The 144,179-nt window shown below is 40.7% G+C and overlaps 5 protein-coding genes across 6 annotated transcripts in view; 3 read left to right on the forward strand and 2 right to left on the reverse strand.

Annotated features, from left to right (window-relative positions):
- Window positions 1–57,897: 57,897 nt before the first annotated feature.
- LOC126998783 (beta-TrCP-like) lies at window positions 57,898–81,698 on the reverse strand. Of its 2 annotated transcripts, none has more exons than XM_050860822.1 (13): window positions 81,589–81,698; window positions 76,612–76,975; window positions 75,784–75,970; window positions 75,542–75,626; window positions 73,688–73,798; window positions 73,431–73,499; window positions 72,895–73,086; window positions 72,100–72,243; window positions 71,768–71,886; window positions 71,135–71,245; window positions 69,815–69,893; window positions 64,851–65,011; window positions 57,898–58,588 (listed from the first exon to the last, which is right to left on the reverse strand). In XM_050860822.1, the coding sequence occupies exons 1-13, from the start codon at window positions 81,631–81,633 to the stop codon at window positions 58,585–58,587; spliced, it is 1,671 nt and encodes a 556-aa protein (XP_050716779.1). In that variant the 5' UTR covers window positions 81,634–81,698; the 3' UTR covers window positions 57,898–58,584. The 2 variants fall into 2 exon arrangements, with proteins under 2 accessions (XP_050716779.1, XP_050716778.1); XM_050860821.1 differs by having other exon boundaries at window positions 73,422–73,499.
- A 3,185-nt stretch (window positions 81,699–84,883) lies between these two features.
- On the forward strand, window positions 84,884–96,328 carry LOC126998784 (uncharacterized). The gene is made up of 7 exons (XM_050860824.1): window positions 84,884–85,066; window positions 85,998–86,097; window positions 88,146–88,321; window positions 89,637–89,786; window positions 90,493–90,756; window positions 92,787–92,915; window positions 94,617–96,328. The coding sequence occupies exons 2-7, from the start codon at window positions 85,998–86,000 to the stop codon at window positions 94,815–94,817; spliced, it is 1,020 nt and encodes a 339-aa protein (XP_050716781.1). The 5' UTR covers window positions 84,884–85,066; the 3' UTR covers window positions 94,818–96,328.
- Window positions 96,329–102,871: 6,543 nt separating this feature from the next.
- On the reverse strand, window positions 102,872–108,319 carry LOC126998785 (ankyrin repeat and MYND domain-containing protein 2-like). The gene is made up of 4 exons (XM_050860825.1): window positions 107,535–108,319; window positions 106,304–106,609; window positions 106,015–106,149; window positions 102,872–103,949 (listed from the first exon to the last, which is right to left on the reverse strand). Exons 1-4 carry the CDS (start codon window positions 107,745–107,747, stop codon window positions 103,326–103,328), a joined length of 1,278 nt encoding a protein of 425 aa, XP_050716782.1. The 5' UTR covers window positions 107,748–108,319; the 3' UTR covers window positions 102,872–103,325.
- A 3,607-nt stretch (window positions 108,320–111,926) lies between these two features.
- Window positions 111,927–135,084, forward strand: LOC126998786 (uncharacterized). Its single transcript, XM_050860826.1, has 32 exons — window positions 111,927–112,078; window positions 115,552–115,665; window positions 115,997–116,216; window positions 116,340–116,440; window positions 116,995–117,108; window positions 117,249–117,366; window positions 118,507–118,634; window positions 118,838–119,052; window positions 119,358–119,469; window positions 119,722–119,949; window positions 120,065–120,160; window positions 121,644–121,727; window positions 121,883–122,002; window positions 122,090–122,209; window positions 122,336–122,507; window positions 122,623–122,791; window positions 122,894–123,147; window positions 123,263–124,912; window positions 125,299–125,535; window positions 125,665–125,981; window positions 126,127–126,210; window positions 126,415–126,621; window positions 126,959–127,112; window positions 130,364–130,527; window positions 130,885–130,992; window positions 131,875–132,012; window positions 132,480–132,638; window positions 133,281–133,367; window positions 133,519–133,675; window positions 133,776–133,990; window positions 134,461–134,626; window positions 134,736–135,084. The coding sequence occupies exons 2-32, from the start codon at window positions 115,552–115,554 to the stop codon at window positions 134,930–134,932; spliced, it is 6,405 nt and encodes a 2,134-aa protein (XP_050716783.1). The 5' UTR covers window positions 111,927–112,078; the 3' UTR covers window positions 134,933–135,084.
- Window positions 135,085–136,077: 993 nt separating this feature from the next.
- LOC126998787 (protein SHQ1 homolog) overlaps window positions 136,078–144,179 on the forward strand; it is a 9,504-nt gene continuing 1,402 nt past the window's right edge. The window contains exons 1-8 of the mRNA XM_050860827.1: window positions 136,078–136,244; window positions 137,821–137,966; window positions 138,290–138,486; window positions 139,667–139,809; window positions 141,047–141,239; window positions 141,562–141,770; window positions 142,192–142,315; window positions 142,788–142,948. Of these exons, the coding sequence (XP_050716784.1) occupies window positions 137,824–137,966; window positions 138,290–138,486; window positions 139,667–139,809; window positions 141,047–141,239; window positions 141,562–141,770; window positions 142,192–142,315; window positions 142,788–142,948 (1,170 nt within the window). The 5' untranslated portion in view covers window positions 136,078–136,244; window positions 137,821–137,823. The remainder of the gene's footprint in view (window positions 136,245–137,820; window positions 137,967–138,289; window positions 138,487–139,666; window positions 139,810–141,046; window positions 141,240–141,561; window positions 141,771–142,191; window positions 142,316–142,787; window positions 142,949–144,179) is intronic.

Here is a 144,179-nt window from a genome sequence, read left to right on the forward strand (position 1 = left end):
GCCGGTGTGCTGGTATGTAGATGTGGAGGGAGGGTAGATGACAGATAGTACAATGACAGTGGTGTAGCTATGGTGACGTGTGAGTTCTGGTGTGTCTAGGCAAGTGGTATTTTGGGATAGGTGTTTGACGGCTGGCATGCTGGTACGTCGATATGTTGGGGTGGGTAAGTGACAATTAGTCTAATGACGCTCGTGTACTCCGAATGTGGCATGTGAGTTCTGGTATTGGTAATGATGGGTGCTGGCACGGCTTGTGGCTTGCAGGGTGGTGTGTAGCGGATGGTGTGTTTGAGGGCTTGCGTGAATGACCGTGAATAGAATGTAGTATGAGTGTGTATTTAGGGCGTTGCGGTTCAGTAAATGGTAGGTAGTGGTGGGTGGTGTCGATATAGTAAGTTGGTGGTTGGTTGGTGGTGGTGTGGGTAGATAGTGGTAGGTACTGGTGGGTGGTGTCGATATAGTAAATTGGTGGTTGGTTGGTGGTGTGGGTAGATAGTGGTAGGTACTGGTGGGTGGTGTCGATATAGTAAGTTGGTTGGTTGGTGGTGGTGTGGGTAGATAGTGGTAGGTACTGGTGGGTGGTGTCGATATAGTAAGTTGGTGGTTGGTTGGTGGTGGTGTGGGTAGATAGTGGTAGGTAGTGGTGGGTGGTGTCGATATAGTAAGTTGGTGGTTGGTTGGTGGTGTGGGTTGTAAGTGGTAGGTAGTGGTGGGTGGTGTCGATATAGTAAGTTGGTGGTTGGTTGGTAGTGGTGTGGGTAGATAGTGGTAGGTACTGGTGGGTGGTGTCGATATAGTAAGTTGGTTGGTTGGTGGTGGTGTGGGTAGATAGTGGTAGGTAGTGGTGGGTGGTGTCGATATAGTAAGTTGGTGGTTGGTTGGTGGTGGTGTGGGTAGGTAGTGGTAGGTACTGGTGGGTGGTGTCGATATAGTAAGTTGGTGGTTGGTTGGTGGTGGTGTGGGTAGGTAGTGGTAGGTGGCGGTAGTGCGGGTGATGTTACCTGACTTGAAGAGAACGTAGGTCGGAGGGGCTTTTCGCTTAGGTGAACATCGTGAAACACATTATACATTTATCTGTAAACATGTAACTTATTTATTTTGGCTAAGGTTTCACATAAGCTACTATGGTCCCTCTTCTTACTGATTAACGATTATCGCCTACAAGGACTACTCCACTGTAGCCTATGTATCCCCCTGTTGATCTTTGTGAGTGTGGCCTGTGCTCAGTGCCCTCCCATTCCGCCTGTGCCCTTCGTTGTCTCTTCCACTCTCTTTTCTACGGTCATGGAGGCAAGGCAAGAGTAAAACAAAACTGAAAAAAAGCAGGGCGCTGAGCATATAAAAAGGCGATAGAAGGTGCTTAGATATTTTTTTTATTTCGATATGAGAACTGTCTTGATCTTCCCCCCCTCCTCGTACGGAATGCTCCCTCCCTCCCTCCGTCACCCTTTCACCGTTGGCGTGAGTCACAGTTATGCACGAATCCACGCTTTAAGAAAATGAGACGTAGATTTGCACACGCACAGATGAACGTGATATATATGAATAACAACATAATCTTCAGTGATGCATGCCTACTCAGAATCCGAGCTTTGTGTACGGAAGAAACGGTGCACGTGAACCGGTGTTGGTGTACATGAGTCAGCCGTGCACGTGAGTCAGGCAATGCAGAGCCAGACAGCAGGCGGCCGGTGCGGGGCCTACGAAGGTATCGATCAGAGACCTAAGGAGACGCCCGCAGTCTCACCCAAACCTTTCTTTCTTTCGTCCCCCTCCACCCCGCCCCCCTCCTCTCTCCGTCCCCTTCCCGCCTTTCTTTCTGCCTGGCTCAACAAAACCGTCACACCTAAAGAAAATTCTATATCTCTTTTCTTCTCTTTATTATCCTCCTATTTAGCCATGTCTCAGGGTCGTATTTTAAAACATTTCGTCGCCCAAGTCTCATATTTGCCAAGACTGTCGTAGGAGTTGTGGGCATTTCCAGGAGCAGTTTCATGACCCTGGTGGTAGTTTGACCCTTCCTCTGTACCATGAACCTAAAGAAACACTCATTAGAACCCGATTGACCCCCTCTTTGACCTTTAGAAATAGTTGATGTGAGAAATGAAAGTGACTTATAATACTGATCTAAGTTCTTATCCCGCTCATTCTAAAAAAGATCAGGTATGCATTCGACTAGGCAGGAAAAATACGTAGTTACCATTAAATGATAGATATTCTTTAACCGATTTAGTTTTGATATATGTCGATTACAAACAAAGAATTTTTCACTTAGACCTAGACCCCCTTGCACTGCCATCGCGGCCTACAATTGATGACAGAGAGAACAGCGCGCAAGAGAAGAAGCTGCCACCGTAATTCCCGCCGTGATGTTTTCATTATTACCTTCGCCACAACAATAACAAAAATATCTTCTACTTCTACTACTACTACTACTACTACTACAACTACTACTACTACTACTACAACTACCACTACTACTGCTATTTATATTACTACTACTGCTACAGATACATATGTAGGAAGGAGAACAGACATACAGGCCAAGGGACGGATGGGCAGCCAGACTTTGCGGTTCCATCTAGTGAGTCATTAGTGTGAAGATTACAAAGACCAGTGAGTAAAGTCAACAAAATAGACTCAATTTGACGAGGAATATCTTAGTAGCGGCGTCAAACTTGGGCATGAATTACAAAATATAAGATAATCAATTCTACAACTGGGGAAGATAGGAGAGTTGGAGGTTTCTTAAACTTTTCGAAGGCTTTTTTATTTACCGATAGCATATGAGGGTATCAATGCTTTGTCCCTTCCTTACACATGAAACATTGAAAAAAAAATGGTCTTCTCGTTTCCCTGTTGTTTTCCTAATTTATATTCTTCTTCTTCTTCTTCTTTCTTTCCTTCTTCCTCTTTTCCTTCTCATTTTTTACTTCTTTTTATCCATCTTTCTCTCAAGCCACAACTCTAAACTAAACCTCAGCAATGACCAGTCTAGCTAAATCTTCAGTGCCAAATTCTTAAACACTTCGGAGCCCAACCACAAGCATTTGACAGGGCTTTCGTAGGAGTCTGGAGCATTTTCAGGAGTACTTTTTTGACCCATCTGGTAGTTTGATCATTCTTTTGTGCCATGAACCTATAAAAACACTCATTAGAACGCGATTTTGCTCCTTTTTGGCCTTTGGAAATAGCTGATGTGAGGGGTGGAAGGGTCTAACGATTCCGACCTCAGAGACGCGCTAGACGGGCCCGCGACATAACTCCCCATTCCCGTTTTTTTAGCCTCGTTTGCCAGCGTCATGTCAGAGTCTTGCGTGAAGGCCTCAACGCCCACTAGCCAGACTAATGTTCCCCGGCCCGCTGAGCCAGCCAGCCAGCCTCCGTTAGGGTGATGTCGCCAGGACGTGACTCATCTCTGATTTTTCCTTCTTTTTTTCTTCTGCTTCTTCTCCTACTCCTTCACCTTTTTCCTTTTGTTCTCGTTCTTGTTCTTGTTCTTCTTCTTCTTCTTCTTCTTCTCTTTTTGTACATCTTTCTTTCTTGTTCTTATTTTTGTTCTTGTTCTCCTTCTTGTTCTTCTTCTACTTCATCTCCTCCTCCTCCTCCTCCATCCCTTCCCCCTCCTTCTCCTCCTCCTGTCTTTCAATCTCTCTCCCTGTTTTCACGTTACTCCCTGATCCTCATGATGGCAAGACGTCCAATGATACGAATTATGTGGGGAGTTAATACGCTTGTAACTAAACAGAGGACTCGTGAACACAGATTAGACACAGGTACATGAGCAAGTCTCCAAGAAAGTTGTGAAATAAGAAGAAAGAAAAGTTGCAAAAAGGGTGGTGGGGGAAGGCGAGGGAGGCGGAAAGCGTGATATTGCTTCTCTCTTGAGTTGTCATCTGTGGCAAGACACTGCACGCTTACGTCTGTCTTGGCTGTGCACTACCGGCAAGGCTTGACACACAGCACATGCCACACGAATGACACAACAGCCAAGACCACCACCGCCACCTCCACCTTCACAATCAATACCGAACTCAATACAAACACCGTCACCACCACCTTAACCTCTACCAACACCACTGATATTACCAATGCAAACACAACCACCTCCACCAAAACTACAAATTCAGCTCAAATTCTTTCCAAGTTCACAAAGCAAACAAGAGAGAGAAAGTAATGGTGTTATGAGTCGAGGTGTGAGGTCGCATGTTTTCACAGCACCTTGGTTTTCAGACAATATTACCATCGTTGCAGCATTATTGGAAAACAGGCTTCGCGACCTGGCAGGCGGATGTTCGAGACCCGCTCAGGCCGGGATTTTTCCGCTGACAAGGAGTGGTTACTGTCCCCCCTTGAGCAAGAGGGATGGGTGTATGGTGTGTGGAGGTCCTGGTAGTATCCAAAAACCGACTATAATGAGCTTGCTGTTGTTGGGAGGGTGCTTGCTGGCGATTGCGAGTTCAACTAGTGATCAGGGCATGGTGAAGTACACACACACACACACACACACACACACACACACACACACCTAGTTGTTTGTAGATTACAAGCATACGCCATATCCGCAATTTTACTGAAAAAATAAATTTTGATTTGGAATGTTCCAAATATTGCCTGGTAGTACCCATCTGGAAAGGGGATCATAAATGTTGCTGTTGAACCCCACACAAGGTGACTACATCATCAGAGGTGTCTTAATAGCTCCTCCAGTCCCGCCGCTATTAAATACTGCATCTTTCGCCGCTATTCTTCGTTATATGTCATCGCCACAGGCAGCACCTAAAAAATCACAATTTCCATTCTGTGGAACACCATTCATTTTTCTCCTCCCATAACTTCACCTTTTTTTTCCTATCTTGGATAGAATTTTGAGAATATTGACGATGATCTATATTCTTTTATTACTATTTCCTAAGGTTCAGCTCAAAGCTGGATATTGCATCACTGTAAGTAGTGATATCATTGCTCCCGTGGCACGACCATAAATCTGCTGAATTTTCCGCCGTTTTGCAGTGACTTAATGTTCTTCCCGCCGCTCTTATTCTGTATGGGTTTTTTTTCTCTCAAATAAATTTTACTGACTTTGTAAATTTATTTGACTTCCTGAATTTCAAAAGGAGCACATTTTGACCCATTCTCTTCCCTTCTGATTTATCTTAGAAGACTTTAATGTTCGCCAACAACTCTGGCTTCCTCAGTGATATAGCTCGGATAGTCCTGCCTCCTTGTCTATATTTGTCCAACCTTTCCTTCATTTGATGGACACTCCCTGCCTCCACAATCTCCTCCTTTAGGCCATTCCTCTCATCTACACTTCTGTATTGGAAACTGTGCTCCTTTTTATCATTCAGACGTGTTCCCTTTTTCAGCTTCTTACTGTGTCCTGCAGCCCCCTCCTCCCCTCTGTCACAACCAGGTCGCCTCAGTCCAATTTGTCCAATCCACTAGTAAATTTATACAAAGTTATTAAGTCTCCGCTTCGTCTCTTTTTCTCAAGCGTCGTCAATTCCATTTCCTCCAGTCTGTTCTCACATGACGGACTCGACAAATCCGGTATCATTTTGGTCGCTATCCTCTGTATCCTTTCCAGCTTTCTTATATATTTTTTTCCTGTGGTGTGTGTGTGTGTGTGTGTGTGTGTGTGTGTGTGTGTGTGTGTGTGTGTGCCCAATTTCGGAGGGAGAGGCGTCTTGATACTCCCTCTCGAAAGACTTAAAGTATAGGCAGGAGAATAGACAGACAGAGGAGGAGCGTTCTAGAGTTTACCAGCAAAAGGGATGAAAGAATGAAGATGGTGGTTAACTCTTGCATTAGGGATTTGGATAATACAGGGATCAGCAAGAGTGTAATGTCGTGTGCAGCGGGGCAGCGGGTGAGGAGGCACGCATTTGGCAAGTCCAGAAGAGCAGTATACATAAAAATATCGATAAAAGATAGTAAGAGAGGCAACGTTGCGGCGGAATTTAAGCGGTGGAAGACTTTCAGTAAGAGGGGGGAGTTGATGAGACGCGGAACCTTTGTCTCTACTCTGTCCAGAAGGGTGTATGTGTGGAGTCCCCAAAGACATGAGATGCATACTCCATACCAGGGCGGACAAGGCCCTTGTATACATGGAGAGCATCTGGTTGGGGGAAAAAATTAGTAGTGGTGGTGGTGATGGGATGGGGGGCGGGGGTCGTAGCACACACAGCCCCCCCCCCTCCCCTCCCCGCCACCACCACCTCTTCTAATATCACCAACAACATTCTTCTCTCATGTTTTTCCTCCTCCTCCTCCTCCTCCCCCTCCTCCTCCTCCTCCTCCTCCTCCTCCTTCTTCTTCTTCTTCTCATCCTCCTCCTCTCGCTCCTCCTTCACGCCTAATTAGCTTCACCTGTCAGTGCCTCCGTAGCGTTTCAGCCCCGGCAAGGCACCACCCTCTCGGCTCCTCCCTCCTCCCTCCTTCCCTTCCTCCCTCCGTCCATCCCTTCCTCAACCTTCTTCCTGCACTTGGCCACTTCCGGTGCAACTTCCTTTCCCCCCTTCTCCTCCACTTCCTCCCGTCCTCAACGCCTCCTTCCTCCTTCCCCTTGAGGCAGCCAGGCGTGGCATGGAGAGGAAGACTGAAATTCGGCTACGTCAGTTTCTTCTGGTTCCCTACCGTTCATATTTCCTGTTAAACTTATTTGTTCTTTGCTTTTACTCCTGTGTGCTTCGCCGCCTCCGCCGCCACAGTCTTTTATCATTCTCATCATTATCATCTGCTGCTGCTGCTGCTGAGGTACCTTTCTCTCTCAGCAGAAGGAAAGTCACCCGCGCCTCATGCAGGGCTGCGCTCCGCTGCTCCCGGATTTATCGTTCGCGTCTCCCAAGTTGCACGGAATCACGCTTCTGTGCAGGGTTTCGAGACAGTAACTCTACCGTTGTCTTCTCGCCCTTTACATATGTCACCTGCGCTGCGCCATCTAAGCTCGGACGTCTGAATGGCGAAAAAAACTTGTGAAAGTCCAGGAAGCGAAGGAAAAATAATGATAATGATACATAGCTTCCAGCGACTACGACTTCCGGTGTTCTTTACCCTGGCGTGCTGCTGGCGTCTACACGCCGAGCGTTCCGAGCGCTGGCAGCCCTGCCCGCCAGCCCGCCGTGCTCGACGTCTCGTGGTCTGCTCGGAAACATGAAATATTAGTAAACGAACCTTTCGTGTTCGGAACTGCAGAATTATTTAGAAGGGAAAATGAAAAAGAAAGATAGTAAGAACTACATCAAAGGTGACCATAATTGACACTTTATTTATACTGCTAAAGGCAGATGATAGCCATTTGAAATAAAGCAATATAAAAATGTCCATAAATCCAATACTGGTGCAGCACGGCGGCTTGGCGCTGGAATTTAACACTGACCCACGTGCTCTATGAACGCGGCCAGCTTGGATGCGATCATTTCCAAGTACTCATAATTATCAGGGAGGCGTTTATTGTGTGGGAAAGTGGGAGGAAGGAGGAGGGCAAAACAGGGACAGAAAGGTATGATTAGGTGAGGAACCGCCGGTGCACGGGAACGCTGCATATAGATGCGAGGATGGAAAAGACAAGTAACCGCCTATTGCCACCGCCTCCTCCGGACTCGTCTTCCTCCCTTCTCTCCGTCACAGTCCAGCAGGCACCAGCGAGTCTTCCTCGGCGGCATGAATCACCATGACTCACCGGCTGACCACAAATGCAGGCCATCCACCTCACGTAGACGCTACTCCTCGGACCACTCGCTGCTCACTCCGAGACGCCGCTTTGCCTCCCGCCGCTGGAACCTTCACGTAACAATGCTCCACACAGCAGCGCTCTGGGTCTTGCAAACACTGTGACAATAAGCACCAGAGCTTCATATTTAGTTAGCCAAAATGAGAATATGGCTTTTTGATCATTCTTTCATTTTCCTTATATTACCTAAAGCTGGTGGAGCGAGGCACCTCCGCTCCCCCCGAGGTGAGTGCCCGCTCCCACGCTCCCCTCTCCTCGCCGCCTCGCCGCACAGGTTCCAAGCTTTTGTTTTCAAATCTCGTCTCTCCCTCATCACCCTGCGGCGACGACTACTTCTTACCGACGCTCCTTCTTGCCAGAGTACATAATGACATTCAACACGGAAGAAGTAGTCAAGAAATATGTCCAGTAGCTTCTGTCTGCTGTCAAATCTTAATTACTGTAGAAGACATGATTTTTTTTTTTTTATTCTGGAATCAATACGGGTTTTTTTCGAAGTTCACACTCTCAGATCTTTTTTCTCACTGATTTGGCTGTTTAGATTGCTTGTTCTGCTTACACTCGTCATCACTCATGTCCACAGGTGCTTGGGTGGAGGGTCAACTCTTGTACAACAGAACACGACCGACCACCGAGATACTGTCACGTCTCTCTCCAACTTCACATTCCATCATGTTTCTCCTGACGACTCTTACATCACCCTCCCCATCACCTGACATTTATAAAGCAGCCAGTATCATTATCATCATCTACAAAATCAGTATCAGAATCATTACAACCATCTTCAGACCAGCCACGTTCACAACAATAATACTGGCAGAAACAGAAACGATAATATTTTCTGATTGCTCTCATAAAAAAAAGGAAGTTTATATATTCTTTTGTTAGTGGCTCAGAAACAATTAGAAGTCAAAAACGTCATATCTTAAATAATCGGGCATGTTCTTTTCGGAGCTCAGAGATGGCGCCACTATAAAACACCTGCCTGCGCCGTAACTGGTTGGGGTTGAACGTTAGATAATAATAATAATAACACTAAATCATTTAATTCCGTGAGAGAAACAAAAAAGGGGTGGGGGGGGGGGAGTAGTACAGGAGAAGCTCAAGATGGAGTGTGAGGAACGTCCTGTGCAAGAACATTACCGCTCAGACAGACCTAGCAAGCACGGTGAACGCCGAGCTTGCGTGTAAACAAAGCCAGGTAACGTGGTAAACAGGGCGTGGACGGCTATAATAGGTATGACAGAGAGCATACGTGGCAGGTGTGTGTGTGTGTGTGTGTGTGTGTGTGTGTGTGTGTGTGTGTGTGTGTGTGTGTGTGTGTGTGTTTGTGTGTCACTTCATAGTACAAAAGTGCAGACAGTGAAGAGTACCTGAGGAGTGGTCGCTGATTATCGCTGATGAGCATTGCGGGCAGGTGTTGAGGGAGGGACTGAGTTACGTCTAAAGAGGATACCTGATGGGGCGTGATGGGAAGGTGACCCTGGAAAAGGAGAGAAGAGAACAATGAAAAATAATTGCACGAGAGTTCTAGAAGAGATATGAGGGAAAGAGAAGCCGGCAAGGAGAGGAAATATATAGGTTTCAAGGTACGAAAATTACAAATGATAGCAAGTTGACCGAAGGGTGATATATATTATGTTAAACACCTCATTAGCAGCCGTACCGTATACAGACCCAAAAAATGAGAACACACGCAATATCAACACACCATTTAATTTACATGGATGATAAGAGAATCGTGGAACTTTTCTAGAACGGCGAGGGGTGTGTCGTTGTCTGAATGTGATTTATATGTAGAAGAGATCGGGCGGCGGCCATAATTATAAGGAATTACAATTATAAGGAAAGAGCTGGTCAGGATTCATATCAAATGTGTTCAGTGTATAAGTTCATATTAGAAAAGAACAGAGGTGTGGAAATTAATGGTTCATAAGTCGAAGAAAAGCTTATCGGCAATGCTTTAGAAGAATCAGAATTGCAACTTTCAAGAAATTATTGGACATTTTTTATATAATATTTTGATCAGTTTGACATTCTATAGATGCCTTGTAGAAGCTGATAGTCCTTAGGGTTTTGTGTTTTGTGTCTTGTATCCTTCTCCTCCTCCTCCTCCTCCTCCTCCTCCTGCTCCTCCCTTTCCTTCATTCTTTCTCCTACTCGACCTTTCCTTTCTCTTATTTATCTTCCTCCTCTTCCTTTTCTTCTGCCTCCTCTTATTTCTATTTATTTTCTTCCACCATTTTAAATTTACTCCTCCTCCTCCTCCTCCTCCTCCTCCTCCTCCTCTTCTCTTTCCTTTATTTTCTCCTACTCGACCTTTTCTTTCTCTTATTTATCCTCCTCCTCTTCCTTTTCTTCTGCCTCCTCTTATTTCTATTTATTTTCTTCCACCATTTTAAATTTACTCCTCCTCCTCCTCCTCCTCTTCTCTTTCCTTTATTTTCTCCTACTCGACCTTTCCTTTCTCTTATTTATCTTCCTCCTCTTCCTTTTCTTCTGCCTCCTCTTATTTCTATTTATTTTCTTCCACCATTTTAAATTTCCTCCTCCTCCTCCTCCTCCTCCTTCAATTCGTTCTTTAACACTTCCTTTTCCTCCTCTTCACCCTTCTCCCACTACTCCCCTTCCCCTTCCTCGCCCTCTTCCGCTCCACCCCTCCCCCACTTATCCTCTTTATTCTGTTGCTTCTACTGTTTCTTCTCGTCCTCCTTCTCCCCTTCCTCCTGCTCCTCCTATTCCTTCTCTTCCTTTTCCTCCTCCTCCTTCTTCTACTACAGCAACGCCTTCTCATTCTCGCCATACGCCTTCATGCTTGCTTCCTCCCACAACCATAATAACGCCCTTTTATCAACGTCACCACCATAACACCTTCACAGACGACGAGTGTAACCACCATCATGCCGCTTGGTGTCTCGTGAGGTGCGTGACAGTTCGTAATGTTCGTGTATGTGTTACTGATACTCGGGGACGCATTGGTCTGCCTCAGTGAGTTCCAGCGTCAAACCGTGGAAGTAATGAGCCAAGGGGACGCGGTTCGAACCAAGCAACACCACGTCTTACATCACTTAAGCAATACTGAGGGAACTTTATACCCCAGCATCAGTCACCAGGGGGTTGTCACACTGGGCATACCCTGGGCCCTCTGAAAACCCCAGTAGGAAAAATGCATCTATTGTTACGGGTTCAGAAATTTGAGACTTCGCAAGAGAATGGAGATGAAAAAAATGCTTGTTGTAACATGGAGAGATGGGAAGTGATTAAACCCCAAGCCACAACCTCAAAAAATAACTTAAAGAATGTATGAATGATTTGTTTATGGTATCTATTGGTAACACCTTCACTGGGTATGTTTGTGAATGATATTTGTTTTGCTCATTGGCGTTTCCTACCCTACATGTTTGTTTGATGGGTACTTCAGTATAATTCAGGCGAAAGCTACTCCTGTTTTTTCTGTTGTTTGTGGTGATGTGCATGGGTGGGTGGGTGGGGGGGGGGGCGGGGGGGGGGGTTGATATTAGTGTTTTTGTTGTTGTTACTGTTCGTGCGCCTGTTGCTTTGCGTTTTCCCGAAGGTTCTTTCCTCAATTCTGTTACGATTCTTATTAATATTGTAATTATAAATACTACCATTATCATCTCGCGTTGCTTCACAGGTTATCATTTGGCAACTCCCGATAAAGTTTAATCATGTGTTTGTGTGTGTGTGTGTGTGTGTGTGTGTGTGTGTGTGTGTGTGTGTGTGTGTGTATGCGTGCACAGGCGGCGAGACAGCTGCAGAGCCCTTGGTGGAGGTGGCCTGAGGGAAGGGAAGGAAGAGAGTCATTTGGGAAGAACCGGCAGGAGGAAGACCAGAGTACTGCGCCTTCCTTCCTTCTCACACACACACACACACACACACACACACCCACACACACACACACACTCACCCAATCCCTCTCTCTCTCTCTCTCTCTCTCTCTCTCTCTCTCTCTCTCTCTCTCTCTCTCTCTCTCTCTCTCTCTCTCTCTCTCTCCCCTTCATACACAATACGTCGTTGGTTTCCCTACTTCAACTCGCATCAAAAACTCGTATCATCGACAAAGTTGGTTGTATTATTTGACGATACTGAGAGACTGAAGGACACTGAAGTAAATGCCCCACAAGACAGCGTTCAGGTTTATGGGACGGAAGCTTCCTCAGGGTAGGCAGCTGACGTGCACCTGCCTATTAGGACTCTGAGGTACCGGCCTGCCGAGTAAATGTGGATGTACTCCGGCGGATGTACGGAAACACCAGGAGCCCCATCGTGCCCTCCTTGGTTAAATGCTCCGACGATATTTGATGTGAGCTGACGTGCGCCGGGCCATTACGACTCTCAGTTACCAGTCAGCCATTTATATAGTTGTGACAGTACCCCGGCAGATGTACGGAAACACCAGGAGCCCCATCGTGCCCTCCTTGGTTAAATGCTCCGAGGATAATTTTATGTGATGTGAGCTGACGTGCGCCGGCCCATTGCGACTCTCAGGTATCAGTCAGCCAAGTAGTTGTGGAAGTACCCCGGCAGATGTACGGAAACACCAGCAGGGGTTGTATTATAAGAATTTTCCCCGCCCAAGAACACATATCTGACAAGGCTTTCATAGGAGTTGTAGGCATTTCCAGGGGTAGTTTTATGATCCTGGTGGTATTTTGATCTTTCTTCTGTACCGTGAACCTGAAGAAACACTCATTAGAACCCAACTGCCCCCTTCTTTGACCTTTTCACGTATTTGACAAGGCTTCGTAGGAGTTGTAGGCATTTCCAGGGGTAGTTTTATGATCCTGGTGGTATTTTGACCCTTCTTCTGTACCATGAACCTGAAGAAACACTCATTACAACCCGACTGGCCCTCTCTTTGACCTTTACACATATTTGACAAGGCTTTCGTAGGAGTTGTAGGCATTTCCAGGGGTAGTTTTATGATCCTGGTGGTATTTTGACCCTTCTTCAGTACCATGAACCTAAAGAAACACTCATTACAACCCGATTGGCCCCCTCTTTGACCTTTACACATATTTGACAAGGCTTTCGTAGGAGTTGTGGGCATTTCCAGGGGTAGTTTTATGATCCTGGTGGTATTTTGACCCTTCTTCAGTACCATGAACCTGAAGAAACACTCATTACAACCCGGTTGGCCCCCTCTTTGACCTTTACACATTTACACTCATCATCAGCGTCCTATAGTATTAATATGATTCTCCCTCCTCGTCATGATCAATCCAAGTGTATATTTCATAGCTGTGTATTCAGCTCGATAAAGCCCACTGTAGTAAAGGTGGCTTTTAATTCTTCCCCAGGCGCTGTGTATTTTCTCAACACACGCACAATTCAAGTACCTAACCTATAATTAGTCTAAAGGCATGGCAAGTTCTATGGGGTACATGTTCATACCATACACCCAGGAGTGTGGTCCGGAATGCCCATTTCTGAAACACTGCCGTGTGCATCACAGTGCACCGCGTCAGCCTCGTCTGCTGGCACAGTGCACCGTGAGACTCCAAACACAAGTGTTAGTGAGTTTTATGATCCAGATGACCTTTCATTAAGATGAGCTTCTTCAATTAAGCAACACTTAAAGTCTTTTAAACGGCCATCTGTAGCCATGATGCTACTTAGACTGTTGATGAGAAATAGAACTTGAGTTTTCCCAACCGATGTGGGCTGTAAAGGATGTGGGCAGACCAGCGCCTCTGACGGCAAGACGAGGGCCGAACATCACCGTCAGTATTCCCACACCACCCACCCACACGCACGCACAAACACACATATACAGGTGCGCGCGCGCGCAGGAGCGAGCGAGCTAGCCAGTGAGAGAGAGAGAGAGAGAGAGAGAGAGAGAGAGAGACACACACGCGAGTGTGTGTGTGTGTGTGTGTGATAATAAACACACACACACACACACACACACACACACACACACACACAAACACATCTCTCTCTCTCTCTCTCTCTCTCTCTCTCTCTCTCTCTCTCTCTCTCTCTCTCTCTCTCCCCCCCCCCACCCCACATACACACACATAACATTTAATACTCTTAAGCAAACAAACGAACACGCCTACACGCACAAACACACGCACAGGAAATCGTCTTTGTCTCCTCAGTATCAGATAAAGGTGTGAGTAATGAGATAAGCTTGTCGAAGTTGCAGAATTACGATAGATAACCAAGATAGTGCTGCCATTACCTTATTATTTTTACAGTGGCGACTCGGATCACGTACTGGGTGTAAGGGACAGCAGCGAGAACGAAACGCAGAGCTCCAATGCGGCTTAAAATCGGCGACAGCAACTCCGATCATAAAAAAGTAAATACAAGTTCATGCTCAATTTCCTTAACATTGATTTTATGTATCTGAACGAGTCGCTGTGCACTCAAGCCAGTCCCCCGAGTACCTTAGCATGACTTAACTAAGCTGTGTGCCTTGCCTGTGAGAGACATACCAATACCTCCAGTCAGTTTTTGTCAGTATGATCATGATTCCGCCAATAAGGAGACACAAGTAACTCCAGTACAAGTCTTGTCTTTTATTGATCAAATACTATTCTAAACTTACTCTAGAAAGCTTCATCATGTAGGTAATCCCATAAACATCATGACGCCTCTAACATATAAAGTCATTCAAGAGTTGTCACTCCAGCACCCCCTAATAATTGAACCGAGGTGAAACAGTATTGATGTGCCCATGATGACTCGCCCATTCCTTGGACTGTGTTCTTTATGCTTTGCGTTTCCAGTCTCGTAGAGGGGATGATTGAGGGAATGACTCGCCGGCAGCAGTGCCTGGTGAATCATCTGAGAGTGTGTGGCTGTGAGGGTGACCGCAGCCGCTGCGTAGTGTTGCCATTTAAGCAGTGTTGTAACTGTAAGCATCTTCCATCATCTTTTTTTTTTACGTCTTTGTCTATGGTGCCGGTAGGCTTTCTTGGTGGGGTCTGATGGTCGGCCCCAGCCCGTTCTGACGCAGGCAAGTGTTATAGTGGCGCTATATTTCTTGGCTCATGCTGCCCCCCCGGAGCTCCTCTTTGATCTTCTCTTTTAGAGAAAATCTAGAAACCGCGATGATAGGTGGTCTTCAGGACAGCAGTGGGTAGTCTTGGGCCACTCGGCAGTGACTGAAAGATCCCAGCTTGTGGCGGCGGCGGAACGCGAACCCGCGTCCTTCTGGACGCGGCGCCGGCACGCTAACCACTCAGCTAGTCCTGGAGTGCTTGAATGCAATTTTGTGCTTTAGCACAGGAAACTTATAACGCCGCTGCAAGTGAAGTCACTGCCTAAACTGAAGAAACTTCGTCGAATGGCTCAAATCCTCCCAGGAAGTGATTGACATTCAAGTCTGCTTCATCTTATGCACCACCAAAATATCACTAAACGATCACAATATTCTGTTTCTGACTAGAATAAAAACAACTGCTCCAATTCACCAAAAGCCTTAAAGCAACATTTTATTGATGATTCTTCAGTTAGTCAGACCTTTTTTATTTAAATAAATTATCCGAAACTTTCTTCCTTTATCGTTCATTTATTTTCTGTATCGAGGTTACGGGCTTTGTACCATTAGGCATTTGTACTCTTCTTACTCTGATTATTATACTGATTTTACTTATGATAACCAAAATCATTTCGTGATAATAAATGCAATAAATATAGGTGAGATATCAGCCATTTTACTTAGTGATGTATATACTGAGCCAAAGTTTTTTTTATTAATTGATATAGAAAAATCAGTATTATAAGTAAAAAAAAAAGTTGCGTGTCGTATGCTATACTTTTTTATTTTCGTTACTTCCATGACTTTTCGTTACTTCCATGACTATTGTTGTGATACAAGAAAATGTTACGGCAACGCAAATGCTACGTGAGCGGCCAGCAGCAGCTCCCTCGTCTGCACCTCACGGCAGCCATGAGAGCGAAGGACGACAGAAGCAGTGAAGGTGGAAATGAGGGAGCGAGGCAGGGAGCGGAAAATGACAAGAAGAGGCGAGAAGAACAATGCAAGACGCAGGAAGGCTGGAAAAGAGGACCAAAGAAAACAAAAACAGGAGAAGGTGGAGGGAGATGGAACTGATTTTTACTCATCAATTTACTAACTTTACATAATGAACACAAAGTTTTTATTAATGCTTGCAAAACTAAGTGATGGCTGCAGCCTATACCAAACCAAAGCACTCTGGGGGGACAAAATGCTTCTTTACCTATTAATTCAAACACACACACACACACACACACACACACACACACACACACACACACTCGCTATTCTCTCTCTCTCTCTCTCTCTCTCTCTCTCTCTCTCTCTCTCTCTCTCTCTCTCTCTCTCTCTCTCTCTCTCTCTCTCTCTCTCTCTCTCTCTCTCTCTCTCTCTCTCTCTCTCTCTCTCTCTCTCTCTCTCTCTCTCTCTCTCTCTCTATCTATCTCTCTATCTATCTATCTATCTATCTATCTATCTCTCTGTCATACTTCTTCCTCTGACCAATTCATTAAGACGACCCATTGCATCCATTCTTTCCCGTCATGTAAAGTATCAGAACAAATTTTAACGACCAGCGTGACCAGTAAAGCCCCTTCCCAGCCAAGGGAATGATGGGAGAGGGGAGGTATTTCAAGTGGAAAGGTCAGCCTTCAAGGGGGAAGAGGGAAGGGGTAATTAAGGTGGAAAGGTCATCTGTCACGGGGGAGAGAAGGGCTTAATGAGGCTGGGTGGGAAAACAAGGTAGGGCGGAACCGTAGATTTACGCAAATTTACCACAGTCTCCACTTCGACCATGATTTCCTTCCTGGCTGTCCTTCCTTTCCCCTCCCGACTGTCCTGCACGTCTCCATGACAACAGGAACGTCTCCCCCAGAGTTGCCAAGGTCGCAGTTTTTCCCACACAACAGGGCAGTTTGTGTCTGCTGAGGGTGTGCGATAAGTATTCATAAGGTGCGCGTTGCGGGTTTTCGAACTACTGTTGTTTAATCTCGATGGTTCACGAAAACTGATTACTTACATGATAACTTATGTGACAATCTATATGGTAATTGGTTCTCAGTTTTATTTATTCAGTATTGCAATGCATTAGTGTTCCGATTGGGTAACGCCTACAAACACTTGGCAAACCTAATTTCTCTCCACTCCCGACCTCCCTCCGTTTTCCACTACTTAAAAAATACGATGTTGAATTGAACACTGAGTATGACATTCATTTAGAGAAGCGGTTCCCAAGTGGGCGGAGAGATCTGATTGGGTGGCGGTGAGGAAAAAGGGGGACTGTGGGGGGGGTGGTAGGGTGCCATTAGGAGTAATTATTAATCAATTATTTTTTCCAAATTTGAATGACAAAATCTATGTATACATAATAAAATTGAAATAAGAAAGATATAGAAGAGCATGACTATATTTTATTACGTAGTCCGAAGTCGAAGTGTGCACGGGTGGGGGTCAGTGGGCGCTAGGAACTCACCCGAGAGCCAAGGCTTATCTCTGTACCATTGGCCCTTGAGCCAGTGATGGGTGAGAGCCCATCACCCAGGGACACAGGGCCAGAGCAACACCCAGGTTACCACAGTTTACTTTCCCCAGGTTACCACAGTTTACTTTCCCCAGGTTACCACAGTTTACTTTCCCCAGGTTACCACAGTTTACTTTCCCCAGGTTACCACAGTTTTCTTTCCCCAGGTTTCCCCAGGTACCGATTGATCGACCATCTCGGAAACAAGGATGAACAGCTGGGTGGGCTGCGCGTCGACTGCCCAGGCCGGAATTTGAACGCAGGCCCGCAGATTCTTAGGCACGCTAACCACTGCCCGATAAATATTCAATCACTCAGGTATGTACACACACACACACACACACACACACACACATATACTCTGCTCTCTCTCTCTCTCTCTCTCTCTCTCTCTCTCTCTCTCTCTCTCTCTCTCTCTCTCTCTCTCTCTCTCTCTCTCTCTCTCTCTCTCTAACATGGCGACCTTTTCTCTTCTTTTATTTCTTATTTTTTGACCTTTTCCTTCCTTCGATCAATCCGAAATGCCCTTCTGTGTGTGTGTGTGTGTGTGTGTGTGTGTGAGAGAGAGAGAGAGAGAGAGAGAGAGAGAGAGAGAGAGAGACCGATCGACACACACACACACACACACACACACACACACACACACACACACACACACACACACACACACGAATATGCGTTAATTAATTTCCTAGCGTTATGTCTGGAAAAAATATATACTTAGACGAACAATAAAGAGTCACAATAGGCCAGAGCACAGTATACACGAGGCTGGCGAGAGGAAGGGTAGGCAGACGGTTCAGGAAGGGAGGAGAGGACGGGAAATAGGGAGGAAGGAAGGGAGGGAGGGAAAGGGGTGGGGGTGGTGGATGGAAGGGGCGACTAGGGAAGTGAGCTCACCACCGTATCAATAATTACCCTCAATTTCCTCGGGACTGGAGGGAAGTGCTCAACCCTCCTTCCTCTCCCCTCCATGCCTCCCCCGCCCCTCGCTCCTGCCCCCCTCCCCCCACCCCCTCCCCTCCCTTTGCCCTTCACTGACGCAGCCACCTGTTCTCCTCCTTCCTGCCTCTGTCCTTTCCTTTTCACTTTTGTATGCCATTCCCTCGCTCGCTCTCTGTATTATTTTCCTTCTCTGTATATCTCTGCATGATTCTGTCTCTCGCTCTCTCTGTGTTTCTGTCTGTGTATGTCTGTCTATCTGATTGTCTCTGTCTGTGTGTCTCTCTCTCTCTCTCTCTCTCTCTCTCTCTCTCTCTCTCTCTCTCTCTCTCTCTCTCTCTCTCTCTCTCTCTCTCTCTCTCTCTCTCTCTCTCGAATGATACAATTATTGGCGTTCAGTTACTCGACACGTAATTACCTTTGGCTCCTCCCTCACCTGCCCACCACCTGGCCGCCCACGTGCCCGGACCTCCCCCCCCGTGCCCGCCCACTTGCCCCCTGAGTAAGCTGCGTCAGAGGGAAGGGAAACCCGGCTTCACTAAGCGCAGTATTTTTAAACATTCTGGCATCCAAGCACATACGTTTCATAAGGCTTTCGTAGGAGTTGCGTGCATTGCCATGGGTAGTTTTGTGACACTCGTGGTAGTTTGACTCTCCATCTGTACCGTGAACCGAAGAAACACTCATTAGAACCCGGCTGATCTCCCTTTTGGACTTTGAAAACGGTTAGTGTTAAGGGTGCAAGCGTTTGACAATACGGTCCTTCAATATTTCGGCATCCAAGCACACACATTTAATAAGGCTTTCGTAGTAGTTGCGTGCATTTCCATGGGTAGCTTTATGACCCCAAGTGGTAGTGTGACAGATTAGGCTGTTTTTGCTTGTGGGTGGAGTTTGCAAGGAACAGATATACTCTTTGTCTTCCGTTTACATTCGTGAGTGACTATTACTGTCATTCTTAATCGTGTGTTCCAAATATAACATAGAGTATAGATAGAGTATAGAGTATGATATAGTCGCCATTATGCACACGTCAGAGAAGGAAAAAAATACTATCATGATGGAACTTGGAAACGCTACCCTCGAGTAAAAAAAAAATAAAGCCTTACGGACGAGGAAGAAAACACAAACTTTATATCAGAGGGAAAATTACCCCCAGATTGCACTGTAACCGTGAGACAAACTCGGCCGTTTATGACAGCAAATTTTCTTCAAGAACCTCAGCGTAATGGTCTGCGTTTGTTTCACCCTCTCACACCAGTACCTTCTGTTCCCTTTTGCACGGTTTATAAAAGTACACACACACACACACACACACACACACACACACACACACACACACACACACACACACACAATATCTATCTATCTACTATCTATCTACTCTATCAGTCTGTCTGTATATATCTATCTATCTCTATCTATCTATCTATCTATCTATCTATCTTTTTCCTTATGGAAGTGAAGAGGTAGAAAGGAAGGTGACGAGAACAAGGAACACACACACACACACACACACACACACACACACACACACACACACACACACACACACACACACACACACGCATGTAGACACAACCACACACACGCACATACATATATTAACTTTGTGAACCTAACAATTAGACCAAAACCATAATGAACCTTAAGTAGTTAAGTACCTATACTGAACCCCAAATAAAAGCTATAAATTTTGTTGCCAAAGTTTGACTTACTAACTAAACAGAAAGGAAATATAGAGAGACTGATTAACAGATTGATGGATATAATTAAAAAAATAACATAAACAGAAAGAATGGAGAAATGAAAAGCAGAAACACTGGAATGGAAAATGAGTTGAAACAAAAACGAATGATGAACATAGCCAGTACCACTTATAAATACCCCCAAAATGTTTACGTAGCAGACGGGCATGAATCAGAGTGCGTGCAGAAATCAAAGACGTGGAAATAAACAAGGAAAAAAGTGTGAGAGGAGAGTTCTAAAATGTGTGGTATAAGGTTTAGAGAATTAAGTAAGGATAGGTAACGAGTGTTTTTTGAGGAGGATGAGACTGTGAAGGGATGTTAACGAACGCGAGGATAACAAAGCGAGTTTATAAGATTGCAGCAGAGCGAGTACCACATATAAATACCCCCAAAAATGTTTACGTAGCAGACGGGGATAAATCAGAGTGTTCAGAAATCAAAGACGTGCACGGTGGTTGAGGACAAGGAGGGAAACGATGAGGCGGAAAGTGAGCGAAGTGAGACAGGAAGTGAAAAGAGGAAGGGACCGGAAAGGAACGAAATTGGCTCGGAAAATCATCCTGCTAAATGTACTGTTTCATTGCCTAATCTTTTCTCTCTTTTATTTTTTTTATTTTTTTTCGAGCGTGATTTATGACGGAGAGGGATGGATGCATTTTTAAGTCATCTTTTTCTTGTTTTTCATTTTGCTCTCTTCTGACTCGTCCTGTTTTTCTACTTTTTTTCTTTTTCTTTTTTTATTTCTCCTCTTCTTCCTCTTTTTCTTTTTCTTACTTCTTTTTAATCCTTTCCTTTCCTTGTTTCCTTTCCCTTTCGTTCTTTCTTTCTTTCTTGCTTTCTTCTTCCTCCTCCTCATCATCATCATCTTCATCCTTTTCCTCTTTCTTATTTTTCTTATCTTTTCCTTTCCCATTCCTTTCCTCGCCTTTCCTTCTTCAACTTCCGTTCCTTCTTCTTCCTTTGTCTTCTTCTTCTCCTCGTTTCAGCTCTCTCCTTTCCTTTCTCTTTCATTTCCTCCTCTACTTTTTCTCCTCCATTTCCTCTTCTTCCCCCTGTCTGCTATACGTACTTCTTCCTCGTCATTACACCCTCCGGAAAAATGCGGTTCTTACAATCATCTTAACATCCGCTATTTTGTGTGAACCCCCTTCCTCCCGCCTCTTCTTTTTTCCCTCCCGTCTCCACCCCTTCCCCTCGGACTTCTTCACGCTTCCCCTATGTCAGTAACCCCTTCTATAGCGCTCCCTTGCTCCCTCCGTCTCTCCCCTTCACGTAGCCACTAGACAGAGAAAGAGAGAGTCGTTGAACCTAAGGAGTCAAGAGCTGTGGATAGGGACGCGTGCGGGTCTGTGGGTGTGGTGAAGGGAGTCGCCTGAGTATGCTGGAACCGACGCAGCTAGACCCAAGACAGTCACGAGACAAAGGAAGGGGGGGGTGTCTCTCTCCTTACTAACGCTACACTATGCAGGCGGTGTGTGCGTGTGTGTGTGTGTGTGTGTTCATGGCAACCCGTGGGAAAAAGAGTGTGAGTGTTCTAAAATCCGTGATAAGGTTGACGTAGAGAAAAGGAAGTGAGGATTGAGAACGAGAGGTAGGAAGGAAAAGTAAGGAGCAGATCACGAAAATATATAGAGAAACGGAGATAACGAAGAGAGTTTATGATAGTGTAGCAGAACGAGAACTATATACAAAAAAAATACATAGCAATAAGCGTAATACAATCTACCTCGACAAATGAAAAAGCAAACAATGAAAGTGAAAGGGCAAGAGGAACCGGTTAATCGGAGGGAAAAGTAAAAAAAAAAATAACTTGAAGACAATACCTGACTGTGAAAGACTGACGGGATAAAAATGAGAAAGAAAGACAACAATAGAAAATTACCGCAAAGACACCAAAGAAGAAAATAAAGAAAAATACAAGATGATGGTTAGTTGGGTAAGGGTGATGACGGGGAAATGAAAAAGAGAAGAAAGGAGAGAGCTGTAACTAGAAGAAGAAGAAGAAGAAGAAGAAGAAGAAGAAGAACAAAAACAAGAACAAGAACAAGAAGAACAAGAACAAGAAGAACAAGAAGAAAAAGAAGCAGAAGCAGAAGAAGAAGAAGAAGAAGAAGAAAACGGAAGAAGAAGGAGTGGAAGTGAAAGAAGGAAAGGAGGGGAAAGGAAGGGAAAAGAGCAATGAGAGAGAAACAATCAAGACAATTAACGTGAAAAAGAGGGACAAAAGAAAAAAAACGGGAAAGGAAGAACAGCTAAAATAAGGAGGTACTACAAGAAAACCAGAAATAATGCAAAGAAACGAAAATAAGCGAGAAAAGGACGATGAATAACGAAATGACGAACAGACTCAGAAAGAACCCCCAAAAAACAGGAGACATAGGAGGAAATAACTTGGAGGCTAAAAAAAAAAAACTTACAGGGAGGAAAGGAAATAATAAAGGGCAATGGTTACCTGGTGAAAGAATAAACATCATCAGAAGGAAAACTTGATGAAATATAAGAGAGAATGATTATATAGCTTGAAGTAAGAGTTATAGGGAGGGAAAGAAAGAGTAATGGCCAGTCGTTAGGTGGTGCTTGGCAGGATGAAAATAACCACAAAGAAAACCTGGATAAGAGGAGAGAAGATGGAAGGGAATATTGGGGCTAAAAAATGAAGTAGGGAAGAAAAGAATGAATGAAGGACAATATTTAGTTGATGAACGTGAGTATGGGAAGCGAAATGAAAATGAGGAGAAGAAGAGGGAAGATGGAAGGGACTAATTCTGGGGCTAAAAAATGAAGTAGGGAAGAAAAGAATGAATGAAGGAGAATATTTAGTTGATGAACGTGAGTATGGGAAGCGAAATGAAAATGAGGAGAAAAAGAGGGAAGATGGAAGGGACTAATTCTGGGGCTAAAAAATGAAGTAGGGAAGAAAAGAATGAATGAAGGAGAATATTTAGTGGATGAACGTGAGTATGGGAAGCGAAATGAAAATGAGGAGAAGAAGAGGGAAGATGGAAGGGACTAATTCTGGGGCTAAAAAAATGAAGTAGGGAGGAAAAGGAATGAATGAAGGAGAATATTTAGTGGATGAACGCGAGTATGGGAAGCGAAATGAAAATGAGGAGAAGAAGAGGGAAGATGGAAGGGACTAATTCTGGGGCTAAAAAATGTAATAGGGAGGAAAAGGAATGAATGAAGGGGAGTATTTAGCTGATGAACGTGAGTATGGGAAGCGAAATGAAAATGAGGAGAAGAAGAGGGAAGATGGAAGGGACTAATTCTGGGGCTAAAAAAATGTAGTAGGGAGGAAAGGAATGAATGAAGGGGAGTGTTTAGCTGATGAACATGAGTAAGGGAAGCGAAATGAAAATGAGGCAAAAAGAAAACAGAATTATAATGAAAACCGAAAGGACACAGAACAAAACCGAAATGAAAACCGAGAAAAGGAAACCAAAACCAAAATGAAACTTGAGGATATAACGACAAAACCGAAATGAGAAACCGAGAGAGAAGAGAAAACAGAAGCGTACTGAAAACCGAACGAAGAAGAAGAAAAACCAACAAAACCATAACGAAAAAAAAAAGAAAATAAACAAAAAACAAAATGAAAAAAAAAGACAAACAACAAAGAACGATTCAAGCGACACACACAATATAAAAAACAAATAACAACAAAGAAATATCACAGGCAGGAGGGAGGAAAAAAAAAAGCAGGAAAGCGTGGAGGAAGGAAGGAAGGAGAAGTAGCGTTGTGGAACCCTCCGTGACACCTCAACATCAAGACACATCGATCAGCAGCTACGCCCGGCCAGTGAGAGAGCGCTGCGGCTTGGGACGGCGGGCGCGGCGGTCGGGGGACAGGTATAGCGTCTGTAGCGTTGGTTCCCGCACATGACAGCCTTCACCCTTCCCTTCCCTTCTTCCTCGTGCCTAACTTAGCTTTCGGAGTCACACTGAAGGCAAAGAGGACAAAATAAGGGCCTACGTGGCATATTTTGAGTATCTATCTCTGTTTCTGTCTGTGTTTCTGTCTGTGTATACCTGTCTCTGTTTGTCTGTGTATGTCTCTGTATGTCTATCTCTCTGTCAGTGCATGTTTCTGTCTGTTCTTAGCTCTGTCTTTGTCTGTCTGTTTTTTCTTTAGTATGTCTTTCTCTTTTGTCTGTCTGTCTGTCTATCTTCGTCTCTGTCACTGTCTCTATCTCTCTGTCTACCTTTGTCTTTGTCTTTGTCTCTGTCTCTGTCTGTCTATCTGTCTGTATCTATTTCCTTGTCTCTGTTTTTGTCTCTGTCTGTCTTTGTGTATACCTTTGTCTCCGTCTGTCCGTCTGTCTGTCTAAATCTGCCTCTGTCTTTTCCTTTGTTTCTGTCTGTGCAATTCGACCACCTCCGTATACTGACTGCCCAGCTACGTGCTCGATTGCTTCCTAAACTTATTAAATATTTAACTTCAATATCCAGTCAATGTCCGGAGTCTTTGTTTTCACACTCCATATCGAAGACCGGCTGTACACTACCTCCAACAACTTCATATAATTGTCTAGTTTTTCTTTCGAGTTCAGTTTCAGTCTATTTTATGCTTTCTTCCTCTCTCATCCGGTTACAGTTCCTTTGTTTCTTCCTCCTCCTCCTCTTCTTATTCCTCCTTCCGTTCTTCCACATCCTTTTAATCCACATCCTTCTACTCGGTGTATTTATCTGTTTAACTCCTCTTCCTAAGTCTCAGGCACCATGTCCTCCTCTTTATCTTCCCTTTCCTCTCTCATCCTCCTCTAATTCTTCTTCCTTTACGTTTCATCTTTCTCACTCTCGTACTTTCCCCTTCTCCCCTATCAACGTTTCCTTTCCTCTTTCCTTTTTCTCTATAATCTTCTCTTTTCCTCTTTACTTTCCTCCTCGTCATCCTCCCCCTTATTATGTTTCTCCTTTCCTCCTTCTTCCTCTTCCTCCTGTGCGTTACTGCAGTTTCTCTAATCACTTTTCCTCCTTCTTTTTCGTTGACCTCTTTTTGCTAACATTTTTACATCCTCCAGCTGTTTATTTTCCTCTTCCTCCTCCTCCTCTTCTTCCTATAAACTTTCATTCGCGTCCTCCTCCTCCTCCTTCCCCTCCCCCACATACTCATCGTCATCATCGTCATCATCATCATCGTCCTCAGTTACTTTCACCGTCACATTCAGAACCAGAAGGGAATATTCACCGCTTCCTGGGAACCCAAATGTTGCCAGAAAGCCATCACGTCATTCCTCCACACCTCCTCCTCCTCCTCCTCCTCTTCCTCCTCCTCCCCTCTATATTCAAGCTCATTATTATCATCCGGGGTCATGCAGGGTCACCAGGAGGGTCGCGGGTAAAGGTCATGATAAGGGCAGGAAGTGTTTAGAGCCCAGAGTGTCAGGCGTCGCTTTTCGTTGGGTATTTCTCAGGTTTTCTTCCTTCCTCCTGAACACTACTCGTGGCCATGACTATTACGCACTTCCGCCCGATGCTGTCTTCCTCCTCCTCGTCCTTTGCCGGTTGTCTTGTCTTTCCCTCGCTTGTTCCTCGTCCTTTTTCTCCTCCTCCTCCTACTCCTCCTCTTCTGCCTACCTTCTCCACCTTCCTCGTCTTTTTCCTCCTCCTCCTCCTACTCTTCTGCCTACCTCCTCCTCCTCCTCCTACTCCTCCTCTTCTGGCTACCTTCTCCACTTTCCTCGTCCTTCTCCTCCTCCTACTCCTCCTCTTCTGCCTACCTCCTTCCTCGTCTTTTTCCTCCTCCTCCTCCTCGTACTCCTCTTCTGCCTACCTCCTCCACCTTCCTCCTCCTTTTCCTCATCTTTCTTCATTTTCTTTACTTTCTTAATACTCTTTTACTTCCTCCACCTACGTTTCCAGCTCTTTTTTTTTTCCTTCACTCATTTCCTTTAGGTTTCCTCTGCCTATTACTCCCTTTCCTTCCTCTCAACTCTGTCACCTCATCTTCTTCCTCCTCCTTCGCCTCTTTGTTTCTCTACCGCCTCCTCCTCCTCCTTCCTCTCCTCCTCCTTCTCATTTTCATTATCTTCCTACTTCCTTGCCTCTTCCATCATCTCAGTCTCGTTTTCCTCCTTTTTCTCGCTCTCCTCTTTCCTTTCTCTCCTATACTCGTTCGACTTCTCCACCTCCTACGTCTCATTTACCTCCTCCTCCTCCTCCTCCTCCTCTCCTTCTTCCCCTATTCATACCCATAACCATCAATATTTAACATCATCGTTCCCTTAACCATCACCATCATCACTTTTCCATTGTATTTTCGTCCTCAAGCACCATTGCCAGATTGTCGTACTCAGAGCGTAGTATTTACCGGTTTCTGACGCCTAACTATTGCCAAGAAGCATCAGGATCTAACTCTTTTAACGATAACTATAAATGAGTTTCGTTATTGGAGCCCAGAAGACAGTTTAGGGGTAAGAAGTCGGGAAATGTAATCGGCTGAGTACGACAATCTGGCAACGTTATCCTCAAGAGATGTTTTCCTAAGCCTATATTTTTACTGCTTCGTATACCGCTATTTTTTCCCACTGGCGGTTTAATTAATTGCTCTTCTATTCCATTTTTTTTTCTTTCCTTTGTTCTCTATAAATATCATCGTTGTCTTGCTCCATTGTTTGTGACTGTAGTTCGTTCCAGCGAGTCTGTCAAACTACAAAAGCTCGCACCCAACCGGCCTCTTGCAGACTCCTAACGTTCTTATGTTCTTATGTTCTTATGCCAACAGCTGCGTTCCTTTACACCCAACCCGTTGATCGTGACACCTCGAAGTTGAAAGCTGCGTGCATATATAAATTTTCGGTCATTATCAACCAGTTTTGAAAGACGTTTGTACCCGTTCCTTTGTACCCAACCCGTTCATCGTGACACCTCGAAGTTGAAAGCTGCGTGCATGTATACATTTTCGGTCATTATCAACCAGTTTTGAAAGACGTTTGTACCCGTTCATTTGTACCCAACCCGTTCATCGCGACACCTCGAAGTAGAAAGCTGCGTGCATCAATACATTTTCGGTCGTTATCAATCAGTTTTGTAAGACGTTTGTGGTGGGAAAGTAGTATATATTTTTTTCTTACTTTTTATATCCCTTGTCGGTTGATACATGTTAAGAGAACGTGTCAGAAAATGGGTTAAGAGAAATACATAACGGAGAATACATAACACATAACGAAGCAGTTGTCATGTGGAACGGACTCAATACATTCCCATTTCACTATGTATACTCGTCGTTTCTTACTATACATATACATAATCTTGCGCCTTGTATGCGTGCTATAGTTTCCTTTCCCTGTACTTTCCTCCTTTCCCCTTGGTGTGGGCGCTTCCGTTCGCTGCCCCTCCCTCCCTTCCTCCCTCGCTGTTCCGCGGCTTGAAGCTCCACAGGGCACAACGCTAATCACGGCTCCACACGCGAGAAGGATGCACGTGTTACTGACGGGGAGGAACCGAACGACAGAGCTCCGCGAATAATGGTAAAGATGGTTAAAAAATAGGTGTGGGGGAAGGAAACAAGATGGAGGAGAAGAAGAATGAGGAGGAAGTAGATAAACGGGGAGAAAGGGAAATGGAAGTGAAAGAGAAGGTAGATATGGAGGAGGAAAAGGGTGGAGAAGGGAGAGACGAAAAGGATTAGGAGGATAAGGTGATGGAAGAGGTACTGATGTTAATAAATGGTATTGATGGTTATGAAGAGGTGGAGGAAGAAGAAGAAGAAGAAGAAGAAGAAGAAAGTACAGTATAGATGAACATGGTGAAAGGGAGATAGAAGCGAAGGAGGAGATAGATACGTTGAAGAAAGGAGGAAAAGGAGGAAAAGAAAAAAAATGAGGATGATAATGGAGTAAAGGAGATGAGGAGAAAGTAGATAAACAGGGAGAAAGGGAGGAAGGTAGATAAGTAGAAGGAAAAGGGTAAAGAAAGAAGAGAAGAAAAGGATTAGGAGGATAAGGTGGAATAAGGAGGAGGAGAAAGATGTGGAGAAAATGGAGGTTATGAAAAGTGAGGAGTAAAAGAGGAAGAGGAGGAGAAGAAGGAGGAGGAGGAGGAGCAGGAAGAAAAAGAGGAGGAGGAGGAGGAGGAGGTAGAAAATGGAGTAGGTAGAGAAATATAAAATGGACGAGAAAACACAAGAGGAGGAGGAGGAGAGGGAGGAAATGGGGGTAGAGGAGAAGCATAAGAAGAAGAAACAAGCAAGGAAGGAAGGAAGGAAAGAAAGACAGCCGGCAAGGGAGGAGACATGCATGATTGGGCGGAAGCGTTCAACAACCACGGGGACTTTTCAGAAGGCAGGAAGAAAAGAAAACCTAAAAAACACCCACACGGAAACCAAAGCACTACGGTACACTGGCTCGGAAACTACCACCAGAGCGTGCCCTATATCATAACCCTTGCCCTTCTTGGAAACCGTACAACCCTTCTGACGACCCTGCATAAGCCCCTGAAGACTCGACGTGACAGAGAGCGACGCGCGGGTGACTCCTTTGGTAACCCTTCGACTCCCAGGAAGTAGTGACTGTTCCTCTCTGGAGCTGAAGGTGGCGGTGAAAGAAGTTAAAGACGATGAGGATGAATATGAGAGGAGGTGAAGGAGGAAGAGGAGAAGGTGGAGGAGGAGGATGCAAGAGAAGATGTGTGGGAAGTTTTTTGGTAACCTTTCGGCTCCTCTCTGGTGCTGAAGGTGACGATGAAGGAAATGAAGGACGATGGCGGTGAAGGAGGATGAAGAGGAGGAACAGATGTTGGAGGAAAAGGATGCAGAGGAAGACGTGTGGTAAGCTTGCTGGTATATATAAGCTCTCGGGTCCCAGGAAACTGTTTTCATCACCCAAATAACTACCTTCATATATGTTTATCGTTCAAATGGTTAATTATTGGTACTCCCTGGCAACAGTTATGGGCCAGAAACGCGGCTCTGAGTACGATAATCTGGCAACGGTGATACTGCTATGCTGTTTACCTCCACCACCACCACCATCAAAAAGTACGATAATTACTACCCTTACCACCACTACCACTGCCCCCCTCACACCATACCACCACCACCTCTACCAACAACACTACTGAATGGAGGCCTACCCTTTACCTACAGGAAAAGGAACGGGAGGGAAAGGCAGGCCTAGACCAAGAGATAGTGAGAAAGGAGGAGGAATGGAAGGGTGAGGGAAGGGAGTGGAGAAGAATTAATGGGAGGAGGAAGAAAGGTAAATGCGAGGTGAGGATATTGATTAGTCTTTGAAAAGCGAGGCGGGGGGAAGGTCTGGTCAAAGGGAGACAGGTAGGAGATAAGTGAAAGAGACAGATGACGGGGGACAGGTGGGAGGACAGTCTATGGCCGAAGGAGAAAGAAACATGTTCAGAGGAAAATAAGTTGTGGGTGGAAGAGAGAAAAGAAAGAAAACGTAAAAATATCGGAGAAATTCACAAGGTACACTAACCGAAGTAACATTTTCCAGAGAACAAGTTATTAAATATTACAGGGTATGAGAATGTCCCTGAGAGGTAACATATCTTTCTCTTGCTGCTGAACGTTATACTGTGCCGGTTCCAGTAGTCTCTTGGGGCCAAACCCAGGATTATGTTCGGGGTCCCATAATGTGCCCCCTCCTGCATTTCCATAAGATAAATAGATCATCCTTTTTTTTAGGAGCAGCGAGTAGCGGGCTTTTTTATTATTGTTTCCTTTTTTTGTGCCCTTGAGCTGTCTCCTCTGTTGTAAAAAAAAAAATCCTAATTCAGTAGATTTACCACACTTCAGAATGATAAATAATTTGGAGTTCATGCAGACGAAGGAGACCCAAGCGGCTGCATGTAACACTTTTGCCAATGACCAACCCTGCTCAAGATGGTGGCCGTGGTCGTCTCCTTCACAATTTAGTGAATAACAGTAGAGGGCAAGACTGTGCTGCAGCGTCCCGAGCCACACACCAAAGGAACCCTGCACGCGACGAGCCAGTTCTTGCTCTTCAACTTCATTCAGTTGTTACTTTTTAACTATATTTTTGCCCAAAAAAATTGTACTGTTGTCTTCTTTTTTTTTTTTTTGGAATTAAAACTTCTGATGTGGAATTTTTACTAGCTGATTTTTTACGATATTGCTTTCTTTAGAGTTGCCTCCTCACACGAGCAAGGCAACAGACACTGCCTCACCTCGGAGGAGGATATTCATGCCCCGTCAGTCTCGGCACGGTGACTAATGGCACTACTCATCCCAACTGGACTGCAGAGACTACACTCTATTCCACCTCAGGTGAAAATGAATATGAAGAAACTTCCGTGATGCCCGAGACAAAACGGGAAAAATATGATTGAACTGGTACGTACTTCACAACTTGTTACTAAAGGAGAAACAAATTATATATAATAAAGGAATGCCAGACACTGGTGTACCTCTCGGCCGCCAAAGTTGGCAAAGGCCCGTGTTCTCCCCCTTCGTGGGGGAACAAGCATAAAAACAACTGGTATCAGTAATACCAAAACTAAACACAGTCAGGCGAAAAAAACACAAGAATTAAAAACAATCACGCACAAGGAACGAGCGAGTGAAAAAAAAAATGGTTGGCTGTCAGGAAATAGGAGGCAAAATACAGCTCATAGTACGTACCTTCAGCCCTTTATGCCTTGTAGATTCTCCGATACAGTCTTTTCATCCCGTCTTAGTCAGGCAGGATTCTTGTCTCTCCTGAAATGGTGGATAATCTCAGTGAATAGAATACACATAAAAAGCAACAAAGAGAAAGCGTTCCACATATATTTCGAAATGAAGGCTGCAGAAAGCGTGACTATATATTTTTTTTTTTTTTTGTAATTTTCAGGAAGTCTATATTGATATGCGATGACTCTTCTTTGGCCCTCCCTCACTCCCACTTCCTCCTTCTCTTTTTCCATCCCGTTCAACGCCTCTTGTTTTCTCTTTTCGTTTTCTTTCTTTCTTCTCTTCCTTCCTTCATTCCTCCCTTTCTTCCATCCATCCTTCTTTCCTTCCTTCCTCTCTTCCTTCCTCTCCTTATATTCTTCCATCAATCGTTTAACCTTCGCCGATTTCGCCATCAGTCCTGTAGCCTTCGTCAATCTTTTCATTATAATAAAAATGTTGCAGAAGAGACCAGAAAACAGCCAGTGTGTGTGTGTGTGTGTGTGTGTGTGTGTGTGTGTGTGTGTGTGTGTGTAAGCAGATATCCAAGTGAGCTTTTCATTGATTACTAAAGGTGAATCCATTAGTGACCTGTTCCTTAAAAATGTCACTACTGAGATATTTAGTTTGTGTGTGTGTGTGTGTGTGTGCGCGAGCGCGCGTGCAGCAGGGTGTGTATGTGTGTGTGTTTGTGTGTAAGTGTAGCCTTTAAGTGTGTGTGTGTGTGTGTGTGTGTGTGTGTGTGTAATTCACCACGGCCTGATCACGAGTTGGACTCGCTTTCGCCAGCAGATACCCTCACGACGTGACCAAGTCCTCATTTTGTCGATTTCTGGGTACTGCCAGGACCTCACACACCCCATCCCCCTTGCTCAAGGGGGACAGTAACCACTCCTAGTCAACGAAAAGAATCCGGCCTGAGCGAGGCTCGAACCCTCGCCTGTTTGGCCGTGAAGCCTTGCAGCGCGGCGCTCTAACCGATTGAGCTACCGGAGTGTGTGTGTGTGTGTGTGTGTGTGTGTGTGTGTGTGTAGTAGTTGTATTTACCTAGTTGTGACATACGAGGAAAGAGCTCTGCTCACGCTGTCCCGTCTCCATAGCCACTCTTATCCAACTTTTCCTTAAAATCATTAATGTTTGTTGCACAAACCACCTCCTCCTCCAGTCTATTCCATAGCTCAGTGCTTTTGTTTGGGAAGCTAAACTTTTTCACATCTCTCCTGCACGTATGTGTGTGTGTGTGTGTGCCCTTGAACTTGCAGGTGTTGGCAGCAGTCAGCCAGGGATGGAGACCAAGCTATTGATTGTTGCACAACCCGGCGCCCCTCCTTCCCGGAAGCCTCAGCCACACACACCATGTCATGCATGTTTTCATAGATAGGTGTGTCGCGACACATATGGTTTATTTATCCAGGAAGTAAGTGACCTATTAGTCAAACGACACGTACCACGAAGAGAATAATTATAGTACCAATCCAACTCTCTCTCTCTCTCTCTCTCTCTCTCTCTCTCTCTCTCTCTCTCTCTCTCTCTCTCTCTCTCTCTCTCTCTCTCTCTCTCTCTCTCTCTCTCTCTCTCTCTCTCTCTCTCTCTCTCTCTCTCTCTCTCTCTCTCTCTCTCTCTCTCTCTCTCTCTCTCTGTGTGTGTGTGTGTGTGTGTGTGTGTATATATATATATATATATATATATATATATATATATATATATATATATATATATATATATATATATATATATATATATATATATGGCTGAGTGGTAAGCATGCAGGCCCCGCATTCACCGCGTGATGGACGACGCGGGTTCGAATCCGCCGCTACCACCTGGGATTTTTCAGTCACCGCCGAGTGGCTTAAAACTACCCACATGCTGTCCTGAAGACCACCCATCAACCCGGACTCTAGAGGAAACCGTCCAAGTGAATCAAGAACGTGCTCCGGGGGACAGCATGAGCCAAGAAAAGATAGGCGCCACTATAAAACACTTGCCTGCGCCATGACGGGCTGGGGCCGACTACTATTCATTGTTGTCCTCCTCCTCCTCCTCCTCCTCCCTCTGACACAGCCACTTCCCCTTCGAGAGGTGCATGTCTCCGTTGACAAACACCAGCTTCTCATAGTTATCATCAGTCATATTATTGAATTTCCCGGAAATTTAATTGTTGGCGGTTTTTTAAAGTTTGCGTTAGCGGACTACAATTTTGGCATTCCGCTAACTGCAAATCCGCTAATTTTTCAAATTTTCCGCTAACGCTATTCCGCACTTTTTTTTATTGTTAGTCCGCTACTAGCGGATTAGCGATTAGCGGACTTCAGTTGCGGAACGCCCACCTTTGGAAATATATAAGCATGAAAGTGTATATTTTACAATCGCAACTCGTACACTTTTTTATTACTTCTTTTATTTTTAATTAAGACTGAGCAGGGCCATACCCATACCCAGAACTGTGAAAGGGAGGCGGTCTTTTTCCACTAAATGTGGACCTATATGGCCACCTGAAGGGGGGCGAGTGGCGAGCGAGGCGAGGCAAATCAGCTGGGGGGGTCGGAGTTTTGAAAAATTAACACTTCTGGAGCATTTTCCTGCTGTTTACGCAACTAAATAAAGACAATTAATGGAATAAGAATGACAAGAAAAATCCTCAATATCCTTTATCTCCGGAAATGTAACAGAAAAATCCCAGTTTTTCGCTTAGACTTTCTCAAATAATGGACCTATTAACAGATGGTAGGGGTCGTTCGACCCCCCCGACCCCGACCCCCGGGGTGCGGCCCTGGTGAGAACAACACAGCTCGTGTAAGTGGTAGAACGATGATCATAAAACTGCCAGTGTAAGTAAACTGTGTCTAGGATTTTATCATATAATCCAAGATGTGCTATTTTTATAATCTATATACATTCTCACACCATAACCATGTATGAATTATTATTCAGGTGTTTTTTCTTGTTAGGAGTAATTTTATTACTCCGATCACCTGAATTAATGAGGGCCGAGAGGGGACACAGTTTACCTCATTTAGGGGGTAAAGGGCCCGCCCCGCCCTGAGTCCGCCACTCAAGAGCTGCTGAATGGATAGGTAGATAAAGCGAGAGAGAGAGAGAGAGTAGCCCTTTTCCAGGCTTGTCTGTGGCTCCATCAGCCCATCAGGAGCAAATGTCAAAAGTAAATAATTGATTGGAGCCTAACGGTAGCCTGACGCAGGGAGTGAGTCAAGCCCTTGTATTGATTGTTCCTTGTAGTAACCTGTGCCTCAGCTTACCACCTGCCTCTCCTGTTTTTATATATCCACTGTAATCTTGTGTTCTTGTTGGACATCGCTTTTCATCCTCATGTCCCTCCTCTATTACTTTATCATCCACTGGAACATTTTTAGTTGGTTTTCGTTAATCTCAAGCGTTAGAGAAAGTATACGCATTTTATCTGCGTTCCTCTTCTTCGTCCGAACAAAATCAGTTGTGAAACGCACACTAATTTTCATGCTCTGAACCTCTTCTGAGATGCAGTTGTGTTCATTATGAGTTATTACACTGATGACGGAAGCTTTTATTTTGAATGTGTAATTCCAATTTCATACATCATATTCTTTTTCTTCATAACTATTCATGGAATAAGAATATTTCTTTTGCAAGTTCGGTATATACTTGTTAAGAAGTCTATCGCGTAAAGATGGAATCCCCGAGGCAATGGTTCTGTTCGATTGAGGAAAGTAGAAAAGGAGGATCCATGGGAAAGGAGACTGCCTGAACTTGACCTTAATGATAAATCTCTGAAAAGTCCATTTATACACAATACTGTGCTATGCTCCACGTGTTGCTTGCGTGATGACAAGATCGGATGTCACTTTGGCAAAGTTCGTTACGTAATTACATGAGAAGACTTCGATTATTGTCTTTAGGGTCATCCTACCCATATCTTAGCTAATATAAAGTCGTAAGCAGCATAATGGCCAGATAGGTATACATTAGAAACTAACTGTATGCGCAGTTTTCCTCACGTTATGATTGTCTTGTGTGACGATTGTATCACAAGTGTAACTAGACAACGTGCGACATTAATTATTGTTTGTTGAGTATGAGGAGGGTGAGTTTGGGAGGTCCTCCACGAGAGCAATATGAAATATTAGATAAAATATCGCAGAAAAAAATAAACGAACATTCAAGCTTATAGATTTTTTTTTATGTTAACGTCATTGGGGGATTCGAAATGATTTGCCTACCATGCTTAGAGGGAAGAAATGCTAACAAACTTTATCGAATAAGCAAGTCTAAAGACTCGATAAATACCTGTCCATCTGTCTATATCTGTCTATCTATTTATTTATTTATCTCTATCTATCTATATCAATTTATTTATCGATCAATCTATCGGCACACACACACACACACACACACACACACACACACACACACATTTTGTATATATATATATATATATATATATATATATATATATATATATAGATATATATATATATATATATATATATATATATATACTGCCACCATGATCTATCTGTCTATCTATCTATCTATCTATCTATAACATTGCGAAGCATGAGGGGCGAGGCTCATGGTTGATTGTTTGGCTCCACCGTCCACAGAAGTGAGTGCGTTGATACGTGTTGCTCACGTGACCCATGAACTCTAAAACTGACGTGTTCAGACGTCATGCAACTGGCCTCATGACGCTTGCATGATCAGTCCAGCCTGAATAGTGAGCGAAGTCATTCGCGTTTCTTCGCTCACCGGGAACCAAACATTGATGCTCGGCCGCTAAAAACGTCACGGTGTGTTGATAGATCTACAGCTGACCATGCTGGAACGTTAATGTGCATGTTGTGTGGTGTGAAAATGGTTCTGGTTCGACTTTGAAAGTCTGTTCCTCTTGGTTTGAAAAGTCTTTGCACAATTTTGGAAAAAAATCCCAAGATATAACACTTTTGTGTGAGAACTTGAGGTAACCTTTCCATGGTGGTCCACGTCAGGTTAGCCGGCCAATCGTGGCGCACGGCAGATTTGATTACCGCCACCCCGTCTTGCCACCATTTTGAGCTACAACACTAATCAGATGACGAAAATAAAAGTGCAGCAGTAAGAAGTGGCTTAGGACTGAGTAGCATGCCCTGGGGTAACAAAACAAGATGCAAGGGGCTGAAGGACTGGGTAACGCAATGAGGCTACAACAACCCATAGTGCCAGCTTACCGTGAATCATCGTGGGTCTGGCAGCACGGCATGGGCGTTTCGAAGAGCAGTGGGTGAAGATCGAAAGGTGTCGGGAGGGGGGGGTGGGGGGGAAGGCAGTGTGGTACTTCCTTACATTTTTCGTCTTTGTTCCGTGAGGCTTCTGAACAATGGGGACGGGTGCCCTTGCTTAAAGAACCATTAGTAAGCAATACCCTGAGAGCATGCAGGAATAAATTAAAGTATGTGTATGTGTCATTCCTTCAACCCTGTGTGTGTGAGGGGGCAATGTAGCGGCCATTATAATTCATAAGGAATAGTGTCGGGTTGTGGGCTGGGCCTGTGTTGATATTTGATTGGCACAGGGCCAACGTGTGTCACGCGGGAAGGGTGGAGGAGGAGCATTGGGGGAAGGGGAGGGGAGGGGGAGGGGAGTCTGGAAGGATGGGTCAATTTACAGGTGCGTGGCCTAAGTGGTGAGGGACGAGGGGTCGTGTGTATGGATCTCTTAGGGACAGGAGACAAGAAGACAAGTACGAAATATTGTTTTTAGCAAGTATAGTTCCACGCTTTCGCAAGAGTGAAATTCGTGTGTATTTGAAAACATGATTTGTATGTTTGTTTGTTTTTCCTACATGCACGTCGTGTGAAATATCTGGAGTGGAAAATTATCCCTAACTGGAACAAGTTGACTGACCGAGTTTTCTGTCGAGTAAAATATAGGTACTGCGGCTTTGTCCAGTTCTACACGAAAAATATTTTCTTCACTTTGATAATAAAAAAAAAAGTTCCCCAGTTAGTTCCCCTCAAGCAAAAGATTACATAATGGAATGGCGTTCAGGACTTGGCCGTGTTAAGACACAGCACTGCAAACCTTATCAAAGTATCTTATAACATATTATTATTTTTCTTTTTAACAAAGTGGATTTCTATCAAGCGCTTAGCCACCAAAATCATAATAACAGATTAATTAGCACATCATACATGCTTATGGTGTGAGAATGTAGAATAAAAACATATCGCATCTTGTATTACATAATCGATGACACTTTGCGAACGAGAAATAATGGCACAAAACTTAAATGTAAATAAGTAAATTTAGACTGCACCAAATTTTTCCTCACCAACGTTGTAGTGCGAGAATGGCATACGCTCCCACCTTCAGTGGTCCAGTGTAACACGATTGACTCCTTTAAAAACAAGCTCGACTGACACTTCCTTCAACTTCATAATTATATACTAAAGTAGAAATACAGAGTACAGAGAAATACAGAGACAGACCACCTAGTCTGGACCATAGGGTCTGTGTCACGGCAGTTACTATAAATAAAATTTGCCTGCGCCTCTAACGGGCCCTCAAGAAAGTCTACTGGCGCTACAGACAGCACTAAAAAAAAAATGTCAGCACTTCATTCCCGGTCTATCCCTGCATCTTTATGACACATACAGACGCAGCGCCCTCAAGCCTTCCCCTGCACGTTGGGTTTTGTGGGCGGCGGCCAGTGATGCTCGTGGGACCGGAACCGCCCCGGGGCTCCGGAAGCTGAACAATTGGTGATGGTCACAGTGACGTAGTGTAGTTTGTTTTCTCACCGATATTCGTATTGCGTTATAGTTATTCAGTGTGTTCATCGAGCATCCGCGGCTGGGCGACCTTAGTATTACCACGCAAACAGCAGCAAAAATATAATGGATAATGTGATAAGTTTAAAAAAAAAAAATGTAGACAAAAGTTTACAGTATGTTCGTCAACAAAAAATGGCAATACTGTACGGCCTCTTATTTGTCCTCTCTCTCTCTCTCTCTCTCTCTCTCTCTCTCTCTCTCTCTCTCTCTCTCTCTCTCTCTCTCTCTCTCTCTCTCTCTCTCTCTCTCTCTCTCTCTTCATATACACATACATATGCATAGATAAATTGATACACACACACACACACACACACACACACACACACACACACACACACAGAGAGAGAGAGAGAGAGAGAGAGAGAGAGAGAGAGAGAGAGAGAGAGAGAGAGAGAGAGATTGTTATATAGATAGTTTGATAATCCTAGCTATACATGTTGAGACTGAGATGTAATTTGTCATTAAAAATAGCAACTCTACATCTGAGTTGTAGACAAATACAGCTGCGGTTCCTAAAAGTTGACTAAATACAGAATTTAAAGCAATGAACCTTAATTGATTTAATAAATTTTGAAAGCAGATAATTACTGAAGTATCACTTACAACGTTACATATCTTTTTTTTACGTTTCGCCTATGGCACCGGTAAGCTTTCTTGGCCCCAGCCCGTTATGGCGCAGGCAAGCGTTTATAGTGGCACCATCTTACTTGGCTCATACTGCAACCCCCACCCCCCGCCCCCACCGTTGTTCATTTTCTATCCTCTTTTAGAGAGATTCTAGAGTCCGGGATAGTAGGTGTTCTTTAGGACAGCTTGTCGGCAAGTCACCGAGGCCGGAAGTCCCGGTCTACGGCACGCCAACACATCCGTGCGTCTTGCTGTTGTTACTCTTAAATATACGCACAAGAATTGGCTTGTCTGATGCACTCACCACTTTACTCGATGCTTGGGTGGAATCTAGGTAGTATTCAGCTCATTCAGGAATATGTTTCGTGCTAGATCGTTTACCCCAACGATGATTGAGTTGGCTTCGAGTACATGTAAGTTCGTGTTAATTCGATTCACTTTGTCTTCATTATCTTTTTTTTGGGGGGGGAGGGGAGGGGACATACGAAGCAACTGGAAGCAGTTCTTAGAGTTAGGAATAAGCACGAAGAAAAACGTAGACTCAGGAAAGCAGTACGATCCTCACTCGATACAGTCAATTCGGGACCAGTTAGGCTATTTAATATCCAAAATCTGGCGCGACAAGCATAAAGTCTGCATATGCATGACGAATGTCCAAGAGGTCTACCGAACTGTACGTACGTATCCAGAATGGAAGAAGGCTGTATCGGCGAGGTTCGAAATACAGTTCTTGAATGCGTGAAAACCCTTTACACAATAGCTGTTTGACTTGCCGCACGATAACCTTGCATGTTGCCTCACTTATCACATATAATGCTGCTGACTATTTTTGCCCATTCTACACAAAGGAAGGGAGGAAGGAATTGAAGCGCTGGCATGTCACCTGCACATGTTTCTCCTCACGAGCCTTTCATCTCGATACCTATTACGTGTTGACAACTGATCAATGCTTGAAAAAGATTTGTGTGCAGAAGCGATTCAGTTAGAGAACGACGCTCTGACAGAGGAACCAATTTTACAAGAAGAATGAACGATCTACACCCAGCCCATTTAAAAATATATAGTGCCCCATGACCCCGGGAAGGATATATCATGGAGGAGTATTTAGTTATCTATATAGAGAACATTCCTTTCACGAATTCCGAGTCAATTAATCATGAGAAAATCCCCGAACGAGTGTCAAACCTCTTATTTTTATTGGATGAAATAGATTAATTTATCAACAGATCACTCATAGATAGCCTTCAACATGCTACTTACCTTTGAATTGTGGATGATTTAGAAGTGGACAAAACCGACGTACCGACGTAGAAACAGCTTGCGAGGTGGAGGGACCTTCGGCGGCTTCGTCTGGCTGTGTCGTTGTCTCCTTCAGGGGAGGTAGAGACTGACTACCTCAATGAAGAAAGGATGAAGCCGTTGGCCAATCTTTTAGGCTCTTTAAGGTGTTTGAAATAGATAACATGAGAAACATTTTTTCAAGGAGTCTAACCATCCAGCAGGCTTTGATATCTTCCAGTTAGCGTTTTATGTCCAAGGTAGCGGGCTTTTTTTTCACATTTGTTACCTTTTTTTATGCCCTTGAACTGACTCCTCTGCTGTAAAAAAAAAAAAGGTGTGAGCACTAATAGTGTCGGGGTCCACAAAATTATCGGCGTGGTTCACAGTTACGTTCGCCCAATCGCACTCCCTCAGATATGAATAGGTAGGCTATTTTAAGTTTCCTGGTGCTACTTACACATGTATCCTTAGTTGTATAATCACACTCTGTACTGCCTGGGGGTTGGGATGGCATGCTCCTCCCTTCTCCTTTGTTGTTTTACTTGCAACAATAAACTATCAATCAATCAATCAGTTTCGAAGCCAGTAATTGACGAAATATAGTAATTTCTACGGGTTTATGTGACACCTCTCTAGAAAAGCCGCGTCATTTTCAGAAGCCGAGAACATACGGCACTTGCTTTTTTGTTTGATTGTATTGTGATCATCAAAATTTCCGACTACGATAAAGAATTATTACATACGTGTTTGTCCTCTCGAAGACAGCTTGATTTCTCGAAGCATACCGTGAGCGCGGGAAGTGGAGATGCTTTATCTTCCTCCAACTCTAGTTTCAGAGTTTTCAATTTATTAGCATCAAACTCAGTACTTTCTGTCATGGTGGTTACCGAAAACAATTTAATGAACCTGCCGTGTGTTCACCTACCACTGGCGCCTTAATTGTGATGGGTGGGAATCTGCAAGTTCCAACATTGCCGCTTCATACCGGGAACTCCAAATCGAGTATTCATTATATAGGTTCCGGCATTAGAATACCAACCATATAGAGGAACGTCATTTCTTTATTGGATGGGGGAACCGAGTACTTTCTGCAAACCAAGTAATTCGGTTTTGATTACCCTTCAAAACCGAGTGAACCGAGCACTGAATGATTACTTTGCTCAGTCGACAGATATATAGGCGTCCATACTTATAAAGAAATGAAGTGTTCGACGAGCGTTCTCCAGAGTATGATGAGTTTTCAATCTAGCACTCGTATGGTTCTGTCTCCATATATATATTCATCCATTTATTTTCTTAAAATTCCACGCAATCCTTGCCTCCAGCATTTCTGTTGATTCGTTCCCTGCATTTGTATTCCAATGGGGAAAACTGTACTTCTTTGTGTCGTTAAGACATGTTCCCTTTCTCAACTTTTTTTATGATCTCTTTACTCTTTATCATCTCTTACCCTTCTCGGTGATCATTTATAATTCTTTATTGTCCAATATTTCTATGCCATTCATGAATTTGTGTAGGGTAATTAGAGCACTTTACTCTCTTCTTTCTTCCAGTGTTAACAGCTGTGTGTGTGTGTGTGTGTGTGTGTTTGATGATACAGCAAGTTGAATTTATAACCCACAAATGTAGATAATTTCTCAAGTAAAAGTCTAAAAAGGAACTAGACATTGTTACACTAGGAAAATACCACAGTTACATGAAATGTCTTTATTTAAGTGATCCATATACTCTACAAAATATGAAGGTTATAATGGTGGTTCAAAACACTCAACATCAACATACATGACTCAAATGCGGTACAGAGGTAGTACCTTGATGGATTTGATCATGGGCGGCAACATGGGCAAGAGCAATGCAGTAACCCTCCCCCCACTTCCCACAAAATAAAGGGAAATGCAAAGATCCTACATGCATGGATTATGGGTTGCTGTGCACTTATGTGACTTATGTACATGGTGAGATGAGATGTAGTGCCCTCTGAACAACCCTCATGCTGAAAACTTGTAATATAAAAATAATGTCAACATGTGTTAGTGAAAACTCAAACCTTGTGCATCTTGTGGGCTTTGATGAATGTCTGATGAGTGACGTGTTGTCTGTAGAGGACTATGTACAGCTCTATGAGATAAAATAAGCTTTGAGACATTCCATCGGTATAGTATGAGGATGTCACACGCATACAGTAGTAGTGGAAGTGCTGCCCATTAATTAACCATACAGGTGGCATTACGTATGGCTGGCAGTGGTAACAAAAATATAGAACCTGCAATGTTTGACAATTATGGAATTACAGAGGTAGTTTACATTGAAAAGGGAAAACCATTAAATTTCTAAACAAGCATTTGAAATGACTAGATGCAAATGACAAGCCTGGTACATAAATCATATGTAAGAAGTAAGGATGATATAACAATATAAAGCTGTTACACTATATATAGCATTTTTTATACCTTTGAATAAAGAATAGTATCCCATTACTAATTCAAGATTGTATCATTCTAGCATAGTTTTGATATTTCTTAGTAACATTTGAAGGACATTAAAATAGATAGTCAGCATTTGAGTGTATAGATTTACAGATGCCCTAGATGAAATATAACAAAGCATAGTAAGGAAAAACCAAACTTTTTTACATAACATATGTACAGTGAAAGAAATGCAATAATAGCACAATAAAGTGTTGCATCACAAGAAAAACTGCCACAATATCTACTGTGGTGCTGACTTGTGAGGGAGGTGGTGTGAACTACATTGAACAGTTCTTCATCAAAACATCAAAACCTGTTATATTACAATTATAAACATTCAGTAAACTTTTGAAATACAAAATATAATCTGCCTACATTATGATTTCAACTACTTACAAAACTGTAGCTTCATTTTTTTAAAGAAAGCAAGTCTGATCCATGTATGAAGCACCATTATTTTTAGGTTATTATGCATTAGTAGTAAAGGTGCAGAGGAGGGACTGGAAGTATATGTATATATATATATATATATATATATATATATATATATATATATATATATATATATATATATATATATATATATATATATATATATATATATATATATATATATATATATATATATATCTATATAAATATATATATATATATAGATATATATATATATATATATATAAAGTTGGACAAGTTAATCTTATACTACTGAATGGTTTGTGCTGAGAGACTTTCCATAATTTTTTCAAAATTTTTGGAAGCAATTTCAAGCATATTCTGCAACCACCACACAGATTTAAGCTCAGCAGCAACTTTGAAAAGACAAGTCTGAAGACATGCTTCAGATCACTCTCAACTTTCTGTACTAACAGTAAAAATTTAACAAATATCAGTAAAAGATTTTTTTTTCAAATGCTACTCCTGACATACAGTAATATTTAGAAAATATCCTTCTACATACAGTAATTCAGGAAATACAACACACAGCAAATACTTAGTTTCACATTCCTACCTGAGTTCTGAGATGAGAACAAATGGAGCACCTTTCATATATAATGCAACACACATTCACTACAGCACTTGCTATGGATAATTATAATTCTTTAAAACAAAGCGTTATGAAAAAAATATAGTCACCTTCGCTGATCATGAATTTTTAGTAATATTCAAATGGTTCTTGGTTGTATAAGGATAACATTAGATTACACTGGCCTATATTACAGAGAAGAAATTTGATTATGGATGTATGCACGCTTTAAAATAACAAAACTCGGATAAAAGACACTTAATTAGTGGTCCTAAAAGTTGGCTGCTTAAATTTAAATGTTCAATGTCTCTGATAAAAGAAAAACCATGAAGCTAATATTTCTGTGATTAAAACACCTCATTCATCATTAAAGAAAACCCCTCAACCATTTTTCTATCATTACAATGCATCAATGGCTATAAAAGGATTTGAAGGGCATTGAACAAGTATATTTTTCTCATGATGTTACCAGTCTTTCTAATAAAGAGAAAACACACATGCTACTTTCTGTTGTAGATACATTCCACTGTATACTCCACTTACAAACCTTTGATTGTTTTTTGTTTTTTTTAAATACTATGCCCCAAGGCAAGATGTAATGGAATGTTAATCATATTTCAATCAAAAAGCTTTATGCTACTATGTTTAAGTCTCTTTTCATTCAAACATTTGAATCCTGTGATCACTTTGACAGAATAGAATATAAGGCTGAAAGTTCAAAGGAAGTAAATAAAGATTAAGTGAACAAATTCATGATATGGTGATGATCAAAGAATGTAAAAATTACTCATGGACAATTATTGTGAAAGTATGCTTATTAGTCACATAAAACAATGATTCAATAATTATCTGGTAATCTTACTCAGGCCTGTAATTTTGGTAGATTTTGGGGGGCTAGAGAGCATCATAGGTTCATGAGGTGGGGGAGGATGGTGAGCAAAGTGAGCATACACAGGTGAGGGATTTATTTTCTTCAAATAAGCACTTTTAGGGGCATTTTGAGGCCAATATAGAAAACTTTGAGGGGCTGGGGGGCTGTATACCCCTTAGCCCCTAGAAATTACAGCCCTGTTACTAGTTGATTACTTTGTAAATTCTTTTGCTACAGCAGGAAAAAGAGATATATTGATTATTAGTAATTCACTTGGAACAAGTGATGACTCCTAATCTGCTTGGTATGACTCCATGAGTGTTGCTTATCTTATCAGGGTTTAATCCTCACTAATTTATTGTTTATGTGTCAAAGCATCTACTTACGATAAAATTCCCAATGTTCAAATAATTTCACTTACAATCCAGGATAATATACAGCACAGAGTCTCCTTGGTTAAAATAATGAGCAGCTGCAATCATTTCCTTGAATATAAATGAAGAGAAAAACTGTATAAGCCTGAGAGGGTCACATGTTTTTTTTCTTTTTTTAGAATCCTTGCAAAAAATTATATATATATATATATATATATATATATATATATATATATATATATATATATATATATATATATATATATATATATATATATATATATATATATATATATATATATATATATATATAACTTGAAACATTCAAGGTATCTCCCAAAAAGGCTGTAAGCTGTGCAGCGATGAGAAGGGTGAATATGAATTCAAATTACATGTGATGGAGAACTATGCCTTTCCTGTAGGTGCTCAATCAAGGGCCATTGTCTGTGAATATCAATAATCACTGGAGTTACAATCTTAAATTTCTTGGTTTAGACACATGGAATGCTACCATCCCAGTGGATCAGTTTTTAACATAATGGAATACAGTAGCATGAGATGCATGCTTACTTACTGAGCATTTCGTGCATCAACCAAATAGGTTTTCGATGAATTTGGGGACAAAAATTACTCAAGAGTAGCGGATGTTCATTAGGATTGATTTCACACTGATGTCTGGGTGATGTAATAGACAGAAGCCACAAATTTAGATGTTATCCTTGTCTATAATTTAGAGAGGAAAAATATGTTATTATTGATTCTTACACTCCTTCATCCAGTAGACCCAAAGGATGTCACATTTTTCATAAAGGAATGACAGGGAATAATTTGAGTTTGTAGTATTACTGGCCTAGTTCACGCCAAATGATTCACATGGCTAACGGCTAATGACAGACACAATCACCGCCTCTGCTCTGATTAGTATTTTCAGTTATATTTCACGCGTGAATAATGTTTTTTTATGCCTGGAAAGGTTAAGAAATATCTACAAAACAACTAACACAGGCTGTAAAACCAAGTAAATGTGTAAATAGCAGAGGGCACAGGCTAGTACTAGAGACAGATTAGTACTATACTGGTGTAGTGTATACAGAACTGCTGTGCATGTGTCTGAAATGACCAGAATGTTCATCACTTCTCTTATGTGTACCAGCAACACATAATGGCTTGTGATGAACTACCCAATACTACTGGCCCTGATACATGAAGAGCCAAACCACACAGGTCAAGTCACGATATACCGCCTAAATAGCATATGTATATAAAAATTCAAAATACCATGATTCTGAGCGCACAAAATACCTATGTACATATCCAAGCTTTACATAAGCAAGCAAAATGTCTAGACAATGTATATACAAAGTGTTTAATTTCATGGGAAATTTTATTGTGGACTTCCTCTTTATCCACTTATTTATTCATTTTAGATTATAAGTTGTCAGAATCCCATCTCAGATATTTAGAATTTTATATCAAGAATATGTGGTACACCAATCTTTATGGAGCATTCAATCATTTGGAAATTTACTACAGTCCATATCGCAAAATCATGCAGGGGACCCGACACAACAGACATTAATGATGAGAAACAATGCTACTGTAGTGAAACCAAATTGACAAGTCCGTTGTGGTGTTGCCTCCCGCGGGTCCTTTCCTCCCCTCTGCTCTGCCACAGTCCCAACACCTATCTCTTCCTCTCACATGTTAGCTATAGGTAACATATGAGAGGAAAAAGTAGGTGTTGGGACTGTGCAGCAGAGCAGAGGGGAGGGAAGGACCTGTGGGAGCCAACGCCACAACGGACTCACCAATCTGGTTTCACTATACCTGTTCATTTGTGCCAAAACACTAAGTTAGTCATTAGCTATTAGAGTGACAACAACTCATGCCAAACATACTCTCAGTGCTCTTTGCATGCAAGGTGAGCATATGTGTCATGTTGGTTAGCCTTTCCTCTCATCAGTCACAGGCTACATTGGCATGGGAGCCCATACCACAGTTATCATGGGAAAAGAAATAGGTTTTGATGCCTGAAACCATAACACAGATTATTATCCTTCACAAGGTAGGACACTAAAGTAAGTTGATGTATATGAGTATTCTGCAAGAAACTATGTGTTGCATTTTAAAAGTGGAGGTGGTGTCATCATGCCTGCAGTTAAATATGTTCTGTAATGCAAGACTTCTTCCAGAACTGTCTCAAGAAAGAGGTGAAGAGCCATCAGAATCCTGGGTAAGTCTTCCAGAGATTTCCAAGATGTGGTTAGATATAGGAATATCTTATACTACTATCCTCTTTAAAATGCATCACCCCATTCCTAACAGAACACTCACAAATGCCAACCTGCTCCATTTTCCTTCCTTAGTACTTAGCCTTGCATAATTCAGTAATCCATAATATTGGCTTTAGGTGTTACTTATGTTTGCCAATAATAATTGTGGTATAGACCTTAAAGCCAGAGCAGCAGATAGGAGCAAAGAGAAGAGACATTAGACTAAAAAGACAAAAACACTTGAAACACGTTTCAAGAGCACTGAGGGCATGAGTTGGCCATGAGCTGGAGTAAGTAACATAAATCTAAAGGTTGAAGGTCACCATAATGTGTTAGTGCCAACAAACAAAATGAATACATATATGGGGTATATTGTTTTACATCACTAATGTCTGCCTGGTCAGCTGCTTGGCATACTCATACAATGAATGCTACTAAATATAATTGGTCTATGATTTGCTTTCCAAATATTTGCTTCTACATTAAATATGACACAATGCTGTACGGATGCTGATATTTTTCCGGCTTTCTTTTATTCGATGGTACTTCAACCATTTTTTCCCACTTGTGCAGTCATTCATTTCATTGCATTTTCTGTCTATTTGGAACACCTTTGGATCCATACAGTCACTTCTCACTGAGAAATCAGTTAACCCGGTAGCAGCAACGGGCCAAATTTGTGGCTTTACCCCATACCAGCAACGGGCCAAATTCTTGCCTTGACATGAACCCCCCAAAATAGAGGATACATAAACTGATCACAAATGTGTTGATACATATAATATAATGGTTTGCGGGAGTGATGATTTTTTCTCATTAATTCGCTTAGAGGGGCCTTTAAGAAACATGATCCCTAGAGCTACTGGGTTAAGGAGCAAAGATTCTGTGGATCTAGCCTCTTCCTACCAGTGAAATCTACTGGGTTAGGATTGATTCTGACCGAATCAGACAGTTATCCACTGTATTTGTCATTCACTGTGGTCTCATCACACACTGGACTGAACTTACAGTGTGTGCATGTGAGTGTGTGCGTGTGTGTGTGTGTGTGTGTGTGTGTGTGTGGGGGGGGGGGGTACCTAATTATAGTTTCAAAGATTTTAGTTAACCTCGTGTTGTCCTAAAACTAAATTTCTTGACACTTCTTACATGTCTTGTCTTCTTTAACTTGTACTTGTGGCCCTGTGTTCTATTGTCACTAATCTGAAGGCTATTCTTCTTTATGTCTCTTCTACAGGCTTCCTTTTTCATCATTCTTCCATAGCCTCTTGGTTCTCTTGTATCCCACATTATGCACAATATGCGTGTTATGCACCTGTATCCAGATCCAGGTTAGATCTTCTTTGTCCACTTTTTCCATCCCACTCAGCACCCTACATACCACAATCAGATCTCCTCTCTCCCTCCTCTGTTCCAGTGTCAGTGGTTCAACTGCTTCAATCTCTCCTCGTATGTTAAGTCTCTAAGTGTGTGCATGCATGTGTGCAAGCATGCATGCCTCTGTGTGTATGTGTGTGTGTGTGATTACCTAGTTAAAGTATAGAGGATTTGAGTAATGATCATGTTGTCCTGTCTCCATATCTGCTTTCTTCCAACTTTGCTTTGAATTCATGGATGTTCTTAGCTCTAATTATCTCTACATCCAGACTACTTCAAGTATATCAATGATTCAGTCAGGGAACACAAACTTCTTTATATCCTTTCTGCATCTTACTTTCCCTCAATTCATGTTCACATCTTCTTATTCTTCCACTAAGCTTCACTAGCAAGTCTTCCCTGTTAACAAGCTCCAGGCCCTTGTGAGTTTGTTGCCAGGACTGAGTCACTTCTCTCTCTTTCTTGCAATGTAGGCACTTCCAGTTTGTGCAGTCTCTTATAGTACTGCAGTTCTCTACAAGCTTGGTATATTTATTTTTTTGCCACTCTTTGCAACTTGCGTATGTGTTGTAGTGACTTCACCATGACTCTAGAATATAGTCTTGTTCTTATCATGGATGTTATCAGCATTTATCATCTCTTCATCTATGTGCCAATGCCACTTTGATATTAGTCATAAACGTAAAGCACTTTTATTGTCTTATTTCTACGCTTTTGGGGGAAAGGTTGTTTTGTGTCATCACAGGTCTTTCTCATCTTCTGCTTTATTAAGGGCTCCTCCCTTTATACTGTATTATACTCTAACCCTTCTCCTTTCAGAGCATTATTTACAATATTGGCTGAGTTCTCATTACAAAGAATATGGAGCATAGATTATATTTACAAAGAAGATATGTTAGATCTGTTCAGGTTTTGAAGTTGTGACCCTGTAAATATTGATGACCCTAGCAAGCCTGGTTTCAACAGTTTTTTTTTTTTTTTTTTTTTTTTTTAAGAGACCTACATGTAACTTTCAAACTAAGATTGGCAGGAGAATTATTCTTTATTATGATAGTTTATATTTTATGCTCTTTCAAAGAAAACCTCAACTAATGTTGTAGGTTTAATAGCTTTTGAGTTTCATAACTCGTTAAAAAAGTAACATTTCAAGAAAGACGCATTAAAAGTCTTAGAATTGATTTACAAATGCATATTATGAGGAAAATAAGCCAAATGTCACAAAACGAGGTATGTTGGATGGGGAAATTTTGCCTCGGATATTCTCTAAGACTTTTGGCATGCTGCTATCTAGATTATGGAAAATACTGGAATGGTCAGATTTTCAACCTTATGAACTGGTTACTTCCCTTGATGTCCTTTAATCTCAAAGTTACATTTATGATCTGGTTAGCTACGTTTGTGTCCAAAATTTTATTCACATAGATCTGGAGTCATCCTTCCTGTAGGGAGCCATTCTCTGCACTTCATTGTTTTGGCCCCATTTCAGGCCTTCACTGTCTATCCTCAGGATTATGTCTTTGCTCCTGGTTAACTGGTCCCTTTATCTCACTCTTTTGACTGGTTGCTCACACTCCACCTCACCAGTTACCACCACATACTTCTTCTTTACAGATCTCACAAGTTTTCTTTTTCAATATATTCATGACATTCTCCTCCAACTGGGATTTTTTCTCCCTTTGTTGTTTTTCTGACAGTTTCTAGTTCCTGCTGCATTCCCTCTTCACTGCAGTGAAATGCTTTGTGTTTTCTAAACAGCATCACTAACTGAATTAGTTTGCAAGACTGTCTTACAGTTCTTTCTTCTTCAAATCTTCATTCTTCAGTCTCAACTCTCCTATTTCATTCTTGGACTCCTGATTTCCTTTTTGTAGTCTGTTTATGGCTTTGATTTCATATTTTCTTTCCTTCAGTACCAGAACATTATATAGTTTCATCATCACTTCAATCCATTCATGTTTATATGGAAGTGGTGATATGTGATAATGATGATGATTGTGTGTGTGTGTGTGTGTGTGTGTGTGTGTTTATTCACCATGGTCCGATCATGTGCTTGACTCACACTCCATCCCGAAATGAGCTTGGAGCTCAAGTGATGAATCTTTGGGGATGTCTGGAAGTTCACATCACACCCACCGACACTTCAGGGAGTCAAGACACAACCCCTGACTTACACCCAGTACCCATTTACTGCTGGGTGGACAGAGGACACAGATTAACCCAGTAGCAGCTACGGGTCAAATTTGTGGCTTTACTGTGTGCCAGCGACAGGCCAAATTTTTGCCATGATATAAATCCCCAAAAATAGATGATGCAGAAACTGATCACAAATGCATTGATATATATATTATGAAATGGTTTGTGTGAGTGATGATTTTTTCTCATTAATTCGCTTAGAGGGGCCTTTAAGAAGCATGATCCCAGCAGCTACCGGGTTAACCCTTTAACTGCAGTCAGTCAGAAGCGCCGATACCACTATGTACACTCGAGCATCTTGGCAAATATTCAAGCATATCATTGGAAAGAAGGCAAATACTATATACAACTGGCTTATTATCATTGTAATATTTCATATGCTGACTGAGTAAACGTGATACAAAATTTTCCATATGGGGTATCATATTTTACCATTGTATCTAAAAAAAATGTACTATAGTATATATTTTCAGTAAAGTATAGTATATTATTCTCACTATCACTTGAAGGTTCTGACAGATAACTAGGCAAGATGTGATTCACCATGCTCTGGTGACATACGAAGGGCAGCTGTTTCATGTATGGGGGTGTGGTTGTGCAGGAAGTGGTGGAGGGGGCAAGGAAAACATATTATATGATGTGGACCAATACAGATACAATGGAGTGTGGAATAGTAATGAAGCATGAATTGTGAGTGGGAGATTCAAAACTGACTGTGGATTGCAGAAACCATTTGCCAGCATGGTCCTGTGCACTAGCCAGGAGCATATAGCAGTTAAAGGGTAAAGCCTAACAACCCATTTGTCTCAACTGTCTAGGAATCAAACTCACGATCACTCAGTTGCAAGGCAAGTATGCTAACCACTGCACTTCAGAGCTCCATGTATTTGTGTGTTTGTGGGTGGGTGGGGGTGGGGGGGTAAAGTAATTTAACCCCTAGGCTACAGATATATTACAGAATCTTAAAGGTTTTTCTTTTTCTGAACTCAATTGCTCCAATACTAGAACTCTGATGAGGTTCATTTTGGTCTCGTCAGATTCAGCATATCATGAGCCTGATGAGGATTGATATTGTAAACCTTCACTCAAGATTTCATGGGAGCAGAAGAGGTGGGAATGTGGGTGAGGGTGCATTGGCTGTTTCCAGGTATTTCTGGGTATTTACTAATGCAAAATATTAAAAAAAAATTTTTTTAAATAAATATGCTGATAACAAAAATATCTGATTTCAGCACAGTACAGTTTGTTCAGTAATTTTGGATAATTTCTTTTTTCCATAGACTAGAATGTTTTCACATGACTTTCTTACATCTTGACAGCTTGGGTCAGACTGACTGATGGAAGTTCCCAACAGCTGAAGTTACACTAGAAGTAGCAGAAGCAGACCCATATTTGCTACATTCACTGAAATATTCCAATGGGAAATGACTTGTGTTATATAAGTTCACCTGTAGCCATGACCAATGCTACTGGTGATTTATATGACTACACTCGTAATCTAAGGGTTAATAAAGGGTCCATCAAGAGGCAAGCAGTGAATGGTGTGAATGCGTGTGTAATGAGGGGTAGGAGACAGCAACACATGGTGTGTGTGTGTGTGTGTGCACACGCTCATATGGGACATGCACTGACAACTATGAAAAATACAAAGTTCCTCAGAATCCTTCGTGACCTCACAGCGAGTGTTATGTTGTGTTTATGACTCATGCTTCACCACAATCCTTCACCAGCTGAGTGAATGCAAGATCATTTCATGTACCATCATTTTATCTATTTGACTTATGACCAGTAGTGTCTACAAAATCATGCATGTCTGCATGGTGTAACTATGGAAGCAGTAATTGACAGGCGTGTGAAGTTGGCAACTCTCCAGTGTAGGGTAGGGCCACTGTAGGCCAACTAGCACTTATTATGTAGCAGTATCTAATACTCAGAATCCCTGTTTCATTATCCCTTAATTTTTCATCAATAATGACCCTTGCTCAATTTTTCCCATCTTGTATGTTATGTATATTAACCCCTTCACTCCGGCGACGCCGACATCGGCGTCACTGTATGGAAAGGGTTAGTCCTCTTCTAAACCTCTTAATCCTCTTCCATTTCCTCTTAATCCTCTTCCAAACCTCTTAAGAGGAAATGGAAGAGAATTAAGAGGAATTTAGAGGAGGATTGAGAGGTTTAGAAGAGGATTAATCCTTTTCCATTTCCTCTTGACCCTTTCCATACTGTGACGCCGACGTCTGCGTCACGGATGGAAAGGGTTAAGTATAATAAGTGTTTCTCTTCGGTCACACATCGATGCATCTCATTGAAATTTAGAACGAACTCCAATGAGTATGAGTTCCTTTGGTACCTATCTAATGTTAAATCTAAGGTTTGCTGCACAAGTTAGTTAGTTAATCATCATTACATTAGCCAGCATACAATCAAACCACCTGGGAGAAGTATTGACTCACTAGTCATGAAAAAGTCAACATGCATAGACTTGCTTTATAGTGTTGTAGTAACTTTATGCATTTTGAAATGTTGGTTGAAATTAAATTTGGAAATTAATAATGTAATGCAATATTAATATTCTGAAAATCATGCCATAAATCAAAGCAATGCAACAAAATCAAAGTGATTAAATTACATTCAGATGTTTGAGGTGATAGACAATCTTACTTTTAAGACATGATGAGCATGTAATTTTGCTGGGATATGATCCTGAGCATTATTCACAGAGTAACAGCTTTTTAATATAACTTATAGGCCTTTCATTTAACTATAAATTCCTAAAAATATGGTGGATGTACAAGTTGGTCCCTTGGTAACCTTGTTATGATTACTTCTCATTAATTATATTATATATATATATATATATATATATAATATATATATATATATATATATATATATATATATATATATATATATATATATATATATATATATATATATATATATATATATATATATATATATATATATATATATATATATATCACCAAAAGAATATCAAACTGTAAATGAATTAAAAATTAAAAGAAATTAAAAGAAACCGTGTTCAATTTAAGTACATTTTACGTAAATTGGATATGATAAAGCTGCAAAGGATAAACAAAATTTAAAGGAACAATTGACCACCAACTATACTGTATATGGTTTTTTTTATGCACTGGATCATTACTCATTAACTCTTAGTAAAATCAAAATTATTCTTACAATATTTACCTGCATTAGTGAAAGTAATTTTCATGTTATTACCAATGAGGCATTTACAGTGGGCCTAGACAGCATCTATTTTGTGCATTTTCATAATTTTTTGCTTGCATAATAAAGATGAAAGCTGTATAGTTTTGTGAATAAAGGGTTAGTTAACGAGTGCCAACACATGAAATGGAAATCTTTGCTTACTTTCTTAATATGATTTGCTATGCAGCTGACCAATAAATCAAAATTCAACTCATTATCTATAGTCTCCATTTTTTCTAAATTATCATGATGAACAAGGCAATTACTGAGATACACCCTTGATTTTTTTAAATAATTATGCATGCATTAAGTAATGTGGTGATTGTATATATTTACTTTGATCATCATCCCCAGGATTCTAACATTTCAAGATTTTACATACACATTTACATATCTGCACACTGATTTCTCATCAGACAGAATAAATTACACAAAGGATTTGCCATCTAGAAGAAAATTCCATCCATTTAGTTGATACTGGAGGATACGGTCTTTATTTCAATTTGCATACAAATAATACTGGTGAATCCCAGTTTACTTATAAGACTGATATTTTTCTCCTATTTTGGCATAACTGATGATCTTAATAACTGAGATGATGAAAATCCAAAGATGTGATGTGTTATATACCACCATAAAAAGTAAAAACTAATGTTTTCCATTCTCCAGGAGCTTAATCCAAATTTGAAACAGATCAGTACTGATTTCCCCATAAATTTGCAACTACACCTCGATATAACTAAGAAAAGGAGCCTATTAGAATGCAATTTATGGATTGCATTTAGCCCAGCATCACCCATTTAAAAGTGTAGCATCTTATGCAATTGGGATCTCATCCCATCATGAATTAATGCTTGTGACTGACCCTGTAATGTAGATATTAAATATTTTCACAGAAGAATGCTGCATATTTCAGTCATTCACATCACTAATGTCTTCCTCTAACTGCTATTATTAAAAGGTTGAGATACTACATTGAGTACACATTTAAATTAAACCCAAACAATCTTTTCTTAGCATTTTTGGCTATTTAGGCACTTGGAGCTCTTAATCATCACCCACCACTGGTATTCAAAGAAGTAAGTATAGGCAGTATATGTGTCTGCATCTATGCTTCCTTATTTCGTGCCCAGCCTCTCCTGTACTACCAATATATATGCATAAATATGCTGAATTCCTTGTTTTCTTAGCTTTTTTTGTATTGTTATGCCCTGAAAAATATTGTTCCTGCTTCATCCAAAACAGGTTTCAATGTCTAAAGGTCATGAAGATAGTCACAAAACAAATACAGTACTGTCTCCAGGATTGCGAGTTTCAAGTTTGGCATTCACTGAGTTTGTGATAGGGACCGAAAAAATTCAATTTTTATTGAAAACTGAAATTACGATGTGACCTGAAAGGAAAAGATAAAGGCTACTAAAACTGGGTTTTTTCACCTTGTTGTGGTCCTTGATTGCCATTCCCACTCTTACCCACCCCCTGGGCCTTTCCATTAGCCATGGGAAGCATGGCGAATGGGATCCGGGCAGCCAGGTGCATATGTACGAGCAGCCCTGACCGCGCGCCGGGCCCGAGCAGCTGACGGGTGGCTGATGATGGTGATGGTGATGATAAGCATTAGCGGCGCGGCCCCTACATTGGCGCCACCCAAACAGCACCTTCAACGGTGCCCATTGTGGGCCCAGGCTCCTCAATCTGCCAATTCCCACCTTCCACATGTTGTGTGGGACCTCTTTCTTTTCTTCCATCTCGTCCTTTTCAAAAAGAAGAGATGGAAGAAAAGAAAGGGGTCCTGCGCAACATGTGGAAAACAAGAACTGGCAAATTGAGAAGCCCAAACCCACAACAAACACAGCCACATACACACGGGCCCCGACAAAAACACCGTTCAGTCGGCGCCGATGCAAAGGCCACGCCACTGACACTCATCATCACCATCACCATCATCAGCCACCCGCCAGCTGCTTGGGCCCAGCACGTGGCCAGGGCCGTGTGCACACATGCACTTGGCCACCCAGATGGGTAGCCAAGCGCAAGATGTCGACGTTTTCAATTTTCCCCATAAGAGTAATGGTTCAAAGATTTCAATGCTTGCACTCCACAACGCCGACCTGTTTTATCATATTTCAACTTGAGACAGTACTGAACTATCATACTGAACTATCATGTTAGTAAAATCATGTACTGGTCAGCTTGCAAAACTTTGTTTCAATGTCTTAATTAAAAACACACTTTTTTACCTGCTTTCAATGAGAAAATTTCCTTATCTTATGAATGAATGAATGAATTTAAGCTAATGGAAGTTATCAAAGTCCATTCAAATTCAAAGTAAGCTCTAATATTTTTTTTTTAAATTGAATAATTTTAATATGAAGTGGAATAATAATTTCATGAAACCATAACCATGATGCTCAATATTATATTCAATTCCTAAAACAAATATTCAAAATTAACAGAACACAGCATGACAAGTTTATCTAACCATGTTAAGCAGTTCTTCACATATTTTTTTTCCATCAAAAGAGGTGTTATGGAATGTAAAATTATCCTGAAGCAATAACAAATTGGGTTTGCTTTCATGAATGTGGATAAGCACATGAGTGACAAGATTTTTTCTTCTTTGATTTGTAGGCATGACTGAACTGTCACCCAACTGAGCCCAAACTACTTAGATAAAAACAGATGTCAAACATATGTAGCTATAGAAAAAATATGATAAATACATGCTTCTGGTTCATATTTCCATGTTTAAACAAACATGAACTTGCACAGCAAATTTTGCTACAAACCAGGCAGCATTTTCACATTTTCACAAACTTAGCAGTTCAGTCTCAATGGCATTAGATTAAATTGCTGCAAAATGTAACCTGAACTTACCCAGAGGAAGAACTGACTCGTTAGATCAACTGGAGAAACTGTGCCAATATGGGTGGTTTGGTGAAGCTAAAGAAAACCACACATATAAGGACTAGTCATTTTATAGAGGTAAAGATTTGTGAGAATTTAACAGTTCATAAAGTTGAAAAGTCATAAAAAGATTCAACGTAGTGACTGTACTATAGTGACTAGGTCATTTCCATATCAGTATCAGTAAATTACCTAGGAAATTGAGTGATGCACATTATTCACTTTTGAGGGGACAGACTGTACCATGGAGTCTAACTGCAACAACTTATGAGTGCTTGCTGCATTTTTTTTTAGTATAATAATGAACTTAAAAGTATTCCTGTATTACCTCAAATGTAATTTTGCAAAATATCAATTTTCCCAGTAAATCTGCCTCCCTCCCCCTCAACCCAGTATTTAAATTATCTATACAAAACTGGAAAAAAGCATAATATCCACTATGCAAAGAATGCAATTAAGTTATTTGGTCTGTAATTGTCAATAAAATATTTCCTTTACTTCGGGAATCTGTGATAAAGTCAGTACTGTCTGAAGCTGGTACATATGATGACACTCAGGCATGGCTTTGTTGTGACCTGGTATGATATGATGATGGAAGATAAAGTAGATGACAAGCCTCCTACATTGAGTGATGCAAAGAAACCAATGGGAGCATGCTTGAACTGTTTCACCAAACTATGCTTCATCTTAGGTTTCATTCAGACATTGCCAACGCTGGTTTTATTCTAGAAGATATTTAAGTCATTGGAGAACATCCTGCCTTGACAGGGTTAAATCACAATACTATACACAATGGAATTTTTTTTGGCCAGGGGAGAACTCTCCTTTCATGAACTGGATTTTTTAACAATGTGATACAGCCTCAGGAAAATGTGGTGTGACTGCTTTACCATTTCTATATTTCTGCAAAACCTAAAATATGTACATGCATATTGAACTATAAAAATGGCTATGGTATGGTTATGAATGACTTGATTTTCCTCTAAGAGACAAATTTCCTACACAAGCTGTAATAGGTTCATGACAACAGAAAGAAGGATTAAGGATTTTGTACTTGTATCGTCTAGAAGTTGCAAAATAAATAGCTTAAAACAAGGCACAGTTAAGTTAATTGATGTGGTTTCTCCTCTTTATAAAAATTGTCATATAAGTTATATCGGAGTAAACAGCAAAACTTGCATATGTCTGCAAATGTTCAAACAATTGATAAGCAATGCTGTGGCAAACTGTCAAACAATAAAGCATATTCATGATGATTTTCTACAGCATCTTGCCCCAGCCAGCCCATGTCTGCCTCTGACCTCTTGTCTCTCTCGCTCTCTCTCTCACTCTCACTCTCTCTCTCTCTCTCTCTCTCTCTCTCTCTATATATATATATATATATATATATATATATATATATATATATAAATATATATATATATATATATATAAATAGATATATAAATATATATATATATATATATATATATATATATATATATATATATATATATATATATATATATATATATATATATATATATATATATATATATATATATATATATATATATATATATATATATATATATATATATATATATATATATATATATATATATATATATATATATATATATATATATGTAAAAATGTTTCAGATAACTAGGTGCAAAACTTGCATTTTTATATTCAACTTCAGAATCCAAACGAAGTTTCATTCAATTGACGTTTTGTTTCAATATCATCATGGCTCTAACTTACACTGCCAATAAAATGTAGAGATAAGATTTCTTGTTTGCAGTAAAGATCACACTGTTTCTTTAGTAATTTTCACCAAGAATATTGCACAATAGTAAAATTGAGCCCCTTTTCAACCATGTAATAGATTACTGAATTATTCAAACACCAACTTTAAAAGCCTGTTTGGGATGATCTTTATTAACTGTTATGTGTGATGGACTTCAATGAGATCATTTCTATTTTTTTTCTGAACAGGACAATCTGATATAATGTATCTTACTCAAACTGGATTTTCTTCTATAACTCTTTGATATCAAGTAATAATCTTATTTAAAGCAGAACACTTATACTAGAGCACTTTTAATGACAGGCCTGAACTGTTAATGCTAATGGACAACTCAGACCTTCAAGTGTTCCACCTCTAGGCCATAATTATTGGAAATGGTTAAACTCGTTAGCATAGGAATTTGACTGAAGTCACCGATATGCAGCTTCAAACTGAGTGACTTCACATCTACGTGCACGAAAGGCAAAGGGCACAGAAATAACAAAACTGGCATGCTAACTCCTGTCTAGCAATGCTTCATGTCATCTAGTCTGTATATCATACCACAGCTGTATGGACGGGCCCGGGGCATGGGTGCCACATGTACAAATGACACTTGTTCATCAGTTTGTAATGCATACAAGTATACCCTTCACAATATACACTTCACTTGCACTTTCAACTGTTTTATGACACTCGAGTTTCCATCACTCGGGTTTTGGTTACAGCTGCAGCAGCATCTCAGGATGCAAAACATTCTGATGACAATTCCAGGTGAACACAAAACACACATTGCTAAGTCTCCAATCCATTAGCTGAAAAAAAGATAAAAATGGTTTATTAGGTGAAAATGTAAAACTTTTCCTTCTTTGAAGTATAAAAGCAGGAGATATAAACATCTGTACATAAGTCTGCAGACAAACCCATTCCACTTGACCAGCCTTTTTTTCTGAATGATGGCCACCTTATACGAAAACACGAGTAAGCTGTTAGGAGGATTTGGCAGCTTTTTGTTTTCATTACTTGGATTCAGTTTAATGTCAAATAGTAAATTTTCTCTCAAGCATTTGTCACAACCTAGCTACATTGGAGACTCTTAGAAAGACTGATTCATATACTGAAAAATGCTAATAATCTTATGCTTACATTTACAAAAATGTCATAATTTTCCTCTTCCACTTCTTATTATTTGCAGTGTCTAATTGTTTATGGCTTTACTTTTTAATTACGAACATCTTATTTGCGTTTGTGTCACCTGGAGCTTGTCGGCACGGCGTGATTTAAGAATACAGCCCCTGGACCATTGGGCCCGTTATTCGGTAGGATAAGATGTACAGTAATTTCCAGCGGTGACTTGGTTTATGAGCATCCTGTTTGTACAACTTGAAGACGCGAGCATGGGTTCCCTTTGTTTGCCGCAAGACGACAGCACTCAGAGTGGATAACAACGGGATTGGGGCCTCAAACTGGTATCACACTGGGCCTTTTTCCTCCAACTGTATCGAAGGAAACAACTCCAACTCTTCTGGGTGTTTGTCACACACAACCACGGTTGGCCCGTATCCACAACATAAATAAACCAGTCGCCCTGTATCCACATGGCGCTGTTTGCAAATGTAAGGGCTGTTGTGGTTTGTGCTGCTGTTACTCAAATTATGGACTTGTTGCTGCAGTTAAATGGAAGGAAGAAGCAGGTGTGGGTACTATCATGGCTTCAAAGACAGGAGGACGAGTGTTTACACAAACCATGAACCCGCTCCCGGTTGGGCATATGGGAAACCGCTGTTCCTCCTAGCTCCAACGGTTAGAAGAATACACCCAGTGTGAAACCACCTTCAGTCCACGTTGTACACTCGCAGAGGGTAGCACCCGCATGCTCGTATCAGTTTACGTTTGTGCTCTAATGTTTTCAACACTATATTATTATTATACTATTACTATATTATACTACAGTACCCTCTCAAGTTTCGCGCTTGCTTCATTCCGAAGGTATAGCACTAAACTCGAGGATCGCGAAACTCGAGGTATTGAAATCCATGAAAAAGCGCTTATTGGTTCCGACCCGTGGAAAAAAAAAATAATTAATTTGACTTTATTCCCTTGTTTTCACAATTTTTCGACTTTACTCCCTTGTTATCTCAAAATACATACCTTGGTAATAAGCAGCAAATGGGAAGTGAGAACAGGTCGTTTTGAAGCTGCAGTTGAAGGCGGCTGCCTTACAATTGGCTGGCAGTTCTGAGAACACGTTTGTGATCCACGTGGTGTCGTCTGCTAAAGTAAGGGCGGTCGCTCGCGGTCACCCGTGGTACAGTTGGACAAACCTATAGCTCCTGGTAGTTTTGTGTGTTATGATATAATCTGCTAACTCTTTCTGTTATAAAACATTAAATCACTAATATCGGGATTGACTTTTCAATGCCTATTGAACGTAAACTGCAGCCGCAGCCGCAAAATAGCTCGCAGAGGTTCAACTTGCTTCCTGTTTCCATATTTCCCTCACCGCTCACAAAGATCACAAACGGACAAACTAGACTAAAACCAGGCAAATTAATACTTTCAGTGCTGTGTATTCCCACAGCGCGCATGCGTGGTGGACAGCAGAATGACTAATTTCAACGGGGAGATATTTCTCGCAACACAGGCCAATGTAGTGGACCCGACCGTCGCTGACATGTGATGTGATGGTGTCGGAGGTATTGCCTATACAACGGCACCAGTTTAGTGGACCTTCTTCTTTTGACCTGCAATGCTTTATATCACTTCTTAGGTTCTCTTTCTCCACACTTTTATACTTCACAACATGCACTTAGTTACTTCGCAGTGTGCACTTATTCACTTCACCCTGAACTTAGGTGTTTTTCTGTCCTTTTCTTTCCCTGATTTTGCTTTTCTATGCCCTTTTGCTATTTTCCACTATTACTTTTCACCGTCGCTGCCATGCATTACAGGTCAAAAGAAGAAGAAGAAGAGGAAAACAACACCAAGAGTTCTACAATTTTCATAGACTGTAGAAAGTTTTTTGGACTGTGGTTCCACAGCACGGGGTGTTCTCTTATCTTGTTGATTAAGTAGTAAGCAAACCAGCCCTGCCAGTCCATTTTACGAGTCTATTGGTGGGCCATCTTCCACTGCTCCTCACTCCTCAGCCACTGCCGTCGTCTGTTTGCTTACATACAGCCGTGAGTTACTCACTTACCCACGCTTGTACCCACAACCATTTTCCATTCATATGGACACCCAACAATTAACTCGCTCCCGGTTGGGCATACAGGCAACCGCGGTTGCCCACAGCCCCAATGGTTGGACACCACCTTTAAAGGCAGCACAAATGACGCCGACGTTAGGTAAACGCAACCCGTACCTGTCAAAGCACCGCGAAACTCGGGGCGGTAATGCGCAAAAGTCAGGATGGTAAGAATTAAGGACTAAGCGCTAAACTCGAGGATTGCGAAACTTGGATAGCGCGAAAACTCGAGAGGGTACTGTATATTAGTTATAATAATCATATTCATATTATTATACTATATTATTTATATTATTTATCATTGCTATTTGTTAGTAAAATTACTTTTATTCTGTATGAAACATGTAAAATGAGTTTTATGTTAATATTTTGGGGGATCTAAGATGCATTAGTACGTTTCACATTAAGCTAAATGGGGAAATTCATTTTCGTTTACGAGTTTTTTTTATTTGAGCAAAATTCCGGAACGAATTAAACTCGTAAACCGAGGTATGACCGTATTTGCTTTATTAGTAATTCTATAGGAGTTCTATTCAAATGGGGGGGCAGTGACTTAGTGGTTAGCGTGCCAGTCCTGCATTTCACCGCATCCTGGATGATGTGGGTTTGAATCCACAGCTACCAGCCAAGAATAGATGGTGCCACTATAAACACTTGTCTGCGCCATAACGGGCTTGGGCCAACCACCAGGCTCAACCAAAAAAGCCTACCGGCACTATAGGCCTGGATGCAAAAAAAATTAAAAAAAGGCAATTCTATAGGAGTCTCAAAACAATGGCAAAACAGTTTATCCAGCATGAGCTTCCCCCCATTCGTGCCGGATAAGTGAGGTTCTACTGCACATGAAAGCCAACTCCGGCTATATGGCACGTGGCACGCCTCCTGGACATTGATCCTGCTCACAGGGTTGTTTCTGTACGAGACAACCCTGAGTGGAGGAGACCAAGGGGATGCCACGTAACTCATGGCTGGGGCAAGTCAGCCGATCCTGCCGTGAGGGACTTGGGATAGATAAGGCAGCTGCATGGGAGCTTTCTTGGGAGGATCGGTGGGAGTATGGATGGCGAGTAATGGAGCAACGTGCCCCGGGCGTATGCTTCCCATTAGTTACTTAGTTTTGTGAATAAATATAAGTGCATTTTTTTCAGGCTCTAGGATTCTTGGGACTCTACAAGCATTTTTCATACAATTGCGTTTAGTTTCTTTAGGTATGAAATTGCCTGTTTTACCACTGCTTATTCCTTTCAAACCCTTCTTTACTTCATCCATGACTGCACTGGTTACAGTTACATTGGAAACTTTTAAGTTCAACAAAACATTCTTCACCACTATCCTCCTATCTATCATCATCACTTCGTTTAATGTCCGTTTTCACTCTTTCTGAGCGGTTGGACGCTTTATGGCTCTCCTCCATTCTACTTTGTCTTCTGCCTGATGCTCATCCAATCCCATCAATGCCAAGTCTTCCTGTATACACCTTCTCCATGTTTTCCTAGGTCTACCAATTGGTCTCCTTCCTTCTACCTCCAATCTCTCCAAAACTCCCAGCACTGTATCCTCCCCTGCTCTCTTTACATGTCCAAACCAACGGAGTCTTTCCCTTCTGAGCACTGTTTCCAGGTCCTCTACTCCACATCTGTTAGCTACATCTGCACTGGACACCTGTTTTGCCACCTGATCCCCGCCATATACCTCGGCATTCTGCGATCACTTGCTCTCAATACCTTCATCAATTTTCTAGTTAGAGCCTATGTGTCTTCTCCATATGACATCACTGATCTAATACACACTTGGTACACCCCTGCTCTGCTCTTTAGAGGGATGCTATGATTCACAAGTAAACTAGCCACCTCCCTCCACTTTAACCATGCTACCGCCACTCTCGCTCTCACTGTCCTCTACACTCCCACTTCAGTCCAGAACATCCCCCAAGTAACAAATGTTCTACCTCATCCAGCTTTCCTCCATTTACCTCTAGTTCATCCCTCTCAGTTTCTTGTTCTTGCTGTCTCCTTACACAAGCTGGGCATGTATCATCCTATCTATCAATCATTGCAATGCAGTTTAGAATTTTTCTGCAAACCTAACCACCTACTCCATAATTATTTGTGAGGTTACCCTTTGCACCTTTTACAGCAAACAACTGTTATCCTTCAATGCCTAGTCTTCTCTTTGTTGCTTTCATGCTTTTGCAGTTCAGTAGAGTTTCTTCAATCTTGTCCATGTTAAAGTTAGGGATATGACTAACTTTCATTGCCTCTGTGGTGTAATACTTAGCATGCCTAGGTACAAATCATCAGGCCTGGGTTTGAATCCCAGTCAGGCCAGTCCAGCTGTTCATCCTCCTCTTTGGTCTGGTTGGTAAATGGGTACCTGGGGAAACCTGAAGAAGGCAGACTGTTGTACCTCAAATGTGACACTGGCCCTGTATCCGACGATAATGGGTAATTACCTGCCACAGGCTTTAACTAACTTTTCTTACCCAGTGGCGTGGCGGCGAGCGCCACACCTGGGGTTCAAGTTCTGGCTGGGTGTACTCTTCCTGTTGCCGGTAAGTCAGTTCTGCCTACTCTTATCTCATCACTTCTGGTTCTTCTTTTCATATCTTTATGCTTCTTTATGAGATTCTTTATTTCCTTTGTTAGTTTAGTACCATTGGTCACTGATTCCTTTCCTCCTACTTATAGTGATAATGCCATTAAAACCTTAGTTAATTTATCATTTGCTTCCTCTTTATTTCCTTAAACCTCAAGTATGTATGTATTATCACTGGAGTCTCTTTATTGAAAAAAGCTTACATAACCTACTTATTTGACTGTATCTTGCCTTCAATCCATGCCATCAGAATATTTTTCATTTAGACTACCCCTGAGTCCTGTATCTTGATAAGTAGTAGTGCTTGGATTTGTGCTATAGTCAAACCATTTCAAATAGTTCGTTTGGGCATTCGATTCCGTGGGTCCTTTCCTCCCGTCTGCTCTGCCACTCAGTCCCAACACCTATTTTTCCCTCTCATATGTTACCCATAGATAACATATGAGCGGAATGGATAGGTATTGGGACTGTGTTAACAGAGGGAGGAAAGGAAGACGGAATCAACATCTTGAATCGAGCAGCCAAACGGACTATTTGAAATGGTTTGAATATAGTAGAGTCTAACTGCTCAAATTTGTCCTATTTCAAACACACTCTCCCTCCCTTACCACTATTTGTTGGTATACACCTGTTCTTCTAGTCTTCTATCTTTTAATTTTATGATCTTATGATGTTTCCACGGTGAAGAATTTAACAAATGACAATGGAGACCAGCTTCACCTCCAGTGTTTACAAGATGACAAAGAACAAAAAGTGAAAGAAAACATGGCAAAAGAGCAGTGTGTCACTTGCCATATTTTTAGTCTGGGGTTGATTTGAAGTAAAGACAACAAGGTCAACCAGTTTCAATCAACATTTTCTCATTTTCTTCTAAGTGATACTTGCCTGACCAGCAAGGAACACCAAAATTTTGCTGAAAATTAACAAGAGTGGCAATGCAATAACATTTGGCTAGTTCAAATTTGGTGACCTTTCTCTGACACCAATTAGTCACCAAATGCGAGACTTTACTGTATGCAAAACCAATAAACTCATGGCAATACATTAGCTGTATGCTACAAAAAGTCCTTTCACAAATGTAAGTAGGTTAATTATTCTAACATTATGTACGGGACTTGGCTGAAACTCCTCAGTACCTGCTAAAATCCCTTCCAGCACCTCTGAGAGTTTCAGCTTTCACGGTTATGAAATGCTGCAATAGTGAGTTCAAAAGTATTAGTTTTAGTTACACTCACCTGGTATCTACAGTGGGGGAGCTGCACCGACCCCCGGCTGACGTAGTGGAATCTGAAGGAGAGCAGTTGAGGAAATCCCAAATGAGGATGGTGTCATCATGAGAAGACGACACTATTTGAAATTCATCAAACTGCAGACGAAAAACTCTGCCTGAATGTTCCTGCAAGAGAGAGAAGGAAAAGATATAAACAACACTGCTGAACATTCTTTGAAATTATGTTCCTGGTCATCATAATCAACTATAACCCAGTCTCCTAAACCAGGAGAATCTGTAGTCAGGCTTGAGAAGAAAAGTACAATGAAATGGACTACACTACCATTATAATATTTAGGCTCAACTGCTTAAATAATAGTATGCCTCTTCATGAAAATATATATAATTTAGATGGTAAGACATTTGCAATAAAACTTAGAAGACATTCCCAAAGAGATATTCATTCTGATTAATTTTGTGCAAAAATCAGTTCATGGAATGCTTGAAAACTTATCTTTCTAGTAATTTGAAATTAATATTCCCATAATCATCATCATAATCATTATCATTTCGTTTAAGGCGGGTGGCTATGGGGTATTTTTCGACGAATATATCTAAAATCGGACGAGCACATGTTTTTCGCTCAGCATGGCCGGGAAAGCCTAAATTGCCAGGTGGTGAGGTTTGTTTTCATAAAATTAAAACCCCTCCCCCCTGGAGGCCATTTTTAAATGTCCCACGCTGTTGCATCATAGCCTGACATGCGCGTCAACACATGCAGTATCATTCAGTGCTTGTATATATGCAAAATTCGCATTATAATATTTTTTTTCACCATAAATTTTGTCATCTGTCATCCCTCTCTCACTCCGGGCAGGGAGGGAGCGAGTCACTTGAGAAGAGAACGCCAGTACCGACTCAGACATCGACGGGGAGTGTGTAGCATTTTTCTCTCCATTCCAGCCAAAAAAAAACATCCTTACAAATGATGTACAAGCACAAGGCAACTAGAAAGAGAGCCATCAACATCAAGAGGGCTTATGGAGCAAGATGGAGCGGCCAAGACTCAGAAAAAAAGCAAGAGAGCAGCGTAGAAGCTTATCAATCGAGTGTGTGTGATGCTGCTCCCGCTCACTCACACTACGCGCCGGGCCACCGACCACCACCATCTATTTTGCGACTCCCTGCAACACCAAGTACCTCATCACACCCTTTTCCACCACCTCCTGCTTCGTCACCACCTACTCCACCACCACCTACATCACCACCAGCTGCAGAATCAGCAACATTGCCTCATGGAGTCATGAGACATCACTGCAGCTCTGACAACAGATTTTTCACAGAGGTGTGAACCCTGAGCCTGATTACAAGCAAAACTTTAATCACCATGTTGCTTTCTCAGCTACAAACACTGTTCGAGACAGAATTGCCCAGTACGGTTGTGCAGGAACACCTTGACCTTCTGACACCCTTACCTTTGATTGATTAAAACTCTTTAGAAAGGGGGACCAGATGCTTATCATTTTCCAGTAAGTCAACAAGGTATACACAATCATATGTGAAAATTTCATGCCAATCAGATAAATACAAATGGCAAGAAATGGATGAAATGGAAAAAAATCTTTAGGAGCCAATATCTCGAAAAGTGTTTTTTACACTTCAAAAAATTTCACAAAATCGGTAAAAAATCTGACCAACTTTTGTTAGGTATCAGTTTAAACTACAACTAGAGAGCAATTTTTCACATTGATAAAATTTTTAAAAATGTAAATAGAAAACGGGAGTGGAGAAAATTTATAAGTGAAAACATATTGCAATTTTTTTTCAAAGACATGTAGATAGGTAAACAAAGTTTCTATGGTATTTTTTTCAAAGCGATTAACTAAAAAATAAAGTCTGTGAAACAAAAAAAAAACAAAAAAAAACTTTGTTTGAGTCCCCCCTAAACTTCACTCAAATTTCATGAAATTCACAGAATATCATACGTTTATGCCAACAAACAACATACTAAGATTTCAAAGCTATTGGACATACCATACGCGCAGGAGGACCCCCCGTAGTCGCCCCCCTCAATGTCCGTTTTCACTCTTCCTGAGCCATTTTCCGGGTGCATGCCCTTGCTAACCCAACCACCTATGGCTATGGTGGCCCTAGCCTTTGCCTGAACAAAAAAGGCAAACCCTACAAGGCAGCAGGGAGCTATGAGGTTTACCATCCGCTATTTCACCCATAGCTGGGACTGGATGGCCATTGACTCTAATAAACATGAGTTCATCTGACCTTAGAATGGTCTTATTTTTAATCTACCTGGGGGTCCAGCACACCCTCCTCACTGGTCCAAAACAAAACCAGTGGGGTTGCCAGTTTAGTCGCCGACTACCCGACCATATGGCTGGTTGTACTGAGTTACATGTTACCAGTAGCAAAGCACATATTCCCATAATACATCTTGATAATATGTGAAGCTGCATTATGCCGGTGTACACAAAAACAATGTCAAAGAATTATTAATGAAACATTTTTCAAGATAATTCAAAACAGCAATCACCCTTACTCCTTTTATAAATTTCGTTGGTGCACAATGTGCTTGCATTTTGCTGTATTAACCCCTGTGCTGAGTTGATAAAATCTGTTTAAATAGATGTTCTTCATCAGTGCCCTTTGTGGCAATTTCAGACAAAAACACAAGAGTTCATAGTGCTTTTACATCACCAATCTTTCATTTACAATTTTACACGATGAAAGAAGCTAGAAGTTCTTCAGTTGCAACACAGCAAAAATATGATGTTGGGAAGTACATATCTTGGCAGGAAACCAGAAGACAGGAATTCACGCACCGCACCTATCTGCCTTTCTCCACCAGAGTGGGAATTCCCGCCAGCCATCCTTTAGGGGTTAACTGCTCTAGAGCAGCTCTGTGGGGAACTATGAAAATTGCTTGTAGAGGACAACATTGTAAATACTGGTTCTTCTGTCTGAAGCTAGCCAAGGAGCAATAAAGACGGTGTTGCCCTCTACATAAGTAGCTTTGAAACACATTACTTTCCTATTAACCCGTTGAGCCCTGCCAAAGTTGTATGATGCGGTAACACCCAGACCCGCCAAATTTTTCAAATATTTTTTTTCTCAGAAATCTATTGGAAACCCGAAATCATAACACCTGAAGTACATAAAATCACTCACTATAGCCATTTAGTACTCAATAGAGGGGGTTATGCTCAGCGAGTCATCCAGCTGGTGGCGGGGAGGGAGGTAAGGCGTTGACCGCCATCCGTCAGCATCACACATCAGGCAATGGTTTAAGCGTATAATACATGAGTGTTGTATTAGGATGTTCCTGAATAGAGCATCAGTTGTTTTAGCAACATAAAATTCAACATTATGTGAAACTTTGGGACACTTTGCAAGCCGTGTGTTGGTTGTCAAAGGTGCAGGTGGCTGGGCAGCTTTGTTGCGCCCGTATCACCCACCTGCAGTATTTTTACTTTGTATCTAACTCCCAATACGTGATAAAAAGGTATAGATAAGCGAGAAAGTAGTAGGTTAGTATATCTTCCCCTGGCACGGGCTTCGCGGGCAGTCTGCCATGTCTGCACACACCCAGCACAAAGGCTCAACTGACGGTGCACAAATATTTCCTACTGTGAATGACAAGTGAGGACTGGTAGGTAAGTTGCCAAGTAGTGTAAACTTGCCCTGTATCTTGACTCATAACTTGTGTGAATACTACAACCCAAAGACAATTATGTACGGAGATGAAGGGTCAAGAACTTGCGACGGCTGAGAGCCGTCAGCGGGGCTGGACAGGTTAAACAGGCATTGCTGGGAATCTGTATTATCGTGGAAAATGCTTTTGCACAGGCATTCAGAGAAAAAATTGGTAAAAGACTTGTGGTAATGTTCAGGTAGTCCTCAAGCTACAACAGGGTTTGGTTCCAACAGGCAGGTCACCAATCAAAATTTACTATAAAAATTTACTTTAAAAAGTAAATATAATGTTACAGTAAAACCCCAACTATCCAACAGAAATCTGGTCGGTCAAAAATTGAAAAAATTCCAAGAAAATATGTTGAAAAATTAAGAATATCTGACCATCATAAGATTTGCAACATCTATCCGCACTTCCACCACCTCCAAAAGTGCCGGCCCTGCATATAGTTGAGCCATTACCTACACATAGTTGTGCAACGTTGCCAGTGGTCCATTAGTGGCCAACAGATTGCCTTTCTGATGGCGGTAGCAACCATGCTGGCAAATTTTGCAAAGATGGCAGCGTTGTCCAGGCGCCAGGGTGCCTGAGACTAAGCTGCAATAAGAGGTTACCCTGGTAGGATGTACCATAAACGCGGAAAGTTACAAGACTATAGCCCCTTTGTGTGCCTTAGTATCGTTCTCTCAACTATTCGTGCTGTGGTCTCTATATTGTACATTTTGGCGTTATTATCGCACTGTGGCAATTCAGCGGGATGGTGTGACAGAGGGATAGTGTGCTGCCATTCAGTGTACCACAGTAGTCCATGGAAAGAGGAGGTAGTATGCTAACCTTTCCTGTCCCCCTCTCTACACACTGGCTATACTATTCAGGATTGTGCCTCCTAGAATTTACAGAGGCACTCAGAAAGGTTAGGAAGATGAGTCAGGAGGAAAAGGCACGTATTCTCGCCTTCCATGAGACAAAAGTTGGATGGAGGGAAGTAAGCGAGCATACGGGTCAGAGTAAGGCAAGAGTAAGTATTTTTATTAATAATTTTAACCGCAGTTGGTCAAATTTACAGATAAGGTGGGCCCTCTGCACGGTAACAACAATATGCTGTTAGTTAAAGATAGTTTTTGTACCTTCACATTATAGTTAAATGACAAATATTTCATCCCCAACTATAATATGAAGGCAAAATTGGTTATTACAAAGTCATGAAACAAACAGACAATTTTCAGAAATATACACTTACAAGGATATTTCGTAAGGAAAACATAATTTTGTTAACTCACCACTAAAGTCCGCAGACAGAGTGTACCAGCAGGAGCTCGGGGGTCCAATGCAGCCTGGAGGTCCCACACTTTGATTTTCCTGTTGAAGAAAATTGAAAATTTTACTTCGCTGTAAATAGTCTGTTCCCATTTTATATTAATTCTATTTATGCAGCTTTGTACTAATAAGGATCATCCATGTAACACCGTTTCTTAGTAAAAGGTATGTATGAATAACTTAACATTCTATACAGATGCAGGTAAGTATAAATGAAAAAAAGGTTATATAAAAAATACTGTATCTTCACTATATACTTTTTAATCACAAATAAATGTTAGTTTTATTGAAGATTATGTCTGCATTTGAAATAACAATCAATCAGTGGAGGCATACACCAAAGGATGCATCACCTCGCCCACCCCACGACGCCTGCGGGGTCCCTTCGGGCAAGTCTCCATACATGCCCCCTTCTCATCCGAAGTACCACCTGGCAGGATCTATCAACTTACTCTAGCCACAAACTCTGTGGATTCCCTCCACTCAGAATTGTCTCTTTCAGAGAATACCCAATGAGCGGGGTCGGCTTCTGGGTTGCGTGCCACATGCCCATATAGCCGGAGTTAGTGTTAATGGATTACGCAGGTAATGTATGTCAAATCAGTCTCACTGAGTAGTTGTTCGTTTGACACAAACTCATCCCAACATTATCCCATGATTCCGCATAGACACTTATCACCAAAGGCATCAATCTGCCTCTCCATGTCCCAATTTAGTGTCATGTCTCACAGCCATAAAGTAAGACAGGGAGCACAAGAGACTTGAAGATCCGGATCTTTGTCCTTCTACACAAGTATCGACAATGCCACCTTATACTCGTGCTGAATGAGTCCATAACATTGTGGGCCATGCCAATCCACTGTAAGACTTCCTGGCGAGATCCACCATTGCTCTGAACTACACTACCAAAGTATGTGAAATTTCCCAAGACCTCAAATGTCCTCACCACACACGTGAACAGATTATACTGTTTCATCTACCAAGCCTTCAAACACCTGTACCTTGGTATTGGCCCAGAAGACCTAAAGTTAAATAACAGACAGACAGATTTCTTAATTAATCACATCAGTGGGCTTTTACTGTAATTGCACTTGTGCTGGAACTCCTAAGCAATATCAGAAGTACTCTGTGAATGCTAATTTCCCCTTGAACAGATAACAAATAAGGTAATTAACATAAATATCTCTTAATACAGTGATCATGCCTAATATAAGTCCAGAGGGATTTTCTCAACTATGTGGTAATTTGAAAAACAAGAAGTAATTTTTCTAATCATTACTTACCCATCATATGCTCCAGATACTATTCTCTTGTTGTCAAATCTTATGCAACGAACTAGCTCCTCATGTCCCTCTAGTATCCGAAGGCAAGCACCACATTCTATGTCCCATAACCTGTGTGTAAAAAAGCAGATTAAAATTTATAGTAGCTCAACATGTTTTTTTTTAGAATAATAAATATCTTATTATGGATATTGATAAATATTTAAAATTTATTTCATCAGTCAATCAATAGAGGTATATGCTGAGGGGCATGTTGCCTCATCCATCCAATGACAGCAAGCCCAGGGATCCATCCAGGCAAATTTCCATGCAGACCCCATTTTCATCCCTGCTTGAGATACAAGTTCTGCGGCCGTCCTATTGGCCTCTTCCACTTGGGATTGTCTCTTATAGAAGCAACACAATGAGCAAGGTCAACTTCACGATAGCATACAACTTGCTTACATAGCCAGAATTGGCATTCACAGATTAAGCAAAAAATATAATTCATTCAGTTTCACGGAGTAATTGTCAATTTGACACAAAGTCATTCCACCAATGTCCCATTATTCTGCTTAGACACTTATTACCAAAGGCATCTCTCTCTCTCTCTCTCTCTCTTAGTGATAGCTATAAAAACAGGGAATAACTAACCTTATAGTGTTGTCTGAAGATCCACTAACCACTAGTCTGTCCCGGTACTGCAGGCATGCAATTCCTCTTTTGTGGCCATTGAGTGTACGAACAAACTCACATGTGCCTGTACTCCAAACCTAAAATTCACAATAAGAACATATTATTTTATATACCTGGACTATGTAAGGTGAGCTGGAATATGCATTTTTTTTCATTTAAAAGATATTAAAGTCATAATTCATTAATTGTACATATCATGCATTTTTTAAGCCTTTAATTCATGAAATTCAAATATGAAATATGTTTTTTATTATCCTCTAAGAAGGCACATCACTGCCCTAAAAACTTACCTTAATTGTTCTGTCCCCTGATGCACTAACAATATATTTCTCATCAAAGTCAACAACATTCACAGCTGCTCGATGCCCTACTAGAACACGTCTTAGATTTATTTCGGCAGGTGACACCATGTCCCAGACAGCTATTGATCGGTCCTGACAGGCAAAAAGAGATCATGTCATGTTATCAATATTGATGCTACTGAAATTGTAAAATATTTAATCCTAATTACCTCGGCCTTCAAGTAACTTTTATTGCTGTTTAAATCTGGAAAAGGCTTATTAACCCGGTAGCTGCGGGGATCATGTTTCTTAAAGGCCCCTCTTAGCGAGAAAAATGAGAAAAATCATCACTCACGCAAACCATTTCATAATATATATCAACACATTTGTGATCAGTTTATGCATCATCTACTTTGGGGGGTTTATATCATAGCAAAAATATGGCCCATCGCTGGTACACAGTAAAGCCACAAATTTGGCCCGTTGCTGCTACCGGGTTAGCTGCCAAGTCAAAGATGCTACAGATGAAAGACGACTGAAAACAAGAAAGGTCATGAAGAAGGGAGAGGATGGTGCACTGAAATTTTTCGATGATAGCAGTGTAAGCTACGAAAGATGAAGACCAACAAAGAGGAGGATGAGTATATGAATCAGAATGAAAATGAGGAGTTAGAAGTTTATCAGGAGTAAATTTGACTACTAATCATGTTTGGTGACCTTATACAAAAGTTGGACAAGAATAAAAAAGAAAAAAAGGAACATATATCTTAGTCATCTTTGTATGAAGTCTTTTCCAGGGCTCACCTTAGAGCAGGTGACCATCATGCCATTGTTGAAGCGCAGATGCAGGACAGCCTCACAGTGATGAATTAGAGTGTTGGTCATATCCCCAGTATTCACATCCCACACCCTCACCGTGGAGTCAGAAGATCCACTGATAATCACTCGCTCATCATACTGGAGGCACAACACAGAGCCTGTGTGTCCTGTCAATACCTGGGGAAGAAATAAGCCCAGTAGAAAGGGACCAACCAACTTAACCTTTTACCTTAGCATGGCAGCAGTAACAAGGAAACTTCCAAGAAGAGTATTGTCACTATGCTTTCATATTTCATATATATATATGTTCATATTGCAAGTTTTGACTGTTAAAATTAGTAACAGTTGCTAAACTGAAGGGAATAAACATCTACGTGTATGAAATTTTGAGCCATATTGGTGGCTTGAAAATCAAAACAAGAAATTTACATACAAGGAAAATATTTCCCCTCAGGAATTTAGCTACTATTAATGTTTAATATATCACAATTACTAAGGATGATTCGACGTACCCCTCGTACCTTGTAACACTGCAGGGAAGTTCTGTCCCAAATTTTGATTGTGTTGTCTCGAAGGCCTGACACAATTTTCTACAACAAGACAACTCAATCAGAGGGGTTCCGATAACGTACTATAAATCTACTGCACTGCAATCTATACATCAGAATAGACCAGCTTAAAAATATTCTTCAGGGAAATATAAAGCAGATGATTCAAAATATATATTACATAAATTATCAAAATTTTCTTTACAGTCTTACTTCAACCTAATACTAACCTGATCATCATACTGTAAGCAGTAGACACCTTTGGAATTTTCTGACCTACAATTTATCCTTTGCAGATTATGTCTTCCCATTCTCCAGTTTGCTTCTATCGTTTGAATATCCTGCAGATGGTATTAAGACAAACATTAGCTTAACAAACATTATGAGGGAAATGGTCTGTTCACAGTAAGGTTTAGATACCAGATACCAGATAGCATATACAAGGGTTTTTATGTATACAAATATTATCAAAATGATTTACAAGTAGCCCTTGAGTGACAACATAAGCAACTTATGACCTTTGCACATATGATGAGGCCAATGATAATAGTAATTCCTAGGTATTGTAATGGGTCAACATTTCAAATCTCCCATCATACAACATTATATTTGCTTACACCATGTCCCCACGTCTCCTACCCCACCACTGTTGCCGCCTCACCTGAACCCACTCAGGCTTCTCTCATAAGGCCTAGTTGCCTGTGGAGCTCACACTATAAGCAATGATGGTGCTACAGTGCTACAGTCTGTGACATTTCTAATTTAGTCAGAACCTTAGACCTTGAAGCTGATCAAGAATTTGTGGTTGTTACTGGAAAGAGACAGTTGTTAGGTGATAGAGTGCTATAGTATTTGTCAGCATCCACTGTTACTGTTTTAGTGTTTGTCTTGGTTTAATACAAGAAAATGGCCTCATAAGACTGAAACAAATAATCAGTGGAAACAAACAAGGATTGATGCAAAACAAATCATTTAAACCAAAAAAATTATTTAAATAAAAAAATATGATTTAAATCAAATACATATTTTTTTTTAGAAAAAATCATGATTTTTTTCCAACCCTGTCATGTAGGTAGTGCATAAGGTAAGGTGCAGTTTTTAAATTAAATGAGGAATGAGCGCTGAGCAGTGAAGCAAGTGGTGGTTCCTGTTAGGCCCCATTTTATTATCCTATGCAAAGTCTTCCCATTTTTCAGATGTTTTTATTCAGACTGGTCTATTGTCTTTTGACACCCATTGATCAACTCATTACAGAGGCATGGCAAAATCATGTTGTTGAAAAATTACAATAGTACATGCACAACCCCCTTTTTTTTCTAATTTGAACACTGTAATGTGACTGTATGCATTTTGTTCTTATCTTACTGCCTCATGGCCTATTGAGAAGGCCCTTGATACCCTCTCCAAATGATATACCACTCCTGAGGGTAGTGTAAAATCTCCATGCCTCCAAGCTGTAACATTATTAAATGAATCATGAGGAAGGACTCAGTCCCCTACAGTTTGACAAAATCAATTTGAGGCGATGTTGTTAGTGCCCTCAGCCAATCAGGTGTCTGGAGGGATTCTGTCAGTGAGAGGATAATGCAGCCAATCAGAGGCAGCAGCGATCTTGACCTCAGCTAATCACAGGTTAAAAGAGACTCAGTCCTCTGCCCATTTCTCGGTTGTTTCCTTTGACTGACGTTCCATTCTACCACAAAGCATGGATGATTATTATGCAGCAAATTTGATTAGTTCTTTGGCAACTTGACAAAGCCACAATACACCTCACTATGGTGAAACAGGGTGAGTCTCTCAAGACTCAAGGAAGTTGTTGATAGTAAGAATGGGAAACTCCTTCAAAGAGTAAGGAAATTGCTTTACATGAGTTATCATTGAATATAAAACTATGAAAGTTCTATAATACAACAAAATCTCAACTTTGATAAAGTGATGTTACTTATTGAAATTAATATAGTGACTTTCATAAGGAACATCTAAAGATCATGCAGTTAATGTAAGAAAAGGGCTCACTATATAAGATCTCAAGATCATAGAGAAGAACTCAAATTGCTAAAACAGAGAAACAGTAATATATTCACCTGAATTATTTTAGGGTAGAGTTTACGATAATAGGAGTGTCCTGGATGCTGCTCCCCAGGCCGTGGCTTGAATAGGTACATGCCCCTGAAAAGGAAATAACTTGATTATTCTTGCAACTTATCTTGCTATCCTATAATATATACAACTTAAGAGGATACACAACTCATTTGAAATCTCATGCTGTAATTCAATTAATCAAAACGTAAATCTCATGCTTCACTAGAAAGAATATAAAACTCACCATCCTTTTCGCTCTGATAGTCCTCTCCATAGGGGGTCAGTGCGCACCTTGCGTTCTATTAGCTTCTTCCAGAGTAGCCCATCAGCAATGACTCTGTGCCATTCTTTACATACTAGTTCTGCTTCTCTTAAAGATTTAGCATCTAAATAACCTAATATTTTCTCTGCTACATGGTCAAGACCCTTTTCTGAAAAGAAAAATCACCATCAGTACTTGAAAGGAAAAAATAAGTCTTGAGAGTGAATGACACAACTTTGATTACATATCATTCAAGTACAGAAAAGTCGGCTAATCCTAATTCCACAGGTCCAAACATCCCAACATTTAAATTCTTTAAGACATATTATAATCTGGAAAAAAAATTAACAAGCAACAAAGCCTTTCTTTTATTTATTTATTTATTTTATTTTACTTTATTCTTTTTTTTTCTTTTTTCTTTTTTTTTTACGTTCCACCTATGACTCTGGCAGGCTTTCTCAGTGGGACCTGATGGTCGGCCACAGCCTGTTTTGGCGCAGGAAAATGTTTAGATTGGAACCATCTTGGCAATTATCAGTTGCAATGAAACTCAGCACTTTGGAAAACCCTCCAGTTTAAGCAATCCTCTAACAAGCACTTACAAGGATGTATCTTTTTACAAGACAGGAGGAAATCAACTAACCATATACCTACTGTACCAAAAAAAAAAAAATATATATATATATATATATTAACATGTTTAGGAACAACGAAAAAAAGTGCTGAACTTCAGGAACCCTTTTGCCCAATACTTTTTCTTGATATAAACTATTTCAACTCAGTTATGGAGGACAGGACTGTGACACTTACTTGGGAGAAGTGTGATGAAGTCTCTTTGTAGCATAGGCTTCAGGAAGGCATTGATGTGGCCATGTTGATAGTGGCACATGCGGGACAGAAGATGCTCCATAAACTCCAGCTGATCTTGTTCACTCCACTTCTCGAAGCACTGAAGGCACATCTCCCGCTCATTGTTATATCGTGCAGTAGACTCCTTTTTTCTGCGGCCCCCTCCTCCACCTCCGACCCCTCCACTAGAGGAGTGGGTCAGAGGGATAGTAGTCATGGGCTCTGGTTCTTCACTGTCACTGCCGCCATCTCCAGTTCGAATGCCACCACTGGTTGTGATGCTCATGGGGGAGGTGTTGTTATCATAGATCACCGTCATGGGTGCCTGTAAAGTAAGAATTGAATTTCGTTATCCAGTAAATCAAATGGCAACTTAGGATTCAAGGCTAAAAAATATGAAAAATATTTATCTTTTACTGTAAAAAGGTATGTACCCACCAAATGTGCTAAACTACTGTCCCATAATAGTCACGATCACTTCCCAATCCATGGCCAAATGCAGTAAAGTATGCCTCAACCCCGACAGCCTTTCACCTTTATTAGGTTCATTGGTATTATTGTACGTATTTTTGCATTCCCGCCACTTACAACAGACTTTCGGCATTAACTGACTAAGGTCTCCTGCAATTAGTCCGTTATATCGAGGGTTTACAGTGTAATGAGAACTCCAAAGAAACACAATCGAGATAACCTGGAGATTGCTAAAAGCTTTAAATTGGGCTGGGAATAGAGGTGAGAGGTGTTTGTGATTATAAAAAAGCTTTAAAACACTCTTTATTGATGGGAGACTTTCTAAGCTAAATTTTGGTAGAGGGTAGAACAGTATCTGGCTCTCCAGCTTGCATTCAAATAATTCTAAAAATTTCCCATAAAAATATAAGAGAAAAGAAAACATTTCTCACCATCCTTTATTTCTTGCAAAACGAAGCGATTATAAGAAAAAGCTTCTTCTTTCCCTCTGTTCATAAAAATTATGCAAAGGTAAGTAAAATCGGGCTTCCAATTGCTGGTTGCTAGTGATTTAACATTTTACTTAACATTTCATTTGACCAGTCAATGGAAAAGGAGAGAAAGGAGGTATGGAAATGAGCATAGCTTACTCCATTACCACCGACAACAACAGGGCAGCGCAAAGCTTATCACACATATTATCATAAACAAACTTAATAAATCTAATAAAGATAACTCTATCCTAGTCTAACCTAACCTGATTTAACCTGAGCTGATCTAGCCTAACCTAATCTCACTGGTATAATATCAGCAGTATGCCTATCTCATACTGGCAGATAAAACTATTATTTCTGGGAGATTTCAGTGTTTTGAAAGAATTTGCTAATTGTTTCTGTCACTAAATGTCAGTTTCTTTTTTTCACTCCCATCCCCCCACCATCAGGTTTATGCGATAAAATGAAGTATAGTAGCCAAAAAAAACACAGAAATCTACCAGAAAATAATGTTTCATCCTCACTAATGAGTCACAGCAGCAAATTATTTACAAGGAAATAATTGTTTTCTACACATAATATCGCCATTGTCTGATGCTTCACCATGCACATAGTTGCCAGTTATTGCCAGCCACTGCCATGACTCACCTCCTCCATCGGTAGAATATCATGATTATGCAAAAAAGTCAACTGATATTTTATCACTAATGTAAAATCTTCCAATCCAGAAGTAATTGAGTTCAGTCTCATGTAGATGCCATCCTGATACTGTTTCAGTTCTACTCCCTCTCCTGTCCACTGCAAAATGCAGCACTATGATTGGTTGAATTAATGGGGATTAATTTTTGATAGACAGAGACATTGATTTCACACTTGTGCAGAAACAAAGCCTTCTCTTCCTTCCTCCCTGATAAACCCCACTAGATCAGCTTGGCAGTTTGCACTTGATTTGAATATTTAAAAAAATAATATCTCACAAACGAGTGATTTGCGACAGCAAGGTAATATAGAAGTGTGTTGTGTGTGCACTGTCAGCGGAAATCACGAAATGTCCGCCATTTTCTTTTTCAACTCAAGGGGCTTAAACATATAAAATGTGAATTATTTACTAATGAATGCTTCTTTCTATAAAAAATCAGGAAATAGAAATATGAAACAGGTAATAAAAATATACTGGTATAGCACCAAGGTGTCCACTGTGATATGGGTGATCTTCTGGAATAATACCATCTAACCTACATAAATGACCTATCTAACTGACCCCTCACTGCCAAAATACAATGTGCCAGACTGGACTCGCACACTTCAAATATCAATATTTTTATTTTTATTTAGTTTTCCAGAAGCTAATACACTAAACGTCCAATAATCTGCCATCCAATAGTTCAGAACTTTCAGCCAAGGGTCAATTTTAGTGTTTTTGGGTAACTGTAGGATGTATGGTGAGCACTGGCATCCATAGGAAAGTTCGGCTCACGGCTCACCAGGCACTGGACGCACTGCTCTGTACCGCCTCAATAAACATCACCTCCATCCCTCAGTGTATCCCTCACCCAGCCCTCTTACAGTAACACTGAGAAAAATTGGGGGAAAAATAAAAGAAAAATCCGAAAAATAGATGAAAGCAATACACCAAACGGTCAAATTCATCTCCCACACAGACACTTGAGAGATGCACCCAGTTCACAGAGTGTTTACCCATTCCATTACACTAGTCTCCCAGATTCGCCTGTTTTTATCTGTATTCTTCCACCATAATGGTTCCTACTACACTCCCTTCGACAGGGAAGAAGATGAAACATAATATAATCACCACTGCCACGAAGAAAATGACAAGAGCGCCATTGCCCCAGCCAACATGTCATCTGTGTTTTTGCTGTATCAGCTGAGAAGCTGCTTGTAGTTTTGTAGTTAATATCATTTATACTACCCGTTTCATATTTTCATTACCTGATTTTTATAGAAAGAAGCATTCATTAGTAAATTAATCACATACCAGAAGGGTTGAGTAATTAAAGTATCAACCACCTGATATAATTCTATGGTTGCCTCTTCCTTCCTTTTCTTCATAGAATGACTAAATAAAGTTGAAAGATGTGCATACATCTATGGTATCTGGAGGGGGGGGGGGGGACAATATACGTAATACTGCTTTTCACACACCATCACATACCACACATGCACATCTTTCAACTTTCTCCAGCAATTCTGTGGAGAAGAGGGAAGGAGGCAGCAAAATATTAACCACCTTGATGGAATTCCAAGACTAGGTAATACTGCTTCTCACACACACATGCAAAAATATTGACCCCCAATATACTATGGTTGCAGGCTACCTGCATCTCATCCAGGTAAAAATACTGTTGCTAACATCCCCCCTCAGACGCAACCAATCCATCCGCCAATCTCTTCCTTTCATTCCCTCTGCCTATGGCGTGAAATGGGAGGAAAGAAAACTAGAGATGGAAAAGGGAGAAAGGAAGTAAAACTGGAAGGATGTAACACTGGAGAGGGAAATGGGAGGTAGAAAGCAATATTGGAGGGAAAAGCAAGGAAGCAAAACTGATGAAGGATATGGGAGGAAGGAAGCAAAATTGTATGGTAAAGAGAGGAAGGAAGCAAAACTAAGAATAGGAAGGAAGCAAAATTGTATGGTAATGAGAGGAAGGAAGCAAAAATGATGACGGAAAAGGGAGAAAGGAAGCTAAATTGAAAAGGCAAAATGGAGGAAGAAAGCTAAATTGGAGAGGGAGAAGGGCAAAAGGATGCAAGACTGGAGAGAGAAAAGGGAGGAAGGAGGCAAGGTTGAAGAGGGCAAAGGGAGGAAGGAAGCAAAATTGGAAAGGGAAAAGGGAGGAAGGAAAATTAGATGAAACAGGAAGAAACCAAAACTGAAGAGGGAAGAAGGGAGCCAAACTGGAAAAGGAAAAGGGAGGAAAAAGGTGAAATTGGAGGAAGGGAGGAATGAAGCAAAATTTGAGGGAAAAAGGGAGTTAGGAAGCAAAATTGAAGGAAATGGGAGGACAGATACGATACTGGAGAAAGGAAAGGGAGGAAGGAAGTAAAATTGAAGGGAAAAAGAACTAAGAAAGCAAAATTTGAAGGAAAAAGGAACAACGAAGCAAGTTAGGAAGGAAAACAGAGGATGGAGGCAAATTTGGTAAAAGATATGGGAGGAAGGAAACTAAATTGAAAGAAGTATGAGGAAAGAAGCAAAATTGGAGAGGGAAATGGGAGGGAGCAAGGTTGGAGAGGGAAAATGGAGGAAGAAAGCAGGATTGGAAGAAAGAGGGAGGATGGAGGCAACTTTGGTGAAGAAAGTGGGAGGAAGGAAACAAAACTGGAGAGGGAAATGGGAAAAGGAAGCAAAATTGGAGAGAGAAATGGGAGGGAGCGAGGTTGGAGAGGGAAATGGGAGGGAGCAAAGTTTGAGAGGGAAATGGGAGGAATGAAGCAAAACTGGACTAGGAAATGGAAGGAATGAAGCAAAACTGGGGAGGGAAAAGGGAGGAAGGGAGCACAGTTGGAGAGGGAAATGGGAGGGAGGGAGGGATGAAGAAAGCAAAATTGGAGAGGGAAATGGAAGGAAGGAAGCAAAACCGGTGAAGGAAATAGGAGGAAGGAAGCAATATGGGAGAGGGTATTGGGAGGAAGGGAGGAAAGGGAAATGGGAGGGAGGGAGGAAGTAACAAGGAAGGAAGGAAGGAACACGAATGACCTCCACAAAACACAGGCCGTCGATTACAAGTCTCTCACTTCCCCCTTTCCTTAGCCAGTCCAAAACACACACACACATACTACAGACACGACCCTCATCCATCCATCCATCCATCCCTATTACAACCCCGTCAATCTAGGAAGGAAAATATTGACCTTCACTAAACATTGGCTGCAGGTTAACCACTTATACCTCCTCCTCCTTGACACGGGAGCCATTTAACCTGTCGCCCGGAGCCTCCCCACGACACTTATTAACACTACACGACCGCCATACCTCAACAGAATCAAGACTATCGTCCAAAATATGCTCCGTTTCCATCTCCGCTGACAGGCTCGAGGGAAACCTTCTTCCTCTACTATAGACGAGGCAAGCTGACCACCGCCATAGACAAGTGACTATCGCGACGGGGGAGGTATAGGATCCGATGCTCTCTCTCTCTCTCTCTCTCTCTCTCTCTCTCTCTCTCTCTCTCTCTCTCTCTCTCTCTCTCTCTCTCTCTCTCTCTCTCTCTCTCTCTCTCTCTCTCTCTCTCATCATTATCATCAACAGGGCACAATTATTAACCTCCTCATCATGAATCCCCGTCGATCGTTGCCATTATATAATCATTATCAAACTTATGTACAGCTAGTACAGTTAGGTACGTGTACAGATCACGTACGTCAGGTCAAGCCTCATCAGTTTTTCAGCAGATTTCCATTTAAATACTCTCTCTCTCTCTCTCTCTCTCTCTCTCTCTCTCTCTCTCTCTCTCTCTCTCTCTCTCTCTCTCTCTCTCTCTCTCTCTCTCTCTCTCTCTCTCTCTCTCTCTCTCTAATATATATAGAAAAAAATTTACTTGCATGGTAATGAAAAAAATTAACGTCAAAATATATACCATACTTTTGATTTTTATATATATACACATACATACACACACAGACTTGATAGATTTCGATCCTCTACGGGAGCTGATTCCATTTTTTATGACACCATGTCGAGTAGTATCAGGAAGAGACCCCGAGGTTGTGACGTCACATAAAGCAATAATGTTTAGAGGCGCGCGAACATGTTCATCTTCCCTTTAAAAAATATACTACTTTACAACAGATGCTTTAGGGACCTACCTGTGGCGTCCGGTTTTCAAGTGACTCATTGCTGATAATAAAGAGAATCCTATATAGCTGCGAGACCCTTTAATTACAAAACTTGGACTATATACGTATCGAGTTTAAATTGTCTTGTTGAAGTTTATGAGGTGATGTTCAGAGAGTCCTCCGCAATTCTATATGTATCATCTACTCTGAAATGGGTATTACTTATCATTAACTTATCACGATTAAGAAGTTCGATCTCCTAACACTAATTTAATGATTATAGTAGTAAATTGAATAGGTCTATATATTGCTCGGATGACGTGTTGTACGTGATGGACCGATGGCTCTTTAATAGGCTATCTAAAAAATACAGTTAGGTTAGCGGAAATTATACATTTAAAATATGTATGTAATGTGTAAACCCTGCTGTCATTATGTATTACAAGAGAGAGAGAGAGAGAGAGAGAGAGAGAGAGAGAGAGGAAATTTAATTTGCCAATGATCGAAAGGTGACCTGCCATCCGCACATCTATATATACGTGGAGAGAATTCGCGCATATCTTATAATTCAATGATCGATTATATAACTGTCAGAAAATAATATAATCCCTGGAAAAGGAGTATCTCTCTCTCTCTCTCTCTCTCTCTCTCTCTCTCTCTCTCTCTCTCTCTCTCTCTCTCTCTCTCTCTCTCGTAGGGCCGCAAGATATGGCGGATATATATACCTGTCAGGCTGGTCAGGTCACAGCTAGGCCACCTGGGTTTCCGCGGTGCAAGTTTTGAATTAGCTCGAACGCTCACGGACGCTTTGTCGGCGATTCAAGGAACGATTGATAAAAAATGTGTTACGACCTTAATTGTTGAGTCGCGCCTCGGTCGGCCCTTGAATCGCCAATGTGTGACAATGGCTTACCCTTAATTAGACTATACGGGTGTAGTAAAGTTATATAACACATCAGCAGCCTATAGCTTGGCCATATAGTTACGGGTGTATAAGTTATATAAGAAGCCCTTATAGCCATTACCCGCTTGAATATTTCACTGAATGCATGTGCGTGTATTTTAAGAGAGTATTAATTCTGCATTTGCCACGGCCTAGATTGTAATTCTTCTGGGTCCAGTCCCCTATAATGTGCCTGCCCCCTTGATTGATTGATTGATTGATAGTTTATTGTTGCAGGTAAACAATTAACAAGGGAGAAGTCTCATCACAGCTATTTATTTTTATTATAGCAATTGTCATCTACCATATTGTACCTGTACGTATTATTTCCATTAATTGTGCTACCTGCGGATATGTCAAGAGTTGTGCATTTGTATTAACTGGGAGTCGAGACATATACGGCGTGTTATTAATTAAGCTTTATATATATCAGTCGCGATCGCGACCATTTAGGAAGTTACCTATATTAATCTAGGAAGTTACTTATTGTTAACTTTATTAGCCCCCCTAGATTGTAGTTCATATTTTCAGTCCCTTATGTCTGCGCCCCTGACTAACTCAAGGCCTTTATTTTTTTAGCACTTTGTCCCCTACCATATTGTATCTTTTTAGTTTCCTGGTGCTACTTACACATGTATCCTTAGATGTATAATCACACTCTGTACTGCCTGGGGGTTGGGATGGCATGCTCCTCCTTTCTCCTTAAATTTGTTGTTTACTTGCAACAATAAACTATCAATCAATCACCAATATTAGTTCATACACTTTCTGAATTTGTTTTCCTGTGCTTTATTATAATATTACGAATCTTATCATTTCCTCTACTGTTTAATGATATGAATATTGTAGCCTTACACATATGTTTTTTGTGTCATTGCAAATCACTCTATAGTTATTGCCTGGGGGTCGGGATGGCATATGTTCCTCCCTTCTCCTTTGTTGTGCACCTTTACAACAATTAATAAACCATCAATCAATCATGCATGCACGTAGTCTTCCTGGTGCAAACATGAATGGTGGACAGTGAGTGACGGCACGTATACTTTGATGGGTTAGAAATAAATTGTCATACTAATTCTGCTTCGAAATGTAACCTATATATACAATTTCCACACTGATCTGTTCTGTGTAAACTGTAAAGTATATCCAACAAATAATAATAATAAAAAAAAGACAATGATTTAACAGGACGCATCCATGCCGAGAGTTTGCGTTTGTAGCTATAAGTGTGTGAACAGCATGAAGAAGAAGAAAATAAGGATATGTTTTAAATTAGGGCCCTTAAGAAAACACCCGAATGAACTTGGGAAAACCAAACAGCACATGACAGCCAGTGACAGGAGGTGGGCGGGCGGGGCCGTTCTGAAGGCCGACCACCACCACCACCACCGCCACCCCGCGCCCGCGACAGCCTTGTCATTTAAAAGCGCTTTTCAAAAGGCCTTTATGAACAGTTTATATGGCAAACATGTAATTGTGAGTAATTATCAGGGCTTTGAGGAGATAGGTAATAGAGAAGATGGTTCATAGTTTTTGCGATTGTTAATTGTTGGAAAAAATATCGTATTTAGTCTCAGAGCGAGCTGGCAACTCTGACATCCTGCACTGCACCTGTGTCAACAGTTGCTGTCCAGTGTCCACCACTGTCCTGCCAGCTGTTACCGCGGCCCGGGCACTGCAGGGGAAGACGGGCTGTCATTTGCAGCTGCCACCTGCAGTGATCGAAGACGAGGTAAAATTACTCAATCTTAGTAATACTGTGTTCGTCATGCATGTGTATAGTCACTGGTACAGCCTTGATATACCTGACTAACCTACGAAACTCCACTTCCCCTTTAAAATATAGATAAAATACTTTAAAGTGCAGAAACAGTCCTTACATCACGTCCCTCTAATAGTCAAGAGATAAACTACATATCCCTGCAATCTGAAGGACGACCTTGTCAAGAGAGAGTGAGGTTTCATCAATGGGTGTTGTAGCCAGGAGTTGTATCCTAGGTAGTAGTTGGGAGCTGCCTGCTTGGAGTGTCAATTGCCTTGGGCAGGGTCAACCTGAGGCTGTGAATTTGTAGATAGGCATGGTAATCACTACACCACGAAGGAACAATTTTGAATTGCACTTGAGGAAGTTCCATAGAAGAGTCCCAGATAAACTGTCATTATTGTGGTACACAGCTAAATGCAGAACCATAACAGACCAGCTTGATCTGATAAATTGACTGGAACCTGCAGTGAAGCACCATGACTGAGGCACTAACCTCTAAGCTGCACCAGATAAGTAAACCGGTTGTAATGGTTCAGCTTTGTGGCCAACACTGAGATGGTTAATACAAATATGGATCCACTCACTTTTAAACATTCACATCTACTCACCTACTTACCATATTAATGTCATTAATGTCACCATCATCGTCAACACCGAGGGACGAGTGTCATACAAATTCAGTTTCAAATTGAATAATCTGCATATATCTTATGACACAGAAGGCAGTTCAAGGGCACAAAGAAGAAAAATCCTGCAACATGCTAAAGAAATGACCTGCATTGATTTAGGAAGTGTCTTAGAATTAGAGCTGTTTATTTTATATGCTCATACATCACATTTACTTCAAATATGTAATACAATGCCTCCTTTAGTTACTGTGGCCTGGATGCCTTTTCAGATGCAGTCCCTCTGTGTGGCCTTGGCTGTAGTAGTCTTTGGTGTGGCTCAGTCAAGACTAGTATTCCCAACTGGTTCTGATATAGGATACATCGTACCAGGTAAGTGTTTTATATATGTTATTTTTTTGTTTATCTGCCAATTTTACAATTAAAAAGAGACAGGCTTAGGGTCAAAGAAATATACATACAAAACAATAAAAAAATATACAATATGGAATGGGTATTTAAAGTTAACAAACTGCCGCATTTGCCAGTGTCGAAGATACTGTTTTTTCTCAAAATAAGACTAAAAAATTTAACATGCGTCTTGGATGCCAAATGTTGCATTAGGCATAACTTCCAGTCTTACAGACTCAATATTTGCTGTGGCAGTCTTATGTGATGAAGCATTTGCCATTATTGTTTTGATGTTGTGTTGGTCTTTGTCCTGGTGTGGAAGTTGCTGACTCCAGGGTAATTTGTATTGTAATTTGTATGGTGTGTCATATTTGAGTGATACCATAATAACAAAAGTTGTAATAAAACCAGTGATAAATACAGTACATACAGTCATACCTCAGTTTACAAGTTTAATTTGTTCTGAAATTTTTAAATGTTATTTTATACAGAATGAAAGTAATTTTACTAACAAATAGCAATGATAAATAATATAAAACACAAATCAATGTGTTACGGTTGTTATGGAGACTCCCACGACTGCTAACTACGCTCGAGGTGTAGGTTTTGCACTATGGTTTAGCAGACGCAGTTTCCCTATTTTCGAGGCACTGGAAATACGTTCGACCACCAACTTAAAGCTTACCCGACATATCGTCCGAGATGGAGGATGAACGGGAGTCAGTCATGTCTAGGAGGGCATACAAGCCGCTGAGGCTCGCACCCCGTTCCTGTTGTGAGCATAGTATCTGCTGTTCCTGTTTTCTTTTTAGCAGCATCATCCCTTTTAACCATCTTTCTGGGGGACATTGTTACTGTACAAAGAATGCACACTGTAGTGTTTAAAATATACGCTTTAGTCATCCACGGATATCCGTTCTTTCAAACATATATCACAGAGAATGTCAGCTGACCGGACCGCTGCACAGCAGAAATACCTTCAGACTAATCCGCCGAAGTCCGCCCCACGATCGCCGAACAGTCATGTCAGGCAGCACCCTGCTCCACCAATATTGTTCCCGTGTAATTGCTGCTTTAATCATCACCGCCAAGGCACCCGGCACACTGGTGACTGGTGCACTGCGGCAGTGCTGTGTGTTGTTTCACGTTCATGCTGTGCCTTGGCTCCCTCGTGTGGTGCGTCTACTACTTGTGACCTGTATGGTCATGTCCTCCTCCTCTCTTCTGCTTATTCACACTGTCCTTTTCTATTGCATCACACTATTCATTATTTAAATCAATAAAAAATTGTACCTTCGGTGTATACCGAGCAAGGTTAACTTTTTGGCATTTTCTGAGTGAAAAAGTGCACGTTATATGCCTCAAAATATGGTATATTTCATTCTGGGGACATCTGAACTATTGTGTCAAATGGAGGTGTTTTGGGTGATGGTTTCGTACTAGTAACAATAACCCCTAAGCCTACTAAAACCTAACCATTGGTGTATAAGATGCAGGGTGATTTTTTTAGTCTTATTTTTTGAAAAAAAAGTGCGTCTTATATGGCGGGAAACACGGTAAGAGTGGAGCACCAATGGGACGAGAGTTTGATTATAGAGTCAGTATAGTTATTGCAAGACTCAGAGCAAATGATATGAGACTCTGCAGGGTTTAAGAAAGGCAAGGACATTCCGAGATTCCCAGTGTTGTACTGATGTAGGAATAAAGAAGAGTACCCTTTGCCTCCTTGTATTTAATCACTTTCTCCTAGCTAGTATTATCTCAAGTATGCAAACCTGCAGAACCCACTGGAAGTAGATGTGAGGAGAGTATCCGCTAACCCCACCTTTGTAACACTATACTAGTATATAGTACTTGCAGCTTTGATAAATGGGATGTATGCATCTATAGTTATATTTTGGCACTTGTGTTTTATCCTATCCTTGGTTTCAGACTGCAGAATGAAAGTGGATGAACAAAAATATGTATCATTATTTGTTGATGTTGCTACTAACTTTGTATCTGATTTCAAGCTTTTTATCCTTTTGCAGATGATCCTGAGCCAGAGACGTTTGAGGACAATGCTAACTTTCTGAGAGATATTGAAGATCGCCTAGCTGAACCACTTAGAGAGGATAGTAGTAATCTGAAGTCCACCATCAGATCACTCCTGCACTCCGGAGTTAGGGAGGCAGAAAGGAGTATTGCAGATGAAGGGTGGCACCAGGTAATGATGATTATGATTTTAATGGTAATCCCAGGGAAAGGATATCTTCTCCAAACATGTGTAATATGTCAGATTTACTGACTAAACCTTAAATCCCAGGATCTTGATTGTTACCATGGGAACAGATTTTTAATAACATTTTATTTTGTAGATGTTTTTCCTTCCATCATATTTAAAAATTTAATGGAATCAGGACCTCATCTATTGAACTACACTCACTAAAAAGATAAGAGGTTGAAGAAATCTCTAGAGTAACAAATATTTTCATGTAGAGCTGTTCTATTCTTTCTCTTGTATTTATTCATCTAGAAACAGCATGAATGGGGTTTTCCATTCACCTGCTTCTCAAACCTTTTTAGTTTCTGTAATGAGAGACACAATCCTACAATTTTGACAATGAATAATCCTAAAACTTAATCCTAAGAGATTTATATTTTGTGATTTGTTACAGGAAAAATGGCCAACTAGGGCTGGCAAAGACCTAAGAAAAAGAAAAAAAGCCTTATGTATTTGGAATAAATAAAAAAAATAGAAAGGAAGATGAACTTCATTTTACAAAATGAAGCAGACTTAGTCATAACTCAGGAAGTGAGCACGCAGGAAAGGTGATCTGCATATTATGGTGGAAAAAGTTTTCAAATGATTATGGCAGTATTGGAGCAGTAAGTTGAAGGGATTCCATATGTGCCCATGAGTTGCCTCACCGTAACAGGAGGGACAACATTTATTGCTGTCAGTAGTGTCAGGTATCTGTTGCATGCCTCTTTTTGCTATGAAATAAAAGGAGTATCATAGTTACCATAGTTAGTAACCTCAGACACCTTTGTCTCAGGAAAGAATAAAGGATTAAATTCATCAGGGAGGATCATAAATTAGGTCTAGTATTGAATGGTAAAATATATTGATGAGCTAGAGGAGTTACCAGGATACCTCCATTAATCTTTGCCTTGAGTATATGCTACCCTGGGAACTTATGTGGCCCAATTCCCAGCCCAGTATTTCTACAAAATTAGTGATTTATATAAATTTTTAAAGATTGTGTATGTGTCTTATACGCTCATTATGTGTATTAAGGAACAACTTTTCCTTAGCATATTAATATGAGACAAAGAAGATATGAGAATGCTCCTTAATATACTTTCAGAACTACCCTTCTCATGTATCTACTTTGGGAATATCTTATAACTGGTTTTATAAATGTTGGGAATATTTTATTACAGGTACTTATTTTCTTTACGGATGTTTTAAGATATTGGATAAAACTGCATCTCTGACCTGTATTAAATAGAGTATTTCACTGACTTTGTTTTTCTAGGCTGACACTTATAGAAATTGGGGTGAGAGACCTGAACAACCGCCTGAGGGATTTCGTGCAAGTCCCCCTGAGGACCTTCCAGACAGCATGAAGGATGACAAACATGGGGTGGCCATGGGAATACCTCATATCAAGTGTGATAATGCAAAGGTATTGTAAAATATTATAAAATGTAGAAATTCCTTTGATTATGTTTGCTGAAACTAATGATCAGTCATCATCAGAAACAAATTTTACTCACTATGATTCCATACACAACTGGATGAAAGGGTGTTAAGGAATGTAGTAATTGAAGGTTATGTTTGATTCTTTTGGGAAATGAGCTAGATATGAATACTAGTAGAGTGCATCAGGATCTGCTCCAAGCCCCTTGTTGTTCATTGTAGTAATGGAGAGGCCACAAAGCGTAAAACATGGGGTCCATTATAGGTAATTATATGCGGACAATTTGCTGCTAGTAGTGGAGACAAAGGAAGAGGTAGAAATAATGTAACTTCTGATAAGCAAAGCATTAATTAAAGGAGAGAATGCATGTAAGTCAGCTAAAGGTTAAAATAACATAAGTACTAAAACTTTTTGGCCACCTATTTTATTTTGTATTAATGAAGGAGTGCATGGAATATTATATCAGTACTATTTAGGAAAAGCAAGTAGGAGCAGTTATCAATATCTTATCTATGTGACAATGTGACAAGTAAATTTGGTAATTTTGCATATCCAGGGGACTGTCAAGGGAAAATTGACATCTCCAGTAGGGCTTAGATAAATTTATTAAAATGCGTGGCAGGTTATTTAATTTTAAGTGAATCCTAGAAATTTCTTAATTTCAATAATACCAGGTATAATTTGATTTCAGATTAACATCACAATAGACTGGGATTACTCTCCAATCAATTACACATGCTTTGACCCCAGACACCATCGCATACCTGTCCAGAACATCAAGTCTGTAGAGAAGTGCACTGACTTACCAGATGACTACACTCCTCAGCACATCTGCATGAACCAAAAGCTGTTCTACAATACAACCTTGCCCACATTTGGACCTCATCGACCTCTCTGGCCTGTATTTGGAGAATATAAATTTGTACCTGTCCAGAGATGGCTTCACTCTATTGAGGTAATAGCTCCCTGACTGTGAAATGACAGTTTCATATCATTCTAGTTTCTTTTCATACAATCCTTGAATATAAATATTTCAAGCTTTATTTCATGCTTGTGTCATCCATGCAGATTCTGTTCAGACCTTTTTTCATTTTTTTTTTCTGAAGCTTCCACAGAGCTATAAAATGAGAAAAAAGAAAATTCCCCAAAAATTATTTCAGTGCCTCAAAACTCATTCCACCTGACAGTTTTGCACAATCTTTGAGACATCTATTTGCTATTCTTTGATAACATGCAGCTGTCCTCTTCACCAAACATACTTGTCCTATCCTTAATTCAAAATCTCAACTGGAAATTAATTATCTCCTGTCTAGCTATGGTAGGGGAAGGTCTATCTGGATGAGGAATGCAGCATTCACTGCCTCCCTGAGCTGTCTTTCCTTCTTTTCTCTCTCTCCTGTTCATTCTTCTTTTTTTGGGTAACTGGGGGGTTTAATCCTCCCAGGGGTCCTGCATCCCTGCCCAATGGTGAGCAGTCAGACCAGCCCCTGATCTGGGCTGGTTGGGGGAGGGGTTTACACCCTATCCCCCTTTAAAAAAAATTATCCTAGCCAAAAATAAAATTAAAGTAGAGGTCGGGGTCAGGGACCCCCCAGGCTTGGCGTCGTAGGGTGGGTGAGCCCCCCCCCCCCCCCCGGGGGATGCATATGCCCCCACTTATTGCTTGACTGATTGTCTAGCTAAAGCAGCCTCTGCAGAGTTCGGTGTTCTTTATCGTCTCCACTATTTTTTTCCCCTCCCACAGATACTTACCATAGAGAAGGGTCTTGACTGACCCTATATGGAGTATGTATATCGTGTGTGGGGGGATTCCACTCACACAGCCCTTTTGGACAGTAGAGTTAGAGTCTTTTCACCTCATCAGCTTTCCTTCTCTTACTGGCAATTTTTACCTCTTAAATTCCAGTGCAATGTTGCCTCTTTCTATCTTCTGTCATATTTTCATGCTAGCTGCTCTTCAAAACTTGCTAACTGCATGTCTCCACAGCTATTGCAGCTCCACTGCACAAGAGTATCTACTTTTGCTCATCCCTATGCTGTCCAGAACCCTGGTAAACTCTTGAACAGCCTTCCTTCGTCTGTAACGCCTCCTTCCTATGACTGAAACTTCAAAGATGGGAATATCAATACACCTTGCTAACTAAAATGAACACTTGAATGTTCTTTCTTTCTTCTTGGCTGGAGCAGGTCTTTGTAGGCTTTTATGTGTGTCCCAGAGCTGTACCTTTAAACTTCTCTCCCTCACACACTCATTCACTACAGATTCAAAATACTTCTTCCATGCTGTCTTTATCTACTTTTTCCTTTTCTCAAGTATCCCATTGCTCCTCTGTATCCTTTATCTGTGTTTCATCCACATATCCTGAAACCTATCTTATCCTATAATTTTTAAGGTAATTTCTTATATAAGTCATGCCTCTGTGGTGCAGTGGTTGGCGTGTCTATAGTTATGAATCCGCAGGCCCGGGTTCAAATCCCGGGTTAGACAGTCTTCGTGCAGCTCACCCACCTGTTCATTCTCCCTTTTGGGCTGGTCGATAACTACCTTGGAAAACCTGAGGAAGATAAACTGTGGTAACTTGGATGTCATTCTGGCCCTGTGTCCTGGGGTAATAGGTTCTTACCCACCAAAGGCGTAAGTGCTAATGCAACAGAGGTGAGCATTGAGGCCCTGCGCTACTATAGCATATGCCCTCCAACTTTACTTACTCCTAGATCCTTATCTTCCTTTGCATCACTGATAAGGTCCTTCCTCATTCCATAATTCAAAGTGTTTTGGGGGGGGGGGGAGATTTTACCAATTATGAAAACATAACTTCTTCAAGGTTCATACATGTTCTCCTCAAATGCTATATATTATGTAGATATATACGTACACTAATTTTGCTTCATTCGTGCTTCATAAATTAATTTCCAAATGAATAATGAATAGCAAAAGTTGGTAGTAATAAATCTACTCCATGTTCACAATGCTTGTTCTTGCAGCATGGAGGTATAGTTATGCTGTATGATCCTTGTGCTGAGCCACTGTTGGTCAACCAGCTCCGCAAAGTACTGAAGGGATGTTTCCGAAAGCATATTATCACACCATACACTCTTCTGACCAAAGATCGGGTAAGTTTTACTTTTGTGATGGGAGATTTGCTGTTTTGGGGATCTACTTTGCAAACTAAAGTTTACAATCAATATTAGCAAATGCTAATATTGTTTTAAGATTGGTGTGTGTTTTTTTTATTATATTTTGTAATTTTTATTCTTCAAGAAAAAAATAAAACATTCCTAGTACTTCGATGGAGACATGATGAAGAAAATAATAACAACCGATTAGACCAAGGTCAGAGTATGCAGTGGTTGTATGGTCACCACACAGGAATAAGTATATAAGGAAACTTGAAAGGATTCAAAGGATTGCAACTATGATGGTACCAGAACTATCAAGTCTGTCATACAAAACTAGATTGGAAGAACTGGGCCTACCAACACTGGAAGAAAGAAAAGAAAAAGGAGACCTGATAGCATTGTACAGGACTACAAGTGGAATAGACATGTTGGATAGAAATTATTTAATTAAGATGGAAGGTAGGAGGCAACTAAGTGGACACAGCAAGAAATGAGAAAGAGGACTTGTTTGAAAGACATAAAGAAGTACAGTTTTCCATACAGGAGTGTGGATACATGGAATAGACTAAACAAAGATATTGTTGAAGCGGGCAGTGTCCATATAATGAAAGAAAAGTTGGACAAGTATAGATTGCGAGACAGGACTGTCCGAGCTTGAGCGCAGGCCCTGCATACTACAAATAGGTAACTACACACACACACACACACCCATCACACCATTACCAAAATTTGAATCACTCTGGTATCATATAAGTACTTAGGTATGTTATTAATTTATTAGCTAGTGTTTCTTTCCAAATTTAACAAGTTTATGTGATTATAAGTTGTTCAGGCATTCTCTTTTCTTGTTTTTAGTCTTGGATGATGAAATGGATGAACTTTTGGGGAGTGCACAGGAATACATCTCAATATTTATAATGAAATTAAATGGGAAAATTAACTTACGTTAACAAATTTCTGCCTTACTTTGAGAAATTTGGGAGAGTGGAAATCATTCCTAAATTGGGGACCTGGTGTACATGTCTCACACTCGTATCATACCCGTAACAATACCCCCCCTCCCACCCACAGGGCCCCACTGGCAACCTGCCAGCCTCAGTGCCTTGCAGTCCATCACAAAATGTGCTGTGTGGCTATGTAGACAATGTGCAGACAATACACACAATGAAAATTATATACTTACAATTATTAGTTTCGTTGCTAGTATTATATGCATTTTTTAATTTCCGCCTCTAATAACGGACTTTCAGCATCAATATACTAAGTTCCCACCCAATTAGTCCATTGTACCAGGGTATATATATATATATATATATATATATATATATATATATATATATATATATATATATATATATATATATATATATATATATATATATATATTGTTATGCCAGACGTGTTACTTGGGTTCAGTGTCGCCGTCAGGAGACTCCGTGGGAGGGAGATATGTAAAGACCTTGCACAGCTTCCAGCACAACAATATATATATATATATATATATATATATATATATATATATATATATATATATATATATATATATATATATATATATATTAATGTTGGGTATTTTCAAGCTTTCTAGTAATGATTACCATATTAGCAATGAAAATAAGGTTTCTGTGTACTGCTATGCTTTCTTTCTCATCTGAAAATCATGACAGAAGCATTTAATCTGTGTCTTTTCTCTAGCCTCTAGCACTGTTAGCATGGGGATGCAGCCTGGAGATGGCCACTGTTGATGAAGCTGAAGTGAAGGCGTTCATCAAGACCCGTGCTCTCCATGGGCCAGAGGGGCACTATCCGAAGGATGGAAGCTTCAAGGAAGGGCTGTTACATAGAGCTGTATACCCAAGTGCAGTTGAAAAAGATTCCATCATTTGTCCAGAATAATTCCAAAAGGTAAAAAGTATTTCTTTACTGAGAAATGTACTTTGGACATGTGATACCAAGTGTCACATACCCTGAAATTCATGGCATGTGGCCATGCCTTCTCCCTCTCTATATGATACAGTATATACATATATATATATATATATATATATATATATATATATATATATATATATATATATATAGAGATATATATATATATATATATATATATAGGGTGAGGTGGACACAACCCGTACTACTAGTGGGAAAATATTCATTAAAAATCTGTATTTGCCCTAACAGGCAAAACAGAGTGCATAATACTCCTCGGGAAATGGGCTTCCTTTATGAGTATCTGTTGAGCTTCCTCAGAGAATATTCTTTTTTCCGTAGGATGATTTTCATTTTTTTCAATTGCTGTATGGCTTGTGACCAGGGGGTCACGGCTCGTACACGAGGTGTTCACGGCCCGTACAATTTTATAAATAAATTTTTAAAAAATCTGGCTTTGCACCAAGACTCAAACCCAAATGCCCAAAGTAATCCTTAGGCTGTGGGCTTCCTTTGAGGCATCAGTTTAGATTGTTTGGACTTCCAATTCTGAAAGTGATGAGTGCTTTAACTCATAATTTTTAGGTGGTTTTATGCGCTCGTCAAATGTAACCAGGGTTTACAATAACATTTTGCGTCGACTAGCTGTACGACTCGGGAACTACCCACATGTTTGTTTACGGATTCCCACAAACACAAAAATTCGGCACAACAATATCTTTCCATGCTAATATCTTTTCAATATGATCATATTCACCATGGAAACCTTCACGAGCAAGGTCATGACATATTCACAATCACCATACACTATACTATGAGGCGAGAAAATTGCATCAGACATCTCAAAAATTAAAAAACTCGCATAGCATTGTCAAGCGTAAAGCTTGCGGCACAAGATGTCTGCGTCAGCTGTTGGTGTCCCATTTTCTTTCTGCTGTGAGAAGGGAGACCTTCCTCGATGTTTTGCCTCGACAAGACGGCCTTTGTACGTCTCATGACTGTACGAGTTATGTCCACCTCACCCTATATATAAACAGTGATCATTGCTATAGCACTAGAAATTCCTTGTCAGAAAATCTATGTAAACTAGATTAATGTGTTGTGAATTTAAGTCTTACAGGAAGACATGACTAAGAACTGCCATCATCAGTATTTGTAAGCTTAGAAAAATATGCTTAAAAATTGGCCACTTACGGTATACTGTGTAGGGAACAGAGATCTGATATTAGATATTGGTTTTTGTACAAAAGTAAATGGTAAGTTTTTGGAAATGAAGAAATCTCATTAGTTTTATTCATTTACAATTTTTAATCTGTTTTGAATAAAAAGATGTAATATTCATGCATCTTGACTCAACTTTTCGATAGTGTATGCATTTGAAACTAGTGTTAGATCTTTCTACTGTATACATAATCCTGAAGCAAGTCAAAACATAATGAATCATGTACTTTGTAACAGCAGTAAAGAGTTGGAATCTGTATATAGTATTGATCTTTTCATCCTTCATGTTAATTAATAACAAATGCAGTTCAAGGAAGATTGGTGCTTATTTGACTTACTGCTATCAACACACTGTCAAAATAAAGGAGTAACTACAGGAAAATCCCGACTATCTGGAACCCCTAGGTATCTGGCAAAAATTTGGCCAGTCAAAGATTGAAAAAATTATGAGAAAAGTCATTGAAAAACTGCAAATATCTGACCAGTGTAAGATCTGAAATACTTGTGCAATGCTTTCACCACTTCCATACTAGGCCTGCCATGCATACAGTTGAGCCACTAGCCACGCTGTGTTGTGCAATATTGGCGTTTGTCCATTAGCCAGCGTGAGATTGCCTTTGTGATGGCAACGGTGACAGGTTTTGCCAAGATAGCAGTGTTGGCCTGGCGCCTGAGCCGAAAGGAAGACCGAGCCTCACTGACAATGACCTGGAGGGGATATACAGTCAGCATAACAGTGTCAAGAGTTGTGCATTTGTATTAGGCCTAACTGGGAGTCAGACGTTTGGCGTGTTAACCTCAGCATAGTCAGAAACATCTGCCATGGTTCCTGATGAGTCTGATGTGTGCGTGCATATGTGTGGGTATTTGTTGTTACTCGATCCACGTGTTTATGTGTGCAGAGTCTAGGTGGGTGGATTGGCTGTGCAAGCGCTGTGGTGACAATGAGAACTTCTAGCATGGAGGAACCACTGGCACCTCCATGGGTATGATTATGATTTTCAAGAACAGGACAGGAATGTTTACCCAAACCTCATCAAAGAACTGTGCTGTAAAGACCGGTGTTGTGTTCCTGAGCCAATAAATAGCCTGCATGCAGTGATTCATGGGTAACTTTATGGGAAACAGCATCTTGCTATTTAGAAAAAGAAAAAAAACTCAATGTGCATATGCAGGCCCGTAAGTTTGGCAGATTTTTGGAGGGGGTAAAAGGGCACCACAGGTTCATGAGGTGGGGGGAGTTGGCAAGCGAAGTGAGCATAGCCATGCTGTCTGTGGATGCGTGAGGACAGCTCTGTTTATCAACAAGTGTTTGTTTGTTAACATTTGCTTCTGAGCATGCATAGTTCATGGGAGGAGTCAGGAACACAACACAAGGAGTCCTACAATTTTCATAGACTGGAGAAAAAAAGTTTTTTGAACTGTGGTTCCACAGCACAAGGTGTTCTCTTATCTTGTCAATTAAATAATAAACAAAGCAGCTCTGCCAGTCCACTTTACGAGTCTCCTGGTGGGCCATCTATCACTGCTCCTCACTCCTCAGCCACTCCTGTCGTATGTTTATTTACATCGACGTGCGGTTCCTCGTACCCTCAACCATTTTCCATCCATATGGAAAACTGACAACTCGCTCCCAGTTAGGCATATGAGCAACCGCAGTTGCCCATAGCTCCAATGATTGGAGGAAGACAGCCAATATGACACTGCCTTTTAAGGCAGCACGCATGACGCCGACGGTTGGTAGACGTGACCTGTATATGACAAAGCAGCGTGAAACTTGGGGCGCGATAATGTGCGAATGTCGGGACTGTAAGAATTTAGGACTAAGCGCGAAACTTGAGGATCGCAAAACTCAGATAGCGCAAAACTCGGGAGGGTATTGTAGTGCATAATTTCTCCCTACTGACAAAATAATTTAATGGGAGATAATTTTACACAGAAATTTCTGACATCATGTTCCTTTGCTCTAAAACTGAATAAATAAATAAATTAAAGGTATGTGTAGGAGGTAACATTGAAATTTTTATTATTATGCTTATTGTATAGCAGCTATCACACACGTGGGTCCATTTGATCACTGAACATAGTTCCTAAGTTTCATCCAAATTGAACATTATGAATGCAGACAGGTAATCATCATGAACATACAAAGTAACAATGAATTCAACCCATAATGTGACAGTAATGATAACAAAAGTACAAAGGACAGCATAATCAGTGTCTGAAGCATGTCAGCCAGTGTCGGGAGGAGAGAGCTGGAGCACTCAGGGTGCCAATGTCACAACTGAGCACTCTGGCCTTCCCTGTAGTGGCCTTACCTTCTCCCCTGTTAAAGCCACTAACTACTGCACCACTTACATAATAGCAAAACTAAAAAAAAGGCCACATGAATTGAGAAATGTCTATTATCAATTTTACTATCAATCTAATGGCCTGGAATTTTTCTCACTATTCACAATGTATTTCAATACAACCATAAAAGTTTACCAATACACAATACTGGTAAGCAACTGTTACTTGCAAAAATTTCACCATTAAGGAGAGCATCATTCTTTTTTCAAAATTTTTGAAAACCATAAAAATTGAAAAAAATACAGGGTGTTCTGGCAACCGTGGCACACATCATGAAGTACCACAGCAAAATTCACACACACACACACACACAGCCCGGTAGCTCAGGGGTAGAACGTCTGACTCACAACCAGAAGGACCGGGGTTCGATTCCCCGGCCGGGTGAAGATAAGTTGGGTTTATCTTCTTTCACGTGTACCCCCTGTTCACCTAGCAGTGAGTTGGTACGCAACATCAGGCAAGGAGTTGTGACCTCGTTTTCGCGGTGTGTTGTGTGTGAGTGGTCTCAGTCCTACCCAAAGATCGGAAATGAACTCTGTGCTCTTCCGTAGGGGAACGGCTGACTGTCTCAAGAGAGACCCGCAGCAGACCAAGAGGTGAATTACACACACACACACACACACACACACACACACACAAAAAAAAAAAAAAAAAAAAAAAAAAAATTAAAGCCCCCATATACAGGTAAAGGTAAAGTTGGGGGCATACGCTGTAGCAGCGCGTGGCCTCGGTGCTCATCTCCGTAACATTGGCCCTTGAGCATGTGGTGGGAGGGAGTCCATTACCCAGGGACACGGGGCCAGTGTGACATCCGGGTTACCACAGTTTACCTTCCCCAGGTTTCCCCAGGTATCCATTTATCGACCAGCCTGAGAGGGAGGATGAACACCCCATATACAGCACACAATCAAATGCTGACTTCTGACCTCCAATGTCAAAACTAATTGTCACTCCATCCTGTTGGCCCAGAGTCTTCGTGTTTCAACAACAGAGCAGTAGCAAAGAAAAAAAAAACTCTGAGCCACACTGCCAAGAACCTTTGCTTTGCCAAGATCCCTTTAAAAAATTTGGAGAACAAGGAACTTCCATCAATTGAATGACTCCTCAGGTGATTCAGAGGGGTTACACAAAACCTTGATGAGTCACTGCATGGCATGTAATGGGCAAGACTCTAAAAAGCAAAGTTTGATACACACACACACCCACACACACCCATGTACCCTATTCATACTTACATACAGACACACATGTACACACTTCCATGCATCATTGTCCCTCCTTATGGCCTCTTCTATTTATGATGATCTGTTTCAGATCACATATCTGGTTTTAAAGTCAGTGTTCTATTTACCATTGAGATATAGATTATTGTGATCTGGGTGCACTGGATTATGTTCTGCCTGATCTAGCTATAGAGTTGGGTAGTAGCAGATGACACTCACAGCCCAGCTCCTATGTGGTTAGGTTACACACGAAAGCTTATCATTCATGGGGTGTATACATCCCCGAAATGTAAGAGGAGCAGATTATAAGTTAAGATAATGTTGCAGAAATGCATTTGTAAGCACTAAGGATGTAGAGTAGCAGTAATGAACAACAGAACTGATGGAGAAATACGACCACTCGCTTTGATCTGCTGATCGGCCTTGAGCCATTCTATTTTTGTAGAGCGAATCCTTGTCAGATTCAAATCCCAATCAATGATCTAGAGCTGATCAGTGTTCTAAAGAGAAGAGGTCATTCTCTAGACTCATTGGCGTTTATGTAATACCAGCACACTGCCGGGCTGATGACCAAGACCAAAACTTGGAAGAGGGGTGTATGATTAAAGCTCATACTACCATAGGAATATACTACATATATGGATTACTGATTAACAGTGGCTGCTTCCCAGCAGCCAACATCACAATACCTCAAGGTTATTATTAGTATTTATATTTTCCATAAAAAAGGAACAAACACACACACACACACACATAAGTGGCATATCACTACTTGGATGGAGACATGATGAAGAAAATAATAACAACATTGATTAGACAAAGGCTAGAGTATGCAGCAGTTGTCTGGTCACCACACAAGAAAAAGGACATAAGGAAACTTGAAAGGACTCGAAGGATTGCAACCAAGATGGTACCAGAACTATCAAGCCTGCCATACGAGACTAGATTAGAGGAACTGGGCTTACCAACACTGGAAGATAGGAAGAGAAAGAGGAAACCTGATGGCGTTATACAGGAATACGAGTGGAATGGAAGTGCTGGATAAATATTATTTAATCGAGATGAAAGGCAGAAGGCAACTAAGAGGACACAGTAAGAAATTGAGAAAAGGGACTTGTTTGAAAGACTTAAAGAAGTTGAATTTTCCATACAGAAGTGTGGATACATGGAATGGACTTAGCAAAGGCATTGTTGAAGCAGGCATAAAATGAAGGAAAAGCTGGACAAAAATAGATTGGGAGACAGGACTGTCCGAGCTTGAGCTCAGGCCCTATATACTACAAATGGGTAAATGCACACACACACACACACACACACACACACACACACACACACACACAGATTTTACATGTATTTTCACTATACAGTGGGGCCCCATAACTAGCATCTTTTTAACTAGCTATTGCAAGTCAAGCGATAGGATAGAAACAGTCCTGAATTTCATAACTAATGATCAAAGCCTTGGAGCTAGTGAAAATATTCCCATTCACTAGGAGGAGTGAGTGGGCAAGTTAAGTCAAGACAGCCCGAAGAGTTACTGTGTGGAGAGTTGTGCAGGAAGGGTGAGTACCTGCTCCCTTAGTTTAGTTGACCCATTGGGCACACAATGTTATGTAATGTTGTGCAATAGAGGTAACAAGTCTTGCCAAGATGGCACTGAACATACTGCCAAGTCCGCTGAATCAGGCAGAGCAGAGAATGTAAACAAAACAGACATCATTGTTATTTGTGACCAGTGTCACCTCTTCATCTTTTTACCTTCTGCAAATGATTCTTTTCACTACGATTGCTGTTTCCAGTAAAGAGTTGCCTATAAGAGTTGCTGGGGGAATATTGTGAGGGAACTGTAGTGTGGGACGCCAAAATGTTGGGCTCATTTCCTCACTCACGGGTCAACTGAAGGTCTGTGATGTTGCCCCTGTTGCTCCACTCAGCCCTGCCCACCACAGGGACTATATTGAATTTAATGATCATGAACTGCTGCAATACGAGAGAAGTAAGTTGCTGATGGAGGCTGCTACACATCTGGCTCGGCATGAGGGCAGTGATGGTGGTGGCAGTGGGGCATGCTCTCCATAAGCTGAGGCACTTTCAACTCCTAACTTCTTTATTCAATAGAGAGCACATTCAAAGCATTTAATGGTGAGTTTTTGTTGCCTTTGCCTATTAGTAGTTATGTTTATATATGAATGTAAATTTAGTTGTTAACCCATACAGCCCTGCACTATTGTAAGCTCTTTTTTTCACCTCAATCCCGAGCCCCTTTCAAATTTTTTTTTATTGCATAAATCTAATGGAAATGACCTAACACTGACTCATGTCAGCTTAGTTTTGCCTCTATGGGGGATGGTTATGGAGTGCACTACAGTGTATCCTCCCACCCAACAGCCAACCTCCTTCATGCGCGCCACTCTGACGCTGTATTGCTCTAGCGATGTTTGTAAGCAGTATGATTGTCTCTTTGACTACGTACATGCACAACTCTAAAATTTATAGTAATAACTAATTATATACTATTTCTGTGTAAATTTACACCATACATTCACTTTTATTGTTGCGTCTCTGTCGATCTTACTGTCACTCATTATTGTCTTGGTAGTAATATGTAAGAAACACAATGTTTTTGATATAGCCTAGTTAGCGTCCTTTTTCGCTCATTTGGAACTGCACTTGGGTGTGCTGAGTTCACTACGGCTGTGGCTGAGTGTGGCGGGAGTCATGCTCTCTCTCTCTCTCTCAAAGAGACAGAGAGCTAGCACATGTCCAATTTGGAAACCCTTGGCTACCATACAAGCCGTGTAAGTAAAGGGAGAAGTTGGTGTCGGATAGACAGCAGCGGGCCCTTGGTGTATGAATGCGGTGTCGGCTATAGCCGACACTGAAAAGTTTGTCTGTATTTAGTGTTACTATTTAAAGTTTGCCCCCAAACAAGCAGCTTTAGGGTTATTGACGTTTTTTTCAGTTTCTTCTCATTGCTGGACATGGGGCCCCACCGTAGTATGGGAAAAATATGTTTACATCATGCAAAATTTACATTACACAATCTCACCAGGAAGTGGCAGGAACCCAATACTTGTGTAAAGTGAGAGGTATATATATATATATATATATATATATATATATATATATATATATATATATATATATATATATATATATATATATATTATATATGCTCAGTTTAAAAAAAAAAAAGGGTAACAGTTCCTTAATTAAAGTATGTCATATTACTAAACCAAGATATATTACATAAGAGTACAGTGGGTGGAAGAGGGAGGCAGAGACCAAGAGATGTTCAGCCTATGTCAATGTACTGAGAATGTGATGATATCTGTATTTCATGCACCCACAATACTTTTTGATGGAGTTGCTGGCTCAAGCTACATCAGAGGAATCTCTCTATAGGAATTAACTGAATGTGGCAGAAGATACCTATACTTTGAAAACATTTAAGGATTTTAAGATGCATAAAAAAAGTTACAGCACAGGCTTAACATATAAAATCATTAACCTAATTTCTGCTTTCATATCTGTGTATTCCTTGTGCTACACTGCATACAATACAGCCTATAATATATATCATGTTTATGAAGACATTAGAAGAAAACTTCTATCAATTAATATAAATCATTTCAATATTTGGTAAATATATTTTATTTAACAATGACTTACAGTACTTTTAAGAAACTGTAATATTTTTTGCCTGACTGGCCAATTCTTTATCTTCTTTCTCTTTTTTTTCTACATCAACATTTTCATTAGCTTTATTCTTTTCTTTTTCATCTTCCTCTTTCCTTCTTTCTTCTTCTAACCTTTTCTGTTGGCTTTTATATTCCAAATAAAGCTTGTCACAAAACTTTTTATGAATGGGCCATTGAAGTTTCTGGCAGACTTTATCACAGTACTGCGCCATCTTACATTTTGAACATTTCTTTAGGTCTCTATTGGTTTCTTGGCCACAAGTGGAACAAGCCTTATCATCTTGGAAGGCCCTCTGGCCATTAATGCAACCACTAAGAATGCAAAGTGCTGAGGTGTCTCCCAATTGACTTCCACTCATGTTTCGTACTAACTGAATGAAGAGCGGCATCTCCACCCAAGGAAATGCCTTGATAGCATCTCTAACATAGTACTCTAGATGCTCCTCAAAACCATCTGAAGGCCGCCCACGCAACCATTTTCGAATTATACTTTCAAATATACAGGTGTCTTTGTTGCTTTGTGTTTCTGGATCCATTTTCTGAAGTTCCTTCTCCAGCGTTTTCAGAACATATGCTAAGTAATGAAACTTCATGGAGATTACCTGGAATGAAATACAGTTTTTAGTATATTATCCCTTCAATGCAAAATAGTGAAATAAACATGACCGAAAAGAAACACATGTATTAAAGAACTATGACATGAAAAGTACAAGACAATGTTGTTTCCCATTAGATTTTTATTATTTGTAATCTGATGTCTTGTTCTCTTTGAAAATTTTACCTTGAACAGGGTCAGTGAGTTCCCCTGTTCATAGAGTACAAGTAGTCCTCGATCTATGATGGGGTTTGGGATCGACAGGTTGATGGTAAGTCGAATTGGTCTTAGTTGAAATTTACATTAAAAATACAATAAAATATTATTCAAATGTCCCGTCATGGATAGAGATGCGTTCTGCTCCTCCTACCCTCTCTCCCTACCACGCCTGTCCTGATGCGCTCACCTCACCCCAGCCCTGCATTCGGGTGACCCCTTTGCCAAACAACGTTGTGCAATGTTATGCAATGGAGCAACCAAGTTTTGGCAAGATGGCTACAGTAGCCAAATGCTCGCCAAGTCATTGTGCGGGAGATTGTGATGGTGGAGGGGGGGTGGCGCGACAGTGTTTGTAAACTAATGACACGTCATAGTTATGTGGCCAGTGTCACCTCTACTAAATCTTCTTACCATCTGTCAATGTTTCATTCAACCATGATTACTGTTTCCAGTAAACAGTCCCCAATAAGGACTGCTGTGGGAATATTGTGAGAGAGCTATTGTTGAGGGAAGTCATTTTGATTGCGGTCAACTGATTGACTGACCCCCATCACCACACCTGCTGGGAGTTGTGGAGGCTAACAGGTGAACCAAATGCAACTAAGACTTGTAAACAGTGGATATATTTAGGTAGACTCACTCAACCTTTGCTCAGCTCAGATGCTAGCCAATTGGAGTCTGCTAGATCTGGTGATATGATTGTATAGCTGACTGTAGGCCTATAAAATGATAAGAGTGGCAACTAATGACTGCAGTGTGAGTATTGCTACAGCCTGAGTTTCAGAGGCAACTAAGGGGGAAGTGTGGGAGGGCTGGCCCAACCCTTCCCACTCCGACCTTACCCCAGCCTGGCTGGGGTGGAGCCCGTACGTAAGGACTGAGGATGGAGTCAGGGTGGGGGTGGGAAGGGAGGTGCTGGAGTGCTGTGTAAAGAAATAGCTGCTCTATCCATAGCAGGGTATTTAAAATATCAGCTTGTTGCTTAACCAAATATTACTAATATTATTGACCTGGTCATAAGTGCGAAGGGTTTATAATTTAGAAAGATAAAAGGAATGAGATGGAGTGTTTTAGAGTAAACTCCCTGAAGGTACAATCAATGTATTATGCTAGTCCTAACATATGGTTCAGAATGCTGGTGCCTAACAAAAGACTTTGAAAAAGCTAAGATATAGTATACACAAAGAGGAACAGAGACAATATCTGGATATAACATGGAGAGACAGGAAGTGAGCAACAGAGATTAGGGAATAGTCAAAGCCTGAAGGTATTTTAATGACAATTAAAAATAAGAAATGAATTTAAGTACTTCATCTCATGCATAGCTGATATGAGATAAACAACCAAAGAAACAGAGGACTAGGAGAATAGTTGAAATTAGAGGATTTGATGGAGCAGGATGAAGTACATTTACTTCAGACATAGAGGTGGAGAACATTGGGAAAGGCCTTTGTCCTGCAGTGCATTAAAGATGATAAGCTACCTCGCTGGGGGCATTCTTTCATTACTTTTCAATCTCGCATTTCTGAAATAACTTTTTATCCAGCTACTGCTGACCAAGCCATTTTTGGCATAAAAAGTAGTTTATTATTTTGTGAGGTCCATATGAGACTGCACTGATAACCTAAACGTACATCTAAGTAAATAAACTGTTACAATAAATAGGTTTAAGAAGCATACATATAAGAATTATTCCTCCCAATTTCTAAATTGAATTATGTACCAGATTGGGTTAGTCTGCAATATCAGCATTGTTACCAGGTGTGCTGTGTGCAGAAAGAAGCAATTTAAAATAATCTCATGGTGGTAGAGGTAATGGTAAGATTTCAATACTACTATGATGTTTTACTGACCTCATTAACATTCTCTGGGCGCTTACTTTCCTTTTCACACATGTGGTCAAGTAGATGCCATGCCTTGTTTATATTCTTCTGAAGAATATCTGATGCTCCTACTGCAAGTGCAATTCTCACTGGATGAAGATTAACCTGTAAAAGATAAACCATGAAGACTCATTCTAATCCAAAAGCCCACAAGTAGTTTGCTAGGCTTTATAAAGAAACAATATTTTTCTGGATAACTTACTGAGAATAAAGTTATTAATGGGGTCATAAGGAAAATAACAAATGCCTCTCTCCATACCTGCATGATAAGGTCATAGAAGGGTTTAGCTGCTACTGGTGGGAGCTTGGCTTCTTTCTCCAGTCCTGATGGCCGAGTATATTGAGTCACATCGCTCATGGGCACATAGTTGTTTATTAAGGCCACTACTGCATGGTTTCCTACAAAAGCTGCCATCTGAGTGGCAGTTCTACCTAAAGTGTTGGTATGGTATGTCCTGGCTCCAGCTGTTAATAAGTGTTGCACTGCTTCAGTATTGCCAGACAAAGCTGCAAAGTGTAGTGGAGAATACCGATGGTCATGGCTGTCTGAGTTGACATCAGCCCCCTAAAAAAGAAGCAAGGTAGGATTACTCTATAGAACAACAGTATGATTTTTTTATTTTTTACTTTTAACAAACTTCTTTGTTGAAGGCTATGGAATATGGGTTCAATCTTCATTCTATTTTTAATTTCAAGTCTAGTCCAATTTTATGTAGGTAGAGTTATATCAGTATATTGTCTATAGAAACACAGCTGAAAAAACATCTGAAAACAGTAACCAATCACCTTAATATACATTGCTTATTTCTCCAATCGCTGGTTTAATTAACTGTTTCAGTCAGATCCCTAAAGAGGACAAATTAACAACCAGTTAGGTGATAACAGAAAAGAGACTATGCTGCTCGAAATAGATTTCAGCCTGAAGCCACTTGTGCAGCCACCCTGTATTGCTACAGGGAAAGAATGTAGAAATGAATATATAAAAATAAGCACTTGAGCCATCACGAGAAAATGAGTAAGGCTGGTGGGCTCTGCTGCTCTGCCATCTAGACTGCAGTGCAAAGGCCGGGTATCACATGTTTTTTGAAAACAATTAAAATCAACTAAACTAGTCAAACTAAATTAAACCTATCTTATTCCACACGGTCCTGCCTCCAAACGAGCAAGATCAAATTCTATTTCAGGTCAAATTCATTAACTCAGATGGAGAAGTGTGGTGGTGGTGGATTTCCAAGTCAACCACAGTGAAACTGCCTAAACTTCGAAAAGTGAGACAAGTAAGTGAGCAATTAACCTAACTATACTACATCTAACCTAACCTAACCTAACCTAGGACTTGATGCCAAAATGTGATAAACAGAAACATATCCTTAACATCATAAATTTACTAAACATTTATAAGGAACATAAGCTTCAGAATGAGAAGTACACCACAAGAGCTTTGAACTGTGTAGCACAAGGATGACATAGCCGATATAACACCCACTCACGTGATCAACAAGGAGTTTGCAGAGTTCGGCATTGCCCTTGTAGGCGGCATGATGGAGGGCTGTCATGCCATTGCTGTCCGTGTCATCCACCTTGGCCTCACCCTTCAGGAGCAAGTTTCTGACGGCGGTGACATCATCGCCTAGGGTCACGAGCTGGATGAGTGCTGGGGGCGGCACTGCTGTGGGCGGCACTGCTGGGGCGGCGTCCGTCATCTCTGCGCCTCAACTGGTGGCACTCTTCAGGTGGCACTTAACTAGCGGCACTCTTTTATTGACCTGTTCCGCTTTGCATCGCTTCTTATTTAGTCCTCCTTCCTTGGTTCTTCTTCACTGTTCCTGTTTTCTTTTCCTCTGATTTCGTGACACTCTTCTTCTTTTATTGACCTGTAATTCCGCTTTGCATCGCTTCTTATTAAGTCGTTCTTCCTCGGTTCTTCTTCACACTTACATCTTCTTCTTCTTCTTGGGTGTTTTATATTTCTTCACTCTGCACCGAGCTCTGTTTTCCTCTGCTTTTGCTTACATAGACTTGCTTCTTTCCTATTTTCTTCTCCTTTGTTTTCGATCTTCACTTTGGCCTTTTTTGCATTTCCCTTTACTGTCCTTTGGGTCTATTACAATATCATACACTTGTTCTTTTTTATTTCTATTAGAGACGCTTTCGGCTCACAACAACTATTCCCAAAGACCAAAAATAAGATCAATCGGGCTCAAATGAGTATTATTTTTAGGTCCACGGTACAGTGAGAGTGTTAAGCTACCACCATGGTCATAAAACTACCCACGGAAATGTTCAGAGGTCTTATGAAAGCCTTGTTAATTAAATGTTTGGGCGCCGAACCGGAGTGTTTAAGAAGAGGGACACGAGGATCTCTTGGAGCTCCGTTACCAGATTGTCGTACTCATCCTCTTATGTTTGCCGATTTCCGACCTAAAAACTGTCTCCTCCACCCCCCAAAATTTGATTCATATAAAATTATTGATAAAATGGTTAATTATTGGTGCTTCTTGACAATTGTTATGGGTCAGAAACCAGTCAATATGAGCTCTGAGTACGATAATCTGGCTACGGTGCTCTAGACTTCCTCAGTACTTCTGTTTAATCTTGTTTGTTTTTGTCACTTTCTCACTTTGACTCACATGGTTTTCAGTTTCTTATGTATGTAGAAGCCGTGCTCCCATGGCCTAACCCAGCCCCCTAACACGGTGAAGAAGAGTTCAAAGCGCCTGTGTTGGCAATACTTGAGGGGATCAGCTGAGTGTGGCGCGCGCTGCAAGTCGTTGGTGCAAATTTACGTAATTTATACATGTAAACGTATATTAAATTACACCGCGATCTTGTACCATTATTTTACATTATTAAAACAGTTACATAATATATAGATCAACAATTACAGCAGACAACTAAAGTAAATTGTAGGCCTATAGATATATAGGCCTACCATCCTGATTCGAACAAGCTCATTATAATCGATCTCTGTACTGCCGGCCACACCGGGATCTTCACACACCAACCCATCCTTCTCCTCTTGCTCAGGGGGGGATGGTAGCCACTCATTGTCAGAGGAAAAATCCCGACTTTGCTGAACGGCGGAGCTCGAACCCCAGCCTGAGTTATCCATTGAGCGGTGTGTGACTGTGTTTGTTATTATTATTATTATTATTATTATTATTATTATTATTATTATTATTATTATTATTATTGTTTACAGTAAATGAACCAACGCTCAAGGACAAAAAATAACAAGCACAAAATTAAATAAAAAAAAGCACACTAACTACTGCTCATATAAAAGAATGGTAGATGAAAAATAGCCAAAAGAGAAGTCAATATCTGGTTGAGAGGTGTTTCGATACCCTCCTCTTGAAATATGGCTACGTATGTTAAGTCATAGGAAGGACAGACGGAGGAAGATATCTGCTTTAATAAATTCATAGTCTCATTATCACTTGTGTTAGTATTAATTTTTTTACATGTGATTATTGACATGGTGGGGAGAGAGGCTTTCCTAATTACCTAACATTGATTTATTGATGAATATTTAATCAATACTGACGGGACACGAAACCTTGCCCTCTGCTGATGTCAAACCAGCGACACTCCCCAGCAATATCTTGTTAATGTGAATCAATGACTGATTGATTGATTGATTGATAGTTTATTGTTGCAGTTGTACAACAAAGGAGAAGGGAGGAACCTGTCATCCCAACCCCCCAGGGAACACATATTGTGATTGTAGGCCTACAACTATTGACACATCGATCTGTAGGTAGCACCATGAAACTAAAAACGTATATTGGTAGGGAACAAGTTAATTCTATATTAAAAATAAACAGTAACCGTGATGAGATCAAGATGACAGCTAGACACATTAGAGACTCCACCCATATATAAACTACAAACTAGGGGCAAATGCAGGATACTCACTTAATATTGGCTACATGAAAGCACATTATTGTTAATAAACCCAGCTCACCATCTCAGGCAGGTCCCGTGGGCCACTGGGTATCGATTTGTCTGTATAGTGATTCTCATCGCGCTTCCCCGAAAGAAGGCGCGGGCTGATGTTGCCATATATATATATATATATATATATATATATATATATATATATATATATATATATATATATATATATATATATATATATATATATATATATATATATATATGTGTGTGTGTGTATATATATATATATATATATATATATATATATATATATATATATATATATATATATATATATATATATATATATATATATATATATATATATATATTTTAAAATTAATGTTATTTTTGCAAGAAATAAATATTTCTATCGGAACATATTCTTATATCTTTTTTTTTTTTTTTGTAAAGGAAACCATACCTATTTAAAAGCAAATCTTTACTTTTCCTTCTAAGAAAGTATATACTGGATAAAAATATTGTTCAATGTTCATTAATAGCTTGCAACCCTTGTCTTTCTTTATAATGCACCAGGGAGCAGGTTTGCGGTGCGTCGCGGGTTGCCTAGTAGGTGGCCAATAAACTATTCTAGAATCGATTCCGGCGATTCCGCTCAAGCTGATAATAGATTCCTTCAATTCTGAAAGAATAGATTCTCGCCCGCCCCTACCTATCGAAGGCACCCTTGAGGTCAATGAAAGCTCTGCAGGTGACAATGTCATTACTGAAACATATGACGAAACAATGACACAAAGCCTTCAATAACTTCAACAAGACCCTGATACAAGGAATTAACATAAAAAAAGGTGAATCAAATGCATAATCTGTTGAGATTGTAGATGAAGGATATAAGATTATAAACTATACCGTAGTTATCTCTCGTTGGTTGGCCACATACAGATCGAATGGGACTAACTGGTGGTCCGTTATTTTCTCCTTCAGCTTGTGATGAATGCCATATGACAGGCTACAGCAACAAATGTTATTAAAAGATGAAAGATTAGAGTAAATTAAATAATATAATTTTATTCCGATCTATGCCAATAATTATGAATTATATGAGAGTATTTCATGGAGACTTGGTCAACCTATTCCATCCAGGATAGATTTATCAAAAACAAGTCAAACAATCATTTACTAGAATTATATACCATCTACAAGACTCATGGAATTCAGTTTCAACCAACACCATATATGTTTACATATATATATATATTATATATATATATATATATATATATATATATATATATATATATATATATATATATATATATATATATATATATATATATATATATATATATATATATATATATATATATATATATATATATATATATATATATATATATATATATATAGTAACTCAAGTTATTTTTACTTGGGAATAAGTACCCTTTATCCTAGAACAGACAAATGCCTGTGACACAGCTCAGGCAGGGCGCATCTTCTGATTGTCTGAAGATGGCCCTGGCAGCTCGTTACCCAGTGGGCCTACTGCGTGAGTAGTAGGACTCAGCTAGCTGTTATTGCATGGGTCGCTTCCCCAAATTAGAGACATAAATAATAGATGGATTGGGGAGCCTCAAAGGGTCGTAAGGTCAATGTGTAAACCCGAACGTACGGTTGCAATTGGAAATTCTTGAAGGCTATAGTAGATCATATTGCATTAATTAAAACGGCTCACGATACAATAATTGTGATTGTCTCATGGCGAAACTCTTCGGAACCCTTCGAAACGTAGCATCAAAATTTATGAGAATTCACTTGTGTGAATGAAGCTGGTGAAGATTTTTTTTTTCTTTGTGATGACAGATTACCCTTTGAAAATGTTGGCTCAAAAGCTGGTTTAATTGCAGAGTTTACAATACATTAAAAAATAAACCACATCTGCATTTTGAGCAAAGTGAGGCATTTTAACTCTTCTGCTTCACTTAGTATTTATATTTGATCTCGAAGTCTATAATGAAACAATCGGGGCGCTTCTCCAAAGGTTCACTGAAACCCAGTTTGTACGGCGGCCAGTATCAAGTGCTCACACCGCCGCAGTGCCACTGTTCTCACCGCTCGGCAGCCACCAATACAAGAGGTAAGCACTCAGGTTGACGTCACTATGCATCCAAGGGCGGATCCAGCCTTGAGTTTTGGGGGGGGCCAACTGTTCATCGACGACGGACTGTACACATGGAATTAAGTCACATCGGATTGTTAAGCATATATTAATATATAACATATAAGAATCACAATAATCACATCGTAATATTTAAAAACATTGCTTTCATCAGCCTTGACCTTTTTTAATCTTGACATGTATGCATCTATGGTGACGTGCGTCGTCAATATTTAATCTGGTTGAATGTAGATTCCAACATGGAATAAACTGCACAATGATTGGATTTTTAGCCATTTCTGTTGCAGTTTTTAGTCCCATCATGTTGATGGGATAGCAAGTGATTTACCCAATGACCCTTGTTTTACTGTATCTCAAATATTAATGTGTTTTACCAGAAGTTTAGTGACGTGATCGTTAATGCATCAGATCAAAAGACGGACAGTCAACAAGAAGGCAGGCGATTATTTTACTTGTATGTAGAAATTCACCATGGTTTGATCACACTCGAACTCCCGATCCCCACTCAGTTCCCTCGAATGAGCTTTGATGCTCTGGTGGTGACGGGTCTTTGAGGACAGCTGGAACATCAACAGAAGAGTGTCCATCCCAAGGACTGTAGAATAGTTTATTATAAAAAAAAAAACTCGGTTTCTCCACCTATCAGCTTGACTAATATGACCTTGTCAAGAAAAGGTGGGCTTTTTTCACCTGCAACTCAACTGAAAACTCTTCACTCAGAGGGTCCACTGTGTACAACTTCTCAAAGTACTCAGCTCAATGAGCCCGGTCTGCCCATCCAGGTCTGACAAGAGGCAGCCATCTGCTATTCAGATATCTCTAACCTGAGAGGGAGGCTCAGAGCAGAGCTTCTTCATGGCTCAGTTAGCAGGTCAGAGTTAATTCACATTTAAATGGCTCTCGACTTCTGTAGTGAGACCCCTGACATACCTCTCCTTGTCTCTCCACAGGAGAGCTCTAGTCCCATGTGACAGAGCTTTATATTGGTCCCGATTCCCAGCAAGCCTGGCAACGCCACTCTCCTCAATATTTCACCGTCTCCACCAAGGAAAATCCATTCCTAGATCTTGGGTGCTCTCCAGTGCACTCAGTGATAGCTCAAAGCGTCTCACTTTTGAAGGTATCCCACAGTTCTACAGGGTCCTCAAGGGTGTTGAGCACATTGAACCAATTTGACGGTTACTGTATACTCTTGAGCACATGCCAGGATTTTCAGGCCTATCGAGATGAAAAACAATCTCAAGATTCTTCTTGACCTGACACTAAGATTGAGTGTTGCAACAACAAGCCCAAGATCAATTCCAAAGAACTCAGCACTCCAGAAAACTCTTGAGTTCTGAAGGATCCTCCAGCCAGTATTTACAAGGATATGGCCAATCTCCTTAGCCACCCCTCCAGCATTTCTACACGAAGTCCAGCAGTGCAGCTCTGGTCTCTGGTACCAGGAACCTGCAATTCTCAACCTCCTTAAATGATCTTGCAAAATTCATGAGGATGGAGCTGTTGAGATTTCTGGTTCCAGAATCATGGGGACCAACACATAACTCATAGCCAGCCCTGTTAGTGCCAGCACTAGAATGGAAGTCACCCAAGACATGCCTCCTTTTCTTCCACTGCTCATGCTGGACCAGTAGTAGGTGTACCCTCCTCACTGATCTCACCACTGCCTGGCCCCCTCATCCCAGAGAGTCCCACTATATATATGTCCACCCTCAGCCTTGTAAGCACATCTGACAGGAAGGGCAGGCAGTCAGTCATCCTCCGAAAGACTCCGAACTTTCCAGGAGCCCACACGCAGAGCCCTCCGAAGGGTAATCCCAGGCCTGGCTCTGCAGGTTGGCTCTGCTTCTTCACTGTTCTGCCCACCCGAAAACAAAAAGATGGGCTAAGGGGCTCTTCCTTCCCGTAGGCTCACTGTTGGCAGGCTCCCCGGATGCGAATGCATTGGGAGAGCCTGCTGCATGGTTGAGCCCCCCAGCAAAACAGGATTGGGGTTGAGGCTCATTCCACGACTCTTGAGTCTCTGACCTCTATTTCTTGATTTGTTTTTAGCTTGGAGAAATTTTTAAGTACGGGAGAGGGTGCAAACCTCTCCCCCAAACCAGCCCAGATCAGGGATTGGTTTGACCGCTCACCATAGGGCAGGGATGGAGGACCCCTGAGAGGGTAAATCCCCCAGCTACCCAAAGAAAGAAGCATTAGGGGAGGTGGTGGTTGAGTGGTTAGCGTGTGGGCCCCACGTTCGGCGCGTCATGGATGACGTGGGTTCAAATCTGCCGCTACCACCTAGGATTTTTCAGTCACTGCCAAACGGCCTAAAATTACCCACATGCTGTCCTGAAGACCACCTATCAACCCGGACCCCTGAAGACCTGTCAAAGTGAATCAAGAATGAGCTCCGGGGGGCAGCATGAGCCAAGAAAAGACGGCGCCTCTATAAACACTTGCCTGCGCCACAATTGGTTGGGTCCAACCATCAGGCCCTACCAAGAGAGCCTACTGATGCCACAGGCGAAAACGTGAAAAAACAAACAAAAAACAAATAAATAAATAGATAGAAAAATAAAATGAACACAAAGGAGGGAAAAAGAAAGACAGCCTGGGTAGGTTGAGGAAGTTGGATTCCTCATCCAGATAGACCTCCCCAGTACCTTGCCTCTTAGTGATAAACACCTATTTCCTCTGCACAAGCTATCATACATCATTCGTGAAATCAGGCACATCATGTGACTGAGTTACCAGAATATGGTAATTCACACTTCAGACTTGGGCACCACGACTATAGCATGCTATATCCTGCTCCTGCAATTGTTCAGATTTCATCTCTCCACCTGATTCCCTGCCTTCTTTTAATAGTGGCTTAAAAGGTTTCAATGGGTCTTCCAGGAAAGACCAAATGGGCCAAGGCTGCTGCTTCTGTGATCTTGTGAGAATCTTACTTCATGTGACACTGAATGACTAACATTTGTTTAGTTGTCACTGTTCTCATTTAGGCTTCTCGGAGCACAATCATGAAGCCCAGCATGTGTTCAGTACATTAGAAGGAGCAGTGACAGTTGTCTGGGGAGATGTGAGTTTAGTTTGGTGGGGTGTATATTGTGGGCAGTAACGACATCTTGCACTTGTACCCATGGTCCACCTTAGTTCATATACATAGGATTAACATGACTTCTCCTATCCGTCTTAGGTATCTAAATTGGATTCAGATGAGTTTCTTAAATATGTCTTAACTGGTGTGTGTGTATTGAATAATTTTCTAGATTTGCTGCCACAAGCTTTCTTATGCACAATTGCTGCTGGAGGAACGGGAAAAATTCTGCCACATATTGCTGAGGTCCTTTTTGTAATCCAGGTTGATGCAGATATATGGAAAGGGGAAATTCTGGCAGCTGACTGATTACTTTCTCTTACAATGATTGATACTCCCCTAGATGGGGTGGGTGACTGCTGCGTTATTGTTGATGGCACTGACTGGGGCGTGTGCATTCCCCAAGAAGGGGTTGGATCCCTCTGAAATACTCTTGAATAGTCTTCCCCCTAAGCAGGTGAGTTGTATCTAGTGAAGAAAACATCTGTCCATTGCTGACAAGACTTAAGTGTACTAAATTGGAAAGGAGTCTAAATATGTATTTCCTTTAAATATGTATTTCCTTTTGATGCAGTAGTAATCCCTAAATGTTTTACAATCCTGGAGTCGTATTCTGTAATGACATAATATATTTTAGACATAAGCTAACAGGAAGATGTATAAAAGTGCAGTTTGAATGCTTGTCCCCTAATGCTCCAAGCACTCTGTCTTTTCAAGTATGTTATCAATATCTTAAGAATCTAAAAGAAATAAGAAAATTTGAATCATAAGTACCCCTTTCTTTACAGTTGGATTCCTTGGTCGAGCTTCGCTTGCAGAAGCTCAAGGAAGATATAGCGGAGGCCTTTGAGAGTCGGCTGCGGCGTCACCATCGGGACTTGGCTCTGCTTGAGGAGAGGACAGTTGCCCTCCAGCAGGGAGTGGGAGAGCAGCTCCGCTTCCGTCGAGATGCCAGCCCCCAGCAGTACTGGCACTCCTACAACTTTGACACCCATAGAGACAGGGAGTGTGAGTGTTAACTTATTATTTGAGTAACAGGATGAGTTGGTGATCTGATAAAAGGTTTGAATATTGCAAGTTTAAGATACCTGTTCTTAAAGTTTGCCATTAATTAGTCTTGTGTCTTTTTAGTGTTGAAGATAAATAATATTGCTGTGGGCCAGACTCTGGGGAGCATCATTATCGACAAAATTATTCCACTAAATCTCTGGAACTTAGCGGCAATATACAAGGTAAGCTCTTGTACTTTGTATAACGTGTCATTAGATACTTGCTTCATATGGCAGCGAAAAATAAGGGTAGACAAGAACAACCCAAGTTTCATGTACAGTACTGGGTAAACTCAAAATATTCGTGAATTTGTAGCATTCAAAGAGGCGTAGCAAGTAACAAAGTGGACATAATCAAAAGTAGAACAATACATATCATTGGCAATATCAAATCAATGTCACTTGCTTTCAAAATTAATAAAATGTAGTGTATGAAAATAACTTACATGGGTAAATTAAATTTCGGAAATTATTGCACAAGGATACACAAGGATTTCAATAAGCTAAACGAGGACAGTTGGTCTATGCATACATTTGTCAGTCTTGAACTGCATAACTTATTTATTGGTATAATCTCAAAGGTAGGCTATAGGCTTTTTATTTTTGTCATCAGCAAACTTGATTTTATTGTTTATACTACAATCAAGATCGTTGAAGTAAATTATAAACAGTAATGGGCGACTCTGTGGGATTCCTGCAAGGTGTGCCTTTTATTAATTGTATTCTCTTTTCTGCAGAGTGAGGCAAATCGTGGCTATGTGTTGGCCAGAGGGATGCTGCGCCCACTAATGGTGAAGAACTCTTGGACAAGAAGCCTCCATGGGTGTTCCTGCAGCCACATGGCCTACCAAGTTAGAGGAGGAGTTTTCTATGACATAACTTGTTGTTTCAAACGAGTTTTCAATGACAACTTGCTTCAATGACCCTTGGAAAAAGTTATGGCAACTACTGCATCTTTTGTACTCTTAACTTATTTTTTCCTTCCCAATAGATTAGTGACGTGCATAAGGGATGTGCTTGTTGTCACCCTGGCAACTGTCCATGCCCCTCACAGGCAGACACATGTGTTCCATGTGGCGAGCTGTACGCTGCATCTTGTGAGCAACACAGTCAGTATCTTCGCAGCATTTTATGATTAGTTCATGTTATTAGTGTTTGAGAATTTATTGGTGCCATATGACCACAGCAGTTGCAGCACCATGAACATATGCCCTAATCAATCAATCCATTGATAATTTATAAAATGGTGTATCTGCAGGCTGTGCAAATTTAGGGCTACAGTCATGTTTTCATGTTTTCAAATCTCCATCAAATTCAGGTACCTCTCATTTTACACGAGTTTGAAATATTTTGATATGGTTTGATATGATGTTAAAAAGTCCGTATATATTTTTATATCATATGATTTCCTTAGAATAATGTGATGTGATCCAAATCAAAATTTGTGGTAGGAAATTAGTTTTCAGAGTGGCCGCCAGATTCAAGGCATTTTCTCTTTGTTTTTCACTCTTGTTTTGATGGTTTTGGGCTACCATTATGGGTGAACTTACTTGCACTTGATGGTTGATGGTCATTTCAGTTCGTCCTCACACAGTGCACATACTCACTCGTACACATACACACACAATTGAATTTAACTGATTCTAATCTTGTTCAATAATGCAAGACGCCACAAGAAAATGCGCAATATTTTTGGCTGTCATAACTTTTTTATTATTATTAGGAGAGAAGTTTTATTACACCACCATATATATTAGATGAATATACAATTATTGCAAAGAAGAAAGACACCATTTCCACCTCTTTTAAATGTCTAAATTTTCCCCGTGCACAGCATCCAGAGAAATATATTGCCACCCGCACTCTAAGGGTTAAGTCCTGAATACTTCATCTGTAGATATATTTTAGCAAACGGGGCTGGCAGTGGAATATGTTACACTGGTGTGGTAGCAAGTAGCGGGCTTTTTTTTTATTGTTTTCTTTTTTTGTGTGCCCTTGAGCTGCCTCCTTTGTTGTAAAAAAAAAAAAAGTGGACATTATCAAATTTAAATTTAATTCAAATACGTTTACTGCACTCAAGCTCTTGTGTAACTGTGGTAATTATTGACATGTGTGTGTGTGTGTGTGTGTGAATTTAAGTAATTTTGCGGTAACAAGTAGTCAATTTTTGCTGTCTGTTCTAATTAAATCTCAATTTTTTTCTCTGCCAACTCTTGATTGAATTTGGGGTCACCATTTCGGAAAACCAGAGCCTCACCAACTGTTGGTGGAAATGGCTGTTGGTTTCCAGTACTACCTCAAGTACTTTGACTCTGAGCATGGGCTCCAGCGTGTACTCATAGCTTACTATGGCTCCAACTTGTCTTTCTACAGGATAGTGAGTATTCACACGATATACCTTATTATTTTCGATCAGGAGCAGTTTAATTTTGTCACAATGACTTTGGAGCTGAATGCCTTTGTCTCCTTTAACTAGGCAGTTTTAAGTGTCTGGCATCTCTTTACTTTACTGAACTTGATAGACATATCCTTCAGGAAGCTCCCATGGTGTTCCTTTTGACATAATTGGTATTTTCACAGGATGATGATGGGATCCAACTTGTGCAGTATGAGAAAGGCTTGAACACTCAGCTATTAGATAGGAACCTGACGCACCTGAGTTATGGTGAGATTTATAAAAATACTGATGGGACCATACTAAAAGAAAGGTTCCTCCTCACTTTTACTGCAGGAGAAACAAATCACCAATGTTACACCATCAACACTGGCAGGGAAGGATTCGTCGGGATCGTTGGGTGAGTAAACATGGGTTTGCTAAATGCCTGGGTCTGGCAGTAGTTGCAGCTGATTCATCTTAAAACTGAGAGGTAACAACTAGTACAGTAATAACTGATGCTATGCTCATGCTGTTGAATTCTTGCAGCTCATATGAATTAAGCATCAGCTAATGCTAAGTCATCAATTCATGTCTTGGGATGTTAAGTCAATACTTCTTTCAGTATTAATACTTATCACTACTGCCAATAAGAAATGTGTTGAATAAATTAATACTTGAAAGAAAAATCCAGTGACAACTAATTCCATTGGTGTGGTGTTGCAGTGTGCAGTTCTGGAAGGGGAATGGCATAGAGATGAGAGCATGGCAAGTCGGAGGGCGGGTGTTTGTGGGAGTTCTGAACAGAGACTGGCTCGAGATCAAAGAACTGATTAAGGTAACTTTAGGTTAGGGTGAGAGTTGCTGTCTGGAATGGGTGAGAGTTGCTGTCTGGAATGGGTGAGAGTTGCTGTCTGGAATGGGTGAGAGTTGCTGTCTGGAATGGGTGAGAGTTGCTGTCTGGAATGGGTGAGAGTTGCTGTCTGGAATGGGTGAGAGTTGCTGTCTGGAATGGGTGAGAGTTGCTATTCGGAATGTAATGTTAGAATTAATTTGTTCAAACTCCGACTCTTAACTTGCCTAATTCCAGTCACCTCGTTTGCCCAAATATGAGCTCCGAAGCCTACAAGTAATGCACATGTCTAGAGGAACTCCAGTTATCTCCTGGACCAGCTTCAGTATGGCCTTTGAAAGTTATCTGGTGGTGGTGACAGAAAAACAGGCGCAGTTGTACAATTTGGGAAAGAATTACACAAAAATCCAGGATCTTGTCCCTGGTGGTGAGCTGTCGTCCTTCTCAGCCATTATTCCCATGAAAGTAAGTTTTGTAAATATTTCATTGAAACATTATAAACATTGGCAGGTTCCTTAATCCTTATAAACACTTGACTCCACCACGTCTTTTGTATAAATGAACATATCTTGTCCCTCAGATGCAGTGGTTGCAGGGGAGGACAGTATTGTTGGCTGGCCAAGGGCAACATCTGGTTGCCTATGTGTGGCATAGTTCAGTGCAGAAATTTAACCAGGTGGGTACTGTGACGTGAGAAATAGCAATCTAATGAATTGGCCGTCTTTGGAAGCCTGTGCTTATTCAGAACATCAGTGATTCATGTTAAGCTTCTGTTAATGTAGAAAAAAATGTGTTGAGTAATATATAGCTGAATAACTGATTGCCAGACAGGCCAGTACTTGAGGGACCAAATGCTTGCAGCAGCAGTTTTAAGTCTGAAAATATCAGTGTTGCATTTAATACAGTTTCATAGACATGGAAAGTTAACTCGCTACAGTCTCCATTTGATATTCGTAACATAGTATGCCTGAAACACCTCATAGTTTTGAGATCACGTATTCCATCACTCCCTCCTCAACACACATTGCCCTTATCTATAGTACATCACCTGAATATTTTCTGATCACTCAAAAAGTCAACGTTCTCCTATAAAGTCCTTGTCTCCAGAGCATGTGACCTATCTGTTGTGCTTCATTATGCCTAGGTATCTGAAGCGTCCATCATATTTAGTGAAATTTTACTAACACTCATTTCCCTCCATACTTTCATTTCTATCTCTCAGTGGATCCTTTTCATTCAATGCTCTCTCAGTTCATTTCCATACTCAAATCTAGACTTCATTCGTCTCCAGATATCTATACTTTTCCATTATTTCTTGCCTCATGACTAACCTACATTTTGTTTTGCTGCCATTACTCATAGCAAATCGCTACCCCCAGTATCCCTTTCCTACAGGGCTATTACATTCAGATTCTAAGCTCTTTCCTTAATTATATAGTTTTCATCCAAATCTACCAATATTGCAGCTTGCTCATGGAACAATGGACTGATCCAGTTTACCGAGGCTCAGGTTTTCATGATGAACCCCACTTGCTGTCTTTTTCTGTATACCTATTAAGTGCATATAGAAGAGCCAGTGCAACATCACATATCCTTGATGCACTCCTACATCATTCCTAAATTTCAGGCTCGTGCTTCCATCGCATACCAACCTTTTTTATTGTCAAGAACGCAAATACTGTAATACATTTGTGCATACACCATAAACCTTGGAAGACATCATACATTGTCCAGCTGCCCAACCTGTCATATTTTAGCATCTAATCTTTATTCTCTTTTCAGATATTTATCCTTTTAATTACAGTGGCAACTTCTGATTACATATCTTTTCAGTTCAAACATTTTTGTCATTATACCCTCGGTTGTCTCTCATCAAATGCTGTTATATACTTTCTTCCTACAGTGGAACAATTTTGAATTCACATTGGTTCACACACAACTTTGTTTAAAGCAAGTAAGTCTGATTAAAACCAGAGCAAACACACAACTGTTTCCTATCTCCTGCCACATCATTGACAACTGAGGCTTTGTTCATCATCCACCTCTCAACACCCCCATTACTCTTACCTTTTTTTATACATTATAATCCTAAACTGGGATGTCAGTCTTGCAAAAGAGCTTTCTAGTTAACTTCCTAACATGGATCCTATTTCCTCCAGGCCTACTCAACTCGCCTTGGTGTCCATATACCCAACTGGGACATTAGCTTTGCCATCTTTGATTCTTTCAGACGTAAGAGCCTGGTGAGTATCTTTTAATTAGTTCAAGTGGTTACCTCATTACAAACTCGTTTGCTTGCCAAAATATGACAAAATATATGCAGGTCACTTTGAATAGTATGAAGTATATGAAGATAATATCTGAATAATACACATACAAAATGTTTCATCTACTGTAGGTTTTCGTGCAAGGTGTTGCAGGCCCTATGACTCTGAATGTAGAGGCTAGCCTAAAGGAGGCAGAAGACCCAGTGGCTAGACAGATCAAGGCCCTGCAGGGGTTAGTTCAGCCGCTCCAGGTAAGTTGGTTGTTGAAATTTGCACAAATCACTATCATTGTACGACTGTCAAAGGAATGGAAATGTGCATTAAAACCTATTTTTCAGGTAGAGTTTGATAGACAGTCCCGCGTGCTGGGGGAGGTTCGCAATGTGCTGCAGCATGGGAGTGGTGGGGATGTGTTTGACGGAAACATCACAGTGTTCGGTGGGATTCATGTTCATGGGGTTAGTGTTGTTCATTTAACCTGACAACCATGAAGAGCAAGAGACACACTGTGCAATTGCATCATTTACATTTTACCTAATGGATTTTTTTTAATGCTCTTTTTCCTGCCCTTGGAATCTGACCAGATATTAGATACTGATAACCTCAAATCAAAGAGAGTTCTGCTGGAAACCCCCAACCTGAGTGGTCAAGTAACCCAGCAGACTTATGAGCAGAACGTCGGTGAGATGTCTCAATACTACAAGCTTCTTGATGCCCTGAACCATACCGTTATCAACGTCCACCACAGACTAAATGGTGAGTTTTCCTTGTGTTTTTGTCTGTTAGGGGATTCCTCAAATATTATAAAGAAAATAAGAGACTCGGCCATACTCATGTCTTGAGTCTTGCAGGTGAGTGTTTATCTTTGCAGATGCTGTACCCACAAAGGGAATCCATAAACGTATAAATGGAAGGAAAACCATTTTGAATGGTGGTATTAATGCTGCAGTGCTCAACGTTGACCGCCTCGGTGTGGGTCGGCCATTGGACATTTTCGAGGAACCACTGCCTCTCGACGACATGCTAATCAACGTAGTCAGGTGAACTTATTATATTGCATTTGGTTTCCTTGTTGATTTTTAGTTGGTCTGCCACACATATATTCAAATTCTTGATTAATTTTGTTACAATAAATCGTTCAGGGTTCGTGACACAAGAATGGTCACTGGGAGTAAGAAGTTCCTCCAGACTCTGTCTGTGCAAGAGCTGAGTGTTGAGTACCTGGACGATGTGCCTGTCAAGGATCTGGTAACCTCCGAGGGTGACCACATCATTGGCGGGTCGACTGTTTTTTCCCACCTTATGGCTCAGACAGTGATTCTTTCTCCTGGGGGAACTGTGGGAGGCATTGATCTTTCTGAAGAAGTAGTGTTCCTGAATGATAATGCAACTCTAGGTGTGTATTTTTAACTTTTGGTAGCATTCTTATGTAATGGAGTGAAACTTATTTGATTTTATGTCAGAACTTTGTTCACAAATAAAGGTGTATAAAGAAGTTTTCTATTTGGCAGGTGCATGCAACTTTCAAGGTGCAGTTAAGGTAGACAGCCTCACTGCCATGTCGAAGGTGGTGGACGGGGTCGACATTCAACGCCTGAGCAGCCGCACCCTCACGACTCTAGGAGGGACAGTGCAGGGATCACTCTCATTTGCCAGTCCACCAGATATCAGTATCTTGAACACAAACAGAATTATGGGAGTTAACATCAGCAAATTCATGGAAACTACGGTGTTCAGACACAAGCCAGCAATGGCAAGTGGGCGGTTAGTCGTCCCATCAGTTGAGGTGCGTGGGGATGTAATTGTGGCTGGATTCATCAACTCAAAAAAATTCCCTGACAACTATGTAATTAATGGGGACAAGACCATCGACTTTGGGTCACAGTGGTTCCAACAGGTCCACTTTGGTAGCCTGAACATTGATTCTCTTGGCCACGTGGATGGCATCCTGCCCTCCAACATAGTGACCTTACACACTCCACAGACCATTTCTGGGCTCAAAAAGTTTGCCAGAGGTGTGTACATCGAAAGTGACCTAAATATAGACTCTAAAATAATAGATCGAGTAAATCTGGATGAACTTAACAGTTCTCTAGCCAACATCAAGTCAGGAAGTTGGAAGTTTGATGTCGTCTTCGAGCAGTTCGTGACAGTTCCTTCAGTTTCTTGCACAGGGAACCTTAATGGCCTTGACTGGGCTGTCTTTGTAAATGACTTAGTGTATGATGATGTCCCATCTGTAGTGATAAATTCTGAGAAAGTTTTCAGAAGCGGACTGACCATCGAGAATGTCATATTTCACAAAACCTTAAACAGTGAGAGCTTCAATAATCTAGTTAAGATAACTACGGACAGCAGCAGCAGTGGTGAACTGCAAATTGTCACTGGGGAGAAGACCTTCTTAAAGAATGTAACATTTGATTCCTTAATTACACTGCTGGTGGGTGGTGTTGATGTTAAGAAGATTGCCCAAACTGCACTGTACCTGAATAAGGTTGGTCAAGTTGTAACTGGGACTAAAACTTTTGCCCAGGTGTTAAGGGTGGAAGAGCTGGTGGTCACTGGAAGAATCAGCAGCCTGGATATTGATCAAATAGTTAGAAAAAGCACAGACCAGGTTTTCGCAGCACCACAGTCACTGCTCTATGCCAATTTTAGTGACTTAAGAGTAACTAGCATTCACATGGCTAAAGAAAACACCATCAATGGGGTGGACATCTCTTTACTGAACAGAAAGCGAGTCAGCATGACTCTCCCTGGCTACTATTCAGGAGTCCTCACAGTAGAGGGGTCTGTTATGTCACACACAACTCTTACCGTCGGTAAAATCAACGGATATGTGGCTAATCACCTGACTGGTAACTTGGTGATGAAAGATGAATCTTCTTATATATCTGGTTATGTCAAATTCACTTCTCTTAGTGTTGAAGGACCGATCACTACCCACAACCAGATCGGGGCCAATGGGCTTAACATCAGTGACATCAATCAGAAAGCTATCCACCTGACAGATGACATAATGATCACAGGAAGTGCAACTTGGAATGAGCTAGTCTTCAGGCAGGACGTGGCGGTAAGAGGACTGGTCAGCGGTGTGGAACTGCAGCGACTAAGTGACAGCGTGGTGTATCTGGATCAGGTGTCAAGCCAAATTATTACAGGTAAGAGATACAGTATGCATATATAACTGGTACCTGTATCTATTTGTTGGCATGTCATATAATTTTTATATATATACAGGGGATCCTTGGGTTATGACAGTCTTGACCTACGACGTTTCATGGTCACGATGTGGTCCCCATAAATGATTAAATAATTTTTGTTTCAACTTCCGACGTTTGCTTCGTAAATACGAACTTTGCGTGGGAACTAGTTTCTTGAGTGCAAGTGAAGGAGGGCGATGTATCTCGTAGGCTACCTCTCCAACACTCTGATGTCTGAGAGCGGCTGACGTATCTATTACGTCTCTGACACTTTACAGGTTAAAGAATTAAATTGTCGACATCCTCCCTTACATTATTTTCTTTATATTTAAAATCACTAACAGGAAAGAAGATCTTCAAACTGGGCCTGACAGTACACAACAACCTGGAGGCCTTGGCCATAAATGGGATTGACCTGAGGACGCGTCTTCTTACTCGCCACACAGAGCAGGTCATCACTGCGCCTTATTACTTTGTCAGTGTGGATGTTAGGGCGGCCCTTCACATACTGGGTCTGTACAACAACCAGAACCTTGCTGGCCTCGTCTCCCTCGGCCTCAGCGGCACAGATGTTGTCAAAGGTTTGAGGAGTTTGTTTATACAGCATGGTTCAATAACATTATATTGAGTAGTTCATGCAGGTGTAGAGTCACTTTTGGTTTCCAGTTTATTATATTTTTATTATATAACAAGTGGGTATCTTACTTCAGGAAAGGTGATCTTCCACGGGGAGGTGAATGTCGGCCACCTGCACTTGGCTGGTTTATACAATGGGGTGGACACGGCCGAACGCTTGGCTGACTCAATCTCCCTCTACGAAACGAATGTAACTGTGACAGGCATGAAGACATTTATGACCAACGTGACCTTCCAGACCTTAGACGTAACGAGTATCAATTATGTTCCTTTAAGAGACTACCTACAAAAATTAGTCCGGATCAACTCTGATATTCACCTGCCTAAAGGAGTGACGGTAGAGGGTGGTCTCTGGGCGCCATTCGTCAGTGTCAACTCACTTGTAGTGGAGGCAAGTGGCTGTGTCTAATTATCATATTCTTGTATTAACCACAGGATTACAAGAGAGAGTGTATGAAACATGTATATAGTATTTTCATTATGGAAGGCAAAGGAAGAATAGTTGTTGAGCCTATTTCTTTGTTGTATGTCCATAGGGGAAGGTGGATGGTGTGGATTATAACAAACTAATGATGGAAGCAATTTACCTTGACCGGAACCAAACCATCGGCAGTTCTTTGGTAAGTCTGTAGTAAGACAACAAGTGAGATAATGACATCCGCCAAGTTCCAAAATAAGAAGAAACCAAGATAAATACATAAAACAGTTGCTGTATTTGTATGCATATAATAATAATGTAAATCGTGTTTTTTCAGTTATTTCATGTTCATCGTATCTAAACATGGTATGATAATTTGGAATTTACCCTTTGGTTGGATATTCAGGTATTCAAGAAGGATGTACAAGCCCAGGGACCAATTAAAACTACACTTTTGAATAATCTGAACCTGGAGACTCAGTACTTAACCACCAACACTGAGCAAACTCTGCCTGAGAGCCCGATCTTTAGAGATGTCACCACTGCTCAGGTGGATGTGGACGGCACCGTGAACTCGTGGCATCTCCGAGAAGAAGTGATAGCCACAATGAAGGTAAGTAGACAATAAATACCTCATGGCTTAAAACCAGGTACATTTAGGGTAGTTTACATAAAAGTATAGAGCATATGGGACTTTCATTAGTTACACTTAGTTCAAAGAAAACTAAGCAGAATGACCATTCAAGTAGAGAATTTGAGGCAACATAATTCCCACCTACCCATCACTGGCAAGCAACTTGCCACTTGCTTGACCTGTGTGAATGTGGACTTGGTTGTATTCCTTTCTAGCTCAACATCTGAAGTCTGCTACCATCCATGTTGTATACATTATTGTACTCATTAATGCAGCATATTTGCACATTTCATAAAATAAACCATCGCTGTTCCAGCCAGTAGGTGGCCAGACTGTGTATGGCAGCCTGACTCTACTGGGCCGGGTAGAGGTGACAACGGATCTGCTTGTGACTGGCCTCGTGGGGCGTGGCATGTGGCTTGACCTGGCACTGCAGACTGTGAACCTCCACCAAAACACTCAAATTGAAGGTGTTGTACCAATACTAATAGAAAAAGTAATGCTATTTGAGCTAATATGAACTCTTTCAAAATTACATTTGTATAAAAGCTGATCTCATAAAGTCAACCCTTTACCCTCATCAAGGCTTGGTTGAAAAATATACTTAAACTTAGAAAATCAATAATATTAGTAGTTTTGACAGTGGTAGAAATAGTATAGCAGTAGCAGAACCACTAATAGTAATAATAGTGGGAAAAGTAGTAGTGTAAGTAGTGGTAGTAGTAGTTGTTGTCTTCATTCTTGTAGTAATAGTAGTAGTAGCAGCAGTAGGGGTAGTAGTAGTAAACAGCAGAAGGATTCTGTAGGATGGGAGTTTGAAGGATTATATCAGTCACCCTTCTTAGGCCCTGATTGTATGTAAGCATTGTTCCTGCAGGAAGGATAGATAGAAGTTGAAAGGCAGAGGCAGAGTTTGGCCACGAAGGGTGTTAGCATGGAAGCAGTTTTTTAAGGACAAAAGGAGTAACTTTGTTGGGTCAATATGCTCTCTGATGATTCAGGCCAGACAAGGAACTATTTAGAAGTGTTTTATGGGGATTCTGAAATCGTGGTAATTTTCTGAAAATGTTTGAATGAAGAGTTCAGCTTAAGAGATATGTGACAGCTGTAATGCTATCATGATTAAAAGGAAAAGTGGGAAAAATGAAGATGTGAAATTGTTTGAAATCTGAAAAATAAGTGTGATACCAATATTTTCTGTTGATGAAATCTTTTGGGGGGTTGTCAAGGAATAGATTTGGCTCAATTCATAACTTGTGCAATTTTTAGTAACTACAGGACTCTGGTATCTTAAATGGTCTATCTCTACTTCATTCCATTTTGTCTTTTATTCTTTGTGCATTAGGCATGTTGGGGTTGCTCTACCTATTGCACTCTTCTTTAATGAATGATGATAGTAATAGAAATACATAATAGTAATAAGTAATAATAGAGTAGTAATAATAACAACTTACAATAACAATGATAATAATAATAATAGTAATAATAATGACAATTTTAACAAGTTGGGTAAAGAAGGAAGGAGAAACAGTTGTTAAGCCGAGTTTATCCTCGATTAGTTTTGCTTTTCCTTCTGCAGGGGAACTGAGATGGCTCAGGTGTCATTTTGCTATACACAGGTCACATTAGATGCCCTGCTTGCCATTCAGAGGCCAGGTCAGAGGTCAGATCATGCCCCTTTGTCCATCTCCTGGTAGCCAGCATGGTGGTGTGCTCTCGTTCTCCTCCCAGGCCGTGTTGCTCTCACCCCAACGGCTATACGTATCTTGGCAGCCGACGTGGCCTATACAACATCTCCGGTCCTTTTGTTGATGTTGCAGTTTGTGGTGAAGTGTGAGACCTCCATGAATTTCCTCTTTTTCTGTGCAGGCCACTCTCCATCACCTTTGTACCATCTCACTCTGGCAAGCTGCCATTTGGTTAATATGGTCCACCAGGGTTAGGTGGCAGTGTCTTACATCCGTCCTGTGTTCCGTAAGCCTAACATCCAGCCCCCTACTGGTCTCACCAAAGTAGCTGCACTCACACCCACTGCAGCAGAAAAGAGAGAAAATTCAAGGAGGCCTTGTACATCACCACGAACCACATAAAAAAAAGACTGGAGATGTAGTATGGGCCATGTCGGCTGCCAAGATGTGTACAGCTGCTGGCGTGAGAGCGGCACGGCCTTGGAGGAAAGCGAAAGTAACACCTCCATGCTGACCACTGGAAGATGGGCAAAGAGGAGGGATCAGACCTCTAACCTGGCCTCTGAGCAGTGAGTGGAGCATCTCATGTGACCTGTAGATAACAGGATGACAGCTGAGCCACCTCGGTTCCCCTGAAGTAGTGAAAGTGAAACCAGACTGGGATAAACTCAACACGCCCTTGTTTCCTACCTCATCTTTTACTCAATAATATTAGTAATACTATTAGTAATAATATTAGTAATAATAATAGTAATAATAATAATAATAATAAATAATAATAATATAATAATATAATATAATAATAATATAATATAATAATAATATAATATAATAATAATATAATAATAATATAATAATAACATAATAATAATAATAATATAATAATAATAATAATAACAGTAATAATAGTGATTACAATAATTATCAAGAAAATATTTTTTGACAGCTGTTCAGCTTGTCTCAGTAGCATTATTCAAGATTTACATAGATTTACATAGAAAATCAGACCACACAGACCCCATGGTCCAGACTTGGTGGTCTGTCCTTAAACCTAAGTGATTTTACATTAATCAGAAGACTCCAAAACGTTGCATTTCTACTCTAGTTGATATTAAGTTGAAGGAAGTGACGGTCGAGCTTATTTTTGAAGGAGTCAATCGTGTTACACTGGACCACTGATGATGGGAGCTTATTCCATTCTCGCACTACAATGTTGGTGAAGAAAAATTTGGTGCAGTCTGAATTTACTTGTCTACATCTGAGTTTTACGCCATTGTTCCTCGTGCGCAAAGTGTCATCGATCATAAACAATGTTGATCTGTCTACATTCGTGAAACCATTAAGTATTTTAAAACATTCGATCAGTTTTCCTCGGAGGCGACGTTTCTCAAGAGAGAACATGTTAAGGGTAGAAAGCCTTTCTTCGTAGGATTTGTTGCGCAAGGAAGGGATAATATTCGTCTGACGCTGAACACCTTCTAATTTAGCAATATCCTTTGCATGGTGGGGAGACCAAAACTGTACCGCATATTCCAAGTGGGGTCTGACTAAACTGTTGTAGAGCGGGAGTATTACATCTTTATTCTTAAATAAAAAGTTTCTTTTAATGAAGCCCAACATTCTGTTCGCTTTATTTGCTGCATCGATGCATTGCTGTGAGAATTTGAGGTTTGACGCGATTTTGACCCCCAAGTCCTTGACGCATTGAAAGCTTTTGAGTTTAACGCCGCGCATTTCGTAATCAAACTTTTTATTCCTCGTTCCAACTTGAAGGACCTGGCACTTGTCTACGTTAAAGGGCATCTCCCATCTATCCGACCAAGCTGAAATTTTGTGCAAATCCTCTTGGAGGCTTTGCCTGTCTTCGTCGGTGAGAACCGAGTTACCAATCCAGTATTTTACTGTACTGTACACCTGTATACCACTGTATACTGTATACCAGTTTATGAAAATGGAATTTAAAGCTTCTATTCATAGCTCATAGAAATTATTGCTAATATTTCTTTTAACTGTTTTGCACTCTTTTTGTACAGGTTCAATAAGGTTCGTGAATCCAGTGGTGGCATCAACTCTGATGAGCCCAAGTAGCGTGGTGAATGAGGTTGACTTGAAGGCCTTGTTGACTTTTGCCTGGTATGTCGACCAACAGATTACCATCAAGGTCCCCATAGAGTTTCATGGACCTGTCGTGTTTGAGGTGCGTTGGACACTAGTGGTCTCCTCATTGGGCAGCTCCGGCTCCCACAAAATGCTAGCTTCTTGGCCTAAACGTGATACATGTGAAGTTTGTATTATCAACAATAGAAGTTTTTAGACAACCTATAAGTTACTTAATCATGAGCCACTGTCAATTGATGCCTTTCCCAAGGTATAGATTAAACAGCTCTGAGCCACACAGTTGCAATCTCTGCCAGTACTTCTTATTGCATTAATGTCACCTTAAAAAATCTACTTTGTATGGAAATTGTCAGTTAATCCATTGCTAGGCTCATTGTATAGTTTTCAGTATGAAATACTGAATAGGTTTTTCAGTTTTTCACACTTACTGTTGTAGGGAGCACTGCTGACTAACAACACTCAGGATCCCAAGCAGCTAGAACATCTTCAGCATCAGCTGATATCTGCAGCCATGCATCACAGCGATATGGCCAAAAACCTAACGGTGAGTGTAATATTTCAATAAAGATACTCTTAAGTATGGTTGAGGCATGCAAGAGGAGGAGACATCCATGTATACTTACGAGACACAAAACTAAGGTGAGGCAAGTAAGGCATTAAGAGGTTTGAAAGTAGGCAAATAGAAGACAGAACACCCAGACTGCGGAAAAATGTGGCAGAAGGTACCACACTTGAACGTTTCCTCTGCAACTTGAATTTACCCGCACACAAGGCCACAACAAAACGTTGGTGGCTCTGTGGCGGCCAAGGCAGGCAGCAATCTTGTTAATCTCCACTCCTCCTTGCCTCAGAGCAATGATATAGGCCCTCTCCACCTTGCCCGTGGTAGCCCTGACCATTGTTGTCCTGGTAAATATGAGGGCAGCTTCACTCCACAGGGCAAAAACGTACGTGTGGACAAAAGTGGGAACAAAAAACACAGCCACCAGTACCTCGAGGTCTTGAGCTACTGACAAGGTGTTGCCGCTACATGATCAGGGTTGCCATCTGAGAGTTGCCAACATTAACCATTTGAGGCTGGGCAAGAGAAAATAAGTTTTATGGGGGATGGAGTTGCAACCCCTTTTCTGTGTCTCAATGGGAGGTCACAACTACTACTGTCAACACTGCACTACTTAAATTCCCCCCCAAAATATATAGTTTCATTGAAAAGTGTACACAAGTAACAGTTTCGTTATACCCTTGCATTATAAGTATAAGCTCTGTTAGGTAACTTGATGTTGGCAAGTCTTTGATGTTATCTAATGGTAAGTGGTTAATTCAAATGTCATCATATGTATAAATTGGCTTAACTCTAGATGCAACTTTGTAATGATAATCAAGTTACCTTGAGAGATATCAATCTATGTTTTCTGTTATTAAACAGACGCTGTACAAAGAGACCTGTAGTCAAATTGAGCCAATGTACAAGCAGCTACAGGATGCCATCTACGAAGGTGACCATTTCGAGGCCCTATACGAGGATCAGCTGCCGCACCACCGCCATGCCTCGGAGGCATTTTATGTAAGTGGTGTTCCAAGCACTTGTTAAAACTATCATCTGGCATGCATATATGTGTACATGTACATGTGTGTGAATTTACCTATTTGTAGTATACAGGGCCTGAGCTCAGTTTCAGACAGTCCTGTCTCCCAATCTATATTTGTCCAACTTTTCTTTCACTATATGGACACTGCCCCTTTCAGCAATGTCTTTGTTTAGCCCATTCCATGTACCCACACTGCTGTATGGCTCCATCTATACACTCTGTCCAGGTCTTTTTGCAGCTCCTCACAATCTTCCTCTGTCCTCACTTTTCTTATTAACTATGCATCATCTGCAAAAAGGCTCATATAACTTTTTATACCCTTTGGCATATTGTTTATATATATTATGAACATTAGTGTGTGTGTGTGTGTGTGTGTGTGTGTGTGTATTAATGAAGTGATGCATATACTTGTAGTCCATTTTTTGTTGGTATTCATCATCAGGCCTTCAATACCACCTTCCTCGTGGTGAGTTGGAAGGGAAATGACAACTGTGAGACGGCTTGGTATAATTTCGAAAGTGACACAAAGGAACTACGAATAAGGGCAATTGAAGAAACCTGGGCACACCACTGGCTTTTCCTCGGAGGCACCATGGAGGAGGTGAGTGAGGGTTGTGTTGAAGGATCGTTCTAACACTTAGCCATTTTATTTGTTTTATATTTTTCACTTAATAAAATTACCAAAACTTTCAAGAGTTATTTTCAGGGACTTTGACATAAAACAGTGTTCACAGTATGGCAACAGCTTCATTATGCTGCTCCTTTAGGTTATGTTATTATATGATCCTTTGATATTTTTACTAAAAGAAAAAATACTACTACTACAATATTTGATCCTTCTAATATATTAAATGGTCTACCCTCTAATAATATCCTTGGGTAATGGGTTATTATCCACCACAGATTTGTTGGACCATGTGATAGAGATGGGCACTGAGGCCACATGCAGCTTCAGCATAAGCTTTGCTTTAAAATTAAAAATAGATAAAATAAAGGAAAATCAATAGATAAAATAATGACGAGAAAAATAAGCGTAGTGCAGAGTACATTTATGGAGGGGAAGTTTAATCGTAATATATCGAACAAATCTTGATGGTAAAACTACACAAGTGCCAGTACATGAATGATGATAATGGTGGGCTGAATTTCTATCAATAGAATATAATGATAAAGAAGAAAGTTGTATTAAGGATGTATGGTGTACGTATGTTTTCCATTCTTTTAGTTGAAGCATAACTTGCAGGTGTATGTGGCAGCGGTAGCCTCGGCAACCGTTGGGTTCTGTGACCCTACCAGCGCTATTTGGAGGGTGACGAACACAACCATCACGGTAGGGAGTCAAGTGTTGGTAATACATTATGTTCATTACTCATGTTTTCTTTTCATATAAATGGACGGAGAAAAAAAAAATTTTTTTTTGGATAGTTCATAGTTGAGGTATGCAGCATGCACATCAATTCGTTCTCGGTTCTGTCCCAAAGAAATACCGGTCCCTGAAGAATGGTGAGCGCCTGTCCATGTTAAGGACTGGGTACCTGGTTACTCTGAGGATCCACTCCTCCGACGCCACCACCACCTACACACTAAACTTGGCGTCGGGTGAACTAGTGCTGCGGCAGACTATATCTGAAACCTTTGGTGAGTTTTTAGATTTTAACATTGATCAGAAAAAGGAATCCTTGGTTCTCAGATACTGACTCTGGACTATTTAATGCGTACTCTCTCATCTACCTTCCAGAAATCTACTCAACTATCTTGACTAGAGAGGGTCAGATAGTTACTTTCCGAAGCAACAAGGGGCGTGGAACACTGCTGGTGGACGACAACGAAGGAGAAGTGGTTGAAGCAGAACGTAGCATTGACGACTGCATGCTGCTAGAGGAGGATGGACGTGTATATCTCCTTCTGGCAGTGACCAGAGAGGATATGAATAGGAATGAGTTTCTGCTGGAGGTGAGCTCTGAATAATCTGACTATTAACAAGTTAAAAAGGTGAGCGGGAGAGGGCAGGGAAGATTAACTATCCACCAATGAATTTTCACTGGCAGCATTTAGCATCACACTGTCAGTGTCACATAGGTTAGTGACATACTTTCTGTAAATACAGGATGATTTACATTGAGGGGCTCTCTAATGGACTCTTGAAAATTAACACGCACTGAAAAAATTGACTATCTGAACAAGGAACATTTTCACTAATCTGCTGCAGTTTTTGTTAGATCCAGCTAAAGTTTCACACCACTCCTCTTTTACCTGTCCACCCACAAGTATAAGGCTGAAGGAATTGAATTTCGAACTCTATATTGCTTCTTTAGTGTGGCTGCACCTCATGGTAGTTTGTCCTATAATTGTTCATCATGATGGTATAAGTCATCATGAAGGAAAGTGGTTTTCTTTTGTCTTTTTTATGACCACCTTCACAGCTACATTCGGTGGATTTGGCAACGAGGACACTCCACTGGGAAAGTGTGCACAAGATGGCTGGCAAAACTCTGCTAACCGTCTTCTATGCCGGGAGCCCCACCACTGGTTCTTACATGGTGGTGACTTTGCAGGAGGGTCACACGCCTATCATCTACAGCCTAGTAGGTCAGTACACTTACCTGGCTAGCTAAGTCATGGGCCTATTGGCGACCTAATAAGCTGTGTTATATAGTCGTAAAAATTTATTTCTATTTGTCCAACAATTTAATTCCAGGAGCAACTATGCAAGAGTTTGCAACCCTCAGCACCCAAAAAGTCTCCTGGATAGAGCATGTAGAAATGCCCAGCCAACTCTCCCCATATCTTCCTCACCACCTCCTGCTGCTTGGACAACACAACAGATCCTACGTCTTCACGAGACTGGTCATGCGGGGCGGCACAGTGCCCCACAGGGACCTCATCTGTGATTAGGAGATTTATCTCTTGACGAGGACCTTTCTCCATTAAAGCTACAATGACCAAATTTATATGACATCTGATGTACTGATGGCAGGCATAATGTATGATTTATTAGGTTAAAATAATACAGGTGATAAAATATAATATTTTCATAAAAGAAATTATGCTGTGAGTTTTCTTCCCATCTTTTTTGTGGATTGATGATTTAAGAGTAGCAGACAGCGGTTAGCCAAACTAAATGGTAATGCTAAAAAGGCCGATTTCATTTCCGTATATATTCCCATCTTTGTAATAGAGAGCACAAACATTCACCACCGACAATAAGGAGATATGAAGTGTTGATCGCTCTGTAGGGAAATGGTTCCTCAATTATACATACTGAGCATCCTTCTTTCATGTGTGGACAGGAGAGCGAAAGTTGTGGATGAGCTGATTGAAAGTAAAAAGAGAGGCAAATTGTACTTGGGATTTCTGGATATAGAGGAAGATTGACTAAATAAAGATATACAGAGTCAGAAAAGATTGGGCGGGGTGTCATGATTGTTAACATTGTGAAAAGTATATTATATGGTAAGTTGGTAGTGAGAGAGGCTAGGTGAAGAATGAGAGGAGTAAGGCAAGGATCAATATTATTCCCAACCGTGTTTAGACTACACAGGGGAATTAGTTGTCAGGATGAAAAAGAATGCAGATGTAGGGAATAGTATTTCATCCAATGCACTTAGGATAATGTTTTTTTTCCTTCCTTTCACAGGAGTTACCGTTAAAAAGGCCTGCTGATCTGGGAGAAATCCTGTCAGCTAAAAAAAGTTAAAATTGTATGACTAAGGAGGAAGCAGTGAAGTTAATACCTCACACAAAAAATTTCATGACGTGTTGTTGGGAAAAAAAGAGTTGAGCAGTGAAAGTGGAGTAAAAAGAAAAGTGTAATAGTGGAAACTAACAAAAGGGCATAGAAAAGCAAAGTTAAAGGAAGAAAAGAACATAAAAACACCTAAGTTCAGGGTGAATTGTATAAGAGCGCACTGTGAAATAACTAAGTGCATGTTGTGAAGTATAAAAGTGTGGAGAAGGAGGACCTAATCAAATAATCAAGCGATACAAAGCGTTACAGGTTAAAAGAAGAAGAAGAATGGAGAAATCTTAAGTCACCTGTGAGGCTGTGACATCAAGATCAAGAGAAGTGCGCTGAAGGTAAACACCAAGGACATCCATAACAACCACAGGGTCCAGACAGCACCTTAAAGCACTGAACAACAACAACAGCAACAACAACCTAGCCGTGACTGTGTGCACCTAGTCAGTAACACACCTACCCTCGTTAGTAAGTATAAACACTCCAGTACATTACTTTCTATGGAATAAAATCCGTCTTACTTCAGTCTGGATGTATTGGGGGGACGGAAGTGAATCATGTGTTGTTGTTTGTGTGTTGTGGTGACAAGTGAGTCTAAAATCCGTTGAGGGAGGCTGTTATAGTTACGTGTGGTGCGTGGAAAGTATGGGTGCTTGTATGCGTCCGTGTTAGTGTGATATGTTTGGTATTTATGAAGGTGTGTGTTACGAGTACGTTGGGTGTTTGCGTTGTGTAGGTATGTATGTGGGTCAATGTCAATGTGAGTGTTTGTGATCTTGTACATAAGTGTAAGTGTGTGCTTGTCTGCGTAAGTGAAGAGGTTCCATGTTTATCTGTTGTCTGATCCGTGTTGTGATGCTAGGCGTTCGAGTGTAATTGTTTGTAATGAACCTTGCTGCCTTGGTGTTGATTTGTTTTAACCTATCAATGTTTCTGTGCATGTAAGGATCCCACACCGTGGAAAGTTTCTACTCCTGCTTCTCGCAAATTTTTTGGCATTTCTTTGCTTTAGTGCAGTTTCCTATTTTTGGTGTTTCTTTTCCATATATATATATATATATATATATATATATATATATATATATATATATATATATATATATATATATATATATATGTAGTTTTTAAGCTCTCAAGGGTTTCGATACATCATTTGTTGTGCATATGAATAATAACCACAATATGATCATGTCAAGTATTTGCCGGAGGTAGGTCAGGTATGTTAGGTTAAGTGGGCTAGGCTAGGTTAGATTAGATTTGTTTAGTTAATGTTTTTACGATAAATATGTGTGATAGGCTTTGTGCTGCCGTTGTTGTTCAGACTGCGAACCCCCCAAAGGGGTGCAGAGACAGTTCATAGGGGGACACCCAGCCTGGTAGGACATGCTGGGCAACCCACGAGTTCCCCCCAAATGGGTGCAGGGACACTCCAGAGGAGGAAACCCATATACTGCTACTTCAAGAGAGGCTACTGCAAATATGTGGTAACTGGCAAAGACTGCCAATTCACCCACTGTAAACCATGCTGTAAACTACTGCTGCATGTTGTAAAGAGCTCACAGGGATTCAACATTGGCAGAAAGTGCTCTATGTTCCATCATACAATATGCAGAAACTCAGTAAATCACCAAGGGTGTCTGGTGGAGTGCTGCACGTATTGGCAAATCAAGGTCAAGAAAAGGTGAAGTTAAAAATCTACAAATCTAGCATCCGCCTCCAACACAGATGGAACTTATTGGATTGGAGTGGCACTTCAAAAATTCCTTTAGGGCTGCCTTTGTGCATTTTGGAGGGAAATACACAAATAATGAACCTGTGAATGTGGCAACAGGTGTATTACTATATAACACACAGTAGGTTACCAACTAATCTGTTAGGATAATTGCCTTTCATTTACTTTTAAACAGTTGCACTTTCATGTTATGGATCAGGGACACGTTTTCTGTTCATGTACTATAATATAGAGGTGAAAAATCATTTTGGGGGCATGGAATGATTCTGCACACTTGCTGTTGATCATCTAACCATATTTTCACTTTTCCAGAAAATGTTGACTCCAAGATTTGAGATTCAGCAGGAGGAACTATATATAACTGTGAAAATCTTTGCACCTTATGCACGTATCTCGGATGCTGAAGTCAGTATTACTGAGGAAGTGTTCACCTTTTACTCTTCACCGTACTATCTGAGGTAAATCATGAGGCTATGTTAAGGTCTTTAGTTTGATAAGTGTTGGTGTTCCACTGACAGAACTTATAAGAAAGATGTTTGACTTTTTGTCCTTAACACTAGCTGTTGAAACATTATAATTGGTATAAAGTTGCTGGAAGGAAGTTTTCTTTAGTCATGGCCATCATATTCTATCTTGTTTTGTATCCTCATCATATACATTCAGTGTTTAAAGAGAAGAATTAAGTGATTAATTAATTTTTTATTTACTTGTTCATAAAAACCTGTTCCCCTACATACCTGTCTTATTCTGCCTCATAAATAATGACCAATTTTAATCACAGGCTCACTTTCCCGGGAAAGTTAGTGGACAGTGAACTTGAGGAATATTCAGGAAAATTTGATGCTGATGCAAGAGCTTTTATTATAAGATGCAAGAAGGAAACTGAAGGCGAACATTTTCCAAATCTTGACATGCTCACAAAGCTGCTGGCACCACTGGGAGCAACTGGAGTCAACAAACCATCAATTGAAGTCATAAGTAAGAAGTCATCTAACTTTTTAAACTTCCGCCATTATTAATAAAACTGGTTGAAAACTTGCAAATGCGTAACATTACTTGAATATATACATTAAAATCATATTACTAGGGAAAGCATGTGGCTCTGGTACAGTACAGTAAGATATCTTTGAGTCAGCATTTTTTGAGTTGAAATTACAGTACCCTCCTGAGTTTCGCACTATCCGAGTTTCGCGATCCTCAAGTTTCGCGCTTAGTCCTAAATTCTTACCATCACGACTTTCGCTCATTATCACCCCAAGTTTCGCGCTGCTTTGACATGTATAGGTCTAGTCTACTTACCATCGGCGTCATGCGCTCTGCCTTAAAAGGTAGTGTCACACTGGCCATTTTCCTCCAAAGATTGGGGCTACGGGCAAGAGAGAGAGAGAGAGAGAGAGAGAGACTTATTAAATGATGAAGCCAGAGTTGGGGAGAGTGGGAGGGGGTGGGTGGTGAGGAGCTCCTGTCCAAGTAGTCTCAAAATATGTACCTTGGATAAAGGAAGAAAATGGGAAGAGAGAATACATTTTGAGGTGTTTGGGCCATCCTGAGTTGCCCAAATAACACTCCTTTTTGTATGGAGGGTGTAACACAGGTTATAAAGCATATTTTCAAACATGGAAGAATATCTTATTCTGAGTTGAAAATCTTCATAAAAATATAGTTTTAGTATTCATTATGGTGTGACCTGGATTAAAGGCTCAAAGAAAGCATGCCACCTTTGACTCAGTGATGGTTAGACTTGAGGGGGAGGAGGGACAAGTAGGGATGTGGGGGAGGGAATTTGGTAGGGGCAAGAGAGGGCCAGGGAGAGGGTTGTGCAGGAGTGATGCTTCACAATGAAATTAAAATTTGTTATGATTCATTCTCCGGAAAGCAATAAATTGTGTTATCATCACACACTACTTCACTACTAAGGGGTTCCCTTAATGCATAAGTGTTTGTAATAAGCAAGAAAAAATAAAGGAGGCTCCTTTGATATGTGATCAGCCTTGTGTCAGTCACATTCCCAGCATGTCTACAGCCACTTAACAAAACTAACATCATGTAGCTGTTATGATTTTATCAAATTTTCAGAGGGACTATCATCACTCTAAAATCATATATGCAAAATCCACATGGCTAGGTATAAAAGGCTAAGTTTTCAATTTTTTTCCAGGCAATGGATCAGAGATTGAAAAGGAGGAAGATGAAGACTTTGATTTTACATATGAACAAACTTTACCAGAAGAGAGAATAGTGACAAAGGGCTACAAGTATGGCTTTGGGAACAGTTTATCTGATGTATTTACTGTTCTTCAGGTAAGTTTGTATGTAGCAGTATTGTAGCCAATGAGGCCAAGCAATTGTTCTAGGGATGCTGCACTGCTCAGGGTAAACATCTATAGTTTGGAAAAGTATCTGGCTGCACCCTCAGAGCTACCACAAGCTTTGTTTGTGGTTGTCAAATCCAACTCTGCCTTGGTGAGGTGACTTACTAAATCACAGCTGATTTAGGCTAAAATTATGGATAAGTTGACACAGCAAAGTAAATCAGTTACTTTATTTACCAGTATCAAAGATGCCCTTTTTCCCTCAAAACAAGTCAAATAATATCCATGCATTTTAGACACTGAATGTTGCATTACCCATAGGTATAACCACAGTTATATACATAGAGGGTTCCCAGAGCCCGGATTTTGAAGCAACTGGCGGCCATCTTAGGGTGACGGATGGCGAGACAGAGAGAAATTTAATATCACATAGTTATGTCTGCTACTGCTATTATCAAGTTACCAGCGCCTCGGCAATCCTCTGTCAGATAGGCTTGTTATTTTCTTGTCCATTTTTTACCCCCTGATTATTGTTACATTGGAACATGTCATATACCATCTGAATCAGAAAAAATGTGCTGGATTTGAAACTGTAAATGAAAATTTAATGCAATAAATAGTATATGAATGACAAGGAGTTGAAGCAAAAAGGGCAAACAAAAATGTTTATACACTACCATATTTTTTTCTCATTATTTTATTGTAGGTATACCTAAGTGCAATAAATTTGTGACCATAATATGCAGCAATGTCGCATCAACACAATGATCGGCTCAGTTTTCCAAAATATCATGATGGTGGCTAGCTAATAGTGTAAATATGTGGAATCATGGAAAGGTCGCCAATCCGTCACCCTATGGCGGCCGACCATAGAGTTACAGGCAGGAGCAGTGGCTTCACTTCTCACCGTGGCGAGAGATTGGAGTTGAACCCTCTAGTATATAACTCTGTGGGTATAACATAGGCCTATAGGAAATATACAGATCAGATAAGATGTTGTTGAAGGGCTGTGACAGTCTAACAAACCCTAGTTGTTCTGACAGTCTTGTGTGAATGAGAAAACTCTCATGGCAGCCATTGTTATTGTTTTGGTGTTTGTCTTGGGGAGGGAGTCGTCGAGTCCAGGGTGTCATTTAAATGATTGTCTTATTCTTGTAGTAATAAAAAGAATTGCAGTAAAACTTAATACACACAAAATTTTCAGCTCTGAACCTAACCATTTACAGAGCGAGTTGATGGAAGTAGTGGACGTCAAGGACCCTGATGATAAGTCAGCACTGCAGAGAAGGGAAGAGAGAATGGCACAGGAAATTAACCTTTTTGATGAACATCATTACTTGGCTGACAACTTTGATGTGGATGCTGCACAGCAGTTCATTGAGTTTATCCCTGAGTTTTACAGTGTAACCAGTGATGAGGGTAAGATGTATATATTTGAATTATTTGTATGTGTGTAAATCAAATATAGTCTCATCATTCTGTATGTTTGCTAATTTCTGTTGACGGGTGTAAAGTGGGCTCGTGTACTCCTAGAGAACAGGAGAAGCAGATAGACGATTGAAGTGGTGTGTATATATATATATGTGTGTGTGTATGTGTGTGTGTATATATATATATATATATATATATATATATATATATATATATATATATATATATATATATATATATATATATATATATATATATATATATATATATATATATATATATATATATATATATATTTTTTTTTTTCCAGTTGAGTTTTCAGAGCAAGACAAGGAAGACATGATTAAATTGCCACACAGAGAACACCTCCTGGACAAAGACACCAAGTCCATAGTGTTCCTTGGCTTGGTTGACATCCTGTATGCCTGGTGCTACAATTGCAGAATTACCTGGTGGGAAAATTATGATGAATCTGCCTGGACTGTTGCAAAATTAAGCTCTACACTTTCATGGCTTGATGTGAGTAAACAATAGTATTAGCAGTAATTTTCAATTAGTAATTATCATAGATTTACATAGAAATACAGACCACACAGATTCCATGATCCAGACTAGGTGGTCTGTCCTAAGCTTAAGTGATTTTACATTAATTAGATGGCTCCAAAACTTTGCACATCTACTTTAGTAAATATAAAGTTGTCGAAAGTGTCAGTTGAGCTGGGGAGAAGAGGGGGATGCAATCATGCAAATGGTCACAAAAAATAAAACTCATTGAAACTTGTGGTGGGCAAAGGATTAAATCTAATTCTGAAGTTTATTCCATAAAATAATAGTCCACAGAGTTTGTCCATAGAGATAATCCCATAAATATCTTCTGTGATGACATCCTCCTCACCAATATAATTCATCTCTATTGTGTAACAACCTCTGTATATTTCAGTCTTTCACCAGCCTGAAGGATGTCGCCGTCAGCAGTATTCGCCGCTCACTCACTTTCCCTCTGATCAGAAACTGGCTCCTGTCTCAGCAGGTTCTCGAAGACACTGCAACTGTGTTGTCATTGGGTATGTTCGTTTCCATGATGAACATGGTTTCAGTATTTTTGATAATTTTTTTTCATATATTTTTTCAACAGCAAAGGAGGCAGTTCTAGGAAAAATCAGAAGGAAAATAAAGGCCTTCTTTAGTTTTGCTACAGCAAGGAGAGGGCAGGAGATTCTTAAAAAGTGTCAATTGGATTTGAAAGATGTCTTGATATTCACCTCTTGAATGTGTTCAAGTTGTAGGAAAAGTACATACAAACAAAGGAAGGATATTCCAGAGTTTATCAGTGAAATGGATGAAATAATGATGCTGATTTCCGGTGACTTGTAAAGAGGTACTGCCAGCCCCAGCGCCATATATGGGTTGGAGGTGTCACTTATTATTATTTTTTTTTTTGATAGTCGGGGGTGTTTTTTGACGAGTTGAATGCCATTTCGGTATTGGGGAAAGTACATAATAATTCACGTTACATAACATTGTTTTCTTTTTCAGGAAAGACTAAGGTCTTGAAATGTTTCTTTGAAATAAGGAGACTTTTCAGTTCCTCTGAGTCAAGATATATCCTCAATCAACTGTACATAGATGATTACTGTATCTGGCTCCAGAATGTTGAAGAGAACAAATTCACCAGTCTTGGTGACTCTCTAAGGAAGGTAAGGAATGATATTTTGGTTTATCATGCCTTCATTCCCTTAACCTTTCTTCAATGCTTTATCTTGATTATGTTATAAAATTCAAATCATTAGGAACTAGCACCCTCATTACCTGTGTTTGTCATAAGATTCCTTTCTATTTACAGAAAAGTTTAAGGTATGGATGTGTGTGTACTGTAATATAAAGTTTTAACCCCTTCAACACCAGGACGTGTACACTGCGTCCTTGTGTGCCCTGTACCATATCCGAGGACGCGCATACTGCGTCCTGGCTCGCTTTAGCCAATATACGAGTTATTTTATCTATATTTATGCTTACATCTCAAAATTATCAATTAATTTACATTTCTTTATGTGCACCATTTAATTCTGCATGTTTTCATACATAATACATGATGATTATGTTGAGTTTGGCTGAAAACTTGTTATATTCAATAGCAACATTTGAAATTTGGTGTGCGCGCGGCGATCCCGGATACGGCGCTGGGCACTGTTTTGGCCCGGCCGTAGTGAAGGGGTTAACCACTAAGGTGGGCACTTTTGACCCTCAAGATATGGATTTTGAACAAGAAATACATGTGCTTTGAACAGCCATAATCCCTAAAGTACTTATTTTAGAAACACCAAAGATACCATTACTAACCATTAAACAGGGATCATACTTCTGGGGGACTGTTGCTTCACTCCTTCGCCGCCATCACTCCCAACAGTACCCTTGAGCAAGCTCCCACACAGCTACCTTGTCCATCTCAAGTCCCTCCTGGCAGGATCCATCTACTTGCCCCAGCCATGAGTTACGTGGGCTTCCACTAAGTCTCCTCCACTTAAGGTTTTAAAGAAATATTGCTGCAAGCAGGATTGATGTCCAGTAGGAGTGCCATTTACCCATATAGCCGGAGTTGGCGTTCGTGGACTAAGCTGATAACAGCCCTTAGTTCAGTTTCATCTTGTAGTCACTAGTTTGACACAATTATTCCAGTGATTCTCCATGATACTGTGAAGACACTTGGTATCAAAGGCATTGATGTCCGTGTCTCACTGCCAAACAGTAAGCAGAAATGACTTCGTATCAAATCTTTTTGCCTTCTTAGATATCAACAACATCATATACTCTTGTTGAGTGAGTCCATAACACTGAGCCAGGCCAGTCTAGTGATGTGCTGGTAAGACCTACCATTGTTATGCTCTACACTACCAGCCAGCGGTGCCAAATTATCGTACTGGATCCTCA

The sequence above is a fragment of the Eriocheir sinensis genome, chromosome 15 (assembly GCF_024679095.1).
Source record: "Eriocheir sinensis breed Jianghai 21 chromosome 15, ASM2467909v1, whole genome shotgun sequence".
Lineage (NCBI taxonomy): Eukaryota > Metazoa > Arthropoda > Malacostraca > Decapoda > Varunidae > Eriocheir > Eriocheir sinensis.

What these genes read in the sequence shown, in the direction of transcription:
- LOC126998783 (XM_050860821.1), bottom strand. Translation starts at nt 81,633, where the DNA reads ATGGAAACGGAGCATATTTTGGACGATAGTCTTGATTCTGTTGAG. An exon ending in CTTCATCACACTTCTCCCAA is followed by an intron (nt 75,971 to 76,611) that starts GTAAGTGTCACA and finishes TTTTCTTTTCAG; the next exon opens with AAAAGGGTCTTGACCATGTA. An exon ending in TCTGTCTGCGGACTTTAGTG is followed by an intron (nt 65,012 to 69,814) that starts GTGAGTTAACAA and finishes TCTCTCTTGCAG; the next exon opens with GAACATTCAGGCAGAGTTTT.
- LOC126998784 (XM_050860824.1), top strand. Translation starts at nt 85,998, where the DNA reads ATGCAGTCCCTCTGTGTGGCCTTGGCTGTAGTAGTCTTTGGTGTGGCT. An exon ending in TCAAGTGTGATAATGCAAAG is followed by an intron (nt 89,787 to 90,492) that starts GTATTGTAAAAT and finishes ATTTGATTTCAG; the next exon opens with ATTAACATCACAATAGACTG. An exon ending in CTCTTCTGACCAAAGATCGG is followed by an intron (nt 92,916 to 94,616) that starts GTAAGTTTTACT and finishes TCTTTTCTCTAG; the next exon opens with CCTCTAGCACTGTTAGCATG.
- LOC126998786 (XM_050860826.1), top strand. Translation starts at nt 115,552, where the DNA reads ATGGGGTGGGTGACTGCTGCGTTATTGTTGATGGCACTGACTGGGGCG. An exon ending in CAGTGCAGAAATTTAACCAG is followed by an intron (nt 120,161 to 121,643) that starts GTGGGTACTGTG and finishes TATTTCCTCCAG; the next exon opens with GCCTACTCAACTCGCCTTGG. An exon ending in CCAAAACACTCAAATTGAAG is followed by an intron (nt 127,113 to 130,363) that starts GTGTTGTACCAA and finishes CTTTTTGTACAG; the next exon opens with GTTCAATAAGGTTCGTGAAT.
- LOC126998785 (XM_050860825.1), bottom strand. Translation starts at nt 107,747, where the DNA reads ATGACGGACGCCGCCCCAGCAGTGCCGCCCACAGCAGTGCCGCCCCCA. An exon ending in GCAAACTCCTTGTTGATCAC is followed by an intron (nt 106,610 to 107,534) that starts GTGAGTGGGTGT and finishes CTTCTTTTTTAG; the next exon opens with GGGGCTGATGTCAACTCAGA. An exon ending in GCCCAGAGAATGTTAATGAG is followed by an intron (nt 103,950 to 106,014) that starts GTCAGTAAAACA and finishes ATTTCATTCCAG; the next exon opens with GTAATCTCCATGAAGTTTCA.